The following is a 141,819-nucleotide window of genomic DNA, read 5'->3' as shown; positions in this document are numbered from 1 at the left end:
CAATACCAACTTTGTAACGTCCTCCAGCCCCTACAACCCTCCCCATTTCTGTAACCTCCTCTAACCCATACAACCCTCCCTATCTCTGTAACCTATTTCAGCCCCTATCAACCCTCCCTATTTCTGTAACCTCCTCCAGCCCATACAAACCTCCCTATCTCTGTAACCTCCTCCAGTTCCAACAATTCTCCCTAACTCTGTAACCTCCTCCAGCCCCTATCAACCCTACTATCACTGTAACCAGCCCCTACGGCCTTCCCCATCTCTGTAATCTGCCCCAGCCCTGACTGAGATAGGGAGGTGGATGGGTGGGCATTTATTCTGTGCTCTCTCCAGCCTGTGTATTTTTATGTTTGTTAATTTTAATAAAAAGGTCACGAGCGTGGGATTGTTACACATTCCAACATCATAGTCACCTCAGAGCGTCTGTCTCTCTTGCATTCAGAGATTCATCTCCCAAATCTCCTGGCTATTGATCATGAAGCAGTCATGAATCGAGCTCTGTCACTCTGTCCTGTCACTGCCTCCAGTTCTCCTTTTCCCCTGTCCATTCAGAACCCCGTTATCATTCCATCACTATGTCTCTTCATTCTGTATCGATGCTGTACCTGTCCTGGGAATGTTTGTGGGGACAGTGTAGAGGGAGCTTTACTCTGTATCTAACCCCGTGCTGTACCTTAATGTTGAATTTGAAGGGCATGCTTTGATATTTGGTGGTGATTGTGTAAGCAGACGAGCTAACCAGGCGAAGGACAGAGGGTCCCAGAGGAGGAGAGCTGTGTGGGAAGACTTTCACATCAGCTCCATTTCACCAAGTGATGTCCCAGACTAATGGTTTGGGGGTTGCTCACATCAGGTTTCATGGCTGCCATACATGCCTCAGAAGCATGGGTGGGGAGGGTGGGGGGCACGGACTGTGTAGGATCATTGAGTTTCAAACACATATAATCTCAAGACAAGATCACTTAGTGAGAGCCTTGAGGCCACCTCCCTTTACACGAAAGGTTCCCGCAGGGACTCTGCCACTGCAGCAGCCAATAAGAACATAAGAAATAGGAGCAGGAATAGGCCATCTAGCCCTTCGAGCCTGCCCCGCCTTTCAATAAGATCATGGCTGATCTGTCGTGGCTCAGTTCCACATTCCCGCCCTCTCCCCATAACCCTTAATCCCCTCTCTCATCAAAAACCCATCAACCCGCGTCTTAAAAATATTTAGTGAGGTAGCCTCCACCACTTCAACGGGCAGAGAATTCCAGAGATTCACCACCCTTTGAGTGAAGAAGTTCCTCCTCAACTCTGTTCTAAACCGCCCCCCCCTTTATCTTGAGGCTGTGCCCCCTAGTCCTATTATCCTTTCTGAGCGGGAAGAGTCTTTCCACCTCTATCCTATCCATCCCATTCATCATCTTATACGTCTCAATGAGCTCTCCCCTCATTCTTCTAAACTCTAACGAGTACAAGCCTAGTTTATTCAGCCTCTCCTCATAGCTCAACCCCCTCAACTCCGGCATCAGCCTCGTAAACCTCCTCTGCACTCCCTCCAAGGCCAAAATATCCTTGCGTAAGTACGGCGCCCAAAACTGCACACAGTACTCCAGCTGCGGCCTCACCAATGCCCTATACAGCCACAGCAAGACCTCCCTACTTTTATATTCAATCCCCCTCGCTATGAAGGCCAGCATCCCATTTGCCTTCCTGACCACCTGCTGTACCTGCAAGCTGGGTTTTTGCGACTCATGCACAAGGACCCCAAGGTCCCTCTGCACTGTCGCCTGCTGCAGTTTTTCGCCACGTAAGTGATAATCCTTCCTACCATTATTCCTACCAAAGTGGACCACCTCGCACTTGCCAACATTAAATTCCATTTGCCATTTCCTGGCCCATTCGTCCAGCCTATCTAGTTCCTTCTGTAGACTCTCCCCACCCTCCACACCCTCCGCACAATATGCCTTTCCTCCAATCTTGGTGTCATCAGCAAATTTCGACACCCTACACTCAGTTCCCTCCTAATGGTAGGCATCACCCCAGGTGCCCCTCGCACTCAGAGCCAACACTGGTGGAATGGAGACATTTAGCACACCCCCGCAACCACCCACCCCCCCAAAACTGCGCAGCTCCCCACTCCACCAGAGACCACCCGGACTAGTGATGGCAGGGGGGAGATAACAGACAGTCCCTGGAGATGTGGTGTCTGGGGGGAGGGGCTGGGGGCTTTGATTTGATTTGATTTATTATTGTCATATGCATTAGTATACAGTGAAAAATATTGATTCTTGTGCACTATACAAAACATACCGTTCATGGAGCACAGTGGGGAGAAGGAAAGGGGAGGGTGCAGAATGTAGTGTTACAGTCCTAGCTAGGATGCAGAGAAAGATCAGCTTAGCACGAGGTAGGCCCATTCAAAGGTCTGACAGCAACAGGGAAGAAGCTGTTTGAGTCGGTACGTGACTTTTGTATTTTTCCTGATGAAAGAAGGTGGAAGAGAGAATGCCCGGAGTGCGTGAGGTCCTTGATTATGTTTGCTGAGACACTGGGAAGTGTGGGAAGAGTCAATGGATGGGAGGCTGGTTTGCGTGATGGACTGGGCTACGTTCACAACCTTTTGTAGTTTCTTGTGGCTTTGGGCAGAGCAGGAGCTGTACCAAGCTGTCATTGGGGTGGGGGCTGTGGGTGGTCGTGGAGTGCAGTGCCACTCCCTGGCAGAGAGAATGGCAGAAGGAGGGTAAGGGGGCAGAAGGCAGGTGAACAGTGGCTGTGGAAGACCCATGATCCAATGCAGGAGACAATCGAGAGGCAGAGAGGACGGACGTGGATGGGATTGTGGGAAGAATGAGTGGTCTGGGATGAGGACAAGGGGATTCTGGGAACATGGGCTATTTGTGAATGGGGATGTTGCAATGGGGAATGGGACTCAGGGAATTAGAATTTTGGAAATGTGATGGCACAGTGGTTAGCACTGCTGTAGTGACCGGGGTTCAATCCCACTCTTGGGTGAATGTCTGTGTGGAGTTTGCACATTCTCCTTATGTCTTTGTGGGTTTCCTCTGGGTGATCAGGTTTCCTCCCACAGTTCCTGCTAAATTGCCCCTTATTGTCCAAAGAGGTGCAGATTAGGTGGATTGGCCATGCTAAGTTGTTTCTTAGCATCCAAAGATGTATAGGTTTACTGGATTGCCCATGGTAAATGCAAGGGGTTACTGGGATAGGGCAGGGGAGGTGGCTGTGGGCTTGAGTGAGATGCTGTTTCACAGATCAGTGCACAATGGATGGGCCGAATGGCTTCCTTCTGGACTGTTGGGATTCCATTCCATGCAGGTCAAAGGCATTCAATAAGCCCAAATTTTGAGATATTGGGAAATGGGGATATTTTTGGACAAGGGAATTCGGCAAGGGAGAAAGGAATTCTGGACAGGTCCAAGAGGGATTTGGAGATGGGACTGAGGATTCCAGCATTTGTTTCCTCACAGCCGCATTCACCCCCACCCCCACAACACACGCCAATTAACAACAGCATCCACACCCACTTCAACACAAGCAGAAAGGAATTGGCAACGTGCCAGGGAATATATTGGCTGCATTCAAGAAGGTTGGGGGGGGGGGGGGGGGGGGCGCGGAAGTTGGATAAACACCAACAGTAGGAAGGAATAGATTGAGAGAAAGTATTGGGGGAGGTTCAAGAAAAAAAACGCAAGGCCTCTGTTAGAGCATCACTGCCTCATCCGACAGACTCGACTTGGCGACTATTCTTCCTGGGCTTCAGGCATATCAGCCCTAGATTAACAAGTGAAACAATTGTTCTGTAGTGACTACTGTGCAATTATATCCCAGAGAGTGGCAGCCTCCTCGAGTGGCCCTGTTTACAGCTCAATTATTAACCCGTGCACTGCCTGTGACTGCAATCGAGGCTTCAGCATTCGAGGCAGTGCCACATTGTCAGAGGGTCAGTGCTGAGGGAGCGCCGCACTGTGGGAGGGTCAGTGCTGAGGGAGCGCCGCACTGTGGGAGGGTCAGTGCTGAGGGAGCGCCGCACTGTGGGAGGGTCAGTGCTGAGGGAGCGCCGCACTGTGGGAGGGTCAGTGCTGAGGGAGCGCCGCACTGTGGGAGGGTCAGTGCTGAGGGAGCGCCGCACTGTGGGAGGGTCAGTGCTGAGGGAGCGCCGCACTGTGGGAGGGTCAGTGCTGAGGGAGCGCCGCACTGTGGGAGGGTCAGTGCTGAGGGAGCGCCGCACTGTGGGAGGGTCAGTGCTGAGGGAGCGCCGCACTGTGGGAGGGTCAGTGCTGAGGGAGCGCCGCACTGTGGGAGGGTCAGTGCTGAGGGAGCGCCGCACTGTGGGAGGGTCAGTGCTGAGGGAGCGCCGCACTGTGGGAGGGTCAGTGCTGAGGGAGCGCCGCACTGTGGGAGGGTCAGTGCTGAGGGAGCGCCGCACTGTGGGAGGGTCAGTGCTGAGGGAGCGCCGCACTGTGGGAGGGTCAGTGCTGAGGGAGCGCCGCACTGTGGGAGGGTCAGTGCTGAGGGAGCGCCGCACTGTGGGAGGGTCAGTGCTGAGGGAGCGCCGCACTGTGGGAGGGTCAGTGCTGAGGGAGCGCCGCACTGTGGGAGGGTCAGTGCTGAGGGAGCGCCGCACTGTGGGAGGGTCAGTGCTGAGGGAGCGCCGCACTGTGGGAGGGTCAGTGCTGAGGGAGCGCCGCACTGTGGGAGGGTCAGTGCTGAGGGAGCGCCGCACTGTGGGAGGGTCAGTGCTGAGGGAGCGCCGCACTGTGGGAGGGTCAGTGCTGAGGGAGCGCCGCACTGTGGGAGGGTCAGTGCTGAGGGAGCGCCGCACTGTGGGAGGGTCACTGCTGAGGGAGCGCCGCACTGTGGGAGGGTCAGTGCTGAGGGAGCGCCGCACTGTGGGAGGGTCACTGCTGAGGGAGCGCCGCACTGTGGGAGGGTCAGTGCTGAGGGAGCGCCGCACTGTGGGAGGGTCAGTGATGAGGGAGCGCCGCACTGTGGGAGGGTCAGTGCTGAGGGAGCGCCGCACTGTGGGAGGGTCAGTGCTGAGGGAGCGCCGCACTGTGGGAGGGTCAGTGCTGAGGGAGCGCCGCACTGTGGGAGGGTCAGTGCTGAGGGAGCGCCGCACTGTGGGAGGGTCAGTGCTGAGGGAGCGCCGCACTGTGGGAGGGTCAGTGCTGAGGGAGCGCCGCACTGTGGGAGGGTCAGTGCTGAGGGAGCGCCGCACTGTGGGAGGGTCAGTGCTGAGGGAGCGCCGCACTGTGGGAGGGTCAGTGCTGAGGGAGCGCCGCACTGTGGGAGGGTCAGTGCTGAGGGAGCGCCGCACTGTGGGAGGGTCAGTGCTGAGGGAGCGCCGCACTGTGGGAGGGTCAGTGCTGAGGGAGCGCCGCACTGTGGGAGGGTCAGTGCTGAGGGAGCGCCGCACTGTGGGAGGGTCAGTGCTGAGGGAGCGCCGCACTGTGGGAGGGTCAGTGCTGAGGGAGCGCCGCACTGTGGGAGGGTCAGTGCTGAGGGAGCGCCGCACTGTGGGAGGGTCAGTGCTGAGGGAGCGCCGCACTGTGGGAGGGTCAGTGCTGAGGGAGCGCCGCACTGTGGGAGGGTCAGTGCTGAGGGAGCGCCGCACTGTGGGAGGGTCAGTGCTGAGGGAGCGCCGCACTGTGGGAGGGTCACTGCTGAGGGAGCGCCGCACTGTGGGAGGGTCAGTGCTGAGGGAGCGCCGCACTGTGGGAGGGTCAGTGCTGAGGGAGCGCCGCACTGTGGGAGGGTCAGTGCTGAGGGAGCGCCGCACTGTGGGAGGGTCAGTGCTGAGGGAGCGCCGCACTGTGGGAGGGTCAGTGCTGAGGGAGCGCCGCACTGTGGGAGGGTCAGTGCTGAGGGAGCGCCGCACTGTGGGAGGGTCAGTGCTGAGGGAGCGCCGCACTGTGGGAGGGTCAGTGCTGAGGGAGCGCCGCACTGTGGGAGGGTCAGTGCTGAGGGAGCGCCGCACTGTGGGAGGGTCAGTGCTGAGGGAGCGCCGCACTGTGGGAGGGTCAGTGCTGAGGGAGCGCCGCACTGTGGGAGGGTCAGTGCTGAGGGAGCGCCGCACTGTGGGAGGGTCAGTGCTGAGGGAGCGCCGCACTGTGGGAGGGTCAGTGCTGAGGGAGCGCCGCACTGTGGGAGGGTCAGTGCTGAGGGAGCGCCGCACTGTGGGAGGGTCAGTGCTGAGGGAGCGCCGCACTGTGGGAGGGTCAGTGCTGAGGGAGCGCCGCACTGTGGGAGGGTCAGTGCTGAGGGAGCGCCGCACTGTGGGAGGGTCAGTGCTGAGGGAGCGCCGCACTGTGGGAGGGTCAGTGCTGAGGGAGCGCCGCACTGTGGGAGGGTCAGTGCTGAGGGAGCGCCGCACTGTGGGAGGGTCAGTGCTGAGGGAGCGCCGCACTGTGGGAGGGTCAGTGCTGAGGGAGCGCCGCACTGTGGGAGGGTCAGTGCTGAGGGAGCGCCGCACTGTGGGAGGGTCAGTGCTGAGGGAGCGCCGCACTGTGGGAGGGTCAGTGCTGAGGGAGCGCCGCACTGTGGGAGGGTCAGTGCTGAGGGAGCGCCGCACTGTGGGAGGGTCAGTGCTGAGGGAGCGCCGCACTGTGGGAGGGTCAGTGCTGAGGGAGCGCCGCACTGTGGGAGGGTCAGTGCTGAGGGAGCGCCGCACTGTGGGAGGGTCAGTGCTGAGGGAGCGCCGCACTGTGGGAGGGTCAGTGCTGAGGGAGCGCCGCACTGTGGGAGGGTCAGTGCTGAGGGAGCGCCGCACTGTGGGAGGGTCAGTGCTGAGGGAGCGCCGCACTGTGGGAGGGTCAGTGCTGAGGGAGCGCCGCACTGTGGGAGGGTCAGCGCTGAGGGAGCGCCGCACTGTAGGAGGGTCAGCGCTGAGGGAGCGCCGCACTGTAGGAGGGTCAGCGCTGAGGGAGCGCCGCACTGTAGGAGGGTCAGCGCTGAGGGAGCGCCGCACTGTAGGAGGGTCAGCGCTGAGGGAGCGCCGCACTGTAGGAGGGTCAGCGCTGAGGGAGCGCCGCACTGTAGGAGGGTCAGCGCTGAGGGAACGCCGCACCGTGGGAGGGTCAGTGCTGAGGGAGTGCTGCACTGTCGGAGGATCAATGCTGAGGGAGTGCCACACTGTCGGAGGATCAGTGCTGAGGGAGCGCCACACTGTCGGAGGATCAGTGCTGAGGGAGCGCCACACTGTCGGAGGATCAGTGCTGAGGGAGCACCACACTGTGGGAGGATCAGTGCTGAGGGAGCACCACACTGTGGGAGGATCAGTGCTGAGGGAGCGCCGCACTGTGGGAAGACCAGTGCTGAGGGAGCGCCACACTGTGGGAAGACCAGTGCTGAGGGAGCGCCGCACTGTAGGAGGGTCAGCGCTGAGGGAGCACCGCACCGTGGGAGGGTCAGTGCTGAGGGCGTGCTGCACTGTCAGAGGATCAATGCTGAGGGAGTGCCACACTGTCAGAAGGTCTGTGCTGAGGGAGCACCACACTGTGGGAGGGTCAGTGCTGAGGGAGTGCCGCACTGTCGGAGGGTCTGTGCTGAGGGAGCGCCGCACCGTGGGAGGGTCAGTGTTGAGGGAGCGCTGCACTGTGGGAGAGTCAGTGCTGAGAGTCAGTGCTGTGGGAGATACCATCTTTCAGTCAAGGCTGTGCAGATAGGAATTTCTTTTCCCCAGCACCCCCTCGTCAAGTGTCGGCGTTCCATTGAGGGATGCGCCAGGGACACAAATCGTCTCATTGCTCAGTTGTGTTGGTGGGGACTGTGAGATGTTATAAGAAGATTCCGCTGTTGCCAAGGGAACCAATGCACACACATATACACACAAACACACACATATACTTTACTGTGCTGTATCCCAGTGACTAGATTCCACCCACGCAGCAAGCAGCTTTGCAATGCATTCTGCCTGCTATCCTGGCTGCCTGCATCATCTGATCCAGGTGCCACCTTTGCAGCCTTCTCTCCCAAACCGCCACCCCACCTCCACCCCGCACACCCCCACCCCTGCCCCACTGTACCCTCTCCCCTGCCGACACTCCACTGGTGTCTGGCACTGCGTCAAAGAATTGGAACTAAGGGTGCTGCAGGGATGGAAGGAGTCCCTGTCAAAATCGCAAGTCATGCTATCAACCATAGAAAATATACCCCCTAACTCTACTTCAGCACGTCTGCCTTCTGTTACTGCTGAGGGAGCGCCACTCTGTGGGAGGGTCAGTGCTGAGGAACTGCCACGCTGTAGGAGGGTCAGTGCTGAGGGAGCGCCACTCTGTGGGAGGGTCAGTGCTGAAGAAGTGTCACATTGTCAGAGGGTCAGTGCTGAGGGGGGAGCGCCGCACCGTGGGAGGATCAGTGCTGAGGGAGTGCCGCAACTGTGGGAGGGTCAGTGCTGAGGGAGCGCCGTGCTGTGGGAGGATCAGTGCTGAGGGAGCACCGCACTGTGGGAGGGTCAGTGCTGAGGGAGCGCCGCGCTGTGGGAGGATCAGTGCTGAGGGAGCACCGCACTGTGGGAGGATCAGTGCTGAGGGAGCACCGCGCTGTGGGAGGATCAGTGCTGAGGGAGCACCGCACTGTGGGAGGGTCAGTGCTGAGGGAGCACCGCACTGTGGGAGGGTCAGTGCTGAGGGAGCGCTGCACTGTGGGAGGGTCAGTGCTGAGGGAGCGCCGCGCTGTGGGAGGATCAGTGCTGAGGGAGCACCACGCTGTGGGAGGGTCAGTGCTGAGGGAGCGCCGCGCTTTGGGAGGGTCAGTGCTGAGGGAGCGCCGCACTGTGGGGAGGATCAGTGCTGAAGAAGTGCCACATTGTCAGAGGGTCAGTGCTGAGGGAGCACCGCGCTGAGGGAGGGTCAGTGCTGAGGGAGCGCCGTGCTGTGGGAGCGTCAGTGCTGAGGGAACGCCGTGCTGTGGGAGGGTCAGTGCTGAGGGAACGCCGCGCTTTGGGAGGGTCAGTGCTGAGGGAGCGCCACACTGTTAAAAAAAGTGACAGAGGGAGGGAGACAGCGGGAGGGAGGGAGAGAGACAGACAGACAGACAGAGGGAGAGATAGAAAGGGAGGGAATGAGAAAGAGAGTTTATTGATTTTTTACGACATTAGCCACTGTAAGTGGCCTTCAGTCTATTAACATCAGCAGAAACAGACCCTAATGAACAATATTCAGCCATTGTTGTTGCTGGTGAACTCGCTGCGATGAATACAGGTGGGATGACTGAGTGAATCACTTCCCACATGCAGAGCAGCTGAACAGCCTCATCCCAGTGTGAACTCGCTGGTGTACACAGAGTCGAGAGAATGTCTTGAACCCAGACCCTGAATGGCTTCTGGAGAGAGTGAAGATGCTTGGAGCAATGGGAATTGGTGGATCATGGAACACAGAATCCCACAATGCAGATGGAGGCCATTTGGCCCTTTGAGTCTGAAAGGACCAGATTCACCCAGGCCCTATCCTGGCAACCCCACATACTTACCCTGCTAGTCCCCCTGACACTAACAGACAATTCAGCGCAGCCAATCCACCTAACTTGCACATCTTTCAAGTGTGGGAGGAAACCGGAACACCCGGAGAAAACCCACATCAACACAGGGAGAACATGTAAGCTCCACACAGACAATGACCCAAGGCCGCAATTGAACCCAGGTCCCTGGCGCTGTGAGGATCTTGGGTTCATGTCGCACTATCTGTAACCCCCATAACTTGCCTGAGCTTGCAAAACCTCACTTACTGTACTGTCTGGAGACAATACACATCTCTTTAACCTGTGATCAGTGCTCCTTACACTCACATTATCAGCCACTTTAAGACTTGAACAGCAGGTTAGGTGTAAAGAACATAGAACATTACAGCGCAGAACAGGCCCTTCGGCCCACGATGTTGCGCCGACCAGTTAAAAAACAATGACCCTCTAACGTAAACCAATCCCTTTTCATCCATAAACCTATCCACGGATCTCTTAAACGCCCCCAAACTAGGCGCATTTACAACTGCAGCAGGCAGGGCATTCCAATCCCTCACCACCCTCTGGGTAAAGAACCTACCCCTGACATCCGTCCTATAACTACCCCCCCTTAATTTAAAGCCATGCCCCCTCGTGCTAGCTTTCTCCATCCGAGGAAAAAGGCTATCACTATCCACCCTATCTAAACCTCTAATCATCTTATATGTTTCAATAAGATCCCCTCTTAGCCGCCTTCTTTCTAGCGAAAACAACCCCAAATCCCTCAGTCTCTCCTCATAGTAATTCTAATTAGTAATCTGTAAACTGTCTGTGCTTTATATGCTCTGCCTGAGGCCAGAACTCTCCATTCACCTGAAGAAGAGCTTAACCTCGAAAGCTTGTGAGTTTACTATCAAATAAGTCAGTTGGACTAAAACCTGGTGTTGTCAGACTTTTTGCTGTGAGGCAGCAGTGCCACTGTGATGTTTGAGAGGCCGAAATTGAAGGAGCGCAGAGATCCCAGAGAATTATGGGAGATTATAGAGATAGGGAGAGTTGTAGGGGCTGGAGAAGATTACAGAGATAGGGAGATGTAGGGGGTTACAGAGATAGGGAGGGTTGTAGGGGCAGGAGGTTGCAGAGATAGGGAAGGTTGTAGAGACTGGAGGCGGTTACACAGACAGAGTTGTACAGACTGGAAATTACAGAGATAGGGACTGGAAGTTATAGAGATAGGGGGTACTGTAGAGACTGGAAGAGGTTACAGAGATAGGGAGAGTTGAAGGGGCTGGAGGTTACAGAGATAGGGAGAATTGAAGGGGCTGGAGGTTACAGAGATAGGGAGGATTGTCGATGCTGGAGGAGGTTATAGAAATAGGGAGAGCTGTAGGGGGTGGAGGAGGTAACAGAGATAGGGAGGGTTGTAGAGGCAGTAGAAGGTTTCAGAGATAGGGAGGGTCGTAGAGACTGGAGAAGGTTACAGGGATAGAGAGGGGGAAAGAGGAGGGATTTGAATGCAAGGGCCAAAGGGTTAAGCATGAAGAAGACATGTCTCAATGGAGGTAGGAAAACTGTAGGAGCAGGCAGGATGTGTCACGGTTTGGAACGGAGCAGAACAGTTAATGGAGATGTGACTGAGGCACAGACGCACGTCACTAGGGAACACAAACTCCGTTCATTAATCAGATGGTGGAATCTTGCCATGTCATCAATAAAAAAGGGGCTTCCCTCCATCACATAATACTGGCTGGTATCCAGAGATGGTGGAGAGGGGAGGTTGGGGGGGGCGTGGTTGGTGTCGGAGAAGGATCCCAATCCTCATTCTCCTCCGAGCGGGGGGATGGTGAGGTCTCTGACACTAAGACTGAGGACTGGTGGAGTTGGGAGAAATGGGAGCTCAGAGCACAGGGAATTGGCAGAGTCAGGAGGGTGTGGAGAGGTAGGGGTTATGGGAGCTCAGAGCACAGGGAGTTGAGGGCTGTCGGGAGTGGTGGAGGGTGTGGAGGGTATGGGAGCTCGGAGCATGGACTTGGTGGCTGGCGGAGTGGGGGGGGTGCGGGGAGAATGGGAGCTCGGGGCACAGGAAGTTGGGGGTTCACGGGGGGAAGGTGTGGAGAGGTGGGGAGTATGGGAGTTTAGAGCACAGGGAGTTGGGGGCTGGCAGAGTGGGGGTGAAGGGAGAACGGGAGCTTGGAACACAGGGAGCTGTGGGTTGGCAAATGGGGGAGAGTGTGGAGAGGTGGGGGAGGATGAGAGCTCGGAGCAGAATGAGTTGGGGGTGGCAGAGTTGGGGGAGGATGTGGAGAGGTTGGGGGGTATGAGAGCTTGGAGTGCAGGGAGTTGGGGGCTGGCAGAGTGGGTTTGCAGGGAGAATGGAAGCTCGGAGCACAATGAGTTGGGGACTGGCGGAGTGGGGGGGAAGGTGTGGAGAGGTGGGGGGGTATATGAGTTCAGAGCACAGGGAGTTGGGGGCTGGCGGGATGGGCTAAGGGAGTTCAGAGCACAGGGAATTGGGGAATGGCGGGGTGGGGGGTGCAGGGAAAATGGGAGCTCGGAATTGGGGGCTGGAGGAGTTGGGGTGGGGGGGGAGGTGTGGAGATGTGGGGGAGTATGGGAGCTCAGAGGCAGGGAGTAGAATCGCCCTCTTGCAATGCTAGAGGCAGATTGCTGAGATGATGTACAGTGCTCTCGTACATTCCAGCTTTGAAGCCTGCTTGAGTTGCTGGGGAAGGATACCACCTTGTGTATGTGTAAAGAATCACAGAAGCAAAGGCTGAGCAGAAGGACATGAATCTATGGGGCTTCGAGTGCAGAACAGAAGAAACCATACCCCCTCCATTTACCTCTTTGCAAACTCTAAGTGAATTAAAGCCAGTGGATAGCCCCCATCACTTGGAAATCGAGGCACTCATTTTTACACTCCCCCGCCCCTGTACTCAGTTACTCAGCTTTGCTGCTGCTGTAAATGACGTCTCAGTTTTAAAACACTCCACTCCTTGTTTCCAAATCCTGCCAAGATTACCACACTGTCCCCCCCACATCCATCCCCCCATCCCCTCGAGTCTGTGGATCAGTGCTGAGGGAGCGCCGCACCGTGGGAGGGTCAGTGCTGAGGGAGCACCGCACTGTGGGAGGGTCAGTGCTGAGGGAGCACCGCACTGTGGGAGGTGCTAGGGGCGAGTGGAGTTTACAAACACATGGGGACCAGCAGCCTGTTTCCTTGCAGAATGGACTGAAGATTCTGTTGATGTGGGTGATGCAGTGAATACGAGAATACACAGCAACTCACAGAAGAATGGGAGAGTGAGAAGCAGACGCAGTCACCTGACTGGCATGCAGTCTGTCTGAGCTGAGCTTCTTTCAAACACCATGTAACCTACCAAACATGGACTGTACAGCATTCAACATCCAGACCAGAAACTGAACTGGACCCAGCCATATAAATACTGGGTTCCCAGAGCAGGTCAGGGGCTGGAAATCCTGCGGAGTAACTCACCTCCTGACTCCATCCAAAGCCTGTCCAGCATCGACAAGGCACAAGTCAGGAGTGTGCTAGAATACTCTCCCACTCGCCCGGATGAACACGGCTCCAACAACATTCAAGAAGCTCGACACCATCCAGGACAAAGCAGCCCCCCGCTGGATCGACACATTGACCACCCACCTTCACTTCCTCCACCACCGACGCACAGCAGCAGCAGTGTGTATCATCTACAAGGTGTACCGCAGTGAATCGCCAAGGCTCCTTCAACAGTGCCGTCCAAATCCCCCACCTGTACCCCCTACAGGAGTAATGGGCAACTTGGGCCAGGTAGTGGGTTGCAGGAGTGACCCTCCTCCATTGCGGTGGGCAGCAAGATTGGAACAGGGATTGTTCACTAATCTTGACCCCAAAAATAAGATTAAATATATTTCATTCCCCCTAAATATTTCAGAACGAGTTATGAAAAGAGTTTCATCTTTTATAGATGAATAAAACTACCTGCTTCAAAAGGTCAAAACGAAGTATTTATGCTTTGGAAACAGAAGGAATGCGGGGCTCCTGCGCTCCGCCCTGGGCTCCTGCAGTCCGCGCCGTGTGCCGGGCTCCCCGCAGTCTGCGCCGTGTGCCGGGCTCCCCGCAGTCCGCTCTGTGCCAGGCTCCTACAGTTGATGGCACATGCAATTCTGCTTTCTGTGTATCAGTCAAACTAGTCCAAAAAATCATAGGCATGTGGCAAATCTGCGTGTGGGTAACAGGCAACAAAAATCTTGCAGGGCTGCACCCGGGATCCAAATGGGCCGCATGTGGCCTACTGGTGACCTAGAAGGACAAGGGAAGCAGATGCCATGGGGAACACCCACCGCCTGCAAGTTCCCCTCTGAACCACAACCCCCCACCCTCACACACACACCGTTCCGACTTGGAAATATATTGACCGTTCCTTCATTGTGCCTGGGTCAAAATCCTGGAACTCTCTCCCTAACAGCGCTGTGGGTGTACCTACACCACATGTGACTGTACCTACACCACATGTGACTGCAGCGGTTTCGAGACTCACCACCTTCTCAAGGGAGTTAGGAATGGGGCATAAATGCGGGGCCCGGCCAGCAACGTCCACATTCCTGGGAATAAACCGTGAATACCCTGCACTGATGTTGGCACAGGTCAAAGAGCTAACACAGCTCTTTACAATCTACCAATTATCTCAATTTACAAAATGGATATAAATCTATGAGACTTACATATCTGATTAAATATTTGGTGTTCAGAGAGGGACAACAGTTCATGTGGAGAGAGGCTGGGATTGTTCTCCTTTCAAGCAGAGAAGGTTAAGCGGGTGCGGGGTGTAGATTTAATCGAGAGGGTTTCGATTGAGTGAACGAGGAAAAAGTGTTTCCCCGGCGGCAGGAGGGTCAGGAATTGGAGGGGGGCACACAGATTGAAGAGAATCGGTAAAACAACAGTCGGGAGGTGGGGGGGATGAGAATTCTTTTTTATTTTTAATGCAGGGAGTCGTTATGATTGGGAAATCGTTGAATCCCTACAATGCAGAAAGAGGTCATTCCACCCATCGAGTCTGTACTGACCACAATTCCACCCAGACCCTGTAACCACACATATTTATCATGGCAAATCCCTCTAACATACTTATCCCAGAGCATTAAGGGGCAATTTAGCACAGCCAATCAACCTAACCTGCACATCTTTGGACTGTGGGAGGAAACCTGAGCACCCGGGGGAAACCTATGCAGACATGGGGAGAATGTACAAAGTCCACATAGACAGTGACCCAAGCTGGGAATCGAACCCAGGTCCCTGGCGCTGTGAGGCAGCGATGCTAACCACTGTGCCACCCAGGAAGGTGCTGTCCACAAGGGAGGTGGGAGCAGATTCACCCTTGGAAAAGGGGAAATTGGAGAAATACTGAGAGGGATTAAGTATTGCAGTGCTATGGGATGGGGTGGGGCAGGGGATGGAGAGAATGTGACTAATTGGCTAGCTCTTTCACAGGGGCTGTCACAGGCACGATGGGCTGAATAGCCAGTTGCTGTCCAGCCTTTGCAGAAGTTGAGGTAATGCTCCCTGAGAACGCCCGGCTGTCTAGCTGTACCACTGCTGTGTGGTGCCAAAGGCAAACCGGTTTTTGGATGCACACAGGCAAGCATCAGCTCCACCCTGCTGAAACATTCCATACTCTGAGCTCACATGGTGGCAGGGGGTTCTTGGTTTGTATTGGCACGCCTGACAGGAAATGTGGCATTCTGATCCTTCAGTCATACGGGCTTGCTGGCTGTTGGCACAGTCTGCAGGCCAACGCGTTGACCTGCTGTCCATTGGCAGCATTTCAGTGAAGGGACACAGACGGGAAGTTGGAGGTGAGGAACGGGGTAATGAGGTGAGGAAGACCGTCCTGGTCCCAAACTCCAGCTAATAAACAGTACCCACCAAATTGTCAGTGAAGGTGTAATGCCCTCATTCTCGCCACCACTACCCTCCCCCAGGCCCGTGTCTCAGTAGCTCAGCAGCTGAGACCCTCAAAGAACAGTCAAGCCTGCCCTCCAAGCGAGTAACAATTCATCACCTCTTTGCCACCCTGCGCTGTCGCCACCCCCAGCTCTGTAACCTCGTCCAGCTCCTACAATCCTATCTCTGCAACCTCCTGCAGCCCCAACAGCCCTCCCTGTCTCTGTAAACTCCTCCAGCCCCAACAACCTCCCTCTAACCTCCTCCAGCCCCGACAACCTTCCCTTTCTCTGTAACCTCCTCCAGTCCCTACAATCCTCCCTATCTCTGCAACCTCTTCCAGCTCCTACAACCTCCCCATCGCTGTAACCTCCTCCAGCCCCTAAAACCCTCCCTATCGCTGTACCTCCTCCAGGCCTCTACAACCCTCCATTTTTTTGTAACTTCCTCCAGCCTCTAAAACCTTCCCTATCTCTGGAACCTCCTCCAGCCCCTGCATCCCTCCCTATCTCTGTAGTCTGTTCCAATCCCTATACCCCTCCCTATTTCTGTAACTTCCTCCAGCTCCTATCAACCCTCACTATCTCTGCAACCTCCCGTAGCCCCTATCTCTGTAACCTTCTCCAGCCCCTACAACCCTCCTTAGCTCTGCAACCTCCTCCAGCTCCTACAACCCGCCCTAAATCTGAAACGACTTCCAGTCTCTACAACTCTCTTGACCTCTGTAACCCCCTCCAGTCCCTATAACCCTCCCTATCTCTGTAACCCCCTCCAGTCCCTATAACCCTCCCTATCTCTGTAACCTCCTCGAGCCCATGCAACCCTCACTCTCTGAAATTTCCTCCAGCCCCTACAATCCTCCCTATCTCTGTAACCTCCTCCAGCCCCTACAATCCTCACTCTCTCTGAAATTTCCTCCAGCCCCTATAATCCTCCCCATCTCTGTAACCTCCTCCACCCCCAACAACCTCCCTATCTCTAACCTCCTGCAGCCTCTACAACCCTCCCTTTCTCTGTAACCTCCTTCAGCGCTCCCCATCTCTGTAACCCTCTCAGCCTCTACAGCCGTCCTTATCTCTGTAACCTCCTCCAGTCCCTAAAACTCTCCCTATATCTGTAACTTCCTCCAGCCCCTACAACCCTCTTTTTTAAGTTTTTTTCTTAGTTACAAGTAGGTTTACAGAAACACTGTGATGAAGTGGCTGTGAAAATCCCGAAGTCACCACACTCCGGCGCCTGTTTGGGTACACTCAGGGAGAATTTAGCACAGCTAATGCACCAAACCAGCACATCTTTGGACTATGGGAGGAAACCGGAACACCTGGGAGGAAATCCATGCAGACATGGGGAGGACGTGCAAACTCCACACACACAGTGATCCAAGCTGGGAATTGAACCTGGGTCCCTGGCGCAGTGGCATAGCAATGCTAACCACACTCCGGCCCTACAACCCTCCCTATTGCTGTAACCTTCTCCAAACCCCACAGTCCTCCCTATCTCTGTAGCCTCTCTAGCCCCTACGACCCTCCCTATTTCTGTAACTTCCTCCAGTCCATACTACCCTCAATTTCTGTAACCTCCTGCAGACCCTTCACCCCCATCTCTGAAACCTCCTCCAGCCCCTACAACCCTCCCTATCTCTGTAACCTCCTCCAACCCCTACAGCCCTCCTATCTCTGTAACCTCCTCCAACCCCTACAGCCCTCCCTATCTCTGTAACCTTCCCAGCCCTACAACCCTCCCTATCTCTGTAATCTCCTCCAGCCCCTACAACGCTCACGCTCTCTGTAACCTCCTCCAACCCTTCAAACTTCCTCCAGGTTACAGACAAGAGGAGGCTGTCCAGGCTGGAGGAGGCCACAGAGATAGGGAGGGTTGTAGGGGCTGGAGGTGGCTAGAGATAGGGAGGGGTGTAGGGGCTGCAGGAGGTTACAGAGATAGGGTGGGCTGTAGGAACTAGAGGAGGTTGCAGTGATAGGGAGGGTTGTAGGGGCTGGAGAAGGTTATAGGGATAGGGAGGGTTGTAGGGACTGGAGGAGGTTGTAGAGATAGAGAGGGCTATAAGGTCTGGAGGAGGTAATAGAGATAGGGGATTGTGGGGGATGGAAGAGGTTACAGAGATAGTGATGGCTGTCGGAGCCAGAGGAGGTTGCAGAGATAGGGAGGGTTGTAGGGGCTGGAGGAGATTACAGAGAGACTGAGCATCATATGGGCTGGAGGAGGTTATACAGATACGAAGGTTTGAAAACTTTGTTTGGGAGCATTTTTAAATCAAGTTGTTGCATGTAGGGTAGATGTTCAGGTCTCTGAAAATGATGGATATCAGTGGAATGGAACTTGGTGCCCGTACAGACATAGGTAGCAGAGTCTTTGAAAGCAGAGTCTCTGATATTTATCGAGAGTAAATTATGAGGAATGGCCAGGTGTGGACCGGAGAAGCTGGAAGGTTCAGAATGTAGTCTGACAACTAGTCTGGTTTAAGTCCAACTGATTCATTTGATAGTAAACTCACAAGCTTTTACTATCAAATCGCAAGGTTTTACTATCAATCGGTTGGATTTAAACCTGGTGTTGTCAGACTTCTTACTGTGTTTATCCCAGTCCAACGCCGGCATCTCCACATCAGGTTCAGAATAAGCAGGCACACCAAAAGCAAGTACAGCTATGCAGCAAGAGTACACCTGTGCACATTTACAGAGTGGCAGTACTGAGGCAGCGCCGCACTGTGGGAGGGCCAGTGCTGAGGCAGTGCCGCACTGCGGTAGGACCAGCGCTGAGGCAGCACCGCACTGCGGGAGGGTCAGTGCTGAGGGAGCGCCGCACTGCAGGCGGGTCAATGCTGAGGGAGTGCCGCACTGCGGGAGGGTCAGTGCTAAGGGAGCACCGCACCATGGGAGGGTCAGTGCTGAGCGAGCGCCGCACTATGGGAGGGTCAGTGCTGAGCGAGCGCCGCACTATGGGAGGGTCAGTGCTGAGCGAGCGCCGCACTATGGGAGGGTCAGTGCTGAGCGAGCGCCGCACTATGGGAGGGTCAGTGCTGAGCGAGCGCCGCACTATGGGAGGGTCAGTGCTGAGCGAGCGCCGCACTGTCAGACAAAGTGGCAGAGGGAGAGATAGAAAGGGAGGGAAAGAGAAAGAGAGTTTATTGATTTTTTTTACCACATTAGCCACTGTAAGTGGCCTTTAGTCTATTAACATCAGCAGAAACAGACCCTAATGAACAATATTCAGCCATTGTTGTTGCTGGTGAACTCGCTGCGATGAATACAGGTGGGATGACTGAGTGAATCACTTCCCACATGCAGAGCAGCTGAACAGCCTCATCCCAGTGTGAACTCGCTGGTGTACACAGAGTCGAGAGAATGTCTTGAACCCAGACCCTGAATGGCTTCTGGAGAGAGTGAAGATACTTGGAGCGATGGGAATCAGTGGATCATGGAACACAGAATCCCACAATGCAGATGGAGGCCATTTGGCCCTTTGAGTCTGAAAGGACCAGATTCACCCAGGCCCTATCCTGGAAACCCCACATACTTACCCTGCTAGTCCCCCTGACACTAACAGACAATTCAGCGCAGCCAATCCACCTAACTTGCACATCTTTCAAGTGTGGGAGGAAACTGAACACCTGGAGAAAACCCACATCAACACAGGGAGAACATGTAAACTCCACACAGACAGTGACCCAGGGCCGCAATTGAACCCAGGTCCCTGGTGCTGTGAGGCAGCAATGCCACTGTGATGTTCGAGAGGCCGAAATTGAAGGAGCACAGAGATCCCAGAGAATTATGGGAGATTATAGAGATAGGGAAAGCTGTAGGGGCTGGAGGAGGTTACAGAGATAGGGAAGGTTGTAGAGACTGGAGGAGGTTATAGAAATAGGGAGAGCTGTAAGGGGTGGAGGAGGTAACAGAGATAGGGAAGGTTGTACAGGCAGGAAAAGGTTTCAGAGATAGGGAGGGTTGTAGAGACTGGAGAAGGGTTGCAGAGATAGGGTGGGGGAAAGAGGAGGGATTTGAATGCAAGGGCCAAAGGGTTAAGCATGATACCGGAGTTGAGGGGGTTGAGCTCTGAGGAGGCTGAATAAACTAGGCTTGTACTCGTTAGAGTTTAGAAGAATGAGGGGAGATCTCATTGAGACATATAAGATGATGAATGGGATGGATAGGATAGAGGTGGAGAGGCTCTTCCCGCTCAGAAAGGACAGTAGGACTAGGGGGCACAGCCTCAAGATAAAGGGGGGGCGGTTTAGAACAGAGTTGAGGAGGAACTTCTTCACTCAAAGGGTGGTGAATCTCTGGAATTCTCTGCCTGTTGAGGTGGTGGAGGCTGCCTCGCTAAATATTTTTAAGACGGGGGTTGATGGGTTTTTGATGAGAGAGGGGATTAAGGGTTATGGGGAGAGGGCGGGAATGTGGAACTGAGCCACGACAGATCAGCCATGATCTTATTGAATGGCGGGGCAGGCTCGAAGGGCTAGATGGCCTACTTCTGCTCCCATTTCTAATGTTCTTATGTTCTAGAACAGTTAATGGAGACATGACTGAGGCATGGATGCACGTCACTAGGGAGCACAAACTCTGTTCATTAATCCGATGGTGGAATCTTGCCATGGTCATCAATAAAAAAAAGGGGCTTTCCTCCATCGCACAATACTGGCTGGCATCCAGAGATGGTGGAGAGGGGAGACGGTGGGGGGGGGGGGGGGGGGCGCGTGGGTGGTGGTGTCGTAGAAGGATCCCAGTCCTTATTCTCCTCCGAGCGGGGGGATGGTGAGGTCTCTGCCACTAAGACTGACGACTGGTGGAGTTGGGAGGAATAGGAGCTCAGAGCACAGGGAATGGGGGTTGGCGGGCAGGAGGGTGTGGAGTATGGGAGCTCGGAGCACAGGGAGTTTGGGTTCATGGAGTGGGGGGGATGGTGTGGAGAGGTAGGGAGAATGGGAGCTCGGAGCACAGGGAGTTTGGGTTCGTGGAGTGGGGGGGATGGTGTGGAGAGGTAGGGAGAATGGGAGCTCAGAGCACAGAGAGCTGTGGGTTGGCAGAGTGGGGGGTGCGGGAGAATGGGAGCTCGGAGCACAGGGAGTTGTGGGTTGGCGGGGGGATGTGGAGAGATAGAGAGAATGGGAGCTCAGAGTGCAAGGAGTTGGGGGCTGGCAGAGTGGGGGTGCAGGGAGAATGGGAGCTTGGAGCACAGGGAGCTGTGTGTTGGCACATCTGGGGGAGAGTGTGGAGAGGTGGGGGATATGTGAGTTCAGAGCACAGGGAGTTGGGGGGTGGCGGACTCGGGGGGGAAGGTGTGGAGAGGTGGGGGGTATGGGAGTTTGCAGCACAGGGAGTTGAGGGCTGGTGGAGTGGGGTGGGGGGGGAGGTGTGGAGAGGTGGGGGAGTATGGGAGCTGGGAGGCAGGGATTAGAAATCGCCCTCTTGCAATGCTAGAGGCAGATTGCTGAGATGATGTACAGTGCTCTCATACATTCCAGCTTTGAAGCCTGCTTGAGTTGCTGGGGAAGGATACCACCTTGTGTATGTGTGTAGAATCACAGAAGCAAAGGCTGAGCAGAAGGACATGAATCTATGGGGCTTCGAGTGCAGAACAGAAGAAACCATACCCCCTCCATTTACCTCTTTGCAAACTCTAAGTGACCTGTGGGAGGGTCAGTGCTGAGGGAGTGCCGCACTGTGGGAGGGTCAGTGCTGAGGGAGAGCCACACTGTGGGAGGGTCAGTGCTGAGGGAGCGCCGCACTGTGGGAGGTGCTAGGGGCGAGTGGAGTTTACAAACACATGGGGACCAGCAGCCTGTTTCCTTGCAGAATGGACTGAAGATTCTGTTGATGTGGGTGATGCAGTGAATACGAGAATACACAGCAACTCACAGAAGAATGGGAGATTGAGAAGCAGACGCAGTCACCTGACTGGCATGCAGTCTGTCTGAGCTGAGCTTCTTTCAAACACCATGTAACCTACCAAACATGGACTGTACAGCATTCAACATCCAGACCAGAAACTGAACTGGACCCAGCCATATAAATACTGGGTTCCCAGAGCAGGTCAGGGGCTGGAAATCCTGCGGAGTAACTCACCTCCTGACTCCATCCAAAGCCTGTCCAGCATCGACAAGGCACAAGTCAGGAGTATGCTAGAATACTCTCCCACTCGCCCGGATGAACACGGCTCCAACAACATTCAAGAAGCTCGACACCATCCAGGACAAAGCAGCCCCCCGCTGGATCGACACATTGACCACCCACCTTCACTTCCTCCACCACCGACGCACAGCAGCAGCAGCAGCAGTGTGTATCATCTACAAGGTGTACCGCAGTGAATCGCCAAGGCTCCTTCAACAGTGCCGTCCAAATCCCCCACCTGTACCCCCTACAGGAGTAATGGGCAACTTGGGCCAGGTAGTGGGTTGCAGGAGTGACCCTCCTCCATTGCGGTGGGCAGCAAGATTGGAACAGGGATTGTTCACTAATCTTGACCCCAAAAATAAGATTAAATATATTTTATTCCCCCCTAAATATTTCAGAACGAGTTATGAAAAGATAGATGAATAAAACTACCTGCTTCAAAAGGTCAAAACGAAGTATTTATGCTTTGGAAACAGAAGGAATGCGGGGCTCCTGCGCTCCGCCCTGGGCTCCTGCAGTCCGCGCCGCGTGCCGGGCTCCCCGCAGTCTGCGCCGTGTGCCGGGCTCCCCGCAGTCCGCTCTGTGCCGGGCTCCTGCAGTTGATGGCACATGCAATTCTGCTTTCTGTGTATCAGTCAAACTAGTCCAAAAAATCATAGGCATGTGGCAAATCTGCATGTGGGTAACAGGCAACAAAAATCTTGCAGGGCTGCACCTGGGATCCAAATGGGCCGCATGTGGCCTACTGGTGACCTAGAAGGACAAGGGAAGCAGATGCCATGGGGAACACCCACCGCCTGCAAGTTCCCCTCTGAACCACAACCCCCCACCCTCACACACACACCGTTCTGACTTGGAAATATATTGACCGTTCCTTCATTGTGCCTGGGTCAAAATCCTGGAACTCTCTCCCTAACAGCGCTGTGGGTGTACCTACACCACATGTGACTGCAGCGGTTTCGAGACTCACCACCTTCTCAAGGGACAGTTAGGAATGGGGCATAAATGCGGGGCCCGGCCAGCAACGTCCACATTCCTGGGAATAAACCGTGAATACCCTACACTGATGTTGGCACAGGTCAAAGAGCTAACACAGCTCTTTACAATCTACCAATTATCTCAATTTACAAAATGGATATAAATCTATGAGACTTACATATCTGATTAAATATTTGGTGTTCAGAGAGGGACAACAGTTCATGTGGAGAGAGGCTGGGATTGTCCTCCTTTCAAGCAGAGAAGGTTAAGCGGGTGCGGGGTGTAGATTTAATCGAGAGGGTTTCGATTGAGTGAATGAGGAAAGTGTTTCCCCGGCGGCAGGAGGGTCAGGAATTGGAGGGGGGCACACAGATTGAAGAGAATCGGTAAAACAACAGTCGGGAGGTGGGGGGGATGAGAATTCTTTTTTATTTTTAATGCAGGGAGTCGTTATGATTGGGAAATCGTTGAATCCCTACAATGCAGAAAGAGGTCATTCCACCCATCGAGTCTGTACTGACCACAATTCCACCCAGACCCTGTAACCACACATATTTATCATGGCAAATCCCTCTAACATACTTATCCCAGAGCATTAAGGGGCAATTTAGCACAGCCAATCAACCTAACCTGCACATCTTTGGACTGTGGGAGGAAACCTGAGCACCCGGGGGAAACCTATGCAGACATGGGGAGAATGTACAAAGTCCACATAGACAGTGACCCAAGCTGGGAATCGAACCCAGGTCCCTGGCGCTGTGAGGCAGCGATGCTAACCACTGTGCCACCCAGGAAGGTGCTGTCCACAAGGGAGGTGGGAGCAGATTCACCCTTGGAAAAGGGGAAATTGGAGAAATACTGAGAGGGATTAAGTATTGCAGTGCTATGGGATGGGGTGGGGCAGGGGGTGGAGAGAATGTGACTAATTGGCTAGCTCTTTCACAGGGGCTGTCACAGGCACGATGGGCTGAATAGCCAGTTGCTGTCCAGCCTTTGCAGAAGTTGAGGTAATGCTCCCTGAGAACGCCCGGCTGTCCAGCTGTACCACTGCTGTGTGGTGCCAAAGGCAAACCGGTTTTTGGATGCACACAGGCAAGCATCAGCTCCACCCTGCTGAAACATTCCATACTCTGAGCTCACATGGTGGCAGGGGGTTCTTGGTTTGTATTGGCACGCCCGACAGGAAATGTGGCATTCTGATCCTTCAGTCATACGGGCTTGCTGGCTGTTGGCACAGTCTGCAGGCCAACGCGTTGACCTGCTGTCCATTGGCAGCATTTCAGTGAAGGGACACAGACGGGAAGCTGGAGGTGAGGAACGGGGTAATGAGGTGAGGAAGACCGTCCTGGTCCCAAACTCCAGCTAATAAACAGTACCCACCAAATTGTCAGTGAAGGTGTAATGCCCTCATTCTCGCCACCACTACCCTCCCCCAGGCCCGTGTCTCAGTAGCTCAGCAGCTGAAACCCTCAAAGAACAGTCAAGCCTGCCCTCCAAGCGAGTAACAATTCATCACCTCTTTGCCACCCTGCGCTGTCGCCACCCCCAGCTCTGTAACCTCCTCCAGCTCCTACAATCCTATCTCTGCAACCTCCTGCAGCCCCAACAGCCCTCCCTATCTCTGTAAACTCCTCCAGCCCCAACAACCTCCCTCTAACCTCCTCCAGCCCCGACAACCTTCCCTTTCTCTGTAACCTCCTCCAGTCCCTACAATCCTCCCTATCTCTGCAATCTCTTCCAGCTCCTACAACCTCCCCATCGCTGTAACCTCCTCCAGCCCCTAAAACCCTCCCTATCACTGTACCTCCTCCAGGCCTCTACAACCCTCCTTTTTTTGTAACTTCCTCCCGCCTCTAAAACCTTCCCTATCTCTGGAACCTCCTCCAGCCCCTGCATCCCTCCCTATCTCTGTAGTCTGTTCCAATCCCTATACCCCTCCCTATTTCTGTAACTTCCTCCAGCTCCTATCAACCCTCACTATCTCTGCAACCTCCCGTAGCCCCTACAACTCTCCCTATCTCTGTAACCTTCTCCAGCCCCTACAACCCTCCTTAGCTCTGCAACCTCCTCCAGCTCCTACAACCCGCCCTATCTCTGTAACAACTTCCAGCCTCTACAACTCTCTTGACCTCTGTAACCCCCTCTGGTCCCTACAACCCTCCCTATCTCTGTAACCCCCTCCAGTCCCTATAACCCTCCCTATCTCTGTAATCTCCTGCAGCCGCAAAGCCCTCCCTATCTCTGCAAACTCCTGCAGCCTTCGCTATCTCTGTAACCTCCTCCAGCCCATGCAACCCTCACTCTCTCTGAAATTTCCTCCAGTCCCTACAACCCTCCCTTTCTCTGTAACCTCCTTCAGCGCTCCCCATCTCTGTAACCCTCTCAGCCTCTACAGCCGTCCTTATCTCTGTAACCTCCTCCAGTCCCTAAAACTCTCCCTATATCTGTAACTTCCTCCAGCCCCTACAACCCTCTTTTTTAAGTTTTTTTCTTAGTTACAAGTAGGTTTACAGAAACACTGTGATGAAGTGGCTGTGAAAATCCCGAAGTCACCACACTCCGGCGCCTGTTTGGGTACACTCAGGGAGAATTTAGCACAGCTAATGCACCAAACCAGCACATCTTTGGACTATGGGAGGAAACCGGAACACCTGGGAGGAAATCCATGCAGACATGGGGAGGACGTGCAAACTCCACACACACAGTGATCCAAGCTGGGAATTGAACCTGGGTCCCTGGCGCAGTGGCATAGCAATGCTAACCACACTCCGGCCCTACAACCCTCCCTATCGCTGTAACCTTCTCCAAACCCCACAGTCCTCCCTATCTCTGTAGCCTCTCTAGCCCCTACGACCCTCCCTATTTCTGTAACTTCCTCCAGTCCATACTACCCTCAATTTCTGTAACCTCCTGCAGACCCTTCACCCCCATCTCTGAAACCTCCTCCAGCCCCTACAACCCTCCCTATCTCTGTAACCTCCTCCAACGCCCACGCCCTCCCTATCTCTGTAACCACCTCTAGCCCCTACAACCCTCCCTATCTCTGTAATCTCCTCCAGCCCCTACAACTCTCCCTAATTTAGTAACCTCCTCCAACCCTACAAACCTCCTCCAGGTTACAGACAAGAGGAGGCTGTCCGGGCTGGAGGACGCTACAGAGATAGGGAGGGTTGTAGGGCCTGCAGGAGGTTATAGGGATAGGGAGGGTTGTGGGGACTGGAGGCGGTTGTACAGATAGAGAGGGCTGTAAGGGCTGGATGAGGTTATAGAGATAGTGGGCTGCAGGGGATGGAGGAGGTTACAGAGATAGTGAGGGCTGTAGGAACTAGAGGAGGTTGCAGTCATAGGGGAGGTTGTAGGGGCTGGAGAAGGTTATAGGGATAGGGAGGGTTGTAGGGACTGGAGGCAGTTGTAGAGATAGAGAGGGCTGTAAGGGCTGGATGAAGTTATAGAGATAGTGGGCTGTAGGGGATGGAGGAGGTTACAGAGATAGTGAGGGCTGTAGGAGTGAGAGGAGGTTGCAGAGATGGGAAAGTTTGTAGGGGCTGGAGAAGGTTACAGAGATAGGGAGGGTTGTAGGGGCTGGAGGAGATTACAGAGAGAGTGAGCATCATATGGGCTGGAGGAGGTTATACAGATACGAAGGTTTGAAAACTTTGTTTGGGAGCATTTTTAAATCAAGTTGTTGCATGTAGGGTAGATGTTCAGGTCTCTGAGAATGATGGATATCAGTGGAGTGGAACTTGGTGCCCGTACAGACATAGGTAGCAGAGTCTTTGAAAGCAGAGTCTCTGATATTTATCAAGAGTAAATTATGAGGAACGGCCAGGTATGGACTGGAGAAGCTAGAAGGTTCAGAATGGGCAGGCACACCAGAAGCAAGTACACATATGCAGCAGGAGAACACCTGTGCACATTTACAGAGTGGCAGTACTGAGGGAGCGCCGCCCTGCGGGAGGGCCAGCGCTGAGGGAGCGCCGCCCTGCGGGAGGGCCAGCGCTGAGGGAGCGCCGCCCTGCGGGAGGGCCAGCGCTGAGGGAGCGCCGCCCTGCGGGAGGGCCAGCGCTGAGGGAGCGCCGCCCTGCGGGAGGGACAGCGCCACACTGCGGGAGGCACAGCGCTGAGGGAGCGCCGCACTGCGGGAGGGTCAGCGCTGAGGGAGCGCCGGACTGCGGGAGGGTCAGCGCTGAGGGAGCGCCGCACTGCGGGAGGGTCAGCGCTGAGGGAGCGCCGCACTGCGGGAGGGTCAGCGCTGAGGGAGCGCCGCACTGCGGGAGGGACAGCGCTGAGGGAGCGCCGCACTGCGGGAGGGACAGCGCTGAGGGAGCGCCGCACTGCGGGAGGGTCAGCGCTGAGGGAGCGCCGCACTGCGGGAGGGTCAGCGCTGAGGGAGCGCCGCACTGCGGGAGGGTCAGCGCTGAGGGAGCGCCGCACTGCGGGAGGGTCAGCGCTGAGGGAGCGCCGCACTGCGGGAGGGTCAGCGCTGAGGGAGCGCCGCACTGCGGGAGGGTCAGCGCTGAGGGAGCGCCGCACTGCGGGAGGGTCAGCGCTGAGGGAGCGCCGCACTGCGGGAGGGTCAGCGCTGAGGGAGCGCCGCACTGCGGGAGGGTCAGCGCTGAGGGAGCGCCGCACTGCGGGAGGGTCAGCGCTGAGGGAGCGCCGCACTGCGGGAGGGTCAGCGCTGAGGGAGCGCCGCACTGCGGGAGGGTCAGCGCTGAGGGAGCGCCGCACTGCGGGAGGGTCAGCGCTGAGGGAGCGCCGCACTGCGGGAGGGTCAGCGCTGAGGGAGCGCCGCACTGCGGGAGGGTCAGCGCTGAGGGAGCGCCGCACTGCGGGAGGGTCAGCGCTGAGGGAGCGCCGCACTGCGGGAGGGTCAGCGCTGAGGGAGCGCCGCACTGCGGGAGGGTCAGCGCTGAGGGAGCGCCGCACTGCGGGAGGGTCAGCGCTGAGGGAGCGCCGCACTGCGGGAGGGTCAGCGCTGAGGGAGCGCCGCACTGCGGGAGGGTCAGCGCTGAGGGAGCGCCGCACTGCGGGAGGGTCAGCGCTGAGGGAGCGCCGCACTGCGGGAGGGTCAGCGCTGAGGGAGCGCCGCACTGCGGGAGGGTCAGCGCTGAGGGAGCGCCGCACTGCGGGAGGGTCAGCGCTGAGGGAGCGCCGCACTGCGGGAGGGTCAGCGCTGAGGGAGCGCCGCACTGCGGGAGGGTCAGCGCTGAGGGAGCGCCGCACTGCGGGAGGGTCAGCGCTGAGGGAGCGCCGCACTGCGGGAGGGTCAGCGCTGAGGGAGCGCCGCACTGCGGGAGGGTCAGCGCTGAGGGAGCGCCGCACTGCGGGAGGGTCAGCGCTGAGGGAGCGCCGCACTGCGGGAGGGTCAGCGCTGAGGGAGCGCCGCACTGCGGGAGGGTCAGCGCTGAGGGAGCGCCGCACTGCGGGAGGGTCAGCGCTGAGGGAGCGCCGCACTGCGGGAGGGTCAGCGCTGAGGGAGCGCCGCACTGCGGGAGGGTCAGCGCTGAGGGAGCGCCGCACTGCGGGAGGGTCAGCGCTGAGGGAGCGCCGCACTGCGGGAGGGTCAGCGCTGAGGGAGCGCCGCACTGCGGGAGGGTCAGCGCTGAGGGAGCGCCGCACTGCGGGAGGGTCAGCGCTGAGGGAGCGCCGCACTGCGGGAGGGTCAGCGCTGAGGGAGCGCCGCACTGCGGGAGGGTCAGCGCTGAGGGAGCGCCGCACTGCGGGAGGGTCAGCGCTGAGGGAGCGCCGCACTGCGGGAGGGTCAGCGCTGAGGGAGCGCCGCACTGCGGGAGGGTCAGCGCTGAGGGAGCGCCGCACTGCGGGAGGGTCAGCGCTGAGATGCGCTGCACTGTCGGAGTGCTGCCCTGTTGGAGCACTAGTGCTGAGGGAGCCCCAGTGCTGAGGGAGCACCGCACTGTCGTAGTGTCAGTGCTGAAGGAGCGCCAGTGCTGAGGGAGCGCCAGTGCTGAGGGAGCGCCAGTGCTGAGGGAGCGCCAGTGCTGAGGGAGCGCCAGTGCTGAGGGAGCGCCAGTGCCAAGAGAGTGCCAGACAGTCGGAGGTGCTGTGTTACAGATTGGACTTTGAACATTTGTGTTGCCAGTTCAGCTGTTAAAAACCCAATGGAATGTAGAGGGAAGCTTTGGTCTGTGGCTTGTTCTGTATTCTTTCCCAAAGACTGGTATACCACCTCGCCAGAGTGGGACAGGGTGCTACAGGAAGTTGTGGAAGAGCACCAATCCCACCTCTCCTCAGGGAGGGAGGGAGGGAAATGAATCTCTCTCCCCAGACCAATTGAATGTAATCTACACCAACACCGGTCGCTGCCCACTCACTCCCCAGCTTCCCTCATTGATCAGGTTACAAGCCTCATTGGCAAAGCTCACTTGTCGTCTCCAGCCCTCCACCTCCCCACCCCCAACCTGGCCCCACCCTGCCACCCAAGCGAAATCCAACTTCTCTAAATCCAGCTCATTAATGATGCCGTGCTATGCAATCTTTCTTTGATGCTTGATTAACCTGAATGGCGAGGGAATGTAAGACGTCATGGGAGGTGTGAGCTCAGCTGGAATACTCCGTCCTACCGCCCACTCTCCCTCTCTCTGTCACCCTGCTCCAAAACTCTCCCCTCCTCACTCCCCAAAACACTGCCTCACTGTAATCCCACCCCAAGCCTCCATTCGGATGCTTTCACAGGCAAGGTGGAGTGGGAGGCTGGGGGGAGCCCTGGCGCCATTGGGAAGGGGTTGAGATGGTGGGGGATGGGGCAGGCGAGCAAGGGATGGGCCTTTGGGTTTCGGGCAGGCACGGTGAGGGGGCGGGGTTGCAGGGGGGGTTGGGTTTGGCCGTTCCTCAGCAACAGCCCTCACCTGGGCGGAGGCAACAAAAAGCAGATTGCCGGTGTTCCAGAACCATCGCCAATCCGACCAGCTACCCTTCCAGGTGTCTGGAGAGTTGGCCAGCACCCAGTGCTGCAGAGACCACTCCACCACGGCTGAGGCTCTCTGGAGACACTGCCAACTGAGGGAGAGTCACTGACCGACACCGTTGGAATCTCTCACCCTCTCAGGTAAGTTGCCTGTTGTTTACCTTCATTGATGCTACCTGAATTTTACTGCAACAATTAAACACACTCCCCCACCGCCGGCCATCACATGCCATATATAATTGCACCATCATTATAGAACATAGAACACTACAGCACAAACAGGCCCTTCAGCCCACGAGTTGCACCGATCACATCAACACCTACCAATCTATAGACCTATCTATAACCCCCAATCCCATTAAACCCCATATACTCATCCAGAAGTCTTTTAAAAGACCCCAGCGAGTTCGCCTCCACCACCACTGACGGCAGCCGATTCCATTCACTCACCACCCTCTGAGTGAAAAACTTACCCCTAACATCACTTCTGTACTTTCCTCCCCGCACCTTAAATCTGTGTCCTCTCGTAGCGACCATTTCAACCCGGGGAAATAGCCTCTGAGAATCCACCCTATCTATTCCTCTCAACATTTTATAAACATTTTATTATCTTGGCAATATTAATGCAGAGAATCAATGGACTGAGATTTTTGTCTCACTCCTATTTCCCAGTGTACAGTTACGTGCTCCAAAGCTGTCGAGCCGGTTCTGACAGCCTGTCAACCAACCTCGAAACTCACCATCCTCCGTAAGCCTCCCTCCCATCCGCTGTGAACCCATCACCCCCACTGGTTCTCTCAGCTCCCCTCAATTCTGACGCTCACACCCTCCTGTTCAAGTCCTGGCTCACTCCCATGTTGTAGTCTCTCCCAAAACCTCCTCCAGCTACTTCTGGGCAGTTATCTATCCCAGTGCCCCAGTGACACAATCAAATATGCGCGACACAGGACCAGACACCAAGCAGAATTTAGCCCCCATCCCATCAGGAGATATATGGGACAAAAGCTCGGTAAAGATGGTTTTAAGGAAGGAGGAAGAGAGAGAGAGAGAGAGAGAGGTGGAGAGATTTAGTGAGGGCATTCCTGAGCTTACGACCCCTACCCCAGGGAGTTGAAGGCAAGGCCGCCAGTGGTGGAGTGCTGGGAATTGGAGGCTGCTCGAGGGGTAGGAATTGTTGGAGTGCAGAGATCTAGGAGGATTGTAGGAGGCCACAGAGATAGGGAGGGTTGCAGGGGCTGAAAGGGTTACAGAGATAAGGAGGGTCACAGGGGCTGGAGGACGTTACAGAGATATGGTGAGGTTGTAGGGGCTGGAGAATGTTAGAGATATGGTAGGTTGTAGAGACTGGAGGGGGTTGCAGAGATAGGTACGGATGTAGAGACCAGAGAAGGTTACAGGGATAGGGGGGCTTGTAGGGACTGGAAGAGATTACAGAGATAGGGAGTGTTATAGGGACTGGAGGAGGTTGAGATAGGGAGGGTCGTAGGAACTGGAGGTTGTTACAGAGATAGGGATGGTAGTAGTAGCTGGAGGATGTTACAGAGATAGGGAGGGTAGTAGTAGCTGGAGGAGGTTACAGAGATAGGGAGGGTTGTAGGACTGGAGGATACAGAAATAGGAAAGCTTGTAGGAGCTGCAGAAGGTAACAGAGATAGGGACGATTGTAGGAGTTGGAGAAGGTTACAGAGATAGAGAGAGTTTAAGGGCTGGAGGGCATTACAGATATAGGGAGGGTTGTAGGGGTTGGAGGAGGTTACAGAGATAATGAGGGTTATAGGTACTGGAGTGGGTTACAGAGATTGGGAGGGGTGTAGGGACTGGAGGGGGTTACAGAGGTACAAAATGCTGTAGGGGAAGGTTGTAGGGGCTGGAGGAGGTTACAGAGATAGAGAGGGTTGTAGGGACTGGAGGAGAGTGCAGAGATAGGAAGGATTAAGGGACTGGAGAAGGTTACAGAAATAGGTGGTCAGGACTGGAGACCTCTGCAGTGCATCAAGAAGGCAGAATATTAAAGCTCATTATACATAAATAACATAACTTTTACCTCACGCAATAAAACGACCTTCAAATTGCCCTGATCTCCCAAATAGTTGCACTGTCACTGAAGGACTTGCTGAACAACATTTGGAATGGGAACGTGCCAAATAGTCTTCACACCTGCGGTTACAGGATCCCTCTTTCAAGGTGGAGCTGTTCTCAAATTTACAAATCTCTCGACTGATTTAACACCAGGTACAGTTTTAGCTCAGGGATACAGGAATCACTGGGAAAAGTTTCAAAACTTAACCCTGTGTTGTACCTGCCCTGGGAGTGTTTGATGGGGACAGTGTCGAGGGAGTTTTACTCTGTATCTAACCCCGTGCTGTACCTGCCCTGGGAGTGTTTGATGGGGACAGTGTAGAGGGAGTTTTACTCTGTATCTAACCCCGTGCTGTTCCTGTCCTGGAGTGTTTGATGGGGACAGTGTAGAGGGAGTTTTACTCTGTATCTAACCCCGTGCTGTTCCTGTCCTGGAGTGTTTGATGGGGACAGTACGAGGGGGTTTTAATTAGTATCTATAATTGAAGGTTCTGCTGTGAGAGGGCAACTTGTTTCTTGTCTCTGTTCAGTATGTTAATCCCGTACACCTCCATCTACCCCCGATTCCGTGACATAAATCATCTATCTTGTTTCCCACAGCAATGACCAATGAAAAAGATACCCCATGGAACCAAGCTGCCAACTCCAAACATGTTGCTACAAGCACCCAAACCTCCCAGAGCCTAGGTGTGACAAATAAGTTTTGGGTGCAGACATGCATACCCCAGGCAGGGTTCCAGAATGTTCCGCATGAGCAGCAGAGGGGGACAGGGTAAATGTACCCTCCTACCCCACCTCCAGTCAACTCAATTCAGAAACCAGCATAGGTATTGGAGAGGTTGCCTCAATACAGCCCCCCCAACCCCCACCTCCATCCCAGGTCATGTGCCAGCTGGTCCATCATCCAATCAACAAATGCCACGAGGTTACCCTAGATATTAAGTGTGGCCCTGGTGCTTTTTGGGGGGGGGGTTGATATCGCCGATTCAATGCCCAATGTGGGGAGGGTCAATGTGACAGCATCTCACTGGAGCACCAGCCTCAGAATCATAGAATCGCTACAGAAGGAGGCCATTCAGCCCATTGAGTCTGTACCAACCACAATCCCACCCAGGCTCCATTCCCGCGTATTTACCCTGACGCTAATGGACAATTTAGAACATGGCCAATCCACCTAACCTGCACGTCTTTCAGACTGTGGAAGGAAACCGGGCCACCTGGAGGAAACCCACACAGACGCAGGCAGAACATGCAGACTCCACATAGTGAGCCATGGGTCTCTGGCACCGTGTGGCAGCAGTGCTAACCACTGTGTCACCGTGCCACACCCTCCCACCCACCCCCACCCCTTGTTGATCTCTCAGTGCAGATCATGCCAGGCAGAGGGGAAAGCGGTTAAGGGGGCTGGGTAATGGCAGACAGAAGGGACAGGGCACCTTGGGTTGTCACAACATCGAGGGCATTCACCAAACCGGCCATTCGCCGTCTGGCTCGCGGCAGAGGGGGAGGAGGCTAGCACAGCTCTGGCCCAGTCAATGGAGAGGTCCATGCAGGGGTGGGCGGTGGGGGGCGGGGGTGGCATGATCCTTTAAAAAAAAAATCCATCATCGGGGATTCAGTGCCCTAAAGCAGACATGCAAGTGCATGGATGTGGTGTACGCCTTGGAGCTCCCAGCATGGCTTCAGTGGTTGGGGACACTTTTAAGAAAGATTGTGCACCCACCCCACAGCACCCACCCACAGACCCCCACACTAAAAGTAAACTCGCTTCAAAACGACCAAGGAATGTTCCAGAGTGAGAGGTGGTGGAGAGATGGGAAGGCTGGGGTGATCCTTTACCTCTGATCAGGGGTGAGTTTCTCTGCTCACTCTGACGTCTCCCCAGTTTTAATTTTTTGTGTGGCTCGTACATCCTGCTGCTGGATAAGCCCTCACAATGGGGTATTTTTCGGTTGGATCAGGGATAGGAAATCCCACCCAGGGAGCTGGTGGTGGCGGCGGAATGTTCAGCTTGGCACCTACCTGACCCCCGCTGGTCCCCTGCCACTCCCACGGGTCCAGGATCTAAGCCTACCTGGTTTACAGGTGGCCCTGTGAGGCGAAGAGGGGTGCGCCAGCCCACTTTGCCGAATGATCGGTCAGCAATCACGGTGGTGCCAGCGAGGGTCGGGACAGGCAGTGGAATGACATAGAAACCTCAACAAAAAACAGAGGTATCCCCCTCGGTGGTGTCCCCGCGGGTGGGGGAGGGAGAGAGACAAAGCTGGATATTCAACCAGGGCTGGCATGTGGATCAACATGATGAAACCACCGCACCCCCTCCCCCCCGCCAAGACACGGCCAGCCGGGGAGGGATAGATGACAGAGGTCAATCACTGGTTACAGGGCCAGGATGGGATCAGGGGTCGCTCGCTGGTCAAGGGGCCAGGATGGGGTCGAGGGTCGATCACTGGTCAAGGGGCCAGGATGGGGTCGGGGGTCGAGGGTCGATTGCTGGTCAAGGGGCCAGGATGGCGTCGAGCGAGGGTCGATCGCTGGTCAAGGGGCCAGGATGGGATCGCAGGTCGATCGCTGATCCCGGGGTGAGGCTGGGGTTGAGAGTTGCTCACTGGTCCCGGGGCCAGGATGGGGCTGGGGGTCACTCGCTGGTCACAGGGTGTCTCAGGAAAATCTTGGTCACCCTGACAAAGCAAAACAAGGGCCACGCCCAGTGGCTGCACATGGCTGGAGAGCTGAACTGCAGCCCCCAGGGCTCCCAGCTGGAACTGCTGCTTGTTCCTATTCTGTGATCACAGCCCGTGACTAATTGGTTCAAAGGACGTATTCAGGGCTGGCTGTAAGACGGTCGAGTCTCCCAATGTGCACAGTCATTGCATAGTTAGCAGCAGCACCAACCCCCCAGCCCCAATCAGGTCATGGTCATCTCGCCCCAGCTGCTGGGTCTCACTGACTTGCCAGGATTCCCAGAGGCTCCAATGTCACGAGGTCTGCAAAGGGAGTCGGGGATGGGCTTAACCTTGGGTTGGGGAGGTGGGAGGGAACATGGTTGTGTGACAGAGAGGGGGGAAGAAACGTCCGCCAATGGTGGAGCGATGGGAATTGGGGGATGCTCAAGAGGCCGGAATTGGAGGAGCGCAGAGATTTCAGAGGATGGTAGGAGGTGATAGAGATAGGGAACATTGCAGGTGCTAGAGGAGATTACAGAGAAAGGGAGGGTTTTAGGGGCTGGAGGAGGTTACAGAGGTAGGGAGGGGTGTAGGGGCTGGAGGGGGTTACAGAGATAGGGAGGGTTGTAGGGGCTGGAGGAGGTTACAGAGATAGGGAGGGAGAGCAAGGAGTCCAGGAATGGGAAAGCTTTGGAGGAAGGACACTGGGGACAAACACACACAGAGGTGAGTGGAGGAATCCAGCAAAGTCCCCCAGAACGCCACGCACAGAGTTGGGAGGGGGTGGCACCTTCAGCAGTCTTGACGTGATTTGAGTGAGATTGGCCACATGTAGAGGCAGCAGGCAGCAGTTTGGAAGCTAGAACTTTAGGGGAGAGTATTTGGTTGAGGGGGTTCAGGGCGGGGAATGGAGGATAACAGCGGTGTTGGAGGGTGGAGCACTGTGGGAGGCTCGGCGCCGAGGCAGCGCCGCACTGTGGGAAGGTCGGCGCCGAGGCAGCGCCGCACTGTGGGAGGCTCGGCGCCGAGGCAGCGCCGCACTGTGGGAAGGTCGGCGCCGAGGCAGCGCCGCACTGTGGGAGGCTCGGCGCCGAGGCAGCGCCGCGCTGTGGGAAGGTCGGCGCCGAGGCAGCGCCGCACTGTGGGAGGCTCGGCGCCGAGGCAGCGCCGCGCTGTGGGAAGGTCGGCGCCGAGGCAGCGCCGCACTGTGGGAGGCTCGGCGCCGAGGCAGCGCCGCGCTGTGGGAAGGTCGGCGCCGAGGCAGCGCCGCGCTGTGGGAAGGTCGGCGCCGAGGCAGCGCCGCGCTGTGGGAAGGTCGGCGCCGAGGCAGCGCCGCGCTGTGGGAGGCTCGGCGCCGAGGCAGCGCCGCGCTGTGGGAGGCTCGGCGCCGAGGCAGCGCCGCGCTGTGGGAAGGTCGGCGCCGAGGCAGCGCCGTGCTGTGGGAAGGTCGGCGCCGAGGCAGCGCCGCGCTGTGGGAAGGTCGGCGCCGAGGCAGCGCCACGCTGTGGGAGGCTCGGCGCCGAGGCAGCGCCGCGCTGTGGGAAGGTCGGCGCCGAGGCAGCGCCGCGCTGTGGGAAGGTCGGCGCCGAGGCAGCGCCGCGCTGTGGGAAGGTCGGCGCCGAGGCAGCGCCGCACTGTGGGAGGCTCGGCGCCGAGGCAGCGCCGCGCTGTGGGAAGGTCGGCGCCGAGGCAGCGCCGCGCTGTGGGAGGCTCGGCGCCGAGGCAGCGCCGCGCTGTGGGAAGGTCGGCGCCGAGGCAGCGCCGCGCTGTGGGAGGCTCGGCGCCGAGGCAGCGCCGCGCTGTGGGAAGGTCGGCGCCGAGGCAGCGCCGCGCTGTGGGAAGGTCGGCGCCGAGGCAGCGCCGCACTGTGGGAAGGTCGGCGCCGAGGCAGCGCCGCGCTGTGGGAGGCTCAGTGCTGACATGATGATCTCACAACGACATCAGTAAAGATAAAACAGATAGCTGAGATTTCCTGTGCTCCAGTGTCTCCTATATGGAAATGTTTTGGATTCCTGCTGCCGAGATGTGATCACAGTCCACACTGAACTGCATAACACACTGCCTACCTTTCCAGATAAACAAAAAAGCCAGGTAAGAAGCCAGGACATGGTGTGTAATGATAACATCATTGTAATCAGCACTGTCTGCTTTGCATTGTCTGATCACCTGCACCATCATTCACATCAGCATAGTTCTGAGTTCACCTTGTCAACATTCCTTCTGATTCCCTCACCACTGGTGTCCAAGCCATCAAAATTCAAACTGTGCAGAAGAGGCCATTCAGCCCATCATGTTTGCACCATTCTCTGATACATTATTTTACCCAGCCCTATCTCTGTAATCTCACACATTCACATGGACAATCCACCTAATCCGCACATCTTTGGACACTAAGGGGTAATTTAGCATGGCCAATCCCCCGAACTCGCACATCTTTCGAATTCCTCCTCAGCATTTTGAAACAGAAACAGATTATTAATTCCTGGGATCCAGCTGTCACTGCCGAGTTCCACCGTCAATCACCCAACCCTAATTGCCCCTTGAGAAGGTGGTGGTGGGTCGCCATCTTAAATCACTGCAGTCCCGCATGTTGTAGGTACACCCTCAGTGCTGTTAGGGAGGGAGTTCCAGGATTTTGACCCAGGGACAGTGAAGGAACACCAATAAATTTTCAAGTTGGCATGGTGTGCATATGTGTGTGTGAGTGAGTGGCTCAGGAATACAGAAATAGGAACAGGAGGAGGTCATGTAGCACCCCACTTCCAGCCTGTAAAACAGGAACAGGAGGAGGCCATTCAGCCCCTCTTGAGCCTGTTATGCAGGAACAGAAGGAGGCCATTCAGGACCCCTCTCAAACCTGTTACACAGGAACAAGGGGAGGCCATTCAGCCCCTCTCGAGCCTGTTACACAGGAACAGATGGAGGCCATTCAACATGTCTGTTACACAGGATTAGTAGTAGAGAATGAATAACATCTTCTGTGGTTCTGCTTTCATGGTTAGTTGTATTGCCTGACTTTGGTTTTTAGTCCTTAACAATATAGGACAAAACCTGAATATATAAAAGTGTAACTTCAAGAAAACACAACACAGGGAGGAATGGTGATACAAAACCAAAGTATTAGATATGTGCAGATACACAGAATAGAAACAGATCAGTTACAGAGTAAAGATTTCTCCACACTGTCCCCATTAAACACTCCCAGGACAGGTATAGAACAGAGTTAGATACAGAGTAAAGCTCCCTCTACACTGTCCCCATCAAACACTCCCAGAACGACTACAGTACAGTATTAGATATAAAATAAAACTCACTCTACACTGTCCCCCATCAAACACCCCCAGGACAGGTACAGCATGGGGTTAGATACAGAGTAAAACTCCCTCTATACAGTCCCTATCAAATACTCCCAGGACAGGTACAGCACAGGGTTAGATACAAAGTAAAGCTCCCTCTACACTGTCCCTATCAAACACTCCCAGGACAGGTTCAGCAACAGGTGAAATACAGAGTAAAGCTCCCTCTACACTGTCCCCATCAAACACTCCCAGGGGAGCCATAGCACGGGTTTAAATACAGAGTAAAGTTCCCTCTACACTGTCCCCATTAAACACTCCCAGGACAGGTACAGTACGGGGTTAGATACAGGGTAAAGCTCCCTCTACACTGTCCCCATCAAACACTCCCAGGACTTCAAGCAAAATCACAAATGGAAGGGTTGAGTGTGGTGGAAATAATCTTTTGAGGTGTGTCTATTTCAATGCCAGGAGTATTGTGGGGAAGACAGATGAGCTGAAGGCGTGGATTGACATGTGGAAATATGACATTATAGCCATTAGTGAAACTTGGCTACAGGAGGGGCAGGACTGGCAGCTCAATGTTCCAGGGTTCCAATGTTTCAGGCATGATAGAGACAGAGGGATAGAAGGTGGGGGGGTGGCATTGTTGGTCAGGGAAAATGTTACAGCGGTACTCAGACAGGATAGATTAGGGACCGTGTCTACAGAGGCCCTATGGGTGGAGCTGGGAAACAGGAAAGGTATGACCACATTAATGAGGTTGTATTATAGCCCACCCAATAGTCTGTGAGAATTGGAGGAGCAAATCAGCAGAGAGATAGCTGACAACTGCAAGAAACACAAAGTTGTGATAGTAGGGGATTTTAATTTTCCACGTATAGATTGGGACTTGCATACTGTTAAAGGTTTAGACAGGGTAGAGTTTGTAAAATGTGTTCAGGAGAATTTTCTACATCAGTATATAGAGGTGCCAACTAGAGAGAATGCGATATTGGATCTCCTGTTGGGAAATGAGTTAGGGCAGGTGATGGATGTGAGCGTGAGGGAACACTTTGGATCCAGTGATCATAATGCCATTGGTTTCAACCTGATCATGGATAAGGATAGATCTGGTCCTCGGGTTGAAGTTCTGAACTGGAAAAAGGCCAAATTTGATGAAATGAGAAGGGGTCTGGGAAGTGTGGGTTGGCACAGGCTGTTCTCTGGTAAGGATGTAAATGGAAAGTGGGAGGCCTTCAAAGGAGAAATTTTGAGAGTGCAGAATTTGTATGTTCTTGTCAAGATTAAAGGCAAAGTAAATAGGAATAAGGAACTTTGGTTCTCGAGGGAGATTGTAACACTGATTAAGAGGAAGAGAGAGTTGTGTGTAATGTACAGGCAGCAAAGAACTTACAGAGGCCCTGGCAGACATATTTAAAATGTCAGTATTCACAGGGGAGGTGCCGGATGATTGGAGGGTGGTTCATGTTGTTCCGTTGTTTATAAAAGGTTCCAAAAGAAATCTGGGAAATTATAGGCCCGTTAAGTTTGACGTCAGTGGTGGGCAAGTTGTTGGAAAGTGTGATAAGGGATAGGAACTACAAATATTTGGATAGACAGGGACTTATTAGGGAGAGTCAACATGCTTTGTGCGTGGTAGGTCATGTTTGACAAATCTGTTAGAGTTTTTTTGAGGAGGTTACCAGGAAAGTGGATGAAGGGAAGGCGGTGGATGTTGTCTACCTGGATTTCAGCAAGGCCTTTGATAAGGTCCCTCATGGGAGGTTAGTTAGGAAGGTTCAGTCGCTAGGTATATATAGGGAGGTAGTAAATTGGATTAAACACTGGCTCAATGGAAGAATGATATGGAGATGCCGGCGTTAGACTGAGGTAAAACACAAAGAAATCCTACAACACCAGTTTAAAGTCCAAACAGGTTTATTTGTAGCAAATGCCGCAAGCTTTCGGGACAGCCTGTCCCCACGTCAGGTGGCTAGGAATTCTGGTCGTAAAACCAGGATTTCTTTGTGTTCAATGGAAGAAGCCAGAGAGTGGTTGTGGAGGATTGCTTCTCTGAGTGGAGGCCTGTGACGAGGGGTGTGCCACAGGGATCGATGTTGGGTCCAGTGTTGTTTATCATCTATATCAATGATCTGCATGATAATGTAGTAAATTGGATCAGCAAATTTGCTGATGATACAAAGATTGGAGGTGGAGTGGACAATGAGGAAGGTTTCAAAGCTTGCAGAGGGATTTGGACCTCTGGCCACTTGCCATTGAGCTGGAAAATGGCAAATGGAATTTAACGCAGACAAGTGTGAGGTATTGCACTTTGGAAGGACAAACCAAAGTAGAACGTACAGGGTAAATTGTAGGACTCTGAAGAGTGCAGTTGAACAGAGGGACCTGGGAATACAGGTACAGAATTCTCTAAAAGTGACGTCACAGGTGGATAGGCTCGTAAAGAATGCTTTTGGTACATTGGCCTTTATAAGAACATAAGAAATAGGAGCAGGAGTAGGCCATCTAGCCCTTCAAGCCTGCCCCGCCATTCAGTAAGATCATGGCTGATCTGAAGTGGATCAGTTCCACTTTCCCGCTTTCTCCTCATAACCCTTAATTCCCTTACAAATCGGAGTATCAAGTATAAAAGTTGGAGTGTTATGGTAACGTTGTATAAGGCATTGATGAGGCCGAATTTAGAGTATTGTGTACAGTTTTGGTCACCTAGTTACAGGAAGGATGTAAATAAGGTTGAAAGAGTGCAGAGAAGCTTCACAAGGATGTTGCCGGGACTTGAGAAGTTGAGTTACAGAGAGATCAAATAGGTTAGGACTTTATTCCCTGGAGCATAGAAGAATGAGGGGAGATTTGATAGAGGTGTATAAGCGTTTGATGGGAAGAGATACAGTGAATGCAAGCAGGCTTTTTCCACTGCGGCTAGGGGAGAAAAAAACCAGAGGGCATGGGTTAAGGGTGAAAGAAGAAAAGTTTAAAAAGGAATATTAGGGGGGATTCTTCACGCAGAGGAGTGATGGGAGTGTGGAATGAGCTGCCGGATAAAGTGGTAAATGCGGGGTCACTTTTAACATTTAAGAAAAACTTGGACGAGTTCATGGATGAGGGGGGTGCGCAGGGATATGGTCCAAGTGCAGGTCAGTGGGACTAGGCAAAAAAATGGTTTGGCACAGACAAGAAGGGTCAAAAGGCCTGTTTCTGAGCTGTAATTTTCTATGGTTCTAAAGCTCCACCTACACTGTCCCCAACGAACACTCCCGGGGATGTACAGCACGGGTTAGGTACAGAGTAAAGCTCCCTCTACACTGTCCCCATCAAACACGCCAAGGAGATCTACAGCACGGGTTAGATACAAGGTAAAATTCCCAATACACTGACCCCATCAAACACTCCCAGAGGAGTACAGCACAGGTTAGAAACAGAGTAAAGCTCCCTCTTCAGTCCCCGATCAAACACTCCTGTGACAGGTATAGCATGGGGTTAGATAGAGTAAAGCTCCCCCTACTTTGTCATACCAAGCATGCCAAATGCCTCCTTCACCACTCTGTCCATCAGTGACCCCACATTCAAGAAGCTATGAACATGTACCCCTCGATCTCTTTGTTCTGTAACTCTCCCCAACGCCCTACTATTGACTGAGTAAGTCCTGCCCTGGTTCAATCTACCAAAATGCATCACCTCACATTTGTCTTAATTAAACTCCATCTGTCATATGTCAGCCCACTGACCCAATTGATCAAGATCCCATTGCATTTGGAGATAACTTTCTTTGCTGTCCACTATACCAACAATCTTGGTGTCATATCAGTGGATCAGTTCCACTTTCCCGCTTTCTCCCCATAACCCTTAATTCCCTTGTCTATCAGAAACCTATCTATTCAGTGAGGTAGCATCCACCACTTCAACAGGCAGAGAATTCCAGACATTCACCACCCTTTGAGTGAAGAAGTTCCTCCTCAACTCCGATCTAAACTGCACCCCGCTTATCTTGAGGCTGTGTCCTCTAGTCCTGCTATCCTTTCTAAGCGGGAAGAATCTCTCTACCTCTATCTTATCTATCCCCTTCATTATCTAATACGTCTCTAATAAGATCCCCCCTCAGCCTTCTAAACTCCAATGAGTACAGACCAGCAGTCTCTCTTCATAGGCTAACCCCCTCATCTCTGATATCAGTCTAGTGAACATTCTCTGCACTCCCTCCAAGGCCAATATATCCTTCCGCGAGTGTGGCGACCAAAACTGCACACAGTACTCCAGCTGCGGCCTCACCAGTACCCTGTACAGTTGCAGCAAGACCTCCCTACTTTTAGAACATAAGAACATAAGAAATAGGAGCAGGAGTAGGCCAACTAGCCCTTCGAGCCTGCCCCGCCATTCAATAAGATCATGGCTGATCTGTCGTGGCTCAGTTCCACATTCCCGCCCTCTCCCCATAACCCTTAATCCCCTCTCATCAAAAACCCATCAACCCGCGTCTTAAAAATATTTAGCGAGGCAGCCTCCACCACTTCAACAGGCAGAGAATTCCAGAGATTCACCACCCTTTGAGTGAAGAAGTTCTTCCTCAACTCTGTTCTAAACCGCCCCCCCTTTATCTTGAGGCTATGCCCCCTAGTCCTACTATCCTTTCTGAGCGGGAAGAGTCTCTCCACCTCTATCCTATCCATCCCATTCATCATCTTATACATCTCAATGAGATCTCCCCTCATTCTTCTAAACTCTAACGAGTACAAGCCTAATCTATTCAGCCTCTCCTCATAGCTCAATCCCCTCAACTCCGGCATCAGCCTAGTAAACCTCCTCTGCACTCTCTCCAAGGCTAAAATATCCTTGCATAAGTACAGCGCCCAAAACTGCACACAGTACTCCAGCTGCGGCCTCACCAATGCCCTATACAGCCGCAGCAAGACCTCCCTACTTTTATATTCAATCCCCCTCGCGATGAAGGCCAGCATCCCATTCGCCTTCCTGACCACCTGCTGCACCTGCAAGCTGGGTTTTTGCGACTCATGCACAAGGACCCCGAGGTCCCTCTGCACCATCGCCTGCTGCAGTTTTTCTCCATGTAAGTAATAATCCTTCCTACCATTATTCCTACCAAAGTGGACCACCTCGCACTTGCCAACATTAAATTCCATTTGCCATTTCCTGGCCCATTCGCCCAGCCTATCTAGATCCTTCTGTAGACTCTCCCCACCCTCCGCACAATTTGCCGTTCCACCAATTTTGGTGTCATCAGCAAACTTCGACACCCTACACTCGGTTCCCTCCTCCAGATCATCTATATAAATGGTAAATAGCTGAGGCCCCAGCACCGACCCCTGGGGCACTCCACTAGTCACCATCCACCAATCCGAATAGCACCCATTGACCCCCACTCTCCCCTCGCTATAAAGGCCAACATCCCAGTCACCTTCTTGATCACCTGCTGCACCTGCAGACTGGGTTTTTGTGACTCGTGCACAAGGACCCCCAGGTCCCTCTGCACCGTAGCATGCTGCAGCTTTTCGCCTTTTAAATAATAATCCCTCCTACTATTATTTCTGCCAAAGTGGATAACCTTACACTTGTGAACATTATACTCCATCTGCCAGGTCCTTGCCCACTCGCTCAGCCTATCCAGATCTCTCTGCAGACTTTCCACACCCTCCACACAATTTGCTTTTCCACTCATCTTCATGTTATCAGCAAATTTTGTCACCCTACACTCAGCCCCCTCCTCCAGATCATCTATATAAATGGGAAACAGTTGAGGCCCCAGCACCAATCCCTGCGGCACTCCACTAGTCACCAACTGCCAACCAGAATAGCACCCATTGATACCAACTCTCTGCTTCCTATTAGACAGCCAATCCTCTATCCACGCTAACACCTTACCCCCAACTCCGTGCACCCTAACCCTCTGTAGCAACCTTTTGTGAGGCACCTTATCAAAAGCCTTTTGGAAATTTAGAAACACCACATCCACCGGTTCCCCTCTGACTACCGCACTAGTCACATCCTCATAGAAATCCAATAAATTTGTCAAACACGACTTCCCCTTAATGAATCCGTGCTGTGTCTGCTCGATCAAACCATTCTTTTCTAGGTGCCTCGCTATTTCTTCTGTGATGATGGATTCTAGCATTTTTCCAACTACAGACGTTAAACTAACATGCCTATAATTCCCTGCCTTTTGTCTACTACCTTTTTTAAACAGCGGCGTAACATTAGTTGTTTTCCAATCTTCCGGCACTTCCCCGGAATCCAGTGAATTTTGATAAATAATTACTAAGGTGTCCGCTATCACCTCTGCCATTTCTTTCAGAACCCTGGGATGCATTCCATCCGGTCCCGGGACTTGTCCACCTTCAGTCCCATTAATCTATCAAGCACGACCTCTCTGATAATAGTAATCGCATTTAGGCCCTCAGCTCCTACCATCCTTCTATCTTTAATATCTGGCAAACTATTCGTGTCCTCCTCCGTGAAGACCGAGGCAAAAAACTTATTTAAAGCCTCAGCCATTTCCTCATCGCCCACCGCTAAATCCCTCCCTCTCATCCTCCAAGGGTCCAACATTCACTCTAGCCAGCCTCTTCTTTATATATTTGTAAAAACTTTTACTGTCATTTTTTATATTTAGAGCTAGTTCAGCTTCATATCTTTCCTTTCTTTATCACTTCTTAGTCATTCTTTGTTGATTTTTAAATCATTCCCAACCTTCTAATCTCCCACTATTTTTAGACACTCTGAACGCATCAGCTTTTAGTTTAAAACTCTCCTTTATTTCCTTCGATAACCACGGCTGGTTATCCCTTTTCCTACAGTCCTTCTTTACCATTGGAATATATTTCTACTGAGTACCAACAAAGATCTCCTTAAAAATCCTCCACTGTTCCTCAGCCGTCCTACCAACCAATCTGCGCCCCCAATCTACATTTGTCAATTCCGCTCTCATCCTATCATACTCCCCTCTGTTCAAACACAGCTTCGGGACCCTACTTTCTCATCCTCCATCTGCATCAGAAATTCAATCATGCTTGGTCACTCGTTCCCATCTGCAAACTTACTAACCATGCCTCCTATATTCTCATCCAAATCATTATGATAAATGACAAATAACAGTGGACCCAGCACTGATCCCTGAGGCACACCACTGGTCACAGGACGCCATTTGAAAAACAATCCTCAACAACCACTCTCTGGCTTCTGTCAAGAAGCCAATTTTGTATACATTTAGATACCTCATCCAGGGTCCCGTGAGATGTCACCTTATGCAACAACCTACCATACGGTACCATGTCATAGGCCTTGCTAAAGTCCATGTAGACAACATCAACTGCACTGCCCTCACCTACCTTCTTGGTTACCCCTTCAAAAAAACTCAATCAAATTTATGAGGCATGATTTTCTACTCACAAAGCCATGCTGACTGTCTCTAAATGCCTATCCCCATCAAACACTGCCAGGATAGATACAGCACAGGGTTAGATACAGAGTAAAGCTCCCTCTACACTGTCCCCCATCAAACACTCCCAGGATAGGTACAGCACGGGGTTCTGTCAGACAGCTCTAACGGAGTTTTTTTCCCCCACAGTGGCCGCGGGGGTTAGCTGGCAGCGAGGATGGTTCATTGGACAATGGCCGCCTGCGGACCCTGGCTGAAGATCGTGGCAGTGCTGGCATGGCAGGCCCTGTGGTTGACACCTGGTCACTCTGCCAACATCCTGGTGGTGCCCTTGGACGGGAGCCATTGGATCAACATGAAGGAGTTGATGCTGGAGCTGCAAAGGCGTGGGCACAAGCTCAGCGTCCTGCACTCACCCAACTCATGGTACATCAAGAAAGACCCTGCGCTGTTCCAGTCCCTCATCATCGAGAACAAGGGGATGCGGAGTATGCTGGAAGACCACGAACGGATTACCTCATTCGTGCTGAAGTCACTGGAAATCTTGCAGGGCGGCCACACGCTGATGACCTTCCTGCAAAACACACAGGCTATGCACGAATTTCTACAGGAGATGCACAGGGAGCAGCGGCAGCTCATTAGCCTGATCTTCGAGAATGCCAGGCTGATGGCCCACGTCCGGGACGCTGGCTTCCAGCTGGTGCTGACCGACCCCTTCTTCCCGGCTGGTGTGATGCTGGCCCACCACCTGGGGCTGCCACTGGTCTATAACGTGCGCTGGATCGCCGCAGGTGACGGTCACGCCCTCATCGCCCCTTCGCCCGTTTCCTACGTGCCGGTGGTGGGCTCCCACTTCACCCACAGGATGACCCTACTGCAGCGGCTTTTCAATGTCTTGCAGTACTTTGTCACCAACAACGTGGTCAATGCCGTAATCTACCCGGAGTACAACGAGCTGTGCCACCAGTACGTGGGGCCGGGCACCAGCATTGACAGGCTGACGCAGCTGGGCGACCTGTGGATGATGCGGACAGACTTTGTCTTCGATTTCCCTCGGCCCACCATGCCCAACGTGGTGTACATTGGCGGCTTCCAGTGCAAGCCGGCAGCCCCTCTGGACGCCCAGCTGGAGGCCTTCATGGAGAGCTCGGGCGAGCACGGGGTCGTGCTCATGTCACTGGGCACCTTCATCAGCACGCTGCCTGCCCATATAATCACCAGCCTGGTCCAGACCTTTGCCAGCATCCCGCAGAAGGTGATCTGGCGTTACACGGGTGACCCGCCCACCGGACTGGGCAACAACACCCTGCTGGCCGGCTGGGTGCCCCAGAATGACATCCTGGGTCACCCCAAGACCCGGCTCTTTATATCACATGGTGGCACGAACGGCCTCTATGAGGCCATCTACCATGGCGTGCCAGTGCTGGGCCTGCCCTTCATTTTCGACCAGTTCGACAATCTGCTGCGGCTGGAGGCCCGGGGGGCTGCCAAGGTGCTGAAGGCCACCCAGGTGAACGCAGACACCATGTTGGAGAGCCTGACCGAGGTTTTGGGCCAGCCCTCTTACCAGCTTGCCATGGACCGCCTCTCGGCCCTGTACCGCGACCAGCCCCAAACACCCATGGAGCGCGCTATCTTCTGGATCGAGTTCGTCACTCGGCATGGGGGTGCCACCCACCTCCGCTCAGTCTCCTACAACATGCCCTGGTATACCTACTACAGTCTGGATGTGGCGGCCCTCATAGTGCTGCTCTTCTGTTCCCTTGCCACTCTCACCCTCCTGGCACTGAGGAAGCTCTGGCGAGCTTTGAGGCGGAGGAAGGAGAAACAGTCCTGAGGCAGGGGAAGCGGGGTCCCCTTGGGATGGCAGGGAACAGCGGAGAAATGGGGATCCATTGCCTGGTCCAAATCCCTACCAGATGGTGCCAGTCCCAAATTGAAACCCTGGAGCCAGCAACGGTAACTTTTATTTTTGTTTTAGGAAAGCAGATGGAGTAGATGAACACCAAGTAACTCTGAACAAAAAAAAACAGAATAAATGCTACTAAAGATTAACTATAATCCGATCCATCCCAGCTGTACCTTCACTGATGCGCACACATCATTCAGGGGGACACAAATTAACACGCGTCTTGCACTGCAGTAAATTTCACAGATCCACAGGCCAACAGTGGTCAGACATTCCCCACTCTGAAACCGCCCATCTGTAGATTTCTCATCAATCCCACCTCCACCATATCCTTGTCATGCTGCAAGCCTACCACCTCATTGGAATTCCGGCTTCCACGCAGGTTGCTTCCAATCTCTGACTCTCCACATTCGCCAAGGATCTGCTTCCAGGATTTCCGTCTCTCCTTTGAGTACCCTTGCCCTAGTTTGCCAGGCACATTCAAGCTTCGGAGCGATCTCTTGGGCACCCCCCGCCATGCCGACAGGAACGTTACTGATTCAGAGCTGTTCCTGAGGTGTCACCAACCTTTGGATTCCTTCAGACTCTGGCTTCTCATGAGCCGCCTTCACCCAGTCTGCACTTTTTCAGCCCTGTCTTTAACTGGGAGCTTCTCTCTGCCGCTTTAACTTCACTGAACTGCAGCACCTTGCTTAGATTCCAGTTTCCTTCTCTCTTTGACTTCAGTCTTTCTGGCATTTGTTTCATTCCTTGATTTCTAGAACTTTCTACCTTTAGCTTCCGGGATTTGCTTTCTACCTTATTCCACCGTCAGCCTTCTGGGAGAGCTGCTTTTTATCTCAGGGACCTAGATCCAACTGAAACACAAGTATTTATTCCTTTTAATATGGGCCCCTGGTAGCTAAACAACAGAAACAGAAGAGAACTCCCGGCCACCTGACGAAGGGACAGGCTATCCCAAAAGCTTGCGGCTTTTGCTACAAATAAACCTGTTTGGACTTTAAACTGGTATTGTGGGATTTCTTTCTGTTTTACACCAGTCCAATGCCAGCATCTCCATATCATGCTAAACAGCCAAGTCAGTCTTTAAACCTTGTTTGTTTTCACGTAGTAAACCCTTTAATTACAACTTTAAATGAAACCAAAATGCAGAGACAGGCACGCACCTTTCTCTAACATGAAGCTAATGAAGATTTTAACCCTTCCTTAACATAGAAACCCAAAATTTAACTTAGTTAAAGCTATCCCTTGTTTCTAATAACCACAGATACAGATTACTAAAAACGACCTCTGTTCATTCAGATTACTAAAGGCGACAGTGCACTTGATTGAATAGCTCCCTTTCTTTTTCTGTGCTGACAGCTCCTTCAGTGCTCGCTCCCCAACCGTCCACATGGAGGTGAGGTGGTGCTTATGTTGGGTTGTTATTTGACTTCAACACTCACAGACTCCCAACACCCCCACACAGGTTCACTCACACTCACACTCACACTCACACTCACACTCACACTCACACTCACACTCACACTCACACTCACACTCACACAAATAGCATCCAGAGGCTACAGGTGGTGATCAAGGTGAGTCAAGGCAAAGAAAAGCACCCAGACCAAATCTAACCAACCCCCCCACTAGGTTTTTAGTCCATTTCTAACCCCACATACTCTACCTGTCCTGGGAGTGTTTGATGGGGGACAGCGTGGAGGGAGCTTTAGAACATAGAACACTACAGCACAAACAGGCCCTTCGGCCCACTAGTTGCGCCGATCACATCTATACCTACTAAGCCATAGACCTATCCATAACCCCCAATCCCATTAGATCCCATATACTCATCCAGAAGTCTTTTAAAAGACCCCAGTGAGTTTGCCTCCACCACCACCGACGGCAGCCGATTCCATTCACTCACCACCCTCTGAGTGAAAAATTTACCCCTAACATCACCTCTGTACTTGCTCCCCAGCACCTTAAATCTGTGTCCTCTCGTCGCGACCATTTCAGCCCTGGGAAATGGCCTCTGAGAATCCACCCTATCTATTCCTCTCAACATCTTATAAACCTCTATCAGGTCGCCTCTCAGCCTTCATCTCTCCAGGGAGAAGAGTCCCAGCTCCCTCAACCTAAGGCATGCCTCCCAATCCAGGCAACCTCCTTGTAAATCTCCTCTGCACCCTTTCAATAGCTTCCACGTCCTTCCTATAGTGAGGCGACCAGAACTGCGCACAGTACTCCAAGTGGGGCCTGACAAGGGTCTTATGAAGTTGCAGCATTACCTCCCGACTCCTAAACGCAATCCCTCGATTAATGAAGGCCAGTACACCATACGCCTTCTTGACCACATCCTCCACCTGCAAGGCCGATTTAAGAGTCCTATGGACCCGTACCCCAAGATCCCTCTGCTCTTCAACACAGCTAAGACTCCTACTCTTGATATTGTATTCCTTCATCCCATTGGTCCTGCCAAAATGGACCACTACACATTTATCTGCATTGAAGTCCATCTGCCACTTGTCCGCTCAGTCTTGCTGCAACTTCTGACATCCCTCCAGACCATCCACAACACCACCAACCTTCGTATCGTCTGCGAACTTACTAACCTATCCCTCCATTTCCTCATCCAGGTCATTTATGAAAATGACAAACAGTAAGGGTCCTAGAACAGATCCCTGGGGCACTCCACTGGTGACTGACATCCATGCAGAAAAAGACCCATCCACAATCACTCTCTGCCTTCTGCAGGCAAGCCAGTTCTGGATCCACAAGGCCAAAGCCCCCTGGATACCATGCCCTCTCACCTTCTCGAGAAGTCTTGCATGGGGGATACTCTGTATCTAACCCCGTGCTGTACATTCCATCATCGTGCGGGGGAAATCATAGACACAGAATGCCATTGCATCACCGTGTGGGGTAATCACAGACCCACGTCCCATCACTATATGGGAGAATCACAGACCACCGACTCATCACCATGTGGGGGAATCACAGACCCCCGCCCCATCGCCTTGTGGAGGAATCACAGACCCCATCCCATCACCAAATGAGGGAATCACATACTCTCATCCCATCACCAAATGAGGGAATCACATACTCTCATTCCATCATTGTGTGGGGGAATCACAGACCCCTGCCCAGTCACCGTGTGGGGGAATCACAGACCCCCGTCCCATCACCATGTGGGCGAATCACATACACAAAACCATGTCCCATCACCGTGTGGGGCAATCACAGGCTCCCGTCCCATCGCCATGTGAGGGAATCACAGACACAGATGTGTCCATGGTGGGAAGAGCCCAGATCATGGTTCAAGGAGCTGAGTGGCCTCCTCATTGTCCTAATTCTCATGGTTTCTCACACGTGTATGTGTAGAGCAGGGTGCTGGAGATTCAGGCAGCCTGTGGTCGGACCAGAATGGCGGCATAGGCTCAAAGGGCTGAGTGGTCTCTTACTCTGCGCAAAGCATGCAACATGCCTCCCATCCATCCACCTGTCAGATTACAAAGTTCAAAGTCCGTCCATCCGTCACCCCGGCCCCAACACCATCTCAACTTGGAAATACATCGGCTGTTTCTTCACCGTGGCTGGGTCAAAATCCTGGATCTCCTTCCCTAACAGCGCTGTGGATGTACCTGCACCACACGGGATTGCAGCGGATTCAAGATGGCAGCTCACCTACCACCTTCTCAAGGGGGCAATATGGGATGGGGAGGTAAATGCTGGGGCTACACAGTGACACCCACAACCCCGTGAAAATGAAGATGTCAAATTTTTTTAAAACCTAAGGAGGTAGCACTTCAACAGCACTGGATGAATCGCTGAGTGGCACCATGGAGAGCTCGGTGAGGTGTGCACAGCTCGAAGTCTGGGCCTCAGTCCAACCTCTTGTCATTTGTTAATCAAAGCTGCAATGACAGGAAAAGTGCTTCCTCACATAGGTGACCCCACACCATCCGGGGTGAAATCCAATCAGGTCGGACTCATACAGCGGTACTCAACGCCAGGGAGACAAGGTGTTAGGGAGGGGAGCGAGAATGGCAGAGACAGACAGAGAGCGAGGGTAGAGGGGAGGGGAGAGAGTGTTTTTTTTTAGTTTAGTTTTAGTTTATTTATTGGTGTCACAAGTAGGCTTGTAGCGCCTGTTCAGGTACACGGAGGGAGAATTTAGTATGGCCAATGCACCTAACCAGTGCGTCTTTCATACTGTGGGAGGAAATCGGAGCACCCAGAGGAAATCCACGCAGACAATGGGAGAACATGCAGACTTCGCACAGACAGTGACCTGAGCTGGGAATTGAACCTGGGTCCCTGGCGCTGTGAGACAGCAGTGCTAACCACTATGCCATCATGCCTTCCAAGAGAGGGAGAGGGCGGAGGGGAACAGAGGGGTGAACATCACTGAAACATACAGACATTATTAAACAACGACACTAACAGCCCAGATTGAAAAGTGATCAATTAATGACTCCTACCCACACTCCTGCGACCTCAATGGAATATTCACGAAGGCCAATTTGATGTTGGTTGCTGCTTAATGAGGCTGAGTCAGTAAAGTTACTCAAACACTTTGCTCCTAAATCCATCACTCCGCTCGGGAAATGAAGTGATTAATATTCCTCCTTGCTGGCGTAATTGCCCATGTTCACACAGTGGCTGCTTTGACATTACTGCTGGTTTTACACACCACTGAACACAAACACAAACACACAAAATCCTATGTGAGGACCAGGCCATTTGGCCCCGCCAGTCCTGCTCTGCCATTCCACAAGACCAACGTGCAACCCATTTGTGTTTTGGGTTCCACATCCTTCTTTCTCTCTCTCTTCCCCCCCGCCCCCACCAACAAGTCTTATTCCTTCACCCGACAAGGATCTCTCCACCCTGCCTTAAAAATACTCCCTCCCCTCCCATTGTCATGCGTATTAGTATAGGGAAAAGTATTCTTTCTTGCGCGCTATACAAAGAATACTACAGGAAGTAGTATTCTTTGTATAGTGCACTATACTACAGGAAGGATGTGGAAGCTATTGAGAGGGTGCAGAGGAGATTTACAAGGACGCTGCCTGGATTGGGTGGCATGCCTTATGAAGATAGGTTGAGGGAGCTGGGAGCTAGGTCTGTTCTCCCTGGAGAAACAAAGGTTGAGAGGCGACCTGATAGAGGTCTATAAAACGTTGAGAGGAATAGATAGGGTGGATTCTCAGAGGCTATTTCCCAGGGCCGAAATGGTCGCGACAAGAGAACACAGGTTTAAGGTGCTGGGAAGCAAGTACAGAGGAGATGTTAGGGGTAAGTTTTTCACTCAGAGGGTGGTGAGTGAGTGGAATCGGCTGCCGTCGGTGGTGGTGGAGGCGAACATAATAGGAGCAGGAGTAGGCCATCTAGCCCCTCGAGCCTGCCCCGCCATTCAATAAGATTATGGCTGATCTGTCGTGGCTCAGTTCCACATTCCCGCCCTCTCCCCCTTAACCCTTAATCCCCTTGCCTATCAAAAACCTATCAACCCGCGTCTTAAAAATATTTAGCGAGGCAGCCTCCACCACTTCAACAGGCAGAGAATTCCAGAGATTCACCACCCTTTGAGTGAAGAAGTTCCTCCTCAACTCCGTTCTAAACCGCACCCCCCTTTATCTTGAGGCTGTGCCCTCTAGTCCTACTGTCCTTTCTGAGTGGGAAGAGCCTCTCCACCTCTATCCTATCCATCCCATTCAACATCTTATACGTCTCAATGAGATCGCCCCTCATTCTTCTAAACTCTAACAAGTACAAGCCTAGTTTATTCAGCCTCTCCTCATAGTTCAACCCCCTCAACTCTGGAATCAGCCTAGTAAACCTCCTCTGCACTCCCTCCAAGGCCAAAATATCCTTGCGTAAGTGCGGCGACCAAAACTGCACACAGTACTCCAGCTGCAGCCTCGCCAGTGCCCTGTACAGCTGCAGCAAGACCTCCCTACTTTTATATTCAATCCCCCTCGCTATGAAGGCCAGCATCCCATTTGCCTTCCTGACCACCTGCTGCACCTGCAGGCTGGGTTTTTGCGACTCATGCACAAGGACCCCGAGGTCCCTCTGCACCATCGCATGCTGCAGTTTTTCACCACTTAAGTAATAGTCCTTCCTACCATTATTCCTACCAAAGTGGACAACCTCACATTTGCCAACATTAAAATCCATTTGCCAGTTCCTGGCCCATTTGCCCAGCCTATCTAGATCCTTTTGCAGACTCTCCACACCCTCGCAGGGGTCTTTTAAAAGACTTCTGGATGAGTACATGGGATTTAATGGGATTGGGAGTTACAGATAGTTCTATGGCCTGGTAGGTATGGATATGATTGGCGCAACTCGTGGGCCAAAGGGCCTGTTTGTGCTGTAGTGTTCTATGTTAATACCATTCATAGTGGAGGGAGAGTGCAGAATGTAGTGTTAGTCATATCTAGCGTGTAGGGAAAGATCAGCCCGCTGTGAGCTCCAGTAAGAAGTCTCACAATGCCAGGTTAAAGTCCAACAGGTTGATGCGGTGGTACGAGCTTTCGGAGCCCTGCCCCTTCATCAGTTGAGTGGACAGTTGGGTTCACAAGCACAGCATATATCGGCAAAGTCGCCTTCAAGCCACACAAGTCAGAATCGCTGAGCGGAAACTGATAGCCAAGTTCCACATGCACAAGGATGACCTCCACCGGGATCTTGGGTTCGTGTCACACTATCTGTAATCGCCACGACTTGCGGGGTTTGCAAAATCTCACTAACTGTTCTGTCTTAACCTGTGATTATCCCTCTTTCCACTCACAGTCTGTTCTTGTAAAGACTTGCATTCCAACCATTCTTTACACTTCAATCTGTAATTATTTTGCAATTGTCTCTGTCTGTATATGCCATGTTTGTGAATACTTCACTCACCTGATGAAGGAGCAGCACTCCGAAAGCTTGTGATTCCAAATAAACCTGTTGGACTTTAACCTGGTGTTGTGAGACTTCTTACTGTCCCCACCCCAGTCCACAACCAGCATCTCCATCTCATGATATTAGATACAGTTTAAAAGAGTTAGAGTTTTAAAAGCATAGAACGAGAGTAAAAGATAGAATTAGAGGGTACGCTGAGCACAGCTTGCAAGAAGCCACCGCGCCCTGGCGCCATCTTGGGAGACTTCCAGACTCTCCCACAAGAGGAAAGGACCTTTCCACGCCCAATTTGTTGTTCAGGATCTTTATCTACTTCCATCAAGTCTCCCCACCCCCGCCACCCCCCACCCTGCTCTTTGAAACTCCAGTGTTAACAAGCAGTCTGTTCAACCTTCCCTCAGAAGACAATCTGCTTATTCCAGGTATCGATCGAGTAAACCTTCTCTGAAGCACCTCCAACATTTTTACTTCCTTCCTTAAATAAGGAGACCAAAACTGCTCACAGTATTCGGGGCATGGTCTTACCAACATTCTGTATAACTTCCTTACTTTTATCTTCAATTCCTCTCGTAATAAAGAAGAGTGCTCCATTATTTTTATTGGTTACTTGCTGTATCTGCATGCTAACCGAGTGTGACTCATGAATGCCCAGATCCCTCTCCACCTTGGCTTTCTGAACTCATTTTCCGTTCAAGTCACACTCCTGTTTTTTTTTCCTGTTAGAGAATTTTCAAGTCTTAGATTGTTCTAGGCCCTCTTGGAATTGAGGGGAGGTCATGCAGTGCAGCGGTAGTGACACTGCCTCTGAGCCAGAAGCCTCAGGTTTGAATCCTGACCCAGGACTTGATGGTCGACTGAAGTTGCTTTCGAAAGGCAGCCAAAACCTGCAAATCTTTCCAACGTAACCCAGTGGCAGGGGTGGGGGTACTAAGAGGTAATTTACCATGGGCAGAGAAAGCGAGAGCAGAGAGACAGAGGAAGCAAGTGAAAGTGGAAAAGATTGAAGAGAATGGTTCCAGGGATGAGGGGACTTCAGCTCCGTGGATAGATTGGGAGAAGTTGGGAATGTTCTCTTTGGAAGGAGAAGGTTGAGGGAGATTTGATGGAGGGGTTCAAAATCATGAGGGGAGGATTGGGATTTGGGACAGGGTAGAGAGGGAGAAACTGTTCCCATTGGTGAGAGGATAGGGAACCAGAGGGGGACACAGAGTGGAGGCGACTGGAGAAAGAAGCGACAGACGCTAGGAGAGAGTTTTTCGCATCGTGAGTGGTTAGGATCTGGAAGGCGTTGCCTGACACTGTGGCGGAGGCAGGTTCAATCAAGGCTTCCCAAAGGGAAATTGGGATCATTATCTGAAAAAGAATGGACAGGGTCAGGGGGAGGTGAGGAGATTAGGCAAGTTGCGCATTGAGAGAGCAGATGCAGACAGCATGTCCTGAGTGCTGTAGCAATTCCACAATGCCAGAGCATATTTCCTTTAACACCTGGGCAGCATACCTGGGATGTTTAATTGATGCTGGACTGCTTTGTAAGAGCAGCCTGGTGCTAGGCTGCTGCTGCAATGGCTTTCCTGAAACAACAACACCACAAGGTCATCTTGCAGGCAGCACCAGGTTATTGCCGTGTTTGCCAACTGCAATTTTGCAGCACCTCCGAAGGACGAATATTTTTCTGAAGTGTAGACATCAGTGGAATGTTGGATCCAAGACAAAGCAGCCCTCCCCCCTCCTCGATCGACATGTTAACCACCCACCTTCGACATTCACTCCCTCCACCACCGACGCACAGCGGCAGCAGTGTGTACCGTCTACAAGACGCACTGCAGCGACTTGCCAAGGCTCCTTCGATAGCGCTGCCCAAATCCACCACCTCTATCCCCTAGAAGGATAAGGGCAGCAGAACCACAGGGGGCGCGTGGACACACACACGCTGGAAATATAATCAGCCGATCCTTCACTGCAGCTGGGGTCAAAATCCTGTAACTCCCAACAGTGCTGTGGGAGTACATACGCCATGCAGGACAGCAGCACTTTTTTTTTATTCTTTCAGAGAAAGTGGGCGTCACTGGCTGGGCCAAGATTTATTATCCATGCCTAGCTGTCTTTGGACTAAGAGTCAACCGCACTGTAGCACATGTCTGGAGTCTCACCTAGGCCAAACTGGGTAAAGATGACAGATTTCCTTCCCTAAAGAACAATAAGTGAACCAAATGGTTCACTACACGTAACAAGACAAGGGAGTATTTAGTGAATGGCAGGGCAGAGGAACAAATGGATCTTGGGGTAATTATTCACAGGTCCCTGAAGGCAGCAGAGCAGATGAATAGGGTAGTTAAGGCAGCATATGGGACACTTGTTTTTATCATTTGTGGCACAGAGTATTAAAGCAAGGAGATAATATGGAATTGTACAGAGTATTGGTTAGACCACAGCTGGAGGATTGTGTGCAGTTCTAGTCACCTCACCATGTCCTGTACCTGTCCTGGGAGCATTTGATGGGGACAGTGTAGAGGGAGCTTTACTCTGTATCTAACCCCGTGCTGTACCTGTCCTGGGAGTGTTTGATGGGGCCAGTGTAGAGGGAGCTTTACTCTGTATCTAACCCCGTGCTATACCTGTCCTGGGAGTGTTTATTGGATTCAATGCAGACACAATGTGATATACATTCAGTGCCACAATTCCAGTTGACATCTCTCAGCCGAAGTCCACCAACATTTTAAATGGCAAAATGTGAAGACAAAGAAAAGATTTAATGTACAGTACATCAGGCGATGAAGTGACGAGGAAGCTGTGACAGTGCTGGGGAAATGCGTAGCGAGGGTGTGTCTTTTGACAGTTCCGGGGACAGCCCGGAGTGTCTGTGAACCAACCTCACGACGGAGAAACCCATCCATTTCTGGGAATGCTCGGAAACACACACACACGCCACAGGTCAGTGGGCGGAGGTCACCTCGGTTGTGGATCTCCAATCGACACCTCCTCACTTCTCTCCACGCTCTCGTGTGTCCTTCTCTCACGTGCAAGTTTCTTCCTGTCCTTCCTTGATATTGCCGCCTGGACGATTTTCCTAAACTTTGCCATGACAGCCAAAAACATCTCCCACTCTCGAGTTCACAGATAAAGTCCATAGTCGGAAAAAGCCAGTGTCCAAGGTGCAAAAAGCAGATGAGAGGTGTTTATACCCAGCATCACCCCCCCAGCAGCATCCTTCCACTCCCCCCCCTTCCCCACCCCCACCATTAAGACTCACGCTGAGCATGTACTCCTGCTGTGTAAATGCTGAATGGCTGGAAGGGGCTCGAAGCCCGTCTGTCCTTGGCGCCCGGACCTGCGGAGGTGGAGGGGTGGGGGAGTCTCAACATTGGCCGCTGGGAGGGAGAAGGGAGGATGGTCTGTCGGGACGGCGCTCCTCCCTTTCTCTCTACTGGTCAAATTCCTCCAGTCGGATGCGGTGCGGGTCCTCAGGGTGGCGCAGAACCACCCCGTAACGCAGGAGGGCCTCAACAAACGGTGGCCAGAAGGAATCATCGAGCTCCAGGTAGGGGTCATGGGGGGTCTTCATCGTCTTGGTCATGAGGTGCTGAGAAAGACAGAGACAGGCTCAGAGAGTGGGGAAGAGAGAGAGACAGAGAGGAGGGGATGAGCATCCAGTGCACCGACACTGACACTTGTGTCCGAATTGGCAACCCTGAAGCACACCGACCGAGGCGCCAAACAAGAGTGTGGTGGTGAAGCGTTGGAGGAGGGCAGGGGGGCTCCCACTAGGCCAGCCCCCACCCTCATTAACCTCAAACTCAAACTCTGCAGCCCCCCACCCCCCCAACACCAGCTCGGGTTCACCCATCACCCCTCAGGAGTGGTTAGCACTGCTGCCTCACAGCTCCAGGGAGGCTCTCTGCGTGGAGTTTGCATATTCTCCTCACGAAACCGCACCCCCCCCCATCCCCACCCCAATGCCCGCTGACCCACACTGGCCCCCACCTGGCAACGTCTCCATTATCAAATTCTCACCCTCGCTTTCGAATCCCTCCCCATCTCTGTAACTCCTCCAGCCGCGCCAATGCTCCTTATCTGTGTAACCTCGCCGGGTGGGGGGACACCCCAATAGACAAGCTATTTTCGAGTAACGTGACAGCATTCCCTGTCCTCCCCCCACCCATATGAAGATACGCCCGTCCTTACCTCGAGAATCTCATGCAGAGTGATGAAGCCGGCTGCGTTGTCGCCTCTGGTGGAAGCCAACCTCTGAAAGCAGAAAACCGTATTGAGATTAATGAGTACCAGGCTGGACCCCAGATCAGCCAACGAGCATCCCATCAAACAAGAGGTGGGAGGTACACACACACACACACACACCCACACCCACCCCTGACCAGAGTGAATCATGGGAATTGTCATGATGCACCAGGTGGCCATTTGGCCTATCCTGCCTTCTACAGCTCCTCCACCCAGTCCCCTGAACATTCCCCTTTGGGAAGCCTCAATTGAACCTGCCTCCCCCCACACTCTCAGACAGCGCCTTCCAGATCCTAACCACTCGGTGTGTGAAAAACTCTCTCCTCGTGTCTCCGTCGCTTCTTTCTCCAATCACCTCCAATCTGCGTCCCCCTCTGGTTCCCCATCCTCCCACCAATAGGAACAGTTTCTCTCTCTCTACTGTGTCCCGAACCCCAAACCCCCCGCCTCATGATTTTGAACCCCTCCATCAAATCTCCTCTTAACCTTCTCTTCTCCCAAGGAGAACATTCCCAATTTCTCCCAATCTATCCATGGAGTCCCCTCATCCCAGGAATCATTCATACAATCAATGTCTACAACGCATGAGTCCATTGACCCCTTTGAGTCTGGACTAGCTCTCTGAAAGAGTTCTCCCTGATCCTACTCCCCCACCTTATCCCCGTGACCCTGCATATAAGAACATAAGAAATAGGAGCAGGAGTAGGCCAACTAGCCCTTTGAGCCTGCCCCGCCATTCAATCTGATCATGGCTGATCTGTCGTGGCTCAGTTCCACATTCCCGCCCTCTCCCCATAACCCTTAATCCCCTCGCTTATCAAAAACCCATCAACCCGTGTCTTAAAAATATTTAGCGAGGCAGCCTCCACCACTTCAACGGGCAGAGAATTCCAGAGATTCACCACCCTTTGAGTGAAGAAGTTCCTCCTCAACTCCGTTCTAAACCGCACCCCCCTTTATCTTGAGGCTGTGCCCCCTAGTCCTACTATCCTTTCTGAGCGGGAAGAGCCTCTCCACCTCTATCCTATCCATCCCATTCATCATCTTATACGTCTCAATGAGATCTCCCCCTCATTCTTCTAAACTCTAACGAGTACAAGCCTAATTTACTCAGCCTCTCCTCATAGCTCAACCCCCTCAACTCCGGCATCAGCCTAGTAAACCTCCTCTGCACTCTCTCCAAGGCTAAAATATCCTTGCGTAAGTACGGCGCCCAAAACTGCACACAGTACTCCAGCTGCGGCCTCACCAATGCCCTATACAGCCGCAGCAAGACCTCCCTACTTTTATATTCAATCCCCCTCGCGATGAAGGCCAGCATCCCATTCGCCTTCCTGACCACCTGCTGCACCTGCAAGCTGGGTTTTTGCGACTCATGCACAAGGACCCCGAGGTCCCTCTGCACCGTCACCTGCTGCAGTTTTTCTCCATGTAAGTAATAATCCTTCCTACCATTATTCCTACCAAAGTGGACCACCTCACACTTGCCAACATTAAATTCCATTTGCCAGTTCCTGGCCCATTCGTCCAGCCTATCTAGATCCTTCTGTAGACTCTCCCCAACCTCCACACAATTTGCCTTTCCACCAATTTTGGTGTCATCAGCAAATTTCGACACCCTACACTCGGTTCCCTCCTCCAAATCATCTATATAAATGGTAAATAGCTGAGGCCCCAGCACCGACCCCTGGGGCACTCCACTAGTCACCGTCCGCCAATCCGAATAGCACCCATTGACCCTCACTCTCTGCCTCCTATTTGACAACCAGTCCTCTATCCACGCTAACACCCTACCCCCAATTCCATGCCCCCTGACCTTCTGCAATAACCTCTTGTGAGGTACCTTGTCAAACGCCTTCTGAAAATCAAGAAAGACCACATCCACCAGCTCTCCTCTATCCACCGCCCTAGACACATCCTCATAGAACTCCAGTAAATTTGTCAGACACGACTTCCCTTTAACGAAACCGTGCTGCATCTGCTCTATCAAGCAGTTCCCCTCAAGATGCCTTGCTATTTCCTCCTTGATGACGGATTCTAACATTTTACCTACAACAGACGTTAAACTAACAGGCCTATAATTCCCCGCCTTTTGCCTGGCACCCTTCTTAAACAACGGCGTAACATTAGCCATTTTCCAATCTTCCGGCACTTCCCCGGAATCCAGCGACGGCTGGAAAATAACCACCAAGGCATCCACTATCACCTCCGCCATTTCTTTCAGGACCCTCGGATGCATTCCATCCGGTCCTGGGGACTTGTCCACAATCACAATATTCCCTCTATTCAGACTGTGATCCAATCCCCGTCTGAACCCCTCAATCGAACCTACCTCCAACCACCCTCACATGAAGCTTCTTCCCGATTCCAGACACCCTCTGGGTGGAATCATTTCTCCTCACATCACCTCACCTCCTTTCTGTCCACGGTTTAGAATCTGTGCTCTCTCCATCTTGATGCTCTCTCTCAAAGGGGAACTGTTTCTGACTATTTACCCCATCCAGATCCCTCAGAATCTTGAATCGATCAGGTTCCCTCTCAGCTGCCTTCTCTCCAGGGAGAACAGTCCCAGCCTCTCCAATCTGTCTTCCGAGCTACGGTTCTTTATCCCTGGAATCATTCTTGTGAATCTCCTCTGTACTCTCTCCAGTGCCTTCACATCCTTCCTCAAGTGTGGCCCCCAGAACTGGAGGCAGTGCCCCAGGTGAGGCCTAACTGGCTTCTTACACAAGTTCAACCTGAGATTCTCACCCTCTGTACTCAGTGCCCCCACTAATAAGACTGAGGACACAATGCTTTAACTGCTCTCTCAGCCTGCCCTGCCACCTTCCATTCTGGCCTTCCTTTTCCAACCTAACTCTCTCACTAAAGCCTTCATGTCATTCCTACAGTGGCACCCAGACCTAGACAGAATAGTCTCAGAGGTTTACAGCATGGAAACAGGCTCTTCGGCCCAACTTCTCCACGCCGCCCCTTTTTTATCAACCTTAAGCTAAGCCCAATTGCCAGCGTTTATAAGAACATAAAAAATAGGAGCAGCAGTAGGCCATCTAGCCCTTCAAGCATGCCCCGCCATTCAATAAGATCATGATTGATCTGAAGTGGATCAGCTCCACTTTCCCACTTTCTCCCCATAACCCTTAATTCCCCTGTCTATCAGAAACCTATCTATCCATGACTTAAATATATTCAGCGAGGTAGCCTCCACCACTTCAACGGGCAGAGAATTCCAGACATTCACCACCCTTTGAGTGAAGAAGTTCCTCCTCAACTCCAATCTAAACTGCCCCCACCTTATCTTGAGGCTGTGCCCTCTAGTCCTGCTATCCTTTCTAAGCAGGAAGAATCTCTCTACCTCTACCCTATCCATCCCCTTCATTATCTTATACGTCTCTATAAGATCCCCCTCAGCCTTCTAAACTCTAACGAGTACAGACCCAGTCTATTCAGTCTCTCTTCATAGGCTAACCCCCTCATCTCCGGTATCAGCCTAGTGAACATTCTCTGCACTCCCTCCAAGGCCAATATATCCTTCCGCAAGTGCGGCGACCAAAACTGCACACAGTACTCCAGCTGCGGCCTCACCAGTACCCTGTACAGTTGCAGCAAGACCTCCCTACTTTTATATTCTATCCCCCTCGCTATAAAGGTCAACATTCCATTCACCTTCTTGATCACCTGCTGCACCTGCAGACTGGGTTTTTGCGACTCGTGCACAAGGACCCCCAGGTCCCTCTGCACCGTAGCATGCTGCAGCTTTTCACCTTTTAAATAATAATCCCCCTACTATTATTTCTGCCAAAGTGGATAACCTCACACTTGCTAACATTATACTCCATCTGCCAGGCCCTCGCCCAGTCGCTCAGCCTATCCAGATCTCTCTGCAGACTTTCCACACCCTCTACGCAATTTGCTTTTCCACTCATCTTCGTGTTATCAGCAAATTTTGTCACCCTACACTCAGCCCCCTCCTCCAGATCATCTATGTAAATGGTAAACAGTTGAGCCCCCAGCACCGATCCCTGTGGCACTCCACTAGTCACCAACTGCCAACCAGAATAGCACCCATTGATTTCAACTCTCTGCTTCCTATTAGACAGCCAATCCTCTATCCACGCTAACACCTTACCCCCAACTCCGTGCACCCTAACCTTCTGCAGCAACCTTTTGTGAGGTACCGTATCAAACACTTTTTGGAATTCTAAAAACACCATATCCACCAGTTCCCCTATCTACCGCACTAGTCACATCCTCTTAGAAACCCAATAAATTTGTTAAACGTGACTTCCCCTTAACGAGTCCGTGCTGCATCAGCTCGATCAAACCATTCTTTTCTAGGTGCCTTGCTATTTCTTCTTTGATGACGGATTCTAGCATTTTTCCAACTACAGACGTTAAACTAACCGGCCTATAATACCCTGCCTTTTGTCTGCTACCTTTTTTAAACAGCAGCATAACATTAGCCGTTTTCCAATCTTCCAGCACTTCCTCGGAGTCCAGCGAATTTTGATAAATAATTATTAAGGCATCCACTATCACCTCTGCCATTTCTTTCTGCACCCTGGGATGCATTCCATCCGGTCCCGGGGACTTGTCTACCTTCAGTCCCGCTAGTCTATTAAGCACTACCTCTCTAGTGACAGTTATCACATTAAGGCCCTCATCTCCTGCCATCCTTCTATCTTTAATATCCGGTAAACTATTCGTGTCCTCCTCCGTGAAGACCGAGGCAAAAAAACTTATTTAAAGCCTCAGCCATTTCCTCATCGCCCACTGCTAAATCCCCCCTCTCATCTTCCAAGGGTCCAACATTCACTCTAGTCAGTCTCTTCTTCTTGTTTGGCCCATGTCCCTCTAAACCCATCATACCCATGTAACTGTCTAAAACCTTTTTAAAAGATAAAATTGTACCCGTCTCTATGACCACCTTTGGCAACTTGTTCCAGACACTCATCACTCTGTGTGAAAAAACTGGCCTTCTGGACTAGTATTCCATTTGAGGCTGCAGTACTACACGTACAGAAATCTTACTACGACTATACATTGTGCTGGTGAGACCATGGCCTGGGGTACCAACTGCATACTGACACAGTGATTACACTGCCGCCTCACAGCGCCAGGACCTGGGTTTGATTCCCGGCTCGGGTCACTGTCTGTGTGGAGTCTGCACATTCTAACCATGTCTGTGCGAGTTTCCTCCAGGTGCTCCAGTTTCCTCCCACAATCCAAAGATGTGCGAGTTGATTGGCCATGCTAAATTTACCCCTAGTGTCAGGGGATTAGCAGGGTAAATGAGTGGGGCTACAGGGATCGGAGATGGGTGGGGTTGTGGTTGGTGACGGCCGTCGTGTGCACTGTGGGGTTTCTATTTACCCAAGAAGGGATTCGCAGAATCCTACCATGCAGGAGACAGCCATTACAGCCCATTGAGGCTGCACTGACCACAATCCCAATCAGGCCCTATCCCTGTGCATTAACTCTGCTAGTCCCCCTGACCACTAAGGTAAATTTAGCACGACCAATTCACCTAATCCACACATCTTTCAGACATAGACAGGATGCAAGACTGGGCGGAGAAGTGGCAGATGAACTTCAACCCAGATAAGCGTGTGGTGATTCATTTTGGCAGGTCAAATGGGATGAAGGAATATAATATTAAGGGTAGGACTCTTAGCAGTGTGGAAGATCAGAAGGATCTTGGGGTCCGGGTTCATAGGACTCTCAAATTGGCTTCGCAGGTAGGGGATGTGATTAAGAAGGCTTATGGTGTACTGGCCTTTATTAAATCGAGGGATTGCGTTTAGGATTCGGGAGATTATTTTACCTACAACAGACGTTAAACTAACAGGCCTATAATTCCCCGCCTTTTGCCTGGCACCCTTCTTAAACAACGGCGTAACATTAGCCATTTTCCAATCTTCTGGCACTTCCCCGGAATCCAGCGACGTCTGGAAAATAATCACCAAGGCATCCACTATCACCTCCGCCATTTCTTTCAGAACCCTCGGATGCATTCCATCCGGTCCTGGGGACTTGTCCACAATCAGCCCCTCCAGTCTGTCGAGCACCGCCTCTCTAGTAACAGTAATGTCATCGAGACCCTCCAGTCCTACCACCTTTCCATCTCTAACATCCGGCAAATTATTCATGTCCTCCTCCGTGAAGACCGAAACAAAAAAGTTATTCAAGACCTCCGCCATATCCCCATCCCCTACCACTAAGTCCCCCTTCTCATCCTCTAAGGGACCAACGTTCACCCTAGCTAGCCTCTTCCTTTTTATATATTTATAAAAACTCTTGCTATCCTTTTTTATATTAAGCGCTAGCCCAGCTTCATAGTTTCTCCTACCCTCCTTTATCAACTTCTTTGTCAATCTTTGTTGACATTTAAACCTCTCCCAATCCTCTTCTCGCCCACTACTCTTAGCTACTCTAAACGCCTCCACTTTTAATTTAACACTTTCCTTCACCTCCTTTGTTATCCACGGCTTATTACCTCTCCTCCTACGGTCCTTTTTGACCATCGGAATAAATTTCTGCTGAGCACCAAGAAAGATCTCCTTAAAGATCCTCCACTGCTCCTCAGCAGACCTACCTTGCAACGCGCTCCCCCAGTCCACATTCGCCAATTCTTCTCTCATCCTACCGTACTCCCCTCTGTTCAAACAAAGGACGCGTGTCTGGGAACCCACTTTCTCCTCCTCCATCTGCACCAGAAACTCCACCATACAATGATCACTCTCCCCAAGAGGATCCTTCACCGCAAGTTCCCTAATTCTACCCGCCTCATTACATAGCACCAGATCCAAGATAGCTCGCTCCCTCGTCGGCTCCAACACACACTGTTCGAGGAAATTATCCCGGCAGCATTCCAAGAACTCCTCCTCGAGCCCACCGCGTCCAACATGGGTCGACCAATCAATATGCAGATTGAAATCCCCCATAACCACGGCAGTCCCATTCCTGCACGCCGCACTTATTTGTGCGTTAACAGCCCGCCCCACCTCCAGATCATTATTGGGGGGCCTATAGACGACACCCACCAGCGTCTTCCTCCCTTTGCTGTTCCTAATCTCCACCCACAACGATTCCACCTTCTGCTCCAATATCATCCCTCGCTATCACCCTGATGCTATCCTTAATCAGCAGAGCTACGTGCCCCCCTTTTCCCTCCTGCCTATCCTTCCTGAACACCACACCCTCCCCCCCCCTAATTAGTTTAAAGCCCTGTCTACAGTCCTCTTTACACGATTAGCCAGCACTCTGATCCCAGCACGGTTCAGACCAACCCCATCCCACCTGAACAGGTCCCACCTACCCCAATACTGGTGCCAATGCCCCATAAATTCAAACCCATTCCTCCCACACCAATCCCTGAGCCACCCATTCACTTCCTTAATCCTATCAACCCTACGCCCGTCTGCACTCGGTTCAGGCAGTAGCCCAGAGATGACCACCTTGTCGGTTCTACTTTTTAATTCCATTCCCAGCTTTTCAAACTCCCTCCCCAGATCCTCAGTTTGCATTTTGCCTACGTCGACGGCACCCACATGAACAACTACGACCGGATTCTCACCCTCCCACTCCAGGTTCCTCTGCAGCCCAGATGTTAGAATTCGTCATCAAGGAGGAAGTAGCGAGGCATCTTGAGGGGAACTGCTTGATGGAGCAGACGCAGCACGGTTTCCTTAAAGGGAAGTCGTGTCTGACAAATTTACTGGAGTTCTATGAGGATGTGTCTAGGGCTGTGGATAGAGGAGAGCTGGTGGATGTGGTCTTTCTTGATTTTCAGAAGGCGTTTGACAAGGTACCTCACAAGAGGTTATTGCAGAAGGTCAGGGGACATGGAGTTGGGGGGAGGGTGTTAGCGTGGATAGAGGACTGGTTGTCAAATAGGAGGCAGAGAGTGGGGGTCAATGGGTGCTATTCGGATTGGCGGACGGTGACTAGTGGAGTGCCCCAGGTGCTGGGGCCTCAGCTTTTTACCATTTATATAGATGATCTGGAGGAGGGAACCAAGTGTAGGGTGTCGAAATTTGCTGATGACACCAAAACTGGTGGAAAGGCAAATTGTGCGGAGGGTGGGGAGAGTCCACAGAAGGATCTAGATAGGCTGGGCGAATGGGCCAGGAAATGGCAAATGGAATTTAATGTTGGCAAGTGTGAGGTGGTCCACTTTGGTAGGAATAATGGTAGGAAGGATTATTACTTACGTGGAGAAAAACTGCAGCAGGCGACGGTGCAGAGGGACCTCGGGGTCCTTGTGCATGAGTCGCAAAAACCCAGCCTGCAGGTGCAGCAGGTGGTCAGGAAGGCGAATGGGATGCTGGCCTTCATAGCGAGGGGGATTGAATATAAAAGTAGGGAGGTCTTGCTGCGGCTGTATAGGGCATTGGTGAGGCCGCAGCTGGAGTACTGTGTGCAGTTTTGGGCGCTGTACTTACACAAGGATATTTTAGCCTTGGAGGGAGTGCAGAGGAGGTTTACTAGGCTGATGCCGGAGTTGAGCTATGAGGAGAGGCTGAATAGATTAGGCTTGTACTCGTTAGAGTTTAGAAGAATGAGGGGAGATCTCATTGAGACGTATAAGATGATGAATGGGATGGATAGGATAGAGGTGGAGAGACTCTTCCTGCTCAGAAAGGATAGTAGGACTAGGGGGCATAGCCTCAAGATAAAGGGGGGGGCGGTTTAGAACGGAGTTGAGGAGGAACATCTTCACTCAAAGAGTGGTGAATCTCTGGAATTCTCTGCCTGTTGAAGTGGTGGAGGCTGCCTCGCTAAATATTTTTAAGACGCAGGTTGATGGGTTTTTGATGAGAGAGGAGATTAAGGGTTATGGGGAGAGGGCGGGAATGTGGAACTGAGCCACGACAGATCAGCCATGATCTTATTGAATGGCGGGGCAGGCTCGAAGGGCTGGTTGGCCTACTCCTGCTCCTATTTCTTATGTTCTTATAATGCTGCAGCTGTATAAGACCCTGGTCAGACACCACTTGGAGTACTGTACTCAGTTCTGGTCGCCTCATTACAGGAAGGATGTGGAAGCTATTGAAAGGATGCAGAGGAGATTTACAAGGACGTTGCCTGGATTGAGTGGCATGCCTTATGAGGGTAGGATGAGAGAGCTCGGTCTTTTCTCCTTGCAGAGAAGAAGGATGAGAGGTGACCTGATATAGAGGTGTATAAGATGTTGAGAGGTATTGATCGGGTGGATTCTCAGAAGCTTTTTCCCAGGGCTGAAATGGCTGCCACAGAGGACACAGGTTTAGGGTGCTGGGGAGTAGGTACAGAGGAGATATCAGGGGTAAGTTTTTCACTGAGGGTGGTGGGTGAGTGGAATTGGCTGCCAGTGGTGGTGGTGGATTCGACAGGGTCTTTTAAGAGACTTCTGGACGAGTACGTGGGATTTAGTAGGATTGATGGTTATAGGTAAGCCTAGTAGGTAGAGATGTTCAGCGCAACTTGTGGGTCGAAGGGCCTGTTTCTGCTGTGGTTTTTCTATGTTCTATCTTTGGATTGTGGGAGGAAGCTGGAGCATCTGGAGGAAACCCACATACACATGGGGAGAACGTGCAGATGCCACACAGACAGTGACCCGAGCTGGGAATTGAACACAGGACTCTGGCATTGAGGTTGCAGTGCTAACCACTGTGCTACCGTGCCGTTCCGGGGACCTGCAGGGTTTTTACCTGATTGAAGTGTGGCTCGGAGCGCTGTACACATGCAAACACGTGATACAGGCTCATGGGGATCCCTAACTGGGAACCGGAGGTGGGGGGGGGGGGGTTGGAGCACAGAAATATAAAGAGGTCCTACTACAAGTGTGCGGGTGAGAACGCATCTGGAATAACCGTGTAGTTTTGGTCTTCAGAGTTAAGAAAGGATGCACTCACACCAGGTTCCGGGACAGCAAAGATTTACTGGACGGGGCGTCCCCGGATGAGGGGGGAGGAAACATTGTCCTACGAGGAGAGGCTGAGTAAATCAGGCTGATATTCTCTGGAATTTCAAAGAACGAGAGGCAATCTACATGGAACCGTACAGAATTGTGAAGGGCTTCGACACTGAGAGACTACTGACGCTGGGAGGGGGAAGTGTGGGGGAGGAGCGGAATTCGCAGGACCAGGAGAAGGCCATTGAGCCTGTTCTGCCATTCAATGAGGTCATGGCTGATCTGTGGCTTAACTCTACATATGTGGACATGCCGGCGTTGGACTGGGGTAAACACAGTGAGAAGTCTCACAACACCAGATTAAAGTCCAACAGGTTTATCTTGTAGCGCGAGCCACTAGCTTTCGGAGCGCTGCCCCTTCATCAAGTGAGTGGGAGCTCTGTTCACAAACAGGGCATATAACGACACAAAGTCAATTTACAAAATAATGGTTGAAATGCAAGTCTTTACAGGTAATCAAGTCTTAAAGGTACAGACAATGTGAGTGGAGAGAGGGTTAAGCACAGGTTAGAGATGTGCATTGTCTCCAGCCAGGACAATTAGTGAGATTTTGCAAGCCCAGGCAAGTTGTGGGGGTTACAGATATCACGGCATGAACCCAAGATCCCAGTTGAGGCCGTCCTCATGTCATGCTTAACAATCACTAGGCATACTGTTGGGGAACACTTCAGCGGTCACAGGCATTCAGCCTCTGATCTTCGGGTGAGCGTTCTCATCAACAGCCTTCACGACACACGACAGCGCAGAGTCACCAAGCAGAGACTGATAACCAAGTTCCGCACACATGAGGACGGACTCAACTCATGCCTGGTTTCATCGGTCAGGATGTGGAGATGCCAGCATTGGACTGGAGTAAACACAGTAAGAAGTCTCACAACACCAGATAAAAGTCCAACAGGTTTATTTGATAGTAAAACCACAAGCTTTCGGGGTTTGCCCCTTCGTTAGGTGAGTGGAGTGTTCTGGTCTCAGACAGACCATATAACAACACGCACAGTTTACAGAATACTGATTAGAATGTGAGTCTTTACAGCTAATCTGCTATTCAAGTCTTAAAGATGCAGACAATGTGAGTAGAGAGAGCATTAGGTTAAAGAGGTGTGTACTGTCTCCAGACAGTACAGTAAGTGAGGTTTTGCAAACCCAGGCAAGTTATGGGGGTTACAGATACCACGACATGAACCCAAGATCCTGGTTGAGGCCATCCTCGTGTGCGGAACTTGGCTATCAGTTTTTGCTCAGGGACTCTGCGCTGTTGTGAGAAAGGATATCCCGAAGCATGGGACACTGGGGAGACCATGCAGATGCTACAACAGATGAACGAACACTGCTCGACAATCACCAGGCAAGACTGTTCCCTTCCTGTTGGTGAACACTTCAGCGGTCATGGGCATTCGCCCTCTGATCTTCAGGTAAGCATTCTCCAAGGCGGCCTTCACGACACACGACAGTGCAGAGTCGCTGAGCAGAGACTGATAGCCAAGTTCCGCACACATGAGGACAGCCTCAACCAGGATCTTGGGTTCATGTCGCACTATCTGTAACCCCCATAACTTACCTGGGTTTGCAAAACCTCACTTAATGTACTGTCTGGAGACAACATCTCTTTGACCTAATGCTCTCTCCACTCACATTGTCTGCATCTTTAAGACTTGAATAGCAGGTTAGCTGTAAAGACTCACATTCTAATCAGTATTCTGTATACCGTGTGTGCTGAAATATGCCCTGTCAGAGACCAGAACTCTCCATTCACCTCACGAAGGGGCAAACCCCAAAACTTGTAGGTTTACTATCAAATATACCTGTTGGACTTTAACCTGGTGTTTGAGACTTCTTACTGTGTTCATCAGTCAGAACACTGAATACAGGAGTTGGGACTTGTTGAAGGTGTACAAAACATTGGTAAGGCCACACGTGGAATACTGTGCACAGGTCTGGTCACCCTGTTATAGAAAGGATATTATTGAACAAAAAAAAGAGTGCAGAAAAGATTTACTAGGACGCTACTGGGACTTGATGGTTTTAAGTTATAAGGAGAGGCTGGATAAACTGGGACTTTTTTCTCTGGAGTGAAAGAGGCTTAGGGGTGACCTTATAGAGGTCTATAAAATAACGAGGGGCATAGATCAGCGAGATTGTCAATATCTTTTCCCAAAGGTAGGGGAGTTTAAAACTAGAGTGCATAGGTTAAAGGTGAGTGGGGAGAGATACAAAAGTGTCCAGTGGTTAGCACTGCTGTCTTTCAGCACCAGACGCAGATTAAATTCTTGCCTTGGGTCACTGTGTGTGGAGTTTGCACATTCTCCCTGTGTCTGCGTGGGTTTCCTCCGGGTGCTCTGGTTTCCTCCCATAGTCCAAACATATGCAGGTTAGTTGGATTGGCCATGTTAAATTGCCCCTTAGTGTCAGGGGGATTAGCAGGTTAAGAATGTAAGGTTATGGGAATAGGATCTGGATGGGAACGTAGCCAGTACAGACTCGATGGGCTGAATGGCCTCCTTCTGTACTGTAGGGATGGGGGCTGGGTGTGGAGTTGAAGGCCAAGATGGAATTGAATGGATCGGACGGGCTGAATGGTCTCCCCAGGTCTGGTGCTCTCTGCTTACCGCTGCCTTTCGGCCAACTTCTGCCTCAGCCGGGGGAGGGTAATGCACGTCCAAGAAGTTTCCCAAAGCTGACAGGAGTTTCTCCTTTTGCAATGTCACCTTCTCCATGTTAATTTTCATTTTCTGGATCACGCTTGGGGTGGGGGAAGGTGGAGTGAAAGAAAGCAAAGAGAAAAGTACCAACATCAGTTAAGTTGACCCTCCTCCAGCACCAACACCCCACCCCCAGCACCGACCCTCCACCCCCCAGCGCCGACCCCTTACCTGTTCTTGGAGAGCGTGAGAAAATCTTGCTGCTGCTGATCCTCCAGCTTCTCCTGCAGCACCTTCTCCATCTCCAGCTGTTCCTGCAGCCATTTCTGTTCCCTGCAAAAATACCGGGGAAATCACAGGAATTACCAGAAATAAGGAACAAGCCATTTGGCCCTTCGAAGCCTACTCCCCCATTTGATAAGAACGTGTCTGATCTGATTGTATCCTCAACTCCACCTGTCTGTCCTCCCCTTCATACGCATAATCCTCAACACCCTACCCCCCGCCCATTGATCAGAAGTCTGTCTTCAATGGGAGACCCCCCATTCTGAAACTGTGTCCCCTCCCCCACAGTCCTAGATTCCAGCCCCCTGCCTCCAACTCGCACCACCTTCACCCCAAGAATCAGCCCAGTGAACCTTCTCTGAATGGCCTCCGATGCGAGTAGACCCCTCCTTCAGTAAGGGTAAGGAGACCAGAACTGTTCGCCGTACACCAATTGCAGAAACACCAACTCCCTGTACAGCGGAGCAAGACTTTTATATTCATCTCCCCCACTCTTCCTTACTCCAAATGCAGAAACGGGAAGGAGGTATTCAAGATGGAAGCGCACCACAGATATGACAGTGGCCATTCTGCCCCACACGGAATGTCCTGTCCCTCATCCACTCGAGTCTAGATGGTGGGCAGTGAACATCCAGAGGAACGGTGGTAACCAGAGAGCACCCAGGGAGGAGAATCAGCGCTCTCTGGTCAGAAGGCTGCATTCCCTCTGAGACACAGCAGTGACTATCCAGCATCCACAGCTGCCCCAAGACTGTGGCTGGCTCAGAGCTCAGCGTGCAGGCGGACTGTTCAAACAAGGTCCCAGGGTAACGAGGAAATAGAAAACGTAACGAGCAGGATTATCCATCGAACCTCTCCAACTCCTCCTGCAAAGATTTCTTCCTTGCTCTCACGCATGAGAGGATCATCTCCAGCTGTCTGTCTGTGTTCTGTAACTGATGGACAAAGAAGTAGCCTCAGGTTTCATCTCAGTAACGAAGTTCATCAAATAATTAAAGAGTAAAGCTCCCTCTACACTGTCCCCCATCAAACACTCCCAGGACAGGTACATCATGGGGTTAGAAACAGAGTAAAGCTCCCTCTACACTGAAATGATCTTACCTCTTGTTTCCCCAAACATGTCAGCACCTCCTGGTTGGCGAGTAAAGCTGCAAGCATTTAAAACAGAAGAGAAAAATGTGATAACTGACACAAGACCCCCAGATTTAGGAGCAGGAGGTGGTCACTTGGTCCCTCGAGCCCCACCCCCCCATTCTAAGATCACAGCTGATCTGAGTGTGGCCTCAACTCCACTTCCCCCCAACTCTTCCTATAACCACCTTGTCAATCAGAAACAGACTGGCCACACTCAGAAGAAATTCCTCCTCATCTGTCTTCAATGGGAGACCCCCACATGCTGTCGCTGTTCCCCCACCCACTCCACCATTCTAGATTCTCTCATGAGAATTGTTGTGGTCCTAAAACTACAGGATATAGATTGAACAGAATTGGCCCATTTAGCAAACCCCCACCCCCAAGCCTGTTACACAGAACAGGAGACCATTCAGCCCCTCTTGAGCCCATTACCCAGAAACAAGGAGGCCATTCAGCCCATTAACACTTTCAGTCCTTTTTAGACTCTGTTCCAACCATCCCACCTTGTCCCAGATTCATCTCTTCCCCCAACCAGCAAGAAATAGTTTTTCGCTCTCTCTACACCCTGTCTGAATGTCAAACTTCCATCAACCCCCAAACCTCTAAATCCCCAGGAATACAAACCCGAGTTCCTGCGTAATCTCCTCCTCAGCATTTAACCCCTTAGAGCCCAGGAAACATCCCAGTAAATCCGTACTGAACTCCTCTGCCTGATGTCAGTATATTCCTTCCTGAGGTGTGGGACCCCAGCTGCTGTCAGTGCATCACAGTTCGGGTTACAGCCTCAGTCTCAACTTACGTTTTGGGGTACGGTTCCTTTGGACACTGAGCTCTGCCAGGAGGGCTCTTTCACGCGCCAACAACACTGCGAGCTGTCCAGTGTATAAAATAAATAAATATGTCAGTAATCCAGGGATCACAATCAGACTACCATCAGAAACTGTTCCTCAGCGACAGCACAGGATATCACACCTCTCTGGACACAGCAGTCAGAAACACACAGCGCGGCGCCCCCTCGGCGCCGACCCTCCCACAGCGCGGCGCCCCCTCAGCGCCGACCCTCCCACAGCGCGGCGCCCCCTCAGCGCCGACCCACCCAGGGGGCACCGACCCTCCCACAGCGCGGCGCCGACCCTCCCACAGCGCGGCGCCCCCTCAGCGCCGACCCACCCAGGGGGCACCGACCCACCCACAGCACGGCGCCCCCTCGGCGCCAACCCTCCCACAGCGCGGCGCCCCCTCGGCGCCAACCCTCCCACAGCGCGGCGCCCCCTCGGCGCCAACCCTCCCACAGCGCGGCGCCCCTTCGGCGCCAACCCTCCCACAGCGCGGCGCCCCTTCTTTCCATTGCAGGCAGGTCCAACCTGCTGAAAGGATGAAAAGTCGAGGAAGACTCACCGGATTGTCCGAATCCTGGATCACCTCTCTCGCATCAGCAAGGGTCAACTTGTTCTGAAACTGAACAGCAAGGATTTACAAGGATATTACTGGGACTGGAAGGATTTAATTATAAGGAGAGGTTGGGACTTTTTTCCTTGGAGCATAGGAGAATGAGGGGTGTCCTTATAGAGGTTTATAAAATCATGAGGTCCTTAGATAAGGTGAGTAGCCAAGGTCTTTTTGACTGGGAATGGGAGTCCAAAAGTAGATGGCATAAGATGAGGGGAAAGATTTAAAAGGGGCACAAAGCACAAATCAGCACGGAAAACAGGCCCTTCGGCCCAACTAACCCGTGCCGCCATTTCAACATTGTGAGTCCCCTCTTCCACCCATGACCCTTGTCTATGCTTATGGCATTCCATGTCGGAAACCAGATTGAGGGGAGACTAATTTAGGGACAATTTGTTACACCAATCTGCCTAAGAGCACATCTTTGGGGTGTGGGAAGAAACCGGAGCACCCGGAGAAAACCCACGCAAGCACGGGGAGAATGCTCAAACTCCCACACACACTGGCCCAAATCCAAGTATCTGCACAGCAAACAGCAACACGAGGGGCAACTTTTTCCACATTGAGGTTGGTGTGTGTACGAGCTGCCAGAGGTGGTGGTAGAGGCGGGTACAATAGCAACACTTAAAAGACATTTGGGCAGGTACATGGATAGGAAAGATTTCCAGGGATATGGGCCAAACACAGGGAAATGGGACTAGTTCTGTTTAAAAAAAAACCTGGTCAGCATGGACGAGTTGGGTCGAAGGGCCTCTTTCCGTGCTGTATATCACTATGAATATGTTTCATATGGAGAGACCGCACTAGGAGGGCTCACGAATACTCTCCCTGCATCTTATTTGAGGATAAGATGACGTCACAGTACCCAGCACAAGGGAGAAAAGGTAGTGGGGAGAGGGGCAGTAAGAACTATTTTATTCTTTTCTGGGGGCATGGCTGGCCAGGCCCAGCATTTGTTGCCCATTCCTAATTGACCCTCGAGAAGATTGTGATGATCCACCATCTTGCAGTCTCCTGTGGCGTTGATACACCCTCAGCGCTGTTAGGGAGAGAGTTCCAGGAGAGCGTACAGACTTGCAGGCAGTGGGTGTTCCCCATGGCACCTGCTGCCCTTGTCCTTCCAGGGGTAGAGGTGGCGGGTTGGTCAGGGAAAATGTTACAGCGGTACTCAGACAGGATAGATTCAGGGGCTTGTCTACAGAGGCCCGATGGGGGGAGCTGAGAAACAGGAAAGGTATGGCCACATTAATGGGGTTGTATTATAGTCCACCTAATAGTCTGCGAGAATTGGAGGAGCAAATCAGCAGAGAGATGGCTGACAACTGCAAGAAACACAAAGTTGTGATATTAGGGAATTTTAATTTTCCACATATAAGAACATAAGAAATAGGAGCAGGAGTAGGCCATCTAGCCCTTCGAGCCTGCCCCGCCATTCAACAAGATCATGGCTGATCTGTCGTGGCTTAGTTCCACATTCCCGCTTTCTCCCCATAACCCTTAATCCCCTCTCTTATCAAAAACCCATCAACCCGCGTCTTAAAAATATTTAGCGAGGCAGCCTCCACCACTTCAACGGGCAGAGAATTCCAGAGATTCACCACCCTTTGAGTGAAGAAGTTCCTCCTCAACTCCGTTCTAAACCGCCCCCCTTTTATCTTGAGGCTGTGCCCCCTAGTCCTACTGTCTTTTTTGAGCGGGAAGAGTCTCTCCACCTCTATCCTATCCATCCCATTCATCATCTTATGCGTCTCAATGAGATCTCCCCTCATTCTTCTGAACTTTAACGAGTACAAGCCCAGTATATTCAGCCTCTCCTCATAGCTCAACCCCCTCAACTCCGGTATCAGCCTAGTAAACCTCCTCTGCACTCCCTCCAAGACCAAAACATCTTTGTGCAGGTGCAGCGCCCAAAACTGCACACAGTACTCCAGCTGCGGCCTCACCAATGCCCTATACAGCCGCAGCAAGACCTCCCTACTTTTATATTCAATCCCCCTCGCGATGAAGGCCAGCATCCCATTCGCCTTCCTGACCACCTGCTGCACCTGCAAGCTGGGTTTTTGCGACTCATGCACAAGGACCCCGAGGTCCCTCTGCACCGTCGCCTGCTGCAGTTTTTCGCCCCGTAAGTAATAGTCCTTCCTACCATTCTTCCTACCAAAGTGGACCACCTCACACTTGCCAACATTAAATTCCATTTGTCATTTCCTGGCCCATTCGCCCAGCCTATCTAGATCCTTCTGCAGACTCTTCACACCCTCCACACAATTTGCCGTTCCCCCAATCTTGGTGTCATCAGCAAATTTTGAAACCCTACACTTGGTTCCCTCCTCCAGATCATCTATATAAATGGTAAAAAGCTGAGGCCCCAGCACCGACCCCTGGGGCACTCCACTAGTCACCAACCGCCAATCCGAATAGCACCCATTGACCCCCACTCTCTGCCTCCTATTTGACAACCAATCCTCTATCCACGCTAACACCCTACCCCCAACTCCATGTCCCTCGACCTTCTGCAATAACCTCTTGTGAGGTACTTTGTCAAACGCCTTCTGAAAACCTAGAAAGACCACATCCACCGGCTCTCCTCTATCCACCGGCTCTCCTCTATCCACCGCCCTAGACACATCCTCATAGAACTCCAGTAAATTTGTCAGACACGACTTCCCTTTAATGAAACCGTGCTGCGTCTGCTCTATCAAGCAATTCCCTTCAAGATGCCTCGCAATTTCCTCCTTAATGACAGATTCTAACATTTTACCTACCACAGACGTTAAACTAACCGGCCTATAATTCCCCGCCTTTTGCCTGGCACCCTTCTTAAACAACGGCGTAACATTAGCCGTTTTCCAATCATCCGGCACTTCCCCGGAACCCAGCGACGTCTGGAAAATAACCACCAAGGCATCCACTATCACCTCCGCCATTTCTTTCAGAACCCTCAGATGCATTCCATCCGGTCCTGGGGACTTGTCCACAATCAGCCCCTCCAGTCTGTCGAGCACCGCCTCTCTAGTAACAGTAATGTCATTAAGACCCTCCAGTCCTACCACCTTTCCATCGCTAACACCCGGCAAATTATTCACGTCCTCCTCCGTGAAGACAGAAACAAAAAAGTTATTCAATACCTTAGCCATATCCCCATCCCCTACCACTAGGTCCCCTTTCTCATCCTCTAAAGAACCAACATTCACCCTAGCCAGCCTCTTCTTTTTTATATATTTATAAATATATTTTATATTTATTTATATATTTATATTATATATTTTATATATTTATAAATTATAGATTAGGACTCGCATACTGTTAAAGGTTTAGACGGAGCAGAGTTTGTAAAACGTGTTCAGGAAAATTTTCTACATCAGTATATAGAGGTGCCAACTAGAGAGGATGCAATATTGCATCTGCTATTGGGAAATGAGTTAGGGCAGGTGATGGATGTGAGTGTGAGGGAACACTTTGGATCCAGTGATCATAATGCCATTAGTTTCAGCCTGATCATGGATAATGATAGATCTGGTCCTCGGGTTGAAGTTCTAAACTGGAAAAAGGCCAAATTTGATGAAATGAGAAGGGATCTGGGAAGTGTGGGTTGGCACAGGCTGTTCTCTGGTAAGGATGTGAATGGAAAGTGAGAGACCTTCAAAGGAGAAATTTTGAGAGCGCAGAGTTTGTGTGTTCCTGTCAGGATTAATGGCAAGGTAAATAGGAATAAGGAACCTTGGTTCTCGAAGGAGATTGTAATGCTGATTAAGAGGAAGAGAGAGTTGTATGGAAGGTACAGGGAGCAAGGAACAGATCAGATGCTCGAGGAGTATAAAAAATGCAAGAAGCTACTTAAGAGGGAAACCAGGAGGGCTAAAAGAAGACATGAGGTTGCTTTGGCAGGCAGAGTTAAGGAAAATCCAAAGAGCTTCCAGAGGTATGTTAGGAGCAAAAGGAAAGTGAGGGATAAAATTGGTCCTCTTGAAGACCAGAGTGGTAGACCGCGTATGGAACCAAAAGAGATGGGGGAGATACTAAATGGGTTTTTTGCATCCGTATTTACTGAAGACGTGGGCATGGGGTCTATGGAAATAGGGCAGACAGGTAGGGTGGTCATAGAACCTTTACAGATTAAAGAGGAGGTGGTGCTGGCTGTCTTGAGGCAAATCAGAGTGGATAAATCCCCAGGACTGGACAGGGCATTCCCACGGACCTTGAAGGAGGCTAGTAGTGAACTTGTAGGGGCCCTGGCAGACATATTTAAAATGTCAATATTCACAGAAGAGGTGCCGGGTGATTGGGGGGTGGCTCATGTTGTTCCATTGCTTAAAAAAGGTTCCAAAGAAAATCCTGGAAATTATAGGCCAGTAAGTTTGACGTCAGTGGTGGGCAAGTTATTGGAAGGTGTGATAAGGGATAGGATCTACAAATATTTGGATAGACAGGAACTTATTAGGGAGAGTCAACATGGCTTTGTGTGTGGTAGGTCATGTTTGACCAACCTATTAGAGTTTTTCGAGAAGATTACCAGGAAAATGGATGAAGGGAAGGCGGTGGATGTTGTCTACCTGGATTTTAGCAAGGCCTTTGATAAGGTCCCTCATGGGAGGTTAGTTAGGAAGGTTCAGTCGCTAGGTATACATGGGGAGGTAGTAAATTGGATTCAACACTGGCTCAATGGAAGAAGCCAGAGAGTTGTTGTGGAGGATTGCTTCTCTGAGTGGAGGCCTGTGACGAGGGGTGTGCCGCAGGGATTGGTGTTGGGTCCATTGCTGTCATCTATATCAATGATCTGGATGATAACGTGGTAAATTGGATCAGCAAATTTGCTGATGATACAAAGATTGGAGGTGGAGTGGACAGTGAGGAAGGTTTTCAAAGCTTGTAGAGGGATTTGGACCTCTGGCCATTTGCCATTGGGCTGAAAATTGGCAAATGGAATTTAACGCAGACAAGTGTGAGATAATGCACTTTGGAAGGACAAGCCAAAGTAGAACGTACAGGGTAAATGGTAGGACTCTGAAGAGTGCAGTTGAACAAAGGGATCTGGGAATACAGGTTCAGAATTCCTTAAGAGTGACGTCACAGGTGGACAGGGTCATAAAGAGTGCTTTTGGTACATTGGCCTTTATAAATCGGAGTATCGAGTATAAAAGTTGGAGTGTTATGGTAAGGTTGTATAAGGCATTGGTGAGGCCAAATTTAGTGTATCGTGTAGTTTTGGTCACCTAGTTACAGGAAGGATGTAAATAAGGTTGAAAGAGTGCAGAGAAGGTTCACGAGGATGTTGCCGGGACTTGAGAAGCCGAATTACGGAGAGAGACTGAATAGGTTAGGACTTTATTCCCTGGAGTGTAGAAGAATGAGGGGAGATTTGATAGAGGTGTATAAGATTTTGATGGGTATAGATAGAGTGAATGCAAGCAGGCTTTTTCCACTGAGGCTAGGGGAGAAAAAAACCAGAGGGCATGGGTTAAGGGTGAAAGGAGAAAAGTTTAAAGGAAATATTAGCAGCGGCTTCTTCACGCAGAATGGTGGGAGTGTAGAATGAGCTGCCGGATAAAGCGGTAAATGCGGGGTCACTTTTAACATTTAAGAAAAATTTGAACGGGTACATGGATGAGAGGGGTGCGGAGGGATATGGTCCAAGTGCAGGTCAGTGGGACTAGGCAAAAAATGGTTTGGCACTGACAAGAAGGGCCAAAAGGCCTGTTTCTGAGCTGTAATTTTCTATGGTTCTATGGTTTGGGCAGCACTGTCGAAGGAGCTTTGGTGAGTTGCTGCAGTGTATCTTGTAGGCGGTACACAATGCTGCCACTGTGCGTGGGTGGTGGAGGAAGCAAATGTTGAAGGTGGGTGGTTAGTGTATCGATTGAGTGGGGGACTGGTTTGTCCTGGTTGGTGTCGAGCTTCTCAAGTGTTGTCGGAGCCACACTCATCCAGGCCACTGGGCAGGAAGAAAGAGTTACTCGCTGCAGAATGGAGATGGTGGAAAGGACAGCAGGGCAACAGTCGTTAGAAGTGCAAGCAAGAACGCAGAGGTGGCGGGAGGGATGGGGAAGAGAAGAGACTGCCAATGCCTCACCTCTCCCAGCTCTCTCCAGGCCTCGTTACACTCCTCCAGTAGCTCTTCTTCCGCAGACTCAGAGAGGCAGGTGGCGTTCACAAGCGGCGGGGGGAGGTGACTTTGATAGAGAGCCGAGCGCCGTGCCAACTCCTCGGCCTGTGGGAATCACAAGGTTAAAGACCCGCGGTTCACACGGCAACACTGAATACAACGCGAACGGGTCAGCACCACAGAGATCCACTGGAGAACTCAGGGAGGCCATTCGGACCATCAAACGTTACTGGCACTCCTGCAGAGCAATACAGTCAGTCCCATTCCACACCCAACACCTCCCCCCCCATTCACTCCAAGGAGAAATGACCACTGTCCAGTTTTGCCTCATGCCACAAACCTCTCCCCCTCTCCAGCTTCGCCTCATGTCACGAAACCAACCCTCCCCCCCTTTGCGGGGAATGGCAACAAAGTGCCTGGACCAGGAATTGAATTCTGGCCTGATCACAGCAACCGCACTACATTCTTGGAGGTGGAGGTAGGGGTTAATCCCACAGCAGTGACAGGCCCCGCAGGAACATTGTTGCTTCTGGAAACTGTGGCACTAAAGGGTGGCAATTTCCACGTTCCAAACACCACAGAAATCCAAAGGAAGGGCTCGAGCGGACAATTGCGAAGCAGAGAAACGAGTGGATTCTGGACACACTCACCTCCTTCATAATCTCGTCTTGTACATCCTGTCAAATAAAGACAAACAAAAGTTCAGGATTCAGTGAGCTTGCCTCACTGAGTACGATTTTCTGATTAAATCCCCAATTGCTGGAGTTCGACAGCCTATAAAAGATTGCCAGCGAAGGATTGGCCACCTTCCCCACCCCGTGGGATCCTTCTTTGCACACATCAGCATGCCCGTGCTTCAGAGAGAACCACAGCCAGTTTGATTCCCCCCCACAACCCCAGACGGGGCTGGAAGGATTAAATTCCGAGGACGGGTCACGTAAATCACAGAACCCCTACAGCGCAGCAACTGGCCAGGCGTCCCTAGAAAGGAAGTATGCAGTGTCCCTAGAAAGGAAGTATGCAGTGTCCACGGGTGCAGTTGACGCCTTCCGTGCCCACTGGGCACCGCAGGGGCTGGGATGTATTATAGACTCTGACAATCACATTTTAACTTGATGTTTTAAGTTTCTTTTTGACTTTGTTTTTTTGTTTGGGCTGTCCCCTTCTTTTTAGGGAGCTGCCCCTTTTAATTTGTCCCTAAGTTAATTTGAGTTTGTTTATTTGGTTGGTGTCAAAAGAGATACCCAGGCCCTCCCCACACTAGTTTCTTTGTTCTCACAAGTCGGCTTACATTAACGATGCAATGAAGTTGCTGTGAAAATCCCCTAGTCTCCACACTCCGGTGCCTGTTCGGGTACACCGAGGGAGAATTTAGCGCGGCCAGTGCATCCTAACCAGCACGTCTTTCCGACTGTGGGAGGGAATCGGAGCGCCCGGAGGAAACCCACGCAGACACGGGGAGAACGTGCAGCCTCCACACAGACAGTGACCGAGTAACCGCCCCAAATCTCAGACTCACCATGAGCACCTCCGGAGAACGGCGACTCCCAGCTCCACAGGACCTGAGAAACCGTCACCTGACCAGGGAAAGAGGGCAAAGTTAGAATTGTGTCTCCGCTCTGCAACACAACCACAGCTCCCCATATCGAGTGTGGGTGAGATGGGGGGGGGGGGGGGCAGTGGGGAGATTTACATCCAATTCATTCAGTACACCTGGAATGACCAGATAGTGACCATACTCACACAGACAGAGACAGTCAGTCAGACAGACAGACAGACATGCGGACAGTCAGAGTCAGACTCTCAGTCAGTCAGTTATATTTCTGCCCCTCACTCTCTCTCTCTCTCTCTCGAGTTTGTTTTCTTTCCAATCGGAAAACCCGTTTCGCTTTTTGGCGCCAAACCGCCAAGTCCCCGCGTCACTTCCGGCGCCCGCAGCCTAGATAGAGCTCGTTCTCGGCAACGTCACTTCCGGCAATGTCGGCCCAGACCCCGGATGTTCTCCCAGCACCGCCCCCCCCACCCCACACACACACACACACACGTTCAGTGTCCAAACCCACCGCAGTATCCAGAACCTCCCCCCCCGCCCCTCCTCCACTAATTGAGAGACAATTTACCATGGCCAATCTCCCTAACCTGCACATCTTCGACCATGATGTGGAGATGCCCGGTATTGTGCTGGAGTAGGCACAGTAAGAAGTCTCACAACACCAGGTTAAAGTCCAACAGGTTTATTTGGTAGCACAAGCCACTAGCTTTCAGGGCTCTGCCCCTGCATCAGGTGAGTGGGAGTTGTGTTTGCAAACAGGGCATATAAATACACAAACTCAATTTACAAAATAATAGTTGGAATGCAAACCTTTACAGGTAATCAAGCCTTAAAGGTGTAGACAATGTGAGTGGACAGAAGGTTAAGCACAGTTAAAGAGATGCGTATTGTCTCCAGCCAGGACAGTTAGTGAGATTTTGCAAGCCCAGACCAAATGATGGAAGTTACACATTGTGTGACATGAGCCCAAGATCCCAGTTGAGGCCATCCTCATGTGTGCAGAACTTGGCTATCAGGTTCTGCTCAGCGATTCTGCGTTGTCGTGTGTCGTGAAGGCTAACTTGGAGAACGCTTATCTGAAGATCAGAGGCCAAATGCCCTTGACTGCTGAAATGTTCCCCAACAGTAAGGGAACAGTCTTGCCTGGTGATTATCGAGCAGTGTCCATTCATCTGTTGTCGTAGCGTCTGCATGGTTTCCCCAATGTACCATGCCTCGGGACATCCTTTCCTGCAGTGTATCAGGTAGACAACGTTGGCCAAGTTGCAAGAGTATGTACCGTATACCTGGTGGGTGGTATTCTCACGTGAGATGATGGCATCCGTGTCAATGGTCTGGCATGTCTTGCAGAGGTTGCTGTGGCAGGGTTGTGTGGCGTCGTGGTCACTGTTCTCCTGAGGGTTGGGTAGTTTGCTGTGGACAATGGTCTGTTTGAGGTTGTGCCATTGTTTGAAGCAAGTAGTGGGGGTGTGGGATTCTAAGGATCTATAAACTAAAACTCTCCAGCCTAGGCAGCATCCTGGTGAATCTCCTCCGCACCCTCTCCAGTGCAATCACAAGCTTCCTATAGCGTGGAGACCAGAACTGCACAGAGTCCTCTAGCTGTGGCTTAGTCAGCATTGTATACAGCTCCATCACAACCTCTTATACTCCACCTCAGAACTTTTCCATCCTGCCTGCCACGGACCACGCAAAGATCCGGATGACTTTGGATGGGATTTTCCAGCCTTGGGGTGAGCGTGGTCGGAAAACCCTGCCCTATGCCTCGGCTAATAAGGATGTATCCACCATATGCCTCATAACTACTTTATCCACTTGTCCTGTTACCTTAAGGGACCAGCGTAATACACGGCAAGGACCCTCTGATCCTGGGTTCTTCCCAGGATTCTGTCAGTTATCCTGAATTCCCTTGCTTTGCTTTTCCCGCCCAAGTGCGTCACCTCAGGCTTATCCAGATTGATCCAAGGATGACTGAGGACAGGGACATATTTGTGGATATATTCTCCTCTTGCTCCTCTGACTTGTTTAATTGTCCACCACCAGTCCACAGATTTCCACTTACTTCCTCTACAAGCCTGGATAACAAAAACTTTGGGTTTGAGTTGAGTTTGAAATCTGGGCAGATTTTATCATCGGACACCGAGAATATCTCCTTCCATTCTGCGCCCCGGCCTCTATCCATTCCGTGGATTGTTCCCTCCGGGCATTGCTGACGTTCCGCAACTCGTCGATCCCAATGGTAATGGGGTAATGGTAAGTTACTTGGTTGTGTGGTTGAGCAGAGAGATCTTGATGTCCGTGTGCACAGACCCCTGAAAGTTGGCACCCAGGTTGATAGGGTTGTTAAGAAGGTGTACGGTGTGTTAGCTTTTATTGGTAGAGGGATTGAGTTTCAGAGCCATGAGGTCATGTTGCAGTACAAAACTCTGGTGCGGCTGCATTTGAAGTATTACGTACAGTTCTGGTCGCCACATTATAGGAAGGATGTGGAGGCATTGGAAAGGGTGCAGAGGAGATTTACCAGGATATTGTCTGGTATAGTGGGAAGGTCTTATGAGGAAAGGCTGAGGGACTTGAGGCTGTTTTCATTAGAGAGAAGAAGGTTAAGAGGTGACTTAATAGAGGCATATAAGATGATTAGAGGATTAGATAGGATGGATAATGAGAGCCTTTTTTCTCAGATGGAGATAGCTAGCAGGAGGGGACATAGCTTTAAATTGAGGGATGATAGATATAGGACCGATGTCAGAGGTAGGTTCTTTACTCAGAGAGAAGTGAGGGCCTGCAACAGTAGTGGACTCGCCGACATTAAGGGCACTTAAATGATCATTTGATAAACATATGGATGATATTGGAATAGTGTAGGTTAGATGGCTTTAGATTGGTTTCACAGCTCGGCACAACATCGAGGGCTGAAGGGTCTGTACTGCGCTGTAACGTTCTATATTCTATGATTTTGTTCCAGGGTGGCTCCACTGCCTGGAGTATTTCCTGAGCGAACGAGATGGGTGTTCAGACGGGAACCGCGACAGAGCTCCAGGATTGAGAAGGGGAAGTGCTACAGGTAACTTTCCGTCACACAAAAACAAAAAAACCCTTTCACCGTACCCCCAGCATGAACCCCGAACATTCAGCCCCCTTGCTGTGAAGTGCCAGGGGGACTGGAGGATGGCTAATGTGGTTCCAGTTTTCCAGAAGAGTTGTGGAACCAAGAAAAGAACCAAGAAAATTACAGCACAGGAACAGCCATTCAGCCCTCCAAGCCTGCACCGACCATGCTGCCCCACTGAACTAAAACCCCCTACCCTTTCGGGGACCATATCCCTCTATTCCCATCCTATTCACGTAATTGTCAAGATGCCCTTGAAAGTAACTATCGTATCCACTTCCACTACCTTCCCCGGCAATGAGTTCCAGGCTCCTCCCGTCCTCTGTGTAAAAAAATTTGCCTCATACATCTCCTTTAAATCTTGCCCCTCGCACCTTAAATCTATGCCCCCTAGTAATTGACTCTTCCACCTGGGAAAAAAGCTTCTGACTATCCACTCTGTCCGTGCCTCTCATAATCTTGTAGACTTCATCGGGTCTGCCTCAGCCTCCGTCGCTCCAGTGAGAACAAACCAAGTTTCTCCAACCTCTCCTCATAGCTACTGCCCTCCGTACCAGGCAACATCCTAGTAAATCTCTTCTGTACCCTCTCCAAAGCCTCTACACCCTTCTGGTAGTGTGGCAACCAGAATTGAACACGATATTCCAAGTGTGGCTAAGGTTCTATAAAGCTGCAACATGACTTGCCAATTGTTAAACTCAATGTCCCGGCCGACAAAGGCAAGCATGCTGTATGCCTTCTTGAACCAGGGAATTACAGATTAGTGAGTCTCATGTCAATGGTGGGGAAACTATTGGAGAAACCCCTGAAGGAGAGAATCTATCTCCACTTGGAAAGGCATGGGTTAATTAGGGACAGTCAACATGGCTTTGTCAGAGGGAGGTCACGCCTAATAATTTGTTAGAATTTTCTCAAAATGTGATTGAGTGTGGGTGGGGGAAGTGCAGTTGATATAGTTTGTCTGGATTTTAGCAAAGCCTTTGACAAGGTCCCACATGGGAGACTGATTGAGAAGTTGAAGCATGTGGAATTCAGGGAAACTTGGTGAGCTGGATCCAAAACTGGCTTAGTAATATTTTATTTATTAGTCACAAATAGGCTTACATTGACACTGCAATGAAGTTACTATGAAAATCCCTAATTGCCACACGCTGGCTCCTGTTCGGGTACACTGAGGGAGAATTTAGCACGACCATTGTACCTAACCAACACGTCTTTCGGATTGTAGGAGGAATGTGCAGACTCTGCACAGAGAGTGACCCATGCCGGGAATCGAACCCTGGGTACCTGGCGCTGTGAGGCAGCGGTGCTAACCACTGTGTCACCATTCCACCTGTAGGGCACACAGAATGGTGGTCGAAGGCTGTTTGAGTGACTGGAGGCTGGTGTCCTGCGAGGGTTCAGTGCTGGGTCCCCTATTGTTTGCTATAAACATTAATGATGTAGATGAGAATATGTGGGGAATGATAAGTACGTTTGCAAACAACACCAAGATTTGTAGGGTGGTTAGTAATGAAGAAGATGGTCGTAGGTTACTGGAAGATATAGATGGGTTGGTCAGATGAGAAAGCATTTGGTATTTAACCATGAAAAGTGAGGTGATGCACTTTGGATACTGTGAATGACATGGGAGTATTTAATGAATAGCAGGACACTAGGAAGCTTAGAGGAAATGATGGATCTTGGGGTAATTGTTCACAGATCCCTGAAGGCGGCAGAGCAGATGAATAGGGTAGTTGAGAAGGCATATGGGACACTGCTTTTATCAGTCACGGGATAGAGTATAAGAGCAAGAGGTAATGTTGGAGTTGTACAGAGCATTGGTCAGGACACAGCTGGAGTACTGTGTGCAGCTTTGGTCCCCTCACCACAGGAAGGGTGTGATTGCACTGGAGGGGGTACAGAGGAGGATCACCGGGATGCTGCTTGGGACGGAGCATTTCAGCTATAAGGAGAGATTGGATAAGCTTGGATTGTTTCCTCTAGCTGTGGAGATGCCGGCGTTGGACTGGGGTAAACACAGTAAGAAGTCTCAACACCAGGTTAAAGTCCAGCAGATTTATTTGGTAGCAAACACCACTAGCTTTCGGAGCGCCGCTCCTTCGGGTGAGAGCAGAGGAGGCTGAGAGGGGACATGACTGAGATATATAAGATGATGAGGGATATGGACAGGGTAAATAGGAAGCAGCTGTTCCCCTTGGTTGAGGGCTCAATCACGAGGGGGCATACATTAGGGTGAGGGGCAGCAGGAGATTCAGAGGGGATTTAAGATATATTTTCACTCGGAGAGTGGTGGGAATCTGGAATACATTACCTAGGAGGCCGGCAACCTTCCAACCTTTAAAAAGTATTTGGGTGAGCACTTGAAATATCGTAACATTCAGGGACAAGTGCAGGAAAATGGGATTAGTGAGACTTTATTGGTAGTTATTGTCAGACTCGATGGGCCGAAGGGCCATTTTATGCTCGAGAGCTCGATGACTCTATGACCAAAGACATTGAATCTTCCCTTATTTGTTGGGTCTCAGCAGAGCGGACTGAGGCACGGTGGCGCAGTGATTCACAATGTTGCCTCACAGCACCAGGGACCTGGGTTCGATTCCCAGCTTGGTTCACTGTCTGTGTGGAGTCTGCATCTTCTCCCTGTGTCTGCGTGGGTTTCCTCTGGGTGCTCCAGTTTCTAGCCCCAGTCCGAAAGACGTGCTGGTTAGGGTGCATTGGCCGTGCTAAATTCCCTTTCAATGTGCCCGAACAGGCACCAGAGTGTATCCCTGTAACTTCCTCCACCCCGTACAAACCCTGGTATCTCTGTAACTTCCTCCAGCCCCTACAACCCCCCCATCTCTGTAACCTCCTCCAGCCTGTACAACCCTCCCTATCTCTGTAACCTCCTCCAGGCCATACCATCCTCCCTATCTCTGTAACCTCCTACAGCCCTCCCTATCTCCCTAACTCCTCCAGGTTTTGCTCGGTCCTCTGGGGGGAAGTCGATCAGGAGCAGCCAGAGCAGGGCGTTACCTGGTGCTGCAATCAGACAGTTTCCTGGGCAACAAATAGGTAAGGAAGTACTGGGAGTGAAAGAGAAAGCATTCAGTTTGAAGGGTGTGGCCCATACGGACTTTGAGTTCGATCGAGGAGGGATCAAAGTTGGTGCTCAGGAGAAGAGGACCAGTTTCCAATGGCGTTGCTCGATAAAGGTGCGTACGCCAGGGGTTAGAGTGTGTGAGGTGGGCAGTAAAATGGGAGGAGGTTTGGGATAGATGGAGGGGATCACACAGAGTGGGGATTGGACGGGACATGGGGAATACGGGGAAGTATTGAGTGGATCTGCGCCGGGTCCCAGATATTTACAATCCACTACAATGGGTTGTCGGTGTCTACAAGGAAAGGACGGAGTGTAATGGATTATCAAAGGGTGGCACAGCGGTTAGCACTGCTGCCTCAGAGCACCACGGTCTCGGGTTCAATTCCTGGCTCGGGTTACTGTCTGTGTGGAACCTGCACATTCTCCCCGTGTCTGCATGGGTTTCATCCGGGTGCCCCGGTTTCCTGCCCCAGTCTGAAAGACGTGCTGGTTAGGGTGCATTGGCCATGCTAAATTCTCTCTCAATGTACCCGAACAGGCACCAGAGTGTATCTCTGTAACTTCCTCCAGCCTCTTCAATCCTCGCTACCTCTGTAATCCACTCCAGCAGATACAACTAACTCTAACTCTGTAACCTCCTCCAGCTCGTACAACCCTCCCTATCTCTGTAATCTCCTCCAGCCCCTACAACCATCCCTATCTCTGTAACCTCCTCCAGGTACCGACAATCCTCCCTATCTCTGTAACCTCGTCCAGTCCCTACAACCCTCCCTATCTCTGTAACCTTCTTCAGTCCCTACAACCCTCCCTATCTCTGTAACCTCCTCCAGGTTTTGCTCGGTCCTCTGGGGGGAATTCGATCAGGAGCACACGGAGGAGGGCGTTACCTGGTGCTGGAATCAGACGGTTTCCTGGGCAATAAATAGGGAAGGAAGTACTGGGAGTGAAAGAGAAAGCATTCAGTTTGAAGGGTGTGGCCCATACGGACTTTGAGTTCGATCGAGGAGGGATCAAAGTTGGTGCTCAGGAGAAGAGGACCAGTTTCCAATGGCGTTGCTCGATAAAGGTGCGTACACCAGGGGTTAGAGTGTGCGAGGTGGGCAGTAAAATGGGAGGAGGTTTGGGATAGACGGAGGGGATCACACAGAGTGGGGATTGGACGAGACGTTTCCCGGAATGGGAGGAAGTATTGAGTGGATCTGCACCGGGTCCCAGATATTTACAATCCATTACAATGGGTTGTCGGTGTCTACAAGGAACGGACGGAGTATAATGGATTATCAAAGGGTGGCACAGCGGTTAGCACTGCTGCCTCACAGTACCGTGGTCTCGGGTTCAATTCCTGGCATGGGTCACTGTCTGTATGGAGTCTGCACCTTCTCCCTCTGTCTGCATGGGTTTCATCCGGGTGCTCTGGTTTCCTGCCCCAGTCTGAAAGACGTGCTGGTTAGGGTGCATTGGCCGTGCTAAATTGTCTCTCAATGTACCCGAACAGGCACCGGAGTGTATCTCTGTAACATCCTCCAGCCCCTACAACCTTCCCTATCTCTGTAACCTCCTCCAACCCGTACAACCCTCCCTATCTCTGTATCCTCCTCCAGTCCCTACAACCCTCCCTATCTCTGTAACCTCCTCCAGCCCCTACAACCCTCCCTATCTCTGTAACCTCCTCCAGGTTTTGCTCGGTCCTCTGGGGGGAAGTCGATCAGGAGCAGCCGGAGGAGGGCGTTACCTGGTGCTGGAATCAGACGGTTTCCTGGGCAATAAATAGGTAAGGAAGTACTGGGAGTGAAAGAGAAAGCATTCAGTTTGAAGGGTGTGGCCCATATGGACTTTGAGTTCGATCGAGGAGGGATCAAAGTTGGTGCTCAGGAGAAGAGGACCAGTTTCCAATGGCGTTGCTCGATAAAGGTGCGTACACCAGGGGTTAGAGTGTGTGAGGTGGGCAGTAAAATGGATGGAGGTTTGGGATAGACGGAGGGGATCACACAGAGTGGGGATTGGACGGGACATGGGGAATGGGAGGAAGTATTGAGTGGATCTGCGCCGGGTCCCAGATATTTACAATCCATTACAATGGGTTGTCAGTGTCTGCAAGGAAAGGACGGAGTGTAATGGATTATCAAAGGGTGGCACAGCGGTTAGCACTGCTGCCTCACAGCACCACGGTCTCGGGTTCAATTCCTGGCTCGGGCCACTGTCTGTGTGGAATCCGCACATTCTCCCCGTGTCTGCATGGGTTTCATCCGGGTGCCCCGGTTTCCTGCCCCAGTCTGAAAGACGTGCTGGTTAGGGTGTATTGGCCATGCTAAATTCTCTCTCAATGTACCCGAACAGGCACCAGAGTGTATCTCTAACTTCACCCAGCCCCTACATCCCTCCCTATCTCTGTAACTTCCTCCAGCCTCTTCAATCCTCGCTACCTCTGTAATCCACTCCAGCAGGTACAACCCTCCCTAACTGTGTAACCTCCTCCAGCTCCTACAACCCTCCCTATCTCTAATCTCCTCCGGTCCCTACAACCATCCCTATCTCTGTAACCTCCTCCAGGTACCAACAATCCTCCCTATCTCTGTAACCTCCTCCAGTCCCTACAACCGTCCCTATCTCTATAACCTCCTCCAGCCCCTACAACCCTCCCTATCTCTGTAACCTCCTCCAGGTTTTGCTCGGTCCTCTGGGGGGAAGTCGATCAGGAGCAGCCGGAGGAGGGCGTTACCTGGTGCTGGAATCAGACGGTTTCCTGGGCAATAAATAGGGAAGGAAGTACTGGGAGTGAAAGAGAAAGCATTCAGTTTGAAGGGTGTGGCCCATACGGACTTTGAGTTCGATCGAGGAGGGATCAAAGTTGGTGCTCAGGAGAAGAGGACCAGTTTCCAATGGCATTGCTCGATAAAGGTGCGTACACCAGGGGTTAGAGTGTGCGAGGTGGGCAGTAAAATGGATGGAGGTTTGGGATAGACGGAGGGGATCACACAGAGTGGGGATTGGACGGGATATTTCCCGGAATGGGAGGAAGTATTGAGTGGATCTGCGCCGGGTCCCAGATATTTACAATCCATTACAATGGGTTGTCGGTGTCTACAAGGAAAGGACGGAGTGTAATGGATTATCAAAGGGTGGCACAGCGGTTAGCACTGCTGCCTCACAGTACCGTGGTCTCGGGTTCGATTCCCAGCTCGGGTCACTGTCTGTATGGAGACTGCACCTTCTCCCTGTGTCTGCATGGGTTTCATCCGGGTGCTCTGGTTTCCTGCCCCAGTCTGAAAGACGTGCTGGTTAGGGTGCATTGGCCGTGCTAAATTCTCTCTCAATGTACCCGAACAGGCACCGGAGTGTATCTCTGTAACTTCCTCCAGCCCCTACAGCCCTCCCTATCTCTGTAACATCCTCCAGCACCTACAATCCTCCCTATCTCTAACCTCCTCCAGCCACTACAACCCTCACTATCTCAGTAACCTCCTACAACCCTCCCTACCTCTGTAACCTCCTCCAGCCCCTAACAAGCTTCCCTACCTCTGTAACCTCCTCCAGCCCCTAACAAGCTTCCCTACCTCTGTAACCTCCTCCAGCCCCCTAACAACCCTCCCTATCTCTGTAATCTCCTCCAGCCTCTATAACCTTCCCTATCTCTGTAACCTTCTCCAGGCCCTACAACGCTCCCTATCTCTGTAACCTCCAACAGTCCCTACAACCCTCCCTATCTCTGTAACCTCATCCAGGCCCTACAACCCTCCCTATCTCTGTAACCTCCAACAGTCCCTACAACCCTCCCTATCTCTGTAACCTCATCCAGGCCCTACAACCCTCCCTATTTCCCGAACCTCCTCCAATCCCCTGCAACCCTCCCTATCAATAATTTCCTCCAGCCCCTACAACTCTCACTATCTCTGCACCTCCTCCACCTCCTACAACCTTCCTATCTCTGTAACCTCCACCAGCCCCTACAACCCTCCCTATCTCTATGACCTTCCTCCAGCCCCTGCAACTCGCACTTTCTCTGTAACTTCCTCCAGCCCCTACAACCCTCCCTATCTCTTTAACCTCCTCCAGTCCCTACAACCCTCCCTATCTCTGTAACCTACTCCAGGTTTTGCTCGGTCCTCTGGGGGGAAGTCGATCAGGAGCAGCTGGAGCAGGGCGTTACCTGGTGCTGGAATCAGACGGTTTCCTGGGCAATAAATAGGGAAGGAAGTACTGGGAGTGAAAGAGAAAGCATTCAGTTTGAAGGGTGTTGCCCATACGGACTTTGAGTTCGATCGAGGAGGGATCAAAGTTGGTGCTCAGGAGAAGAGGACCAGTTTCCAATGGCGTTGCTCGATAAAGGTGCGTACACCAGGGGTTAGAGTGTGTGAGGTGGGCAGTAAAATGGGAGGAGGTTTGGGATAGACGGAGGGGATCACACAGAGTGGGGATTGGTCGGGACGTTTCCCGGAATGGAAGGAAGTATTGAGTGGATCTGTGCCGGGTCCCAGATATTTACAATCCATTACAATGGGTTGTCGGTGTCTACAAGGAAAGGACGGAGTATAATGGATTATCCAAGGGTGGCACAGCGGTTAGCACTGCTGCCTCACAGTACCGTGGTCTCGGGTTCAATTCCTGGCATGGGTCACTGTCTGTATGGAGTCTGCACCTTCTCCATCTGTCTGCATGGGTTTCATCCGGGTGCTCTGGTTTCCTGCCCCAGTCTGAAAGACGTGCTGGTTAGGGTGCATTGGTCGTGCTAAATTCTGTCTCAATGTACCCGAACAGGCACCGGAGTGTATCTCTGTAACATCCTCCAGCCCCTACAACCTTCCCTATCTCTGTCATCTCCTCCAGTCCCTACAACCCTCCCTATCTCTGTATCCTCCTCCAGTCCCTACAACCCTCCCTATCTCTATAACCTCCTCCAGCCCCTACAACCCTCCCTATCTCTGTAACCTCCTCCAGGTTTTGCTCGGTCCTCTGGGGGGAAGTCGATCAGGAGCAGCCGGAGGAGGGCGTTACCTGGTGCTGGAATCAGACGGTTTCCTGGGCAATAAATAGGTAAGGAAGTACTGGGAGTGAAAGAGAAAGCATTCAGTTTCAAGGGTGTGGCCCACATGGACTTTGAGTTCGATCGAGGAGGGATCAAAGTTGGTGCTCAGGAGAAGAGGACCAGTTTCCAATGGCGTTGCTCAATAAGGTGCGTACACCAGGGGTTAGAGTGTGTGAGGTGGGCAGTAAAATGGATGGAGGTTTGGGATAGACGGAGGGGATCACACAGAGTGGGGATTGGACGGGACATGGGGAATGGGAGGAAGTATTGAGTGGATCTGCGCCGGGTCCCAGATATTTACAATCCATTACAATGGGTTGTCAGTGTCTGCAGGGAAAGGACGGAGTGTAATGGATTATCAAAGGGTGGCACAGCGGTTAGCACTGCTGCCTCACAGCACCACGGTCTCGGGTTCAATTCCTGGCTCGGGTCACTGTCTGTGTGGAATCTGCACATTCTCCCCATGTCTGCATGGGTTTCATCCGGGTGCCCCGGTTTCCTGCCCCAGTCTGAAAGACGTGCTGGTTAGGGTGCATTGGCCGTGCTAAATTCTCTCTCAATGTACCCGAACAGGCACCAGAGTGTATCTCTGTAACTTCATCCAGCCCCTACATCCCTCCCTATCTCTGTAACTTCCTCCAGCCTCTTCAATCCTCGCTACCTCTGTAATCCACTCCAGCAGGTACAACCCTCCCTAACTCTGTAACCTCCTCCAGCTCCTACAACCCTCCCTATCTCTAATCTCCTCCAGTCCCTACAACCATCCCTATCTCTGTAACCTCCTCCAGGTACCAACAATCCTCCCTATCTCTGTAACCTCCTCCAGTCCCTACAACCGTCCCTATCTCTGTAACCTCCTCCAGTCCCTACAACCGTCCCTATCTCTGTAACCTCCTCCAGTCCCTACAATCCTCCCTATCTCTATAACCTCCTCCAGCCCCTACAACCCTCCCTATCTCTGTAACCTACTCCAGGTTTTGCTCGGTCCTCTGGGGGGAAGTCGATCAGGAGCAGCCGGAGCAGGGCGTTACCTGGTGCTGGAATCAGACGGTTTCCTGGGCAATAAATAGGTAAGGAAGTACTGGGAGTGAAAGAGAAAGCATTCAGTTTGAAGGGTGTGGCCCATACAGACTTTGAGTTCGATTGAGGAGGGATTAAAGTTGGTGCTCAGGAGAAGAAGACCAGTTTCCAATGGCGTTGCTCGATAAAGGTGCGTACACCAGGGGTTAGAGTGTGTGAGGTGGGCAGTAAAATGGATGGAGGTTTGGGATAGACGGAGGGGATCACACAGAGTAGGGATTGGACGGGATATTTCCCGGAATGGGAGGAAGTATTGAGTGGATCTGCGCCGGGTCCCAGATATTTACAATCCATTACAATGGGTTGTCGGTGTCTACAAGGAAAGGACGGAGTGTAATGGATTATCAAAGGGTGGCACAGCGGTTAGCACTGCTGCCTCACAGTACCGTGGTCTCGGGTTCGATTCCCAGCTCGGGTTACTGTCTGTGTGGAGTCTGCACCTTCTCCCTGTGTCTGCATGGGTTTCATCCGGGTGCTCTGGTTTCCTGCCCCAGTCTGAAAGACGTGCTGGTTAGGGTGCATTGGCCGTGCTAAATTCTCTCTCAGTGTACCCGAACAGGCACCGGATTGTATCTCTGTAACTTCCTCCAGCCCTCCCTATCTCTGTAACATCCTCCAGCACCTACAATCCTCCCTATCTCTAACCTCCTTCAGCCACTACAACCCTCACTATCTCAGTAACCTCCTACAACCCTCCCTACCTCTGTAACCTCCTCCAGCCCCTAACAAGCTTCCCTACCTCTGTAACCTCCTCCAGCCCCTAACAAGCATCCCTACCTCTGTAACCTCCTCCAGCCCCCTAACAACCCTCCCTATCTCTGTAATCTCCTCTAGCCTCTATAACCTTCCCTATCTCTGTAACCTTCTCCAGGCCCTACAACCCTCCCTATCTCTGTAACCTCCAACAGTCCCTACAACCCTCCCTATCTCTGTAACCTCATCCAGGCCCTACAACCCTCCCTATTTCTCGAACCTCCTCCAATCCCCTGCAACCCTCCCTATCAATAACTTCCTCCAGCCCCTACAACTCTCACTATCTCAGCACCTCCTCCACCTCCTACAACCTTCCTATCTCTGTAACCTCCAACAGCACTCACAACCCTCCCTATCTCTATGACCTTCCTCCACCCCCTACAACTCGCACTATCTCTGTAACCTCCTCCAGGTACCAACAATCCTCCCTATCTCTGTAACCTCCTCCAGTCCCTACAACCGTCCCTATCTCTATAACCTCCTCCAGCCCCTACAACCCTCCCTATCTCTGTAACCTCCTCCAGGTTTTGCTCGGTCCTCTGGGGGGAAGTCGATCAGGAGCAGCCGGAGCAGGGCGTTACCTGGTGCTGGAATCAGACGGTTTCCTGGGCAACAAATAGGTAAGGAAGTACTGGGAGTGAAAGAGAAAGCATTCAGTTTGAAGGGTGTGGCCCATACGGACTTTGAGTTCGATCGCTGAGGGATCAAAGTTGGTGCTCAGGAGAAGAGGACCAGTTTCCAATGGCGTTGCTCGATAAAGGTGCGTACACCAGGGGTTAGAGTGTGCGAGGTGGGCAGTAAAATGGGAGGAGGTTTGGGATAGATGGAGGGGATCACACAGAGTGGGGATTGGACGGGACGTTTCCCGGAATGGAAGGAAGTATTGAGTGGATCTGCGCCGGGTCCCAGATATTTACAATCCATTACAATGGGTTGTCGGTGTCTACAAGGAAAGGACGGAGTGTAATGGATTATCAAAGGGTGGCACAGCGGTTAGCACTGCTGTCTCACAGTACCGTGGTCTCGGGTTCAATTCCTGGCTCGGGTCACTGTCTGTATGGAGTCTGCACCTTCTCCCTGTGTCTGCATGGGTTTCATCCGGGTGCTCTGGTTTCCTGCCCCAGTCTGAAAGACGTGCTGGTTAGGGTGCATTGGCCGTGCTAACTTCTCTCTCAATGGACCCGAACAGGCACCGGAGTGTATCTCTGTAACATCCTCCAGCCCCTACATCCCTCTCTATCTCTGTAACTTCCTCCAGCCCCTACAACCTTCCCTATCTCTGTAACCTCCTCCAACCCGTACAACCCTCCTTATCTCTGTCATCTCCTCTAGTCCCTACAACCCTCCCTATCTCTGTATCCTCCTCCAGTCCCTACAACCCTCCCTATCTCTGTAACCTCCTCCAGGTTTTGCTCGGTCCTCTGGGGGGAAGTCGATCAGGAGCAGCCGGAGCAGGGCGTTACCTGGTGTTGGAATCAGACGGATTCCTGGGCAATAAATAGGTAAGGAAGTACTGGGAGTGAAAGAGAAAGCATTCAGTTTGAAGGGTGTGGCCCATACGGACTTTGAGTTCGATCGAGGAGGGATCAAAGTTGGTGCTCAGGAGAAGAGGACCAGTTTCCAATGGCGTTGCTCAATAAGGTGTGTACACCAGGGGTTAGAGTGTGTGAGGTGGGCAGTAAAATGGATGGAGGTTTGGGATAGACAGAGGGGATCACACAGAGTGGGGATTGGACGGGACATTTCCCGGAATGGGAGGAAGTATTGAGTGGATCTGCGCCGGGTCCCAGATATTTACAATCCATTACAATGGGTTGTCAGTGTCTGCAAGGAAAGGACGGAGTGTAATGGATTATCAAAGGGTGGCACAGCGGTTAGCACTGCTGCCTCACAGCACCACGGTCTCGGGTTCAATTCCTGGCTCGGGTCACTGTCTGTGTGGAATCTGCACATTCTCCCCGTGTCTGCATGGGTTTCATCCGGGTGCCCCGGTTTCCTGCCCCAGTCTGAAAGACGTGCTGGTTAGGGTGCATTGGCCGTGCTAAATTCTCTCTCAATGTACCCGAACAGGCACCAGAGTGTATCTCTGTAACTTCATCCAGCCCCTACATCCCTCCCTATCTCTGTAACTTCCTCCAGCCTCTTCAATCCTCGCTACCTCTGTAATCCACTCCAGCAGGTACAACCCTCCCTAACTCTGTAACCTCCTCCAGCCCCTACAACCATCCCTATCTCTGTAACCTCCTCCAGGTACCAACAATCCTCCCTATCTCTGTAACCTCCTCCAGTCCCTACAACCGTCCCTATCTCTATAACCTCCTCCAGCCCCTACAACCCTCCCTATCTCTGTAACCTCCTCCAGGTTTTGCTCGGTCCTCTGGGGGGAAGTCGATCAGGAGCAGCCGGAGGAGGGCGTTATCTGGTACTGGAATCAGACGGTTTCCTGGCCAACAAATAGGTAAGGAAGTACTGGGAGTGAAAGAGAAAGCATTCAGTTTGAAGGGTGTGGCCCATACGGACTTTGAGTTCGATCGAGGAGGGATCAAAGTTGGTGCTCAGGAGAAGAGGACCAGTTTCTACTGTCGTTGCTCGATAAAGGTGCGTACACCAGGGGTTAGAGTGTGTGAGGTGGGCAGTAAAATGGATGGAGGTTTGGGATAGACGGAGGGGATCACACAGAGTGGGGATTGGATGGGACATTTCCCGGAATGGGAGGAAGTATTGAGTGGATCTGCGCCGGGTCCCGGATATTTACAATCCATTACAATGGGTTGTCAGTGTCTACAAGGAAAGGACGGAGTGTAATGGATTATCAAAGGGTGGCACAGTGGTTAGCAGTGCTGCCTCACAGTACCGTGGTCTCAGGTTCAATTCCCGGCACGGGTCACTGTCTGTATGGAGACTGCACCTTCTCCCTGTGTCTGCATTGGTTTCATCCGGGTGCTCTGGTTTCCTGCCCCAGTCTGAAAGACGTGCTGGTTAGGGTGCATTGGCCGTGCTAAATTCTCTCTCAATGTACCCGAGCAGGCACCAGAGTGTATCTCTGTAACATCCTCCAGCCCCTACATCCCTCCACATCTCTGTAACCTCCTCCAGCCTCTTCAACCCTCCCTATCTCTGTAATCCACTCCAGCAGGTTCAACCCTCCCTAACTCTGTAACCTCCCCTAGCCACACAACCCTCTCTATCTCTGTAACCTCCACCAGCCCCTACACCCCTCCCTATCTCTGTAACCCCTCCCGGTCCCTACAACCCTCCCTATCTCTGTAACCTCTTCCAGCCTCTACAACCCTCCCTATCTCTATAACCTTCCTCCAGCTCTTCAACTCTCCCTATCTCTGTAACCCCCTCCAGGCCCCGACCATCCGCCCTATCTCTGTAACCTCCTCAACTCTGCTACAACCCTCCCTATCTCTGTAACCTCCTCCAGCCCCTACAATCCTCCCTATCTCTGTAACCTCCTCCAGCCCCTATAACCCTCCCTACCTCTGTAACCTCCTCCAGCCCCTATAACCCTCCCTACCTCTGTAACCTCCTCCAGCCCCTAAAACCCTCCCTATCTCTGTAACCTCCACCAGCCCCTACAACGCTCCCTGTCTGTGTAACCTCCTCCAGCCCCTACAACCCTCCCTATCTCTGTAACCTCCTCCAGCCCCTACAACCCTATCTCTGTAACCTCCTCCAGCCCCTACAACCCTATCTCTGTAACCTCCTCCTGCCCCTACAACCCTCCCTATCTCTGTAACCTCCTCCAGGTTTTGCTCGGTCCTCTGGGGGGAAGCCGATCAGGAGCAGCCAGAGGAGGGCGTTACCTGGTGCTGGAATCAGACAGTTTCCTGGGCAATAAATAGGTAAGGAAGTACTGGGAGTGAAAGAGAAAGCATTCAGTTTGAAGGGTGTGGCCCACACGGACTTTGAGTTCGATCGAGGAGGGATCAAAGTTGGTGCTCAGGAGAAGAGGATCAGTTTCCAATGGCGTTGCTCGATAAAGGTGCGTACACCAGGGGTTAGAGTGTGTGAGGTGGGCAGTAAAATGGTGAGGTTACTGTCTGTGTGGAGACTGCACCTTCTCCCCGTGTCTGCATGGGTTTCCTCCGGGTGCTCCGGTGTCCTCCCACACTCCAAAGATGTGCGGGTTAGGTCGATTGACTATGCTAAATTAATGTCGGGGGAATTAGCAGGGTAAATATGTGATGTTCCGGGGATAGAACCTCAGTGGGATTCTTGGTAGGGCAGCTCGATTGAGAATATAAAAGCCATAAGGTTTATGTATCGTTTGTAATCTCATGCTGTGAACATGCTGTCCTTCACGTAGGCAGAAGTGCCATTAATCACACTCTGTACCTGGTACCAAGTGTTTTAACTGTCGTGTAAGGATTTATTGCGATGAGAGTGTGTACAGAGTCGATTGGTTTTCAGAACGTTATGAACTGTGCATGCAGCTATACTTCCGCTCTATTGGTGTGAAAGAGTCAGGGACAAGTTGTAATGGGCTAATGCTCTGGAAGCCCGCCTACCGACTGGGGTAAGTGTTTGGAAAAAGTAGAACAAAGAAGTTAGTTTTGCCTGGGTGTGCAGGACCACTGATGCCTACCCACCCTAAGGAAAACTAGCTCCGACGTCGTAAAAGAATAAAGATATAAATCTTCTGTCCGGAGTTGACTTGATTATTATCAAACCCAGCTGAACGCAGAGCGCCAAACCTTAGAAATTGTCATGATGGGCCAAATGGCCTCCTCCTGCACTGTGGATTCTATGACTCTGTGGATCCAAGTTTCCTGATGACGGGGAGGGGTGCGGCGGGTCGCGCAGGCGGGGAGGGGTGCGGCGGGTCCAGTCTCTGAGTTGCAGTCCAATAATAAAAGAAGGCATACGGCATGCTTGCCTTCATCGGACAGGCATTGAATTTTAAAATTAGCAAGTCATGTTGCAGTTTTATAAAACCTTAGTGAGGCCGCACTTGGAATATAGTGTTCAATTCTGGTTGCCACACTACCAGAAGGATGTGGCGGTTTTGGAGAGGGTACAGAAAAGATTTACTAGGATGTTGCCTGATATGGAGGGCATTAGCTGTGAGGAGAGGTTGGAGAAACTTGGTTTGTTCTCACTGGAGCAATGGAGGTTGAGGGGAGATCTGATAGAAGTTTACAAAATTATGAGGGGCATGGACAGAGTGGATAGTCAGAAGCTTTTTCCCAGGGTGGAAGAGTCAATTACCGAGGGGGCACAGGTTTAAGGTGTGAGGGACAAGTTTTGAAAGAGATGTACGAGGCAGATTTTTTTACACAGAGACTGGAACTCGTTGCCAGGGGAGATAGTGGAAGCAGATACGGTAGTGACTTTTAAGGGGCGTCTTGACAAGTACATGAATGAGACGGGAATAGAGGGATATGGTCCTCGGAAGGGTAGGGAGTTTTAGTTCAGTCAGGCAGCATGGTTGATGCAGGCTTGGAGGACCTGTTCCTGTGCTGTAATTTTCTTTGTTCTTTTTACTTTTGCTAGTCCTTCCTTGTCCAATATTTGTTTAAAGCTGGCTGTGTTTATCCAGAACCTTTTCTCGTTTGCACTCTGCGTGGTATGCACATTTCCCCAAAGTGACTGATTCCCAATGTGACACTCAGTGGGCATTTTACCCAAATCCCCTAACCCCAAAATTTCCATCAGTAACCGGGATATGAAAAAAGCCACATCCACTGCCTCTACGAGGCTTAGTATCTCAGCAGCCAATGTACTTTTTACTGCTCTCCTTATTTTCTTTGTTGCCCATACAAGAATCTGCGTGGGTTTCCTCCCACAATCCGAAGATGTGTTAGGTTGATTGGCCATGTTAAATTGACTGTCATGTTGGGGGGATTATGAGGGTGAATATGTGGGATTACAGGGATAGGACCTGGATGGAATTGTAGTCAGTGCAGAGTTGATGGGCCGAATGGCCTCCTGCTGCGCTGTAGGATTCTACGAAGAGGGCAACATTTACCATTTTCCCCCAAAGGACAGCTTATAAAACCTCCCGCACTTGAAAACCCACGACAATAAACTGAGTTTCAGGTGACTAAGGTCACCCAAAAACCTCAAAATACACTCCTGGGTTTTTTTTAGTCTGGCCAATGTTTTATTTACTCTCATTATGTCTTCCACTGTAGGATCATTCATTTTTGTACCCAACTCTCGGACATCACAGTGCCAGGGTCCTGGGTTCGATTCCTGGCTTGGGTCACCGTCTGTGTGGAGTTTGCACGTTCTCCCTGTGTCTGTGTGGGTTTCCTCCGGGTGTTCCAGTTTCCTCCCACACTCTAAAGATCTGCTGGTTTGATAATAAATTCTCCCTCAGTGTACTTGAACAGGCACCAGATTGTTGTGACTGGGGGATTTTTCACAGTAACTTCATTGCAGTGTTAGTGTAAGCCTACTTGTGACTAATAAATAAACTTAAACTTTATTCCTTCTATGTTAGCTGCCTCTTTGGGAGGACAGAGAAAAATGTTTCTCTGAAGATGACGCGCTTGCAAAAAGGCAGCTTTTATATCGATAGATTTGCATTCCCGTGCCTTTGTAGCTAACAGCGCTGAGAAGATCTTTACAATAACCTTTCCTGCTGCAGGTGAATCCACTCTTAAATCCTGGCCTTCTAAATTTTCTTCAAATCCCTTTGCCACGAGCTTGGCTTTTGCCTTATCAGGAATCACCTTCTCCGTGCAAATCCATCTGTGAGATAGAGCTCTCTGTTCCCTATCTGGTACCTTCGTGGATCCCCCCAAATTCACTCCAACAATGCAGTTCTTGGTGTTTGGCATCTTCTGTAACTTTTTCATCTAATTTATTAGAAGCCACCAAAACCTCACAAACATGTGGGCTTCTACTCCTGGTAAAACTTGTAGTCCTACCCTGTTTCGAGACCATGTCAAGCCTGATATCTCATTCTGTACACCCACTGCTTGATCTTTCCTTCCTGTTGTGGGACGTTCTTTCGGTAGTTCTTTATCTCTTCCTGTCATCGTGTTCACTATCGGACTTGCTATCTGAACAGGCGCTAGGTTTCTGTGCCCTCCACTTTTGAACTTTGTTCCCAATCCATGGTCTTGACATCCTCCCCTGGTATTCTGTACATTTAACCAGTGTTTATACTTCCCAATGGCCTTCCCTGCTCTAGTATTGAGTAGTTGCAACCTTCCATTGACTGGACCCTTCAGGCAAGTATGACACTTTTGTACCAACTTTTGGCTGTTGTCCTTTTGGAAAAATGGTCTTGTTTTAGTTCATCAGAAGTATTGGGTTCCTCTACAGATACCTTGTCAATTTCAGCTAACCGGTCCTCATAATTCTGTAACACGTAAGTATTGGATGACCCAGGTTCCTCCGCATGTTCCCCTGCTCTTTCTACATTCGCATATTTGTAATCTGTACCCATTATCCTTGATGAATGAACCCTAATAGTCTGATTACAATGCCACAAACAATTGTTTTGCCATCTAGGCCTATAACCTTCCCTGGGCCTTTCCATTCATTAAGATTGTCTCTTAAGTATGTCTCCTTGTTGGAAAAAAGTGTTTGATGCCATACATTGTGCCTTAAAGCTCTGCGAATTATTTCAGAGACTTCTGTTTCCAAAAACGTTCTTCTATTTATATGCAAAGCATTAAGTGCTCAGCAAAGGCAGTGTAAATTTTAGTGCCTTCCCAAGCTGGAGGCTGGACCCTCAAAATGGACAGAATTATAGGGTTCCCGCCAAAGACTAATTGATAGGGACTACAGCCCTCAGCCATCTGCAATAATTCTTTGCATGTACTGCCCACGCTAAGGTTGAATTTAACTTGCAATTTTGTCTATCTGCCAAAATTTTCCAGAGTATGTCACCTCTTATTGCACGGTTCCTCTCACACACCCCATTACTAAATGGGCTTTCCACTCCGTACTCATGACCAAGATACTCATGTTTTCACACTTATCCCTAATCTCATCTTTAGCAAATTCCACCTCATTGTCTGTTAGGAACTTTGCCTGTGGCCCCATTCTGGTCCCTATCCATTTTCCCAGGATTTGGTCGAGGAATACTCTCTTTTCTTTACAACGGATCACTGTTGATTGACTAAATCTGGTCGCTAAATCTACAAAGTGCCAAATGAATATACTGTTTGCCTTATCGCCGATCTTGATGGTCTATGGCCACAATGTTGTTAAAATCTCTGGCCAAGAGCAGAGTTACTATCGGTGGTGATGTGTCCTTCTAGACTTCCTACACACCTCACACCAATCACTGACATGTTCTATAAGTTTAGTGTAGTCCTCGCATCTTACCTCTGCAGGCTTTAATAAATTTGCAGCCTTTGAGGAGATGGGACATGCAAATTTATTATTGCCACATGTATTAACACACAGTGAAAACTGTTGTTCCTTGGGTGCTATACAGACAAAACATACCATTCATAAAGGAAAGGAGAGAGTGCAGAATGTAGTGTTACAGTCATAGCTAGGATGTAGAGAAAGATCAACTTAATGTGAGGTAGGTCCATTCAAGAGTCTGATGGGAGCAGGGAAGAAGCTGTTCTTGAGTCAGTTGGTGCGTGAACTCAGACTTTAGTATCTTTCTTCCCGATGGAAGAAGGTGGAAGAGAGAATGTCTCGGGTGCGTGGGGTCCTTTAATTATGCTGGCTCCTTTTCCAAGGCAGCAGGAAGTGTAGACAGAGTCAGTGGATGGGAGGCTGGTTTGTATGATGGATTGGGCTATATTCACGTTTGTAGTTTCTTGTGGTCTCAGACAGAGCAGGAGCCACACCGAGCTGTGATACAACCAGAAAGGATGCTTTCTAGTAAAAGTTGGTGAGTCATAACAGCAATGCCAAATTTCCGTAGTCTTCTGAGAAAGTAGAGGCGTTGGTGGGCTTTCTTAACTGTAGTGTTGGCGTAGGGGGGACCAGGACAGGTGGTTGGTGATCTGCTCACCTAAAAACTTGAAGCTCTCAACCCTTTCTACTTCGTCCCCATTGATAATAGACAGGGGCATGTTCTCCATTACGCTTCCTGAAGTCAATGACAATCTCCTTCATTTTGTTAACATTGAGGGAGAGATCATCATCGCTGCACCAATTCACCAGATTCTCTGTCTCATTAGTCCAAACGTTACAACTCCAATTCAGAAAATATTTTGAGACTAATTTTACTTCAATGCGGTAAAGAGCCAAGGCCATTCCTTGTCTTCTTTTCCCCAAACTGGTTACCTCAATTCAAATGATGACTTTACTTCTCCATAAGTGTCTGAGAATAATGGTGGACAGTCATACCCTGACACATTTACTCTGGGTTCAGACATTTTGTCATCTTCATTCACTCCTTTCGTTGATTGGAATGCTAAGTGAAGTTTCCTTTCTGTTATTTTTTGAAATGGTTGTAACTTGCAGCCCTTTACTGTTACTAGAGAGGTGGTGCTCGACAGACTGGAGGGGCTGATTGTGGACAAGTCCCCAGGACCGGATGGAATGCATCCGAGGGTTCTGAAAGAAATGGCGGAGGTTATAGTGGATGCCTTGGTGATTATTTTCCAGACGTCGCTGGATTCCGGGGAAGTGCCGGAAGATTGGAAAACGGCTAATGTTACGCCGTTGTTTAAGAAGGGTGCCAGGCAAAAGGCGGGGAATTATAGGCCAGTTAGTTTAACGTCTGTGGTAGGTAAGATGTTAGAATCCGTCATTAAGGAGGAAATTGCGAGGCATCTTGAAGGGAATTGCTTGATAGGGCAGACGCAACACGGTTTCATTAAAGGGAAGTCGTGTCTGACAAATTTACTGGAGTTCTATGAGGATGTGTCTAGGGCAGTGGATAGAGGAGAGCCAGTGGATGTGGTCTTTCTGGATTTTCAGAAGGCGTTTGACAAGGTACCTCACAAGAGGTTATTGCAGAAGGTCAGGGGACATGGAGTTGGGGGTAGGGTGTTAGCGTGGATAGAGGATTGGTTGTCAAATAGGAGGCAGAGAGTGGGGGTCAATGGGTGCTATTCGGATTGGCGGTTGGTGACTAGTGGGGTGCCCCAGGGGTCGGTGCTGGGGCCTCAGCTATTTACCATTTATATAGATGATCTGGAGGAGGGAACCGAGTGTAGGGTGTCGAAATTTGCTGATGACACCAAGATTGGGGGAAAGGCAAATTGTGCGGAGGGTGTGGAGAGTCTACAGAAGGATCTAGATAGGCTGGGCGAATGGGCCAGGAAATGGCAAATGGAATTTAATGTTGGCAAGTGTGAGGTGGTCCACTTTGGTAGGAAGAATGGTAGGAAGGACTATTACTTACATGGCGAAAAACTGCAGCAGGCGACGGTGCAGAGGGACCTCGGGGTCCTTGTGCATGAGTCGCAAAAACCCAGCTTGCAGGTGCAGCAGGTGGTCAGGAAGGCTAATGGGATGCTGGCCTTCATAGCGAGGGGGATTGAATATAAAAGTAGGGAGGTCTTGCTGCAGCTGTATAGGGCATTGGTGAGGCCGCAGCTGGAGTACTGTGTGCAGTTTTGGGCGCCGCACCTGCGCAAGGATATTTTGGCCTTGGAGGGAGTGCAGAGGAGGTTTACTAGGCTGATACCAGAGTTGAGGGGGTTGAGCTATGAGGAGAGGCTGAATAAACTAGGTTTGTACTCGTTAGAGTTTAGAAGAATGAGGGGAGATCTCATTGAGACGTATAAGATGATGAATGGGATGGATAGGATAGAGATGGAGAGACTCTTCCCGCTCAAAAAAGACAGTAGGACTAGGGGGCACAGCCTCAAGATAAAGGGGAGGCGGTTTAGAACGGAGTTGAGGAGGAACTTCTTCACTCAAAGGGTGGTGAATCTCTGGAATTCTCTGCCCGTTGAAGTGGTGGAGGCGGCCTCGCTAAATATTTTTAAGAAGCGGGTTGATGGGTTTTTGATAAGAGAGGGGATTAAGGGTTATGGGGAGAGGGCGGGAATGTGGAACTGAGCCACGACAGATCAGCCATGATCTTATTGAATGGCGGGGCAGGCTCGAAGGGCTGGATGGCCTACTCCTGCTCCTATTTCTTATGTTCTTATGTTTATTAGGAACCAGCAACCATCCTCGAGGGGCCGAATGGCCCACTTCTACTTTTATCTTGAATGATGATATAAATTTCTGCTTTCTTTTGACAGATGTCGGAACTAGTGGAACGCTGCGTCCCGACCAGGTACTGAGATGCTATTGATGACGGTTTTTCCAATTGCAATTCAGGGAGGCTGAGCTTAGAGACTGTTCCGCAGTGTCTGAGGGGAGGGTGAGGGTGAGGGTGAGGGGTGTGGTTCATAGGTGAGAAAGGTCTTCGACTCTGTGGGCGCCAAGGAGAAAACGTCGCTATTTTAGCCTCGCCTCATTGCTGAACCATACAGGCCCAGATCGCAGCCTGGGCCTTTCCTGGATGGCGTGGCCCATGTTGTGTGGCGACAGGTCTGGGCCCTGGGCAGGGCAGGCCAGGCCCAAGGCTTGCGGTTGGTCTTTAATGTTGCAGGCTGACTGATAACACTACTGTAGACTAACGTCATTACTAACAGGACGTGAAGACGCTCCTACGGCCTGGCTGCCACTTATATTTACACGTTGCTATCTGACCTTTGACCGCCAGGCCAAGTGAAAGTTCAGAGTGTACCAGATGATACCTAATACCACAATCACCTATCACAATCGCCCACATTTCCCTTTTAAAAAAGCACTTCAAACTGGTTTCAGTTGGAACAAAGTAGGCTGGATGTACACAAAGAAACATTGGAACTCGGAGCAGGTGTAGGCCATTCAGTATGATCACAACTGATCTATCCATGCTTTCTCCATATCCCACAATGCCATTAAAATCCAACACGTTATCCACTTCCTCCTGAAATATATTCCATGACTCGGCCTTTACGGCTTTCCGTGGTAGAGAATTCCACAGGTTCATCACCTTCAGAGTGAAGGAGTTTCTCCCATTCTCAGTCCTAAATGGCCTCCTCTGTATCCTGAGACTGGGATTCCTTGTTCTGGATTCCCCAACCAGGAAAGATACCCAACCTGCAACGAGAGCCACACAATCTCTATAGCACAGAAGGAGGCCATTCGGCCCATCAATTCTGCACAGGCACTCCCCCCTCCAACCTAACCTATAACCCTACACATTTAGCATGGCCAATCCACCAAACCTGCATACCTTTGGACACTAAGGGGAAATTTAACATGAGCAATCCGACTAAACTACACATCTTTGGACTGTGGGAGGAAACCGGAACACCCAGAGGAAAACCCACACAGACACAAGGAGAATGTGCAGACTCCACACAGACAGTGATCCGAGGCTGGATTCGAACTCAGGTGCCTGACGCTGTGAGATAGCAGTGCCAACCACTGTGCCGCCCTGATACATGACAGCGGTCAGATTGAAACCTTGAGTGAGATTGGGGTATGAGGAGGGGGTGGATGGGTGAGGTGAGGGGAGTGGGAGGTGTGTGGGGGGGGTGGGGGGGAGGGGGGGGGGGAAGGGGGGGTGGGGGGGAGGGGGGGGGAAGGGGGGGTGGGGGGGAGGGGGGGGGGAAGGGGGGGTGGGGGGGGGGGGGGAAGGGGGGGTGGGGGGGAGGGGGGGGGAAGGGGGGGTGGGGGGGAGGGGGGGGGGGAAGGGGGAGGGGGGGTGGGGGGGAGGGGGGGGGGAAGGGGGAGGGGGGGGTGGGGGGGCGGGTGGTCCAGTGTGGGCAGGGGACAGTCAGAGGCCTGGTCTTGTGGAGGGGAGGATGTTGGGGTCGGAGGGAGGGGGGGCAAATGTGGAAGAGGGCCAATTCAGCAGGCCAATAACCTGTCGATATTTGTTCCCAGGACTGCTATGACATGACGGGAGAACGTCATGCCTTTCTGCTGTGTGTCAAAGAGGGGAGGGAAGGAGCAGAAGAGGACTATAAGAAAGTGAAAAATCTCTTGGAGTCGTTTAAATTTTGCCTCGAGTCCTGCATTGATCCTAAAAATGAGGCAAGATATTACACTTTCAAAGCTTTGATCAGTGGCAGTAGGGTTAACAGTCTACACAATATTTGTGTGTCGTATTTATCCATTCACAGGGATGTAGCAGGGCCCAGGACTTATTCCCCAGCGCTAACTACTCCCCCCTCCGAGAAGGTGGTGGGTGAGCTGCCATCTTGAACCTGCTGCAGTCCCATGTGGTGTATGTACACCCACAGTGCTGTTAGGGAGGGAGTTCCAGGGTTTTGACCCAGGCACAGAAGAAACAGCCAATATATTTCCAAATTGGGATAGTGTGTCTGTGTGTGTTCCCCATGGAGTCTGCTGCCCTTGTCCTTCTAGGGGGTAGAGGTGGTGGATTTGGGCGGCACTGTCGAAGGAGCCTTGGCGAGTCACTGCAGTGCATCTTGTAGATGGTACACACTGCTGCCGCTGTGCGTCGGTGGTGGAGGGAGTGAATGTCAAGGGTGGGTGGTTAGCGTGTCGATCGAACGGGGGGGGAGCTGGGGGGGCTGCTTTGTCCCGGATGGTGTCGAGCTTCTCGAGTGTTGTCGGAGCCGTGCAGGAGAGTATTCCAGCACACTCCTGACTTGTGCCTTGTAGATGGTGGACAGGCTTTGGGGGGAGTTAGGAGGTGAGTTACTCTCCGCAGGATTCCCAGCCTCTGACCTGCTCTGGGAGCCACAGTATTTATATGGCTGGGTCCAGTCCAGTTTCTAGTCAATGTTAACCCCCAGGCTGTTGATAGTTGGGGGGAACTCAGTGACAGGAATGCCATTGAATGTCAAGATGAGATGGAATATTGACATTTACCGCGACTCTATAAAGATTTCCCGATTGACTTTCTGCTTTCTTTCAGGAAATAATCCCGCGTTTTGAGGAATTTCACAAGAAGATTGGCAAGATTCCAAACATCAGCTGTGTGTTTGTCTGCATCATGGCCCACGGCAATGCCAACAATATTTTCGGAGTGGATAGAAAGCCTGGAGTGGAACTGGAGGATATCTTCTCGCTGTTTAACAATGAAAATTGTCCCAGCCTGCACCTCAAACCAAAAATCTTTGTCATCCAGGCCTGTAGAGGGAGTAAGAGGATTCACTACCATCATTTAACCTCTGTATCTAACCCCGTGCTGTACCTGTCCTGGGAGTGTTTGATGGGGACAGTGTAGAGGGAGCTTTACTCTGTATCTAACCCCGTGCTGTACCTGTCCTGGGAGTGTTTGATGGGGACAGTGTAGAGGGAGCTTTACTCTGTATCTAACCCCGTGCTGTACCTGTCCTGGGAGTGTTTGATGGGGACAGTGTAGAGGGAGCTTTACTCTGTATCTAACCCCGTGCTGTACCTGTCCTGGGAGTGTTTGATGGGGGACAGTGTAGCGGGAGCTTTACTCTGTATCTAACCCTGTGCTGTACGTGTCCTGGGAGTGTTTGATGGGGGACAGTGTAGAGGGAGCTTTACTCTGTATCTAACCCCGTGCTGTACCTGTCCTGGGAGTGTTCGATGGGGACAGTGTAGAAGGAGCTTTACTCTGTGTCTAACCCCGTGCTTTTCATTGAATTCAACAATAATAAACTCGATTGAAAGTAAAATCTAAAACTCACTTCAGACAGGGCAGAATTAGTGATGAGCAAAGCTTGTTGACGTCTGCGTTACCCGTGGTCCCGTTGCTGAGATAAGACCGTGTGATGTGATTGAGAAAAGTGCTGTTCACATTATAACCCGTGTTTAATCAGTGCTGGCCAGGTCCGGGCCATTTTTCAGGATGTACCCAGGGAGTGTAAGGTGCATGGTTCGCTCAGTCAGTAGTGAAGTGCCACACCCACTTGCCATAGGTTGCCAGATGCTTGTAAATCGAGAGGGCCAGCTCTGTTAAGGAGGGAGCTTTATCAAAAACATAGCCATTAACAGCAGACATTGCGAGTCTTGGTTAAATATTAAATTAGTTAAATATTAATATTATCCGGAAAGGATTCATTGCAAATATTGTTGTTCACTTTGTCACAGAAAAATTTGATAGCGGGGTCAAATTTGAAGGATTCCGGGCGATGAATATAGAAGATGAAGAACCCATGCTCAAGAGCCTGCCAATGATATCGGACACCTTCCATGTCTACCCGGCCCAGCTTGGTAAATCTAACTCATCCCTTTCTGACGCAATCTCACCAACTTGATCATCTTGGGGTACAGTTGCCCCAGCGCCAATCCTGTACCCACTCTCCCGTGTGCCCTAACATCCAGCCACTGACAAACTCCAATCACTGACGTTAGTCTGTGTAGAACTGAGTAGTGGAGCTCTGGCTGATCCCCTTTCATAAGAACATAAGAACATAAGAAATAGGAGCAGGAGTAGGCCATCTGGCCCTTCGAGCCTGCCCCGCCATTCAATAAGATCATGGCTGATCTGTCGTGGCTCAGTTCCACTTTCCCGCCCTCTCCCCATAACCCTTAATCCCCTCTCTTATCAAAAACCCATCAACCCGCATCTTAAAAATATTTAGCGAGGCAGCCTCCACCACTTCAACGGGCAGAGAATTCCAGAGATTCACCACCCTTTGAGTGAAGAAGTTCCTCCTCAACTGACATGACTGAGGCTGGAAGTTCTGGGTTTTTGCCCAAGCCAGGAGAGATTGGCACAAGTCTCTAAGCTGACAGCACGCCGCGCTGTGGGAGGGCCACCGCGGGAGGGCCGGCGCCGAGGGGAGCGCCGCACTGTGGGAGGGTCAGCGCTGGGTTATCGTGTCAGTTAACAAGGAGCTGAAAGGTTTAACATGCTGAATTGCATTCACAGGTTTTGTGGCTTATCGTGACAGAGCAGATGGATCAAAGATGTTCACCCACATGGAGAAAATTTTCCGAGATCACTGGAGAACGTTACATCTCTCTGATCTCTTTGTGAAGGTCAGTGTGAACGAGGGCCCTGTTTAACTTGGCACAGATTTAAATCATTGATAATTGTCTCTCCCACGCCAGAGCAGCTAACTTCTCCTGTCGAGAATCCGGGCATCTCCAATCCAGGTTTCAGGGATTGACTGATCCTCCGTCATCATCACTGGCTGGCCTTCAGGGAGTGTTGTGCTCGGACTTGGCTTCAAACCGGCGCCCCCTCGGCACCGAGCCTCCTGCCATGCGGCGCCAAGCCTCCCGATTGATTTTGCGAAGTTGATGCCAGAACAGAGAGGGTATCAGTATCAGGAAGGACTGTCCTGGTTACAATTCATGATTGTGGTCAAGAGAAGGCCGGGTGGTGACCTGATTGGGTGCGTGTCTGAGTGGGAGAGTGTATGAGCATGTGCAGATTTCGCTGCGTGTAAGTCTGCACGTGTGTATGTGGCCTGAAGGGAGGGTGGGAGGCCCACAGTCACTAATAAATCCAATGGGGGAGGGAGGGGAATTGGGGAAAAAGGTCTTTACCGAGGGGGATGATGTATTTAACGGTGAGGAGTTGGATAAACACACGAGGGGGAGAGGAATGAAGAATATCGGGGGGCGGGGGGGGGGGGGGGGGGGGGGGGCGATGGTGGCTGGGGGGAAGTGAAGCAAAGGGTGTGAGAGGAGGCAAAAACACCAGCACAGAATGGAGGGGCTGAATGGTCTCTTCCTGGGACATCTCACCTTCTGAGCCCCCTTTGGGTGAAGGTTGTCCAGCTTTTGGCTGGGGGGGGGGGGGGCACGAGAGGGGAGTGCGGGGGCAGTGGTGGAGTTTCTGAATCTGTATTTGTGAAGGGATGGTACTTGCTGGAAGATTTTTACACAAATTTACTCTCAACGATGTCTACAGGTTAACCAGAAAATGATCAAAGAGGAATTTCGGGAAGCAGCCTGGAAGACAACACTGGTGATGGAATCCACTCTGACCAAGGCCGTGTACCTCACTCAATAAAAGGCCACAAGTGCTCAGTACTGATACACCTCAATCAACCCCCACAACTCACTCCAATACAAAATCAGTGTACTGCCAGAGCTGGGGAACAGGAAGACAGGAGTTAACATTTCAGCCCAATCCCACATTCTTTTACTCTATGATTTTATTTCTAAATAAATTTGATTGAGGAATTTTAACCCGGTGCCCGGGTCATTTTGTTCATCAATTGTAGAGATTGGGCTCAGAGGCTTCAGGGGTATCAAATGTATTACACAATACACTTAGGGGTAGATCAAAGGGGTTCATTGTTGTCTTTATGCAGACTAGCACCGAGATGACTTTGGAGGAGGTTAGTTTGTGATATGGAAATGTGTAAAGAGTGGGATTAGACTGGATGAGATATTAAAGGGTGAGGGGGAAGAGTGGGATTAGACTGGGTGGGATATTAAAGGGTGTGGGGAGTGAAGGATTAGACTGGGTGGGATATTAAAGGGTGCAGGGGGGAGAGCGGGATTAGACTGGGTGGGATATTAAAGGGTGTGGGGAGTGAAGGATTAGACTGGGTGGGATATTAAAGGGTGCAGGGGGGAGAGCGGGATTAGACTGGGTGGGATATTAAAGGGTGTGGGGAGTGAAGGATTAGACTGGGTGGGATATTAAAGGGTGCAGGGGGGAGAGCGGGATTAGACTGAGTGGGATATTAAAGGGTGAGGGGGAGAGTGGGATGAGACTGGGTAGGATATGAACGGGTGCTGGGAGTGAGGGGGACAGTGGGATTAGACTGGATGGGATATTAAAGGGTGTGGGGAGAAGAAGGGAGAGTGGGTGGGATATTAAAGGGTGCAGGGGGAGTGGGATTAGACTGGGCGGGATATTAAAGGGTGTGGGGAGAGGAATGAGACTGGGTAGGATATGAAAGGGTGCAGGGAGAGAGGGGGAGAGTGGGATTAGACTGGGTGGGATATTAAAGGGTGCAGGGGGAGTGGGATTAGGCTGGGTGGGATATTAAAGAGTGCAGGGGGAGAGGGATATTAAAGGGTGCAGGGGGAGAGGGGGATGAGACTGGGTGGGATATGAAAGGGTGTGGGGAGTGAAGGGAAGAGTGGGATTAGACTGGGTGGGATATTGAAGGGTGTGGGGAGAAGAAGGGAGAGTGGGATTAGACTGGGTGGGATATTAAAGGGTGTAGGGAGTGAGGGTGAGAATGGGATTAGACTGGGTGGGATATTAAAGGGTGTGGGGAGAGGGATTAGACTGGGTAGGATATGAAAGGGTGCAGGGAGTGAGGGGGAGAGTGGGATTAGACTGGGTGGGATATTAAAGGGTGTGGGGAGAGGGAGGGAGGGAGACTGGGTGGGATATTAAAGGGTGCAGAAGGAGTGGGATTAGACTGGGTGGGATATTAAAGGGTGCAGAGGGAGTGGGATTAGACTGGGTGGGATATTAAAGGGTGCAGGGGGAGGGGGATTAGATGGGTGGGATATTAAAGGGTGCGGGGGGAGGGAGGGGCAGTGGGATTAGACTGGGTGGGATATTAAAGGATGCGGGCGGGGGGGGTCAGTGGGATTAGACTGCGTGGGATATTAAAGGGTGGGGGGAGAGGGGGGGCAGTGGGATTCGACTGGGTGGCATATTAAACGGTGCGGGGAGACCGAGGGAGAGTGAGACTTTGAGTATTTGGAAAGTGATTATTACTTTCCACATTTTATTCTTTATGTTAAAGCTTTGCCGTCCCATTGGCAGATGGACTTCAACCCGGATAAGTGTGTGGTGATTCATTTTGGCAGATCAAATGGGATGAAGGAATATAGTATTACGGGTAAGACTCTTAGCAGTGTGGAAGATCTTGGGTCCGAGTTCATTGGACTCTGAAATCGTCTTTGCAGGTAGAGGATGTGGTTAAGAAGACGTATGGTGTACTGGCCTTCATTAATTGAGGAATTGAGTTTAGGAGTCAAGAGATAATGCTGCAGCTGTATAAGACCCTGATCAGACCCCACTTGGAGTACTGCGCTCAGTTCTGGACACCTCATTACAGGAAGGATGTGGAAGCCATTGAAAGGGTGCAGAGGAGATTTACCAGGATGTTGCTTGGATTGGGTGGCAGTGACCTACGAGGATAGGTTGAGAGAGCTCGGTCTTTTCTCCTTGGAGAGACAAAGGATGAGAGGTGACCTGATAGAGCTGTATAAGATGTTAAGAGGTATTGATCAGGTGGATTCTCAGAGGCTTTTTCCCAGGGCTGAAATGGTTGCTACAAGAGGACATAGGTTTAGGGTGCTGGGAAGTAGGTACAGAGGAGATGTCAGGGGTAAGTTTTTCACTCAGAGGGTGGTGGGTGAGTGGAATCGGCTGCCAGTGGTGGTGGTGGAGGCGGATTCGACAGGGTCTTTTAAGAGACTTCTGGATGAGTACATGGGACTTAGTAGGATTGAGGGTTATAGGTAAGCCTAGTAGGTAGGGATGTTCAGCGCAACTTGTGGGCCGAAGGGTCTATTTGTGCTGTACTTTTTCTACGTTCTACATTTGGTTTTAGTTTAAAAAAACTCCAGGTGCTCTGATTTCCTCCCACGCTCCAAAGATACGCTGGTTAGGTGGATTGGCCATGCTAAAGGCGGAGGTTTATGGGGATAGGGTGATGGGTTTCCCCGGGTGGGATGAGCCAGTGCAGGGTGGATGGGCTGAACGGCCACTTTCTGTACTGTGTGGATTCTATGCAGTGTGCTGTAACTCAGGGAAAGGGGGGAAGCAGAGTCAGACAGGGCGCTCCTCCATGTTGGCAGAGAGGGGCATTTGGAAGTTTAGCGAAATGTGGGTACACAATGCAGGGTGGACAGGTCCTTCCACACATGGGAGACAGCCCTCTATCCATATCAGAATCCAGCACACCCCTCAAAGTCGCCAACCCCATGGTGGACATTGGCAAAGGGAATACAGAAACACCCCAGGTCAAAGTTCACACAAACTGATAGGAATCACATTTTAATTTAATATTAAACAAATGTCAAGCTTTCTAAAAAACCATATTTACTTTACATACAATGATAGTTTAACTATCTATAGAGGCTTCGTAACATTCAAATGTTATCACTTGCACTCCAAACCTGCAACAACACTCAGCAGGGGACAGCACACATTTCCCAAATTCTTGCTCATCCAGCTACTGTCTCCATCAAACAGTCCCAGGTACAGAGTAAAGCTCCCTCTACACTGTCCCCCATCAAACACTCCCAGGACAGGCACAGCACGGGGTTAGATGCAGAATAAAGCTCCCTCTACACTGTCCCCCATCAAACACTCCCAGGACAGGTACAGCACGGGGTTTGATACAGTGTAAAGCTCACAGTGAGGTGTTGTGGGGGGTGGATTGGGAGTTTGTGGATGGTGTGGGGGTGGGGGGGGGGGGGGGGGGGAAGAGGTATTGAGGGGAGTGGGCAGCCTCGTTAGAAGTCATCGTCATCACAAATGTCCAGGTAAACATCGAACGCTTCCCGGTTACAGTTTCCATCGGGGGTGAAGACGTATTTGTGAAATGTCCCATCCACACAGATCGCTGGAGACAGAGAGAGAGAGGGGGGTGTTAGGAGGGGGTGAAAATATCGACACCAGGTCTGGGGTAAGGAGAACGCAGTAGGATGAGTAATCCCCACTCTCCTGATTCCCTCCCCCACAGCCTCCCTCCGCTCTACGACAAACTCCACAGTCAAATAGCAGACAGCAAATCAGTCAGAATGGCCAGCAGGTGAGGTGGGGTCTCCCCCTGACACCCCTCCCCTTACACCGTCCCTGGCAGGTGTCTCCCCAAATCCCCAGCCTCAATCCCCTCCTTCCCCCCTCGCTCCATCTCCGTATCGATTGACGGAACAGGCTTGAGGGGCCGAATAGCCTGCTGCCCTGGAATTGTGTGTTCGTACAGGTCTTGTTCGAGTCTCCCTCCACCACCTCGGACCCTCTGCTCCCCCTCCTTCCCCTCCCACTCCCCACAGTACCTATGACAGAGTTGACGTTCTTTGATGTGTTCTTTCCGAAGGCGCAGATACAGGCGCACTCGGCAGGGACGGTAAAACTGGCCAGGCTCCACTGCGAATCCACATACTGCCCGATGACCGGGCCCACCTTGCCCACTCGCGCCAGTCTGCCCAATCAAACCACAACAAGGGGAAGAATTTAAAACCTCACACATTCAGAGTGGCGGCCATTTGCAGTGTCCATCATCACTGACTGGACCAGAGTGGCAGCCATTTGCAATGCTCATCACCACTGACTGTGGACCAGAGTGGCGGCCATTTGCAGTGTCCATCATCACTGACTGTGGACCAGAGTGGCAGCCATTTGTAGTGTCCATCATCATTGACTGTGAACCAGAGTGGCGGCCATTTGCAGTGCCCGCCATTTGCAGTGCCCATCATCATTGACTGTGAACCAGAGGGGTAGCCATTTGCAGTGGCAGTGCACATCACCACTGACTGTGGACCAGGATGGTGGCCATTTGCAGTGTCCATCATCACTGACTGTGGACCAGAGTGGTGGCCATTTGCAGTGTCCATCACCACTTCCTGTGGATCAGGGTGGTGGCTATTTGCAGTGTCCACTGCTACCAACACTGGATCAGATTGGCAGCCATCTGCAGTGTCCATCAGTCCTTCACACTCCTGGGCCCACTTTCTCTTCCTCCGTCCCTCCCTCCACTCATTCCCCTTACTCACGCAGATCTCCGGTTTAACTTGGTGTCTTTCAGGGCGAAGATGTGGACAGTCCCCTTGTCGCTGGACGCACAGAGGAACGAGGATTCATGGCTGAAGTTGATGCTGTCGGGAGGGAAGGGAGGTTATCAGCAGCTTCCCGAGCTTTCCTGACCCACCCCCTGCCCACCATGCAGCCCCCTCATCCCCACCTTCCCTTCCCCCTCCGATTCCGTCCCTTCACCTCAACTCCTCCCTCCCCCATTCCCCTCCTCCCTGCATGTCTTCCCTCGCTTCTCCATTATCTCGCTCTCAATTTGATGCCTTTCCCTCCATCCCCTTTCTCACCACTCAAAACCCCCTGCCCTCCCTCCCTCCTCCCAGTCTGCTTTCCCCTCTCCCCCTCCCTGCCTGCCCTTGTCCCTCCCCCCTCTCTTCCCTCCGTCTCCCTCCCTCCCTCCCTCCAGAACTGGTGACTGGATTTCAGAGAATCCCACAGTTGCGGGTGGGGGCCATTCATCCCACACTGCCTGTGCTGGCCCCTTTGAAAGACCAATGTTATTGGTTCCACACACACTCCCTGGGGCAGGGAGGGGTCTGTGTGAGGGTCTCACAGGGGCAGGGAGGGAGTGGGGAGGGAGGGCGTCTCTGTTAGGGTCTCACTGGCGGGGGGGGGGGGGGGGGAAGGAGGGGGGTAGAGGGGAGGGGTGGGGGGGGTCTCTGTGAGGGTCTCACTGGGGTAGGGAGGGGGGAGGAGGGGTAGGGAGGGGGGAGGAGGGGGGTCTCTGTGAGGGTCTCACTGGGGTAGGGAGGGGGGAGGAGGGGTAGGGAGGGGGGAGGAGGGGGGTCTCTGTGAGGGTCTCACTGGGGTAGGGAGGGGGGAGGAGGGGGGTCTCTGTGAGGGTCTCCCTGGGGTAGGGGGAGGGTCTCTGTGAGGGTCTCACCAGTACAGGGTGGCAGGGTCCGTTCCTCGACGCAGCTCCACCAGCTTCTCCTTGGTTTGAGTGTCAAACAGTCGGATCAGGGTGCCCTGGGGAGACACAAACAGCGTGACGGGGAGACTGTAGGAGGCATCACCCCCTGAACGTGAGAGAGTGTGAGAGAGAGAGAGAGAGAGTTGGGGAAGGGCAGGCGTGGGGAGAGAGAGAGAGAGAGAGAGCACGTGTGGGAGATTGTTCCGGAACGTGTCGGGGCGGGGAGAGATCGTTGGAATGTTCCAGAATGTGTATGGGGCGGGGGGAGACTATTGGAATGTTCCAGATTGTGTCCGGCGGGGGGTAGGGGAGGGTGTCGGAACGTTCCACTTGGCGTCTGGGGGAGGGGAGAGTGTTGGAACGTCCCACTGGGTGTCCGGGGGACAGAAAGTGTCGGAACGTCCCACTTGGTGTTCAGGGGGAGAGTGTTGGAACGCCCCAGATTGTGTCCGGGGGTGGGGAGCAGTGTTGGAATGTTGCACTTGGTGTCCGGCGGGGGGAAGGGGAGAGTGTTGGAACGTCCCACTGGGTGTCAGGGGGAAAGAAAGTGTTGGAACGTCCCACTTGGTGTCCAGGGTGGTAGGGGAGAGTGTTGGAATGTCCCACTGGGTGTCCAGGGGGAGAGTGTTGGAACGTCCCAGATTGTGTCCGGGGGTGGGGAGAGTGTTAGAACGTTCCACTCGGTGTCCAGGGTGGTAGGGGAGAGTGTTAGAACGTTCCACTCGGTGTCCAGGGTGGTAGGGGAGAGTGTTAGAACGTTCCACTCGGTGTCCAGGGTGGTAGGGGAGAGTGTTGGAACGTCCCAGATTGTGTCCGGGGGTGGGGGGCAGTGTTGGAACGTTGCACTTGGTGTCCGGGTTTCCCCGGGTGCGATCGGGGCGGTGAGTCAGCTCACTCCCCAAGGTCCGTACCTTCTTGGAGGCGGACGCCACCACACTGCCCTGTTGATTGAGGGCCACGCAGGCGATCTCACTCTGATGAGCGTTAACGGTGAAGGGTGCAGAGGAGGTGCCGGGCTTGGTGTTGGATAGATCCTGCAAAACAGAGTCCAGAGTCAAGGAGGGATAGCAGGAGGCCATTCCTACCCACGATGGCCAGAGAAGAGTGGAGGGCAGCAGGACCAATCAAACCACAGCAAAGGGGAGGCTATTCAGCCCATCTTATCCATACTAGCCTGGGGATTCCCCCTTCCTAACCCCACCTTCCTGCACCCGGCCCATAATCCCACACCTTACAGCATATACGGTGCAGATCCTGGTATTTCGTAAATGAGTTGAGGGTCCCTGCCTCCATCACCAACTCGGGCAGCGCATTCCAGACACCCACCACCCTCTGGGTGAAAACATTCTTTCCCATGTCCCCTCTACACCAACTCATTCGGAATCTTCTTTGGGCGACACAGTGGTTAGCGCTGCTGCCTCACAGCACCAGGGGCCAGGGTTCGATTCCCGGCTCGGGTCACTGTCTGTGTGGAGTTTGCACATCCCCCCCGTGTCTGCGTGGGTTTCCTCCGGTTTCCTCCCACACTCCAAAGATGTGGGGTTAGGTGGATTAACCATGGTAGATTGCCCCTTAGTGTCAGGGGGAGACTAGCTAGGGTAAATGCAGACGTGATGGACCGAATGGCCTCCTTCTGCACTGTAGGGATTCTATGACGATACACCTTCTGCCACTTATCCTGAATCGATGTCCCCTGTTCTCGAATTCTCCACCAAGGGGAACTATTTTATTCTGTCCACTCTATCTCTCCCGCTCATCATTTTATCCATCTCAATCAAATCACCCCTCAGCCTTCTTTGTTCCAAGGAAAATAACCACAACCTATCCAATCTCTGCTCAGAGGGGGAGGGGGGGGACGTTGGGGAGGATCGGGGACAGTGGGGAAGGGGGCGTGTGAGGAGCAGGGGATGGGCTCTGGGTAAACCCCCTGTGACTCACCACAAGCTGCAGGCTCCCACACTTGTGTCCCGGGAACACGAGCAGCTGCTTCTCCACACTGGGACACAGATCACACAGACCTGCAAGAGATAGCACAGTCACAGCAACAACCTGCATTTATATAGCACCCACAACACAGTCAAACAGCCCATGCAGCAACTGAGAGCAGGGGAAATAAAATGGGAAAGAGAGAGAGAACTACTCTCGCTGATTTTCACCTGTTCCTGTGTAATGGGCTCTAGAGGGGGTGAATGGCCTCCCCCTGTTCCCATGTAACAGGATCGAGAGGGGGTGAATGGTCTTCTCCTATTCCTGTGTCACAGGCTCGAGAGGGGGGCTGAATGGCCTCCTTGTGTTCCCATGTAACAGGATCGAGGGGGGCTGGATGGCCTCCTCCTGTTTCTGTGTAACAGGCTCGAGAGGGGCTGAATGGCCTCTTCCTGTTCCTGTGTAACAGGCCCGAGGGGGGCTGGATGGCCTCCTCCTGTTCCTGTGTAACAGGCTTGAGAGGGGGGCTGAATGGCCTCCTCCTGTTCCTGTGTAACAGGCTCGAGAGGGGGGCTGAATGGTCTCCTCCTGTTCCTGTGAAACAGGCCTGATAGACTGAATAGCTCATTTCTTCATCAATGACCACAACTTTGAGAGAATGGGTGGGTGGAAGGAATGGGACAAGGTTGAGGATTTCCCTGAAGCACACACTCCAACTTCGCTCTCAGTGAAACCAAAACCGGAATAACCTGAATCCCACCATCCCATTTCACTGACAGTCAGTACCTTTTGGATTCTCCCTGGTGTCAAACTCGAACAACTTGGTGGGATTATCCGGGAAAGTGTACACATAGATGCGGTGGCAAAGCACGATAATAATCCTGGAATGTCAGAAGGAGAAAATAACGGGACTGAAGGAAGTCAACAATCACAGCACCGCGCTGCGGGGCCGCCTGCGCCGAGGGAGCGCCGCACTGTGAGAGGGTCAGTGGATAAAGAGGTGAAATCTCTTACTTGTCGTGACGCATCCGCACAGCGAGGACTGGTTTTGTGAAGGTGAAATCCAGGACAAGTTTCTCCTGAGAATCTTTTCCTTCTCGAGCATCATCCCAGACCAAAACTACACAGGGGAAAAGAGACAATGTTTTATAGTGTAGAGCGAGCTTTACTCTGTATCTAACCCCGTGCTGTACCTGTCCTGGGAGTGTTTGATGGGGGACAGTGTAAAGGGAGCTTTACTCTGTATCTAACCCCGTGCTGTACCTGTCCTGGGAGTGTTTGATGGGGACAGTGTAGAGGGAGCTTTACTCTGTATCTAACCCCGTGCTGTACCTGTCCTGGGAGTGTTTGATGGGGGACAGTGTACATAAGGACACAAGAAATAGGAGCAGGAGTAGGCCATCTAGCCCTTCGCGCCTGCCCCGCCATTCAAGATCATGGCTGATCTGAAGTGGATCAGTTCCACTTTCCCACCCTCTCCCCATAACCCTTAATTCCCTTGTCTATCAGAAACCTATCTACCCGTGACTTAAATATATTCAGCAAGGTAGCCTCCACCACTTCAACGGGCAGAGAATTCCAGAGCTTCACCACCCTTTGAGTGAAGAAGTTCCTCCTCAACTCCGATCTAAACCGTACCCCCCCTTATCTTGAGGCTGTGTCCTCTAGTCCTGCTATCCTTTCTAAGCGGGAAGAATCTCTCTGCCTCTACCCTATCCATCCCTTTCATTATCTTATACGTCTCTATAAGATCCCCCCTCATCCTTCTAACTCCAATGAGTACAGACCAGGTCTATTTAGTCTCTCTTCATAGTCCAACCCCCTCATCTCCGGTATCAGCCTAGTGAACCTCCTCTCACTCCCTTCAGGGCCAATATATCCTTCCGCAAGTGTGGCAACCAAAACTGCACACAGTACTCCAGCTGCGGCCTCACTAGTGCCCTGTACAGTTGCAGCAAGACCTCCCTACTTTTATATTCTATCTCTCTCACTATAAAGGCCAGCATCCCATTCACCTTCTTGATCACCTGCTGCACCTGCAGACTGGGTTTTTACGACTCATGCACAAGGACACCCAGGTCCCTCTGCACCGTAGCATGCTGCAGCTTTTCGCCCTTTAAATAGTAATCCCTCCTACTATTATTTCTGCCAAAGTGGATAATCTCACACTTGCTAACATTATACTCCATCTGCCAGGTCCTCGCCCACTCACTCAGCCTATCCAGGCTTACTCTGTATCTAACCCCGTGCTGTACCTGTCCTGGGAGTGTTTGATGGGGACAGTGTAGAGGGAGCTTTACTCTGTATCTAACCCCGTACTGTACCTGTCCTGGGAGTGTTTGATGGGGGGACAGTGTAGAAGGAGCTTTACTCTGTATCTAACCCCGTGCTGTACCTGTCCTGGGAGTGTTTGATGGGGGGACAGTGTAGAGGGAGCTTTACTCTGTATCTAACCCCGTGCTGTACCTGTCCTGGGAGTGTTTGATGGGGACAGTGTAGAGGGAGCTTTACTCTGTATCTAACCCCGTGCTGTACCTGTCCTGGGAGTGTTTGATGGGGGGGACAGTGTAGAGGGAGCTTTACTCTGTATCTAACCCCGTGCTGTACCTGTCCTGGGAGTGTTTGATGGGGGGGACAGTGTAGAGGGAGCTTTACTCTGTATCTAACCCCGTGCTGTACCCGTCCTGGGAGTGTTTGATGGGGGGACAGTGTAGAGGGAGCTTTACTCTGTATCTAACCCCGTGCTGTACCCGTCCTGGGAGTGTTTGATGGGGGGACGGGGTACCTGAGATCTCGGAGAATTTGGGGTGACTTCCTCCCCCGACAATCGTCAGCAGGTTTGATCGATGTAACATCTCGACATGCCCCACGCTGCCGACCTGATCGTGATCTGTGCAGAGAAGCAGATTATTTACGGCGACAATTAAAAAGACAAGGCAGAATTTGCTTTTCCTCCAGCACCTTTCCACAATGTGCAGAGCAAGATCCCACAGACACTGGCTGCTGCGCTCGCTGACGAGCGGTTCCGAGGGGCAGAAATCTCACCCGGGATTACGAGGGGAAACAATCTGAACGATTCCCCCGTCCCTCCCCCCCCCACTGGCTCCCAGAATCAGTGGGTTAAAAGCAGTCAGATTTCAGGCTTTGTGCTTCCCCTTGCTGTCAAATAGCTCGCTCACACTGAATGCCGGTCTCCGGTCGGAGGGCTGCTGTGAAGGTTCCGGAAACTAGCCCCACGGAATCACCCGAGGCGACACGACAAGGGCCACCTCGGGATCCCGGAGCCAATTCCCAATTTACTCCTCGCTCCCGCTAAACCAGCCCCAGGATTCTCTCACAGAAACTCCACCCCACCCCCCCGCCCCCCCCCCCCCCCCCCCCCCCCAGCTTGACCCCCCTCATCCCACCCCCACCCCCTCCACTGTGACCCCCTCATCCCAGCACACCACCCCGCACCCCCCATGGCACCCTCATCCACACCACCCCCCCCCCACCCCCCACCTTCTCACCGAGGTGACCCTTTTCCATGAGGGGCTCCACATTGTAGATTCGAACGCCTGTCTCCATCGCACAGCAGAAACAACCTGACACAGAGGGAGAGCGAGGGAGGCAAAGTTAGGTCGGGACATTTACCCATATCATCATCTGTGGGAGGTTTGTGAGGAGAATAGAAATAGAAACATAGAGCAGTGCAGCACAGTACAGGCCCTTCAGCCCTCGATGTTGTGCCGAGCTGTGTCTAAACCCAAGAACAAGCTATCCCACTCCCTATCATTCTGGTGTGCTCCATGTGCCTATCCAATAACCGCTTGAAAGTTCCTAAAGTGTCCGACTCCACTATCACAGCAGGCAGTGCATTCCACACCCCAACCACTCTCTGGGTGAAGAATCTACCTCGGACATCCCTCCTATATCTCCCACCATGAACCTTATAGTTATGCCCCTAGTAACAGCTACATCCACCTGAGGAAATAGCCTCTGCACATCCATTCTATCTATCCCCCTCATCATCTTATAAACCTCTATTAAGTCACCTCTCATCCTCCTCCGCTCCAAAGAGAAAAGCCCCAGCTCCCTCACCCTCTCCTCATAAGACCTACCCTCCAAACCAGGCAGCATCCTGGTAAATCTCCTCTGCATTCTCTCCAATGCTTCCACATCCTTCTTATAGTGAGATGACCAGAACTGAACACAACATTCCAAACGTGGTCTCACCAATGTCCGGTATAGTTGCAGCATAACCCCATGGCTCTTAAACTCAAACCCCCTGTTAATAAACACTGACACAATATAAGCCTTCTTCACAGTTCTGTCATTTAAGTGGCAACCTTCAGAGATCTGGGGATATGAACCCCAAGATCTCTCTGTTCCTCCACATTCCTCAGACCCTGCCGTTGACCCTGTAATCCACATTCAAGTTTGTCCTACCAAAATGAATCACCTCTCACTTATCAGGGTTAAACTCCATCTGCCACTTTTCGGCCCAGCTCTGCATCCTATCAATGTCTCTTTGCAGCTGGCACGAGCCCTCCACCTCATCCACTACTCCACCAATCTTGGTGTCATCAGTAAATTTACTAACCCACCCTTTAGCCCCTTCTTCCAAGTCATTGATAAAAATCACAAATAGCAGAGGACCCAGCACTGACCCCTGTGGGAACTGGTCTCCAGGCTGAAAATTTTTCCTCCACCGCCACCTTCTGTCTTCTATGAGACAACCAGTTACTTATCCAATCGGCCAAATTTCCTTCTATCCCACACCACCTTATCTTCATGAACCTACCATGGGGAACCTTATCAAACGCCTTACAAAAATCCACGTATACAACATCATCAACTCCTCAACCTTGGTTTACACACTTAGAAGGCAGAGGAGACATTTTCTATCATTTAGCAATCACCAAGATTCCTTCAAGCCCGACAGTGCGGCGCCCCCCTCGGCACCGACCCTCAAACACTTACTGTGATCCTGGTTGAATCGTAGACTGTTGACCCCTCGTTGTTGGGCCATTGTCCCTCCAACACTGTGAAAAGTGAAAGTTAACGGTTAGAATGGCGTTTCTCTCATGACCTTTGCCCCCTCAGGACATTCCACAGTGCCCTGAGGCCAATGACGGAGAGCTTTACAAGTGGCTTCACTCCTGCGCAATGGCACCCCGCTCTCTCTAACAGTCGCAGCAGGGAATAACGCACTGTCCCACTGGGAGAGACCGAGCATCGGGGTGTCCTGGGCCCCCATCCCGTGCCCACACAGCTGGCGTCAGGGCCTTGCTGGGTGGACTGAGACTTGACCTCAATCGCTCTGTGAGTGGTGGCAGGGTACCTCAGTAGGGGCAGTGATCTGGCTGATCCTCGCCTGACACCCCCACCACTCCGTGCTCAGTTGGAGGCATGAGGCCTCACACAGTCAGATAGCTGAAAGGCTGTGCGGTGCAAATGGCTGCCAGCGTGCCCGCCCCAAGGAGCTGATTTAGAAGCTTTGTCTGGATTGGGGAGTGTGGTGGGGGTGAGAAGGGAAGGGAGAGAGTGGGGGGGGGGGGGGGGGGTGGGTGGGAAGGGGAGGGAGGAAGGGAGTGTGGGGAAGGGGAAAGGAAGGGAGGGAGTGTGGGGGGGAGGGAAAAGGAAGGGGGGGAGGGGAAAGGAAGGGGGGGGAGGGGAAAGGAAGGGGGGGGAGGGGAAAGGAAGGGGGGGGAGGGGAAAGGAAGGGGGGGAGTGTTGGGGGGGGAGTGTTGGGGGGGGAGTGTTGGTGGGGGGGAGTGTTGGGGGGAGGGGAGGAAGGGAGTATGGGGGGAGGGAGGGGAGGGAGGGGAGGGGAGGGAGGGAGTGTTGGGGGAGGGGAGGAAAGGAGGGGGAGAGGGCTGCCCAGGACCCACCAGCTACATCAAGACCGTCACAAGGTAAAAGTCCCCCCCACCCCCGTGCCCCCGCCCCCCCCTTCTCTGTCTCCCCTCTTCCCACCTTCTCTGTTGTTGTTTCCCTTCCTACATCAGCTGATCCATTGCTTCCGGGTTCACCAGCTGACCCCCTCAAGCCCCGCCCCTTAAAGCAACACTGCCCCCCCCCCCCCCCCGGTCCCTGAATTACAGTTGCTACAACCATAAATCTTTCCTTTCTCTCTCTCTCTCTGTCTGAGGGGGTTGGTGGGCCTTCTGATATTGAGGCTGTTGCTTCCCTCTGCGTTTAAGAGTTTTAAAAAGAGTTGGGAAAAATGGATTCTGCTGGAATCAGAGAGGTTTACAGCCCAGAAACAGGCTCTTCAGCCCAACTTGTCTTTGTCACTTTTTGTTTAATCCACTACGCTAATCCCAATTGCCCACTTTTGGCCCGTATGTCTCTATACCTATCGTACCCATCTGTCTAAATGTTTCTTAAAAGACAAAATTGTACCCGCCTCTAATACCATCTCCGGCAGATCGTTCCAGACAATTCTGTGGACTCTTCCTGTGCACCAGTGCAACAAGCCCCAGCTCAGGTTTCTCCGCATTCTCTCCATAGTCTCCGGCTAACACAGCAAAGTATATTTTTCATTCACTGATACATGTGAGCCAGTACACACACAGCAGGAGCCCACAAGTCAGTGACTTTTAAAGTTTATTTACTGGTGTCACAAGTCGGCTTGCATTCACACTGCAATGAAGTTACTGTCGCAATTCCCTCATCGCCACACTCCAGCGCCTGTTCGGATACACTGAGGGAGAATTTAGCATCGCCAATACACCTAACCTGACTGTGGGAGGCAACCGGAGCCCCCGGAGGAAAGCCATGCAGACACAGGGAGACGTGCAGACTCCACGCAGACAGTGACCCGAGGGCAGAACTGAACCCGAGTCCCTGACGCCGTGAGGCAGCAATACTAACCACCGTGTAGTGAGGGTTGTTGAAGATGTTTGATGAAGGTCGGTTGCAGGATGGGGATTTTCAGGACAGTAGGGAAAGAATAAAGTTTCCCACTACCAACTGTGGCCCCTCGATTGACCAGTTCCACCTCGGAGGCCACTACCCAACCTCCAGTTGGCACCCCCTCGGCACCGACCCTCCTGCAGCACGGCGCCGACCCTCCCTCGGCACCGACCCTCCCACGGCACAGCACCCCCTCAGTGCTGTGGTTAATTCTGCATTCTATAAGCTCCCGCCACGTAAGTCAGTGCGTGAATGGGAGCGAGAGTTTTTCACCCTTGGAAAGGTGCCCGGGATCAGACAAAGCCCAGTCCTCTCAGATCCAGAGACAGGAAGAACAAGAACACACAGACACAGCACTTCCAGATCCTTTTTACTTGCGAGAACCTCATTGTGAGGGTGTTCAGTGAGCTCTGACATTGTACACAGGGATTGGAAATACAAATCTGCCTCCCTGGCAGTGGTAGCATTGGCATCGTGCCCTTGGCATGTTACCCTGCGTGCCCACCCACACTCAACCACAGCATTGGTCTCAGCGCTGACCCAGGGAACATGGAAAGTATAGTGTTAGCATCGGTAATGTGCAATATCCAAAACAGAATGCAAGGGAGAAAGTGAGACACACACACTGTCAGTCTCTCCCTTACACGTGCGTGGGAGAAGGTGAGTGAGACTGTGACAGATAGACAGAGAACGGGAGAGAGAGAGAGACAGAGAGACAGACAGAGAACAGGAGAGACAGAGAAAAAGACAGAGTGGGGGAGAGAGAGAGAGAGAGCGGGGGAGAGAAAGAGACAGACAGAGCGGGGGAGAGTGAGAGCGGGAAACAAAGAAAGAGTGGCAGTATTTCTGGAAGATGGGGTTAACAGCCCGAGGAGGAGCTGGTTGGGGTATTAGTGTACTATTGGGAAGAGCTGTAGACCGTGTATCGCTGTGTAAACTCCCGACACCTTCCCTCCGATTGTGTCACACTCAGGAGTGAACGTACTGCCCCAGTCAGACAACACCACGACCAGCACAGAGGAACATCGCCCCACACCCACCCCACACTTAACAGCAGAGTGAAGCACACAACCCTCCAGCTCCCCCCCCCCCATCCCAACCACTGTCCTACACACACAGTGAGCAGGTATCACCCTCTGAGGGAGGGGGGTGAGGTGCCAGTGTTGGGGTTGAGAGGCTGGAGGGGGGTGAGGGATTGCGACCGAATGAGAGAGAGAGAGAGAGAGAGAGAGAGGGGGAGGGAGGGAGGGAGACGCACAGAGTTCTGAAGCCTCGGTTTGAGGATCACCCGGTGCTTCTGCTCAGCAGTGAGTGAGCCCGAGGATTGACGTGGCCTGCGCTGCCTCAGGCAGTCGACAAGCCCATCTGGCCTTCAGCAGGAGGGCTGTTTGGAGAGGAGAGGTCTGCTGGGATGTTGGGGGTGATGGGGTGAGGTGGGTAGTGGGGGGTTTGCGGGGGGAGGGGGGACTGTTTATTTTGGACAGCGTCCATTTTGGGGAGGTGGGGGGTAGGGGTGCGGCAGGGTCAAAGTGCTTGGTGCCGGCTCCGGGTGGCCTCCAAGGCTCGGCGCAGCTCGGTCAGATTGTCCAGCAGGCTGGCGACCTCGTCCATCCGGCCCGCCTGCTTGGCGTCAAAGACGTAAGCCTTGATATTGTCAATCTGCTGCTGTAACAACTCTTCCTCAATCGCCTCCTCCTCCTCCTCCTCACACTCGAAGGGGTTGAGTCCTCCTGAGGGCGCCTCGTCCTCCTCGAAGGGATTGCTGGAGACCTGCCCCTCGGCCCCCCTCTCCTCCTCCTCCTCCTCGAAAGGGTTGGCGGCCTGGTCTGGGACCTCGAAGGGGTTGAGTCCTGAGGGCGGAGGGGGAGCACCGTTGACGGTAGGGTTTGTCTGGGCTGCGGGGGCCTCCCTCGTCCTGGCCTCCTGCTCCTCGCGGGCCTCCCACTCTTGCTCCAGCTGCCGCAGGTTCTCCTCCAGGGTGCGGGCCTCGCTGATCCTGCCGGCCTGTCGGGCCTGGGCCAGGAAGGACTGGATGTTGGCGATCTGCTCCAGCAAGGGATCATCCAGCTGCCCGGCCAAGGAGCAGGAGGAGGCCAGCCACCCGCTGTCCTGGATCACGGCCTCCTGGCTGGGCTGGGCCTGCGGCGCAGGCCCCGAATCCCGAACCTCAAACAAAACAAAAACACACAACCAGAATAAAGACCAGCGTTAAACATCTCCGGATGAGCCAAGAGCTGAGGGGGGGGGGGGGGGGGGGATTTTTATCTTTTTATTAACCCATTGTGGCCGTTATTCTAACGTGGGGAATGCCGACTGATGCACAGCAAGATCCCGGCAAACAGCAACGTGGTAACCGGCAGCAAGGGATCAGTGGGTCTGAGGATTGAAACAAGTCCCAGAACACGCGAGGGTTGTGGGTGTGGAGTCAGACACAGAGGGGGCAGAAAGGGGCCTAAGGATCAATGCTTCATCCCGAAAGATCCCCAGCACTGACCCTCCCACAGTGAGGCACTTCCTCTGTGGCTGGGGGGGGGTAATCGAGGCCACACCCGGAGTACTGAGCACAGTGCGGGCGAGGCCGCACCCGGAGTACTGAGCACAGTGCGGGCGAGGCCACACCCGGAGTACTGTGTACAGTGCGGGCGAGGCCACACCCGGAGTACTGAGCACAGTGCGGGCGAGGTCACACCCGGAGTACTGTGTACAGTGCGGGCGAGGCCGCACCCGGAGTACTGAGCACAGTGCGGGCGAGGCCACACCCGGAGTACTGTGTACAGTGCGGGCGAGGCCACACCCGGAGTACTGTGTACAGTGCGGGCGAGGCCACACCCGGAGTACTGTGTACAGTGCGGGCGAGGCCGCACCCGGAGTACTCTGTACAGTGCGGGCGAGGCCACACCCGGAGTACTGTGCACAGTGCGGGCGAGGCCACACCCGGAGTACTGAGCACAGTGCGGGCGAGGCCACACCCGGAGTACTGTGTACAGTGCGGGCGAGGCCACACCCGGAGTACTGAGCACAGTGCGGGCGAGGTCGCACCCGGAGTACTGTGTACAGTACGGGCGAGGTCGCACCCGGAGTACTGTGTACAGTGCGGGCGAGGCCGCACCCGGAGTACTGAGCACAGTGCGGGCGAGGCCGCACCCGGAGTACTGAGCACAGTGCGGGCGAGGCCGCACCCGGAGTACTGAGCACAGTGTGGGCGAGGTCACACCCGGAGTACTGAGCACAGTGCGGGCGAGGTCACACCCGGAGTACTGAGCACAGTGCGGGCGAGGCCACACCCGGAGTACTGAGCACAGTGCGGGCGAGGTCACACCCGGAGTACTGTGTACAGTGCGGGCGAGGCCACACCCGGAGTACTGTGTACAGTGCGGGCGAGGCCACACCCGGAGTACTGTGTACAGTGCGGGCGAGGCCACACCCGGAGTACTGAGCACAGTGCGGGCGAGGCCACACCCGGAGTACTGTGTACAGTGCGGGCGAGGCCACACCCGGAGTACTGTGTACAGTGCGGGCGAGGCCACACCCGGAGTACTGTGTACAGTGCGGGCGAGGCCACACCCGGAGTACTGTGTACAGTGCGGGCGAGGCCACACCCGGAGTACTGTGTACAGTGCGGGCGAGGCCACACCCGGAGTACTGTGTACAGTGCGGGCGAGGCCACACCCGGAGTACTGAGCACAGTGTGGGCGAGGCCACACCCGGAGTACTGAGCACAGTGCGGGCGAGGCCACACCCGGAGTACTGTGCACAGTGCGGGCGAGGTCACACCCGGAGTACTGTGTACAGTGCGGGCGAGGTCACACCCGGAGTACTGTGCACAGTGCGGGCGAGGTCACACCCGGAGTACTGTGTACAGTGCGGGCGAGGCCACACCCGGAGTACTGAGCACAGTGCGGGCGAGGTCACACCCGGAGTACTGTGCACAGTGCGGGCGAGGTCACACCCGGAGTACTGTGTACAGTGCGGGCGAGGCCACACCCGGAGTACTGTGTACAGTGCGGGCGAGGTCACACCCGGAGTACTGTGTACAGTGCGGGCGAGGCCACACCCGGAGTACTGTGTACAGTGTGGGCGAGGCCACACCCGGAGTACTGTGCACAGTGCGGGCGAGGCCACACCCGGAGTACTGTGTACAGTGTGGGCGAGGCCACACCCGGAGTACTGTGTACAGTGCGGGCGAGGTCACACCCGGAGTACTGTGTACAGTGCGGGCGAGGCCACACCCGGAGTACTGTGTACAGTGCGGGCGAGGCCACACCCAGAGTATTGTGTACAGTGCGGGATCTCCTTATTTAAGGAAGGATGTAAATGTGTTGGGAGTGGTTGAGAGAAGGTTTCCCAGACCCATCCCTGGAATGGGTGGGTTGTCTGATGAGGAAAGGTCGGACAGGTTAGGTTTGTATCCGCTGCAGTTTAGAAGAGTAAGAGGTGACTCGATCCAAACCTTTCAGATCCTGAGGGGGTTTCTTGACAGGGTGGATGTGGAGAGGATGGTTCGTCTTGTGGAAGAGTCTAGAACTCGGTGTGGGGGTGGTGGGTGGGGGGGGGGGGGGTGGGGGGGGGGGGGGCGGTGACTGTTTAAAAAATCACCCAGTGCGGACGGAGATGGGGAGAAATGATTTCTCTCGCAGGGGGGCTGAGTCTGTGGAACTCTGTCCCTCAGAAGGTGGGCAGCAGAGTCTTGGAATCATTTTCAGGCAGAGGAGGATTAATGCTGGGGTGAAAGGTTATCAGGGGGTCAGCGGGAACGTGGGGGTCGAGATTACAATCAGGTCAGACACGGACTTATTGAATGGGGCAGCAGGTCCGAGGGGCCAAGTGGCCTACTCCTGCTCCTAACTCCCGTGCTACACAAAGGGTAACAGAGAAATATAACTGCGTGATTGTGTTTAAAAAAAAACAGCAGAGTTGGGTTTACACTGGGTGGAAGATCGTATTAGCCGAGGGACTGAACAGGCGGGGGTGACGTTCCTCAGAAATAAAGGCGGCTTTGAAAGGGGGGAGAAAATCGTGCATGTGTATCTGTGAGGGGTGGGGGAATCGTGCGTGTGTATCTGTGAGGGGGGGGGGAATCGTGCGTGTGTATCTGTGAGGGGGGGGGGAATCGTGCGTGTGTATCTGTGAGGGGGGGGGGAATCGTGCGTGTGTATCTGTGAGGGGGGGGGGAATCGTGCGTGTGTATCTGTGAGGGGGGGGGGGAATCGTGCGTGTGTATCTGTGAGGGGGGGGAATCGTGCGTGTGTATCTGTGAAGGAGGGGGGGGGAATCGTGCGTGTGTATCTGTGAGGGGGGGGGGGGGGAATCGTGCGTGTGTATCTGTGAGGGGGGGGGGGGAATCGTGCGTGTGTATCTGTGAGGGGGGGGGGAAATCGTGCGTGTGTATCTGTGAGGGGGGGGGAAATCGTGCGTGTGTATCTGTGAGGGGGGGGGAACCGTGCGTGTGTATCTGTGAGGGGGGGGGGAAATCGTGCGTGTGTATCTGTGAGGGGGGGGGAACCGTGCGTGTGTATCTGTGAGGGGGGGGGGGGGAATCGTGCGTGTGTATCTGTTGGGGGGGGGGGAATCGTGCGTGTGTATCTGTGAGGGGGGGGAACCGTGCGTGTATCTGTGAGGGGGGGGGGGAATCGTGCGTGTGTATCTGTGAGGGGGGGGGGAATCGTGCGTGTGTATCTGTGAGGGGGGGGGGAATCACGCGTGTGTATCTGTGAGGGGGGGGGAATCACGCGTGTGTATCTGTGAGGGGGGGGAATCACGCGTGTGTATCTGTGAGGGGGGGGAATCACGCGTGTGTATCTGTGAGGGGGGGGGAATCACGCGTGTGTATCTGTGAGGGGGGGGGAATCACGCGTGTGTATCTGTGAGGGGGGGGGGAATCACGCGTGTGTATCTGTGAGGGGGGGGGAATCACGCGTGTGTATCTGTGAGGGGGGGGGAATCACGCGTGTGTATCTGTGAGGGGGGGGAATCACGCGTGTGTATCTGTGAGGGGGGGAATCACGCGTGTGTATCTGTGAGGGGGGGGGAATCACGCGTGTGTATCTGTGAGGGGGGGGAATCACGCGTGTGTATCTGTGAGGGGGGGGAATCACGCGTGTGTATCTGTGAGGGGGGGGGAATCACGCGTGTGTATCTGTGAGGGGGGGGGGGGGGAATCGTGCGTGTGTATCTGTGAGGGGGGGGGGAATCGTGCGTGTGTATCTGTGAGGGGGGGGGGGAATCGTGCGTGTGTATCTGTGAGGGGGGGGGGAATCGTGCGTGTGTATCTGTGAGGGGGGGGGAATCGTGCGTGTGTATCTGTGAGGGGGGGGGAATCGTGCGTGTGTATCTGTGAGGGGGGGGGAATCGTGCGTGTGTATCTGTGAGGGGGGGGGGGAACCGTGCGTGTGTATCTGTGAGGGGGGGGGGGAATCGTGCGTGTGTATCTGTGAGGGGGGGGGAATCGTGCGTGTGTATCTGTGAGGGGGGGGGGAACCGTGCGTGTGTATCTGTGAGGGGGGGGGAATCGTGCGTGTGTATCTGTGAGGGGGGGGGGAAACCGTGCGTGTGTATCTGTGAGGGGGGGGGGGGAACCGTGCGTGTGTATCTGTGAGGGGGGGGGGAACCGTGCGTGTGTATCTGTGGGGGGGGGGGGGGGGGGGGGGAACCGTGCGTGTGTATCTGTGGGGGGGGGGGAACCGTGCATGTGTATCTGTGAGGGGGGGGGGGAATCGTGCGTGTGTATCTGTGGGGGGGGGGGGGAACCGTGCGTGTGTATCTGTGTCTCTCTGAATCCGTGTGCGTGTGTGAGCGTATGTTGGGAGAATAAGAAGCTGGATAAACACACCAGGGAGAACGGAATAGGAGGAGATTGTGGGGTGAATTGAAGGAGCAGGCCAGTGTGGGGATAGAATCCCCAGCACGGAGCAGAGGGGCCGAACGGCCTGTTGGCAGCGTCGATGGTGTGAATGCTCGAGTGTTGGAGGGAGAGGAATAGAGAGAGAGGTTTCTGATGGGTGAGGTTGCAATGTCGCAGTCCGGGGATTGGGGAATCCAGCAGAGGGTTTCGTGGGCAAACTGCCTCCCCAGAAAGGTGGAAATACCAACCTGGTTCCTTTTCCAGAGCTCAGCTTCCCTCTGCGCCCGCCTCGCCTTCAGCTCCTCAAACTTCTCCAGGGTGGGCAGAGAGGTCAAACCCAGTAACTTCTCCTGCAGAGTGGAGAGAGACAGAAACACTGAATAACACAACACAAGAGACAGAGAGAGAGATAGAGAGAGGGAGAGAAATATAGTGGGGGGGGAAGAGAGAGATCGAGAGAGGGAGAGGGGGGAAGGGGGAACAGAAAGAGATAGAAAGGGAGATAGAGGGAGAGAGAAAGAGATTGAATAACACAGTAGGGAGAGAGCGCAAGAGAGAGAGAGCGCACGCGAGAGAGAGAGACACAGAGGGAGAGAGATAGAGAGAGGGGGAGACGGAGAATAACATGGCAAGGAGACAGAGAGAAAGAGTGTGAATAACACGGCAGCGAGAGAGTGCATACAACACAGTAGTGAAAGAGCATGACCGACAAAGACGGAGAGAGAGAGCACGCACAAGAGACAGAGATGGGGAGGGATAGAGAGAGACAGAGACAGGGATGGACAGACAGAGGGAGGGGGGAAGAGAGAGAGAGAGAGAGACCACGCACAAAAGATAGACAGAGAGACTGTGAATAACATGGCAGTGACAGAGAGAGAGCATGCATACACAGTGAGACACAGTAAAAAGTCTGACAACACCAGGTTTTAATCCAACCGATTTATTTGATAATAGACTCACAAGCTTCCGGGTTGACACAGAGCACATGAAAGACACAGAAGGGGAAGGAGAGAGAGAGAGAGACAGACAGACAAAGTGGTGGGGGTGGGTAGGGGAAAGAGTGCCGGAGGAAGCTTGTGAGGGGCAGAGTCAGCGTTGCTGCTCGCTGACTCTCGGGTAACTGACCTGCAGGAACTGGGTCGCTGACAGTCGAATCATTCTCTGCAGCTGGAGAGTTTTGGGGTGCGGCTGTGGATCCTCAGACACCCCCAGGGAGGCAATCCTCTTACTGTGGGAGAAAAGGCAGAGAGAGAGAGTCACACTCAAGGGAGGGGGAAGGGGGGGGCAGGCTGAGTGGGGGGGCTACAGGCTTGGGGGGGTGGGGAGGCTGGAGGGCCACAAGCTGAGGAAGGGGAGGGCCCGCAGGCTGAGGGGGAGGTGGGAGGGGTGGGGGAGGCTGGGCCGCAGGCTGAGGGGGAGGCGGGAGAGGAGGGGGGCTGCAGGCTGAGGGGGAGGTGGGAGGGGAGGGGGAGAGTGGGGGCCACAGGCTGAGGCGGAGGCAGGCGGGAGGGGGAGACAGGAGGGGTGGGGGAGGCGGGCCGCAGGCTGAGGGGGAGACGGGTGGGGAGGGGGAGAGTGGGGGCCACAGGCGGGAGGGGTGGGAAAGAGTGGGGGCTGCAGGCAGAGGGGGAGGCGGGAGGGGAAGAGGGGGACAGTGGAGGCCGCAGGCTGAGCATTCAGGCCTGGGTCTGAGCACCTACCTGAGCAGGTCGATGCGCTCATACAGCTTCATCAGCTCCACCCGCAGGTTCGATGCTTGCTCCAGGCTGTAGGTACTCTCGCCCGCACTGAAACAGTCCACAGCAAACATCATTTACCCAATCCCCCAGCCTCACACCAACTCAGGACGTCCCAAAGCTCGGCACACCCAGTCAAGCAGCTTCTCTTCAATCGCAGGAACCTTCCAAAGGCCAATCCATACACAGCATGATCCCACAAACAGCCAATCAGAAAGTGACCCACATCACATGATGGTTCATGCAAGTCTTGCCTTGGAGATAAATATTGACCCTCCCACAGCACGACCCTCCCTCAGGGCCCACCCTCCCCCACAGTGCGGCGCTCCCTTAGCGCCCACCCTCTCCCGCAGTGCGGCACTCCCACAGTGCCCACCCGCTCCCACAGTGCAGCGCTCCCTCAGCACCGACCCGGGTGTGAGGTGGGTTAGAATCTCTGGCATTAGGAATGAACCCTGGCCCTCAGGTGCACATCACAATCAGGAATAGCGTGCAAAGCGCTGGGAACCTGCAGAACTCAAGAACTTCATCGCTAAATGCACAGGACTCATTCCCGGGCTGGTTGGCACAGACCCTGACCAATACCAAACATTTCAACTTAACACCAAATGAAATTCCAAATGACTATTAGAGAGCGAGGGTGATAACATGGAACTGAGCTGGAGCACCCATGACAACATGGCCCCTGAGGTGTCTTCCCCACTTCCCAAAGCCTGTCCACCATCTACAAGGCACAAGTCAGGAGTGTGATGGAATACTCTCCCACTCGCCTGGATGAGCGCGGCTCCGACAACACTCGAGAAGCTCGACACCATCCGGGACAAAGCAGCCCCCCCCGCTCGATCGACACACTAACCACCCACCCTCAACATTCACTCCCCCCTACCAGCGACGCACAGAGGCAGCAGTGTGTACCATCTACAAGATACAACGACTCGCCAAGGCTCCTTCGACAGCGCCACCCAAACCCGCCACCACTACCCCCCTGGAAGGACAAGGGCAGCAGACACCATGGGGAACACCCACCACCTTCAAATTCCCCCTCGGAGCCCCCCTCCCACTCGCACCATCCCAACTTGGAAATACATCGGCCGTTCCTTCACTGCGGCTGGGTCAAAATCCTGGAACTCCCTCCCTAACAGCACTGTGGGTGTACCTACACCACACAGGACTGCAGCGGGTTCAAGATGGCGGCTCACCCACCACCTTCTCGAGGGGGCAAATAGGGACGGGGGGGGTGTATACGCTGGGCTCGGCCATCCACGCCCACATCCCCATGAATTATTCAAGACCCTAATTCCTATTCATTTTCAGAGAAAAGGCATAATCTGTAAACAATGGAATTGTCAGTTATCCTCAGAGGGACTTAATGGTTAACACACAGCCTATGTGATCTCCAGCCAGCACTGTACACCCACAACCCTCCCGCCCATCCACTTCCCCCCCCTCTCCTCCGCAATCCCAGGACTTACTTCAGTGAATCGGCCATTTTCATGTACTCTGGAGCTAACTTGTCCACACTGGCCTTGCAGGAGTGCAGCTTCTGTGGTCGAACAACAAACAAGGCCTGTTAAAAACACTGCAAACTCGCGAACCCACACCCTGGGATCAGTAGGAGACCCCAGCTTTACACTGCACTAACTGTAATCTGTATCTAACCCCGTGCTGTACCTGTCCTGGGAGTATTTGATGGGGGGGACAGTGTAGAGGGAGCTTTACTCTGTATCTAACCCCGTGCTGTACCTGTCCTGGGAGTGTTTGATGGGGGGGACAGCGTAGAGGGAGCTTTACTCTGTATCTAACCCCGTGCTGTACCTGTCCTGGGAGTGTTTGATGGGGGGGACAGCGTAGAGGGAGCTTTACTCTGTATCTAACCCTGTGCTGTACCTGTCCTGGGAGTGTTTGATGGGGGACAGTGTAGAGGGAGCTTTACTCTGTATCTAACCCTGTGCTGTACCTGTCCTGGGAGTGTTTGATGGGGGACAGTGTAGAGGGAGCTTTACTCTGTATCTAACCCCGTGCTGTACCTGTCCTGGGAGTGTTTGATGGGGACAGTGTGGTGGGAGCTTTACTCTGTATCTAACCCCGTGCTGTACCTGTCCTGGGAGGAGTATTTGATGGGGGGGTGCAGTGTAGAGGGAGTTTACTCTGTATCTAACCGTGTAGAGTTGCAGGATGACCGGTGAGCTCTCTTTCTCCTCCAGCCGTTGCTCTCTTTGCTCCAGGACGCCTTTGCAATGCTGACAGGTCATGATCCGATCGTCATCTTTCTCCTCCAGCAGCGAGCTGACACTGGAAACGCTCAGTCTGCGGCCGCTCTCCAGGGTCCCGGCCCCTCGGTCTGGACCACCCGGGTTCCCTCCCGCCGTCACAGAGGCCCGCACTGCTTTCGTCAGCTTCTCTATCCAATCACAGGAAGATGTGTGACAGTAAACATTAGATTGAACTGGATAGGTCAGGCAACAGAGGGGCTGAATGGCCTCCTCCTGGCCCTGAGTAACAGACCTGAGGGGCTGAATGGCCTCCTCCTGTTCCTGAGTAACAGGCCTGAGAGAGGGTTGAGTGGGCAGCAGCAGCAGGCCGAGGATGCAGGGTCAACCTGTGACTCGCTGAGGGTGAAACCTCGCATTGCACAAACGTCTAGGGTGTCTGTTTGGCGAACAGTTGTGTACAGACGGTGAGATTCATGGCCTGCCCCTCGGTGATGGGCCGAATTGCCACGCCAGAGACGCCGAGTTACTTACGGGCAAAGAGGACTGTGAGGAATTGGGTGCACCGTCGACACATGATGGAGCCACACAGGCGGCAGTGATGACGCCTCTGCGCGATGCTGAAGGTGACCCCGCAGTCCGGGCAGCAGGGCACGTCTCGGTCATTCACCCAGGTCACAACGGACTTCTCCAGGGCTGCGGGAGAGGGAGACACCAACAGGTTCAGGGCCGGCAGAGTGATTTAAATAAACAGCCCAAGTTTATAAAGAGTATTTAAAACCAGGGAGAGTGACAGAATGAGAGTAACGATGACAGAGAAAATTCTACAGGAAACAGAAAGCGCGATACGGAGAAACGCAGCAACTGATTCAAGCACAGCAAGCTCCCACAGATGTGAGAAAATATCCAAATAATCGATTTTTAGTGATGTTTAGAGGGATAAAGATTGGCCCAGGATACTGGGAAGAATCCCACCACGGCAGCTTCACCAGCTAATTGTCGATTCAGTATCAACTTTACTTCTGAATAAATCCAGATTGCTCCTTCTTAGCCTGGCCTAACAAAAAGTCTCCCAGTAAGGTATCTGGGGAGAGACCAGGAGGAGAGCGCTGGTTTCTCATTGCTGGGGACCAGTAGAAGAATAAGGTATTATTCAAAGGACAAATATGTCTACGCTCAAATACTCTGGGCGCAAGGTCACCCAGGGCTCTTGGGATGCAAGTGTCCACTTATAGAAGGGGGAAAAAAAAAGAGTAAAACAAGTGGGAGGGGAGAAAGCAGCGAATGGAACCAACCTTTCCTCTTAGCTGGGTCAGTGGAGGCTCTGTCAAACGCAGTCAACTAGAAACAAGACAAAAAGTACAATATTATTGTTTTTCTCTCTGAGTTGACAATAAGACAACTTGATCCCACAACATTATTGGATATACTGTCCATGCGTTTGACAAAGTACCTCACAAGAGGTTATTGCAGAAGGTCGAGGGACATGGAGTTGGGGGTAGGGTGTTAGCGTGGATAGAGGATTGGTTGTCAAATAGGAGGCAGAGAGTGGGGGTCAACAGGTGCTATTCGGATTGGCGGATGGTGACTAGTGGAGTTCCCCAGGGGTCGGTGCTGGGGCCTCAGCTATTTACCATTTATATAGATGATCTGGAGGAGGGAACTGAGTGTAGGGTGTCGAAATTTGCTGATGACACCAAGATTGGGGGAACGGCAAATTGTGCGGAGGGTGTGGAGAGTCTGCAGAAGGATCTAGATAGGCTGGGCAAATGGGCCAGGAACTGGCAAATGGAATTTAATGTTGGCAAGTGTGAGGCGGTCCACTTTGGTAGGAAGAATGGTAGGAAGGACTATTACTTACGGGGCGAAAAACTGCAGCAGGCGGAGGTGCAGAGGGACCTCGGGGTCCTTGTGCATGAGTCGCAAAAACCCAGCTTGCAGGTGGTCAGGAAGGCAAATGGGATGCTGGCCTTCATCGCGAGGGGGATTGAATATAAAAGGAGGGAGGTCTTGCTGCAGCTGTATAGGGCATTGGTGAGGCCGCAGCTGGAGTACTGTGTGCAGTTTTGGGCGCCGCACCTGCGCAAAGATATTTTGGCCTTGGAGGGAGTGCAGAGGAGGTTTACTAGGCTGATACCGGAGTTGAGGGGGTTGAGCTATGAGGAGAGGCTGAATAAACTGGGCTTGTACTCGTTAGAGTTTAGAAGAATGAGGGGAGATCTCATTGAGACGTATAAGATGATGAATGGGATGGATAGGATAGAGGTGGAGAGACTCTTCCCGCTCAAAAAAGACAGTAGGACTAGGGGGCACAGCCTCAAGATAAAGGGGAGGCGGTTTAGAACGGAGTTGAGGAGGAACATCTTCACTCAAAGGGTGGTGAATCTCTGGAATTCTCTGCCCATTGAAGTGGTGGAGGCTGCCTCGCTAAATATTTTTAAGACGCGGGTTGATGGGTTTTTGATAAGAGAGGGGATTAAGGGTTATGGGGAGAGGGCGAGAATGTGGAAACTGAGCCACGACAGATCAGCCATGATCTTACTGAATGGCGGGGCAGGCTCGAAGGGCTAGATGGCCTACTCCTGCTCCTATTTCTTATGTTCTTATGTTCTTATGTGGAGGGCATGGTGCAGCGCACAGGAATAGGATCCCTGGCACAGACCCAATCCTCCCTTTTCACCCATTGCGGAGAAAGAGTAATTCACACTTCCTGCTTTCAGCTTAATCCCCCATGCTCCCAGCTCGCAATGCGATCGCCTCTACATTCCTGGGGAAGAGGGCAAACTCAGACTGGGCACTCAGTTCGCGAACACCTCTGCTCCGTCCAACAGGAGACCCCAATCTCCTCTCTCTCCTCAGCTCCTTGTCGCCCATCGTTCGAACTCTCCACCTCGTTCCCCGCACTGACCTCTCTGTCCTCGCTCTGCGGCGCCGTTCCAATGCAGCTCGACTTAAGCAACAGGAACCTCGCGCCCGCTCACCTTCAGCGTGGGACAACACGCCTCCCGGACTCTACAATTTCAGCTCAGGTTCTGTGTTTCAGGGTATTCCCAACTCCTGCTCTCCATTCCCCCATCTCCCCTCCACCCCAACTCCCCATCATAGTGTGGATGAGCAGAGAGATCTCGGTGTACATGTGCGTAGATCCCTGAAAGTTGGCATCCAGGTTGATAGGGTTGTTAAGAAGGCGTACAGTGTGTTAGCTTTTATTGGTAGAGGGATTGAATTTTGGAGCCGTGAGATCATGTTGCAACTGTACAAAACTCTGGTGCAGCCGTACTTGGAGTATTGCATACAGTTCTGGTCGCTGCATTATAAGAAAGATGTGGAGGCATTGGAAAGGGTGCAGGGGAGGTTTACCAGGATGTTGCCTGGTGTGGTGGGAAGGTCTTACGAGGAAAGGCTGAGGGACTTGAGGTTGTTTTCGTTAGAGAGGAGGTTAAAAGGTGATTTAAATGAGGCATGCAAGATGATCAGAGGATTAGATAAGGTGGACAGTGAGAGCCTTTTTCCTCGGATGGTGACGGCTAACACGAGGGGACATAGCTTTAAATTGAGGGGTGATAAATATAGGACGGATGTCAGAGGTAGGTTCTTTCCTCAGAGGGTACTGAGGGCGTGGAATGCCCTGCCTGCAGCAGTTGTGGACTCGCCAACTTTACGGGTGTTCAAATGGTCATTGGATAGGCATATGGATAATATTGGAATAATTTAGGTTTGAGGGTCATTAGATTGTTGCACTGACCAGTGGAACCATCGAGGGCTGAAGGGCCTGTACTGCGCTGTAATGTTCTATTACTCGCCTCCCCAGCAAGTAACCCCAGCACCCCCTCACCTTCTCCAGGCGAATGAGCAGTTTGTTCATCTCGATGACGTAATGGTCAATTCGGGCCCCGCGCCAACGCAGGAAGTCGCTCCGCATGTTCCGGGTCGCGCCTGCACGCACACACACAAACCAAACAGAAGGACAAACCATCACCGGGGGCAACTGAAAGTGGGGCAAGTTTGTACAGTCATGGTGAGGGGTCCCCGTGGGGCTGCTAGGAGGGTCACAGCGAGACGACCCTCAACACTTAGTGATCCACCCAATACAGTTTACCAACTTGTCTCTCTCCCCCTCCCTGCACACCCACGCCCACCTTTCCCCCGCCATCTCGTGCACGCTGCCCCCCTCCCACTGGTGCACGCTCCACCCCCACTTCTTCCCGCGCGTGCACGCTCCAGCCCCCCTCCCTACTGGCGCACGCTCCACCCCCCTCCATCCCATCCCGCTCGCTCCACCGCAATCCACCCCCCCCCCAACCCGCACGCACTCCACTCCCCGGCTCGTGCACACTCCCCACCCACCCCCTTGCTCACGCATGCCCCTTCCCCTTCCCCCTCGCATACCCTCGCCACCTCCCCTCCCCCAGCCTGGCCCATGCACCCTCTTTCGCACATTGCTCTGGAACCTTTCCCCTCCCAAGTATTCCCTCACTCCCTGTCTCTCTCTCTCGCTCTTCCAGTCCCATCTCTGCGTCTCTCCCCACCACCTCAATCTCCCTCTCTCCACCTCTCCCCCCCCCCCACCACCTCCTCCCATCCTGCATCGGAGGCCGTTCACAGAAGGCTCACTGGGCTGATTCCTGGGATGAAGTGGGGGGGGGGTTTTGTTTTATGAGGAAAAGGTTGAGCAGCTCGGGGCCTGAACCCATTGGAGTTTAGAAGAATGAGAGGGGATCTTATTGAAACATCTCAGGTTCTGAGGGGGGGGGGATTTGACAGGGTGGATGCTGAGAGGATGTTTTACCCCCCTTGTGGGGGTCAATCTAGAACAGCTGGGGGGGGGGGGGGCTTCACAGTTTCAGAATGGGTGGGGTCGCTCATTGAAGATGGGGATGAGGAGGAATTTCTTCTCTCAGAGGGTGGTCAGTCTGTGGAACTACCACCGCCCCCCCACCAAATCCCCCCGAGGCAGCAGTGGGGGCTGCGGCTCACTGAATATATTCAAGGGTGAGTTACACAGATTTCTGATGGAGATTGGGAGGGGTGGGGGGGCCCAATGAGGGAAAGTAGAGTTGAGGAGACAATCAGATCATCCATCCTCCTACAGAATGTGGGAGGAAGCTCGATGGGCTCAGTGTTTTGAGCATTTCCACGTGTTATTCTGCTTAAACAGCCAGACCTGTCCCAGACCCTTCGTCAAACACCATCTCTGTGCCCCAAGGGGAACAATTCCAGCCCCCCTGCACGGGAGGCTATTTGGAGAGGAGGGAAGTGGAGCGGGGGGGGAATGGTGGGGGGAGGGGGTTTTGATCTACTCACCAAGGTCCTGGGCCTCCCACTTGCTGGTGTCGACCCCCCCGGAGTACACAAAGTCCGCCACGTCCGTCTCCGATCGCTCGGCATCCTCCCTCTTCAGCAGCTTTCTCTTGGCTCGGCCGAAAAGCGCTGCAGCAAAGAGAGGTCAGAGGTCACAGGTCACAGGTCACAGGTCAACGCTAGTCTGTAACACAGCAAGATCCCATCCACAGTGTGACACAATAGCAGCATCGGAGTGCCCCCCCATGGCACTGGCCCACCCCACTCTGCAGCACCGACACCTCCCCACAGCCCCACGCTCCCCCCCCCCAACCCAACCCCCGGCACTGACCCCTCCCACAGCCCCGCGCTCCCCCCCCAACCCCCGGCAC

General features: G+C 52.5%; 4 protein-coding genes, 1 long non-coding RNA gene and 1 pseudogene across 6 annotated transcripts; 2 read left to right on the top strand and 4 right to left on the bottom strand.

Moving 5' to 3' along the window:
* Window positions 1-29,396: 29,396 nt before the first annotated feature.
* LOC145339241 (UDP-glucuronosyltransferase 2A1 pseudogene) lies at window positions 29,397-47,767 on the top strand (annotated as a pseudogene). Its single transcript, XR_013886010.1, has 2 exons — window positions 29,397-29,563; window positions 45,043-47,767. The product of XR_013886010.1 is annotated as a UDP-glucuronosyltransferase 2A1 pseudogene (transcript).
* Window positions 47,768-56,903: 9,136 nt separating this feature from the next.
* On the bottom strand, window positions 56,904-81,044 carry cenpk (centromere protein K). Its single transcript, XM_080183644.1, has 11 exons — window positions 80,977-81,044; window positions 80,108-80,134; window positions 79,425-79,562; window positions 73,304-73,363; window positions 72,705-72,777; window positions 71,873-71,919; window positions 71,624-71,706; window positions 70,718-70,819; window positions 70,454-70,586; window positions 57,839-57,901; window positions 56,904-57,236 (listed from the first exon to the last, which is right to left on the bottom strand). The coding sequence occupies exons 1-11, from the start codon at window positions 80,977-80,979 to the stop codon at window positions 57,078-57,080; spliced, it is 888 nt and encodes a 295-aa protein (XP_080039770.1). The 5' UTR covers window positions 80,980-81,044; the 3' UTR covers window positions 56,904-57,077.
* Window positions 81,045-94,800: 13,756 nt separating this feature from the next.
* Window positions 94,801-111,075, top strand: LOC145339244 (caspase-14-like). The gene is made up of 9 exons (XM_080183646.1): window positions 94,801-94,819; window positions 96,422-96,709; window positions 97,911-98,050; window positions 106,873-107,022; window positions 107,873-108,098; window positions 109,021-109,169; window positions 109,638-109,701; window positions 109,805-109,914; window positions 110,795-111,075. The coding sequence occupies exons 1-9, from the start codon at window positions 94,801-94,803 to the stop codon at window positions 110,894-110,896; spliced, it is 1,248 nt and encodes a 415-aa protein (XP_080039772.1). The 3' UTR covers window positions 110,897-111,075.
* A 3,168-nt stretch (window positions 111,076-114,243) lies between these two features.
* On the bottom strand, window positions 114,244-124,469 carry wdr45 (WD repeat domain 45). The gene is made up of 12 exons (XM_080183642.1): window positions 124,419-124,469; window positions 123,423-123,484; window positions 121,970-122,044; window positions 121,246-121,350; window positions 119,475-119,580; window positions 119,247-119,341; window positions 118,473-118,552; window positions 117,446-117,568; window positions 116,505-116,590; window positions 115,585-115,686; window positions 114,868-115,013; window positions 114,244-114,431 (listed from the first exon to the last, which is right to left on the bottom strand). The coding sequence occupies exons 2-12, from the start codon at window positions 123,469-123,471 to the stop codon at window positions 114,322-114,324; spliced, it is 1,077 nt and encodes a 358-aa protein (XP_080039768.1). The 5' UTR covers window positions 123,472-123,484; window positions 124,419-124,469; the 3' UTR covers window positions 114,244-114,321.
* A 1,248-nt stretch (window positions 124,470-125,717) lies between these two features.
* LOC145339245 (uncharacterized) lies at window positions 125,718-126,053 on the bottom strand. Its single transcript, XR_013886011.1, has 2 exons — window positions 125,839-126,053; window positions 125,718-125,807 (listed from the first exon to the last, which is right to left on the bottom strand). It is a non-coding gene; the product is annotated as an uncharacterized LOC145339245 (long non-coding RNA).
* Window positions 126,054-126,836: 783 nt separating this feature from the next.
* On the bottom strand, window positions 126,837-141,577 carry LOC145339242 (rabenosyn-5-like; the record flags this gene model as incomplete). Its single annotated transcript, XM_080183643.1, has 10 exons — window positions 126,837-127,526; window positions 132,450-132,551; window positions 133,327-133,429; window positions 133,902-133,988; window positions 135,410-135,480; window positions 136,097-136,338; window positions 136,682-136,843; window positions 137,443-137,488; window positions 139,983-140,083; window positions 141,452-141,577. Coding segments are annotated over 10 exons (1,682 nt in total), but the record flags the coding sequence as incomplete, so codon positions are not given.
* Between the last annotated feature and the right edge of the window lie 242 nt (window positions 141,578-141,819).

This window comes from Carcharhinus amblyrhynchos, unplaced genomic scaffold, assembly GCF_965287045.1.
Source record: "Carcharhinus amblyrhynchos unplaced genomic scaffold, sCarAmb.v2.hapA chromosome_357, whole genome shotgun sequence".
Classification (NCBI taxonomy): Eukaryota; Metazoa; Chordata; class Chondrichthyes; order Carcharhiniformes; family Carcharhinidae; genus Carcharhinus; species Carcharhinus amblyrhynchos.
This window is presented reverse-complemented; position numbering and strand designations above follow the sequence as displayed.

Coding starts and splice junctions, on each gene's coding strand:
- cenpk (XM_080183644.1), bottom strand. Junction 71,707..71,872: donor CATGTTTGGGGAAACAAGAG/GTAAGATCATTT, acceptor TTTGTCCATCAG/TTACAGAACACAGACAGACA. Junction 70,820..71,623: donor TTGCAGGAGGAGTTGGAGAG/GTTCGATGGATA, acceptor GTATTTTTGCAG/GGAACAGAAATGGCTGCAGG.
- LOC145339244 (XM_080183646.1), top strand. Junction 98,051..106,872: donor AATGGCGTTGCTCGATAAAG/GTGCGTACACCA, acceptor ATTTGTTCCCAG/GACTGCTATGACATGACGGG. Junction 109,170..109,637: donor CTAACTCATCCCTTTCTGAC/GCAATCTCACCA, acceptor TGCCCAAGCCAG/GAGAGATTGGCACAAGTCTC.
- wdr45 (XM_080183642.1), bottom strand. CDS start 123,471: ATGGCCCAACAACGAGGGGTCAACAGTCTACGATTCAACCAGGATCAC. Junction 118,553..119,246: donor CACCAGGGAGAATCCAAAAG/GTACTGACTGTC, acceptor TATCTCTTGCAG/GTCTGTGTGATCTGTGTCCC. Junction 115,014..115,584: donor AAGTTAAACCGGAGATCTGC/GTGAGTAAGGGG, acceptor TTGATTGGGCAG/ACTGGCGCGAGTGGGCAAGG.